The sequence below is a fragment of the Neovison vison genome, chromosome 1 (assembly GCF_020171115.1).
Source record: "Neovison vison isolate M4711 chromosome 1, ASM_NN_V1, whole genome shotgun sequence".
NCBI lineage: Eukaryota > Metazoa > Chordata > Mammalia > Carnivora > Mustelidae > Neogale > Neogale vison.
Window position 1 is genome coordinate 246,634,819 of NC_058091.1, and position 109,393 is coordinate 246,744,211.

The following is a 109,393-nucleotide window of genomic DNA, read 5'->3' on the forward strand; positions in this document are numbered from 1 at the left end:
GTAATCAAGTTTTCCCTCTCATTTTTACTTTTATTCATGAAAAATGCAAATTCAGATATTCTTGAAACAAATGTTATATTTATATAACATTTTACAAAGATCTTTCAATACATTTTCTCATTAAACTCATTAAAATTTCAGGAACTACCTAGAAAAAAAATGTACAAAGACTTTAAGGATAATATGTGTATATCTGTGGACTTCTTACAAGTGAATTCTAAAAGATGTCGGTTGACTGACTGCACAATGAATGGACCTTTGGGGAAGACTTGGAAAAGAAACCCAGAATTATTTCTCAGGATAGATAGCAATTAATGTCCCTATGTTCCTTGCTGGGTTCTTCAGGCCTTCCATTCTCAATATGTCCATGCCAGGCCTGGGAAACCCAATATGGCTATGATCCTGAACAAGGGGAGGAGGGAATGTTATTTCCAAAGAAAACAGGTTTCAACAACTTAATTTTGAAGAACTTCTTCAAAATACCCGTAGAAAACTTTTAAGTCCATCATAGATGAATATCTCATAGGTCATAATTCCATTCATATAATCCTTAAATGTTTCTAAGCTTAACCGTGGAAACCTCCTTTCTTGCATCATGTGTTTAGATACTTCTTGCACCTGAGTGCCGACAATCTCGTATAATTAAAGCCAGCATGGATAGCAGTTAAGTTCCAAGCTACAGACTGCATCTGCTCAAGGAATCATCCCTAGGCAAGTGTTTTCTTCTGTAGAGGCAGGACTCTGCAAGCAGACATGGAGGTGTAGTGCTCACAGTCCAGAAGTTCCTCTCTGCTGGAGCAAATCCAAGGTGTAAATAAATGCTATTGGTTTAAAAAAAAAAAAAAAAAAGCATTATCGCACAGGCCTACTGGATGAATCTGTATCAGGGATTATAACATATTTCAGTCTTGGCAAAAGTGGATCACACCTTTATTTGATGCATTTACCCAATTTTTACATATTCCTTTGGTAGATTTTTTTTTTTTGCAGACCCTTTACTTACACTTACAAATCTGACTTTTAGTATATGAGCTAGTTAAATGCATACTGACTTTTCAAAGCAGTTCTGAAAAAACAAATTCTTAAAATGTCCAAGGCTACATCCATATAGCATTAATTTTTTTTTATTTAATATGTTCAACTAATTGAAAGAGAAAAATCATTACCTGAATTAGATAGTCATACTATTTTAAATAAGACAAGTAGCTTCACATCTGAAGAAAATGAAGCTGCTTCCCATTGTCTTTCCACTCAACCAAAATTTCATAGTTGTCTTTTGTTCCCAAAAAAGATTTTTTGACAATGTAACATAAGCAAATAATTTAAAACTTATACTATTCTATTTATATCTCACTGTAGTTAGATATGATTGATTATGGACAGCTTAAGCATTTCTTCTTTTTCTCACTTTAAAGATCTTCATGTATCTTCTGGTCTTCCTGATCTGTGTAAAAGGCATCACACTTGGGCCAATAAATAGGTTACAGCAGATGTGCTGAGAAAAGTAAACTTTTGGCGCTAAATATACTGCAGGTACATTTATCTATTCCTCTGTTTAAGTCCACTTAATTTTTTAATAAAGGAGAAGTGAAACAATACATGTTAATGGAAAAAAATCCCTCTTGTTTCAGATTTCCCAACTTAATGTTGGAAAATTTTGTATTTCTCTTTAACGAATATGGGGAAAGGCTATGTACTTAGGACATTCACATTTGTAGTGGACATCAGATCGGATATAAATCTAGAGGTTTAACAGAGATCAATTACAGAAAACATGTTCCTAAACGTTTGGCCTTTTATCAAGTTTCCATTCAAATGTAAATTAGTAACATAATTAGGAATATAAATTAGTAATTTTCACATTTTGCAAACTAATCCTGTATATATTTTAAAACAAGATATACACCAATTTTTTTTTTCCTTTTGCCATGAAAGAGATCTTTATATTGCATTGTGATTCCCCTCCAGGCAGGAGAGAAACTGAGGTGTTGGCGTGGAGGCCTACTTCCACATTTAGGAATTCACAAACTCACAAGTCCAAGGAATAAACATACCATGTCTCCCTCATATGTGCAAGTCAAAATTTCATTATAAATTTAAGTAAACCTGCAAGCATGAGAAAAAAAATAGGACTTTGCATTGCAATTTTTATAGTCAGGTAATGTTTCAGCGACTTGAAGGTACCACTTAATTTGGCTGTATTACCCATCAATGAACTGATCATCTTTTATTTTTTCTGCAGTAAAGAAAATGAATTATTCTCTATTTTCCAAATGTACAAAGCACAAAGGTGATAGTTATTTAGAATACAAAATACTATGAAATGAATGTAAACAATGGACAAATGTATTTTTTGCATGAAAACAGACTACTTACAAACTTGCTTCATATCTCAGGAAAAAAAAGAATAATCATATATAAAATTGATAAATTATATGTTGAATTAAGTTGCTGTATTTTCTTGCCTGTTTTTATTTTAAGGAAGCATAAACATGAAAAGAAAACAAACCTGATAGTCTGAATTTTTTTCTCAAGTATGCACACAGTCCTTTCTGTGATTCTAACTGCAGTGAGAATGAGATTAGCATTCAAGCGAGGACAAAGCCCTAAAGGAGGAACTCTCGACTTAGAACAATGAATGGTCATAACCCAGAAGCAATAGATAAATACCTGGAATACAAGCATTTCTAAACCTTGTCCCAAACTGAAAAGGTTCTGTTGAGGTGACAGTGGCTTTTAGACATTCATTTGACTGATTAATTTTCCTTGTTAACTCACTGCAACAATTGCATGGGGCAGGAGGAAATGGATATTTTTTGAAGAATTGCTTATTCTACATTCAATTTTTAAAAATTGAGATTAAAAATTACTTTTTAAATATGCATAGAAGTATCTTAACTGTAATTATATTTTTAGTTGCTTTGTTATAATAGCATGCCTATCAAATATAAAATGCATTTATGAAAACTTTTGTAAAAAATAAAGATTTTTTTCATTTCTCAAAGCTGCTTATAATTACTATTTTATATATTTATATAACATAATCCCTGTAGTTAGCATATTAATAGTCATTGATAACTGTAAACATTGTATAGAGCTTTATCACACTAGTCAGGATACTCTGCATTCTTTTTAAGGATCCTCAGACTTCAGATTACAGTCCCCACCCAGAAACTCTCTCCTTTGCTTTGCACATTTCCTTTTACCAAATGTGTCCTGGATTTTTATGTGTCCTGAATTTAAATAAATTTTATACTTTTAAAAGAACAAATACCTGTATTCAAATTTTCCATTGTAATAACCTCTTAAACAACATTTCAACAATTTCTTTTACCCATATGCAAACTAATGGTTACAGTTTCTTACTGTGTGCCTCAGTTATGCAGATTATGCCTTCTCTACAGATTTGCTATTGCCTACCCCTCCATTCTCAAAGCTGTTAGTATAGTTGGGGCCATTCTCATCTCTTGTCTGGAATATTACTGCTCTTTCTTTCTTTCTTTTTTTTTTTTTTTTAAGATTTTATTTATCTGACAAAGAGATCACAAGCAGGCAGAGAGGCAGGCAAAGAGAGGAAGGGAAGCAGGCTCCCTGCTGAGCAGAGAGCCGGATGTGATGCGGGACTCCAGGACCCTGGGATCATGACCTGAGCTGAAGGCAGAGGCTTTAACCCACTGAGCCACCCAGGCGCTCCCATTACTGCTCTTTCTTAATTAGTCTTCTGGTTTCCACCCCAGCTTCCTTAAATTTCACCACCACATTTCAGTCAGTGTGATCTTTCTAAATTGAAAATCTGGTCATGCCACTCTCCTGATTAATATTCCTTTGATGACTTCCCATAGTTTCCAGGATAAAGTTCCAACTCTCTGTTCCAGCACACAAGACCTAGCATCTCTTCTGTTGCCCTTCCCCCATGGAGCCTGGGCTCCAGTCATACTAGGTAGCTACTTCATATAGTGTCCTAAAAGCTTCATGCTTTTCTGTGCCTCCATGTGGCACATAGAGTCCCCTTTCCATAGAATGCCATAGCCTTTAATCCCCCTGCTAACTTCCACCATGCAGCTCTTAAAACATTTCAACTATTCTTTTATCTTAGAAGATTCCCTTTGCTCCACTCCCACTCCCACTGTGAGTTACTTCAAGTTGTAGCCCCGGTGCAGAAGGTCTGGTCCATAGCGGATGCTCAAGAAATATCCATTTAGGGGCACCTGGGTGGCTCAAGTTAGTTAATTGTCTGCCTTTGGCCCTGGTCATGGATCTCAGGGTCCTGGGATCAAGCCCCGTGTCGGGCTCCCTACTCAGCTGGGAGTCAGCATTTCCCTCTCCTCCCTGCTTGTACTCTCTCTTGCGATCTCTGTCTCTCTCCCTGAAATAAATAAATCTTTTTTTAAAATAAAATTAAAAAAGAAATATCCATTTATGAAAAATCCCATTGGTTCTTTTTCATACATTCATGCATAATGTTCATATGCATTAAGATCGCAATCCCTTGAGGATATGTTTCTTCTATCACTGTGGTTTTGTTCATTCTTGTCAAGTAAAGAAAAATAAAAATAAACTGGTTGACAGTTGCACCTTGAAACCTATGAATAGTACCACAAACAAAACTACTCAATGGGTCGGTCACTCCATAAAAAATATAGAAAGATTTCCTTTGAGCTCCTGGGAATCCTAAAGCCACAGACAGGCTATTTTAAAAACAAAAACAAAAATATTTCTTTTGAAATCTCTTCAAAATTTGGAATTTGTTTTCCTATGGAAGTTTGCCACTCCATAACTGCTCCAAACCTAGTCAAACCCGTAACATAACTGAACTGAAACAGAGAGCAGAATCCTGAGTCTAGATACGGAAGGCGTGCAAAGGGAAATGGGAGTTCAGTTTAACACTCAAAGATGAATGCTTGCACTGGCATTTGTGTATTTGGGGTAGAATGGGGGAGACAGATAATTGAATTAAGATGTGTCTGCCCTACCTCATCCTTTTGTACGGGACACATCTCCTTCCCTTTTATAGCCTGGTTCTGGGCAAAGCTTTAAAAAGACCAAGTCTGTCTGTAGTCTCTTTAATCCCCTTGCTACCCAGGGCTTCAAACTCCTTTCCTTGCTCCCTCTATCCCCTGCCCAACCATATGTTAGGAAGAACGGGGTCATGACAAACACACTAGGCAAATGCCAGCAGACTCACGCCACCTATGCCAATCATCAGTCACAATGAGCCTCCCTAGGCTGTAGTTTTACTCAGCTGCACAATGAGGAGGCAACTAATTATCTCCAAGGACCTCTTTTGGCTCAAGAAATCATTCGTAAGTCTATTTCCAGTTTTGAAACCCTATGTATTAACTCCTATGAATCTTTACTTGATGGCATTTCAGTAAATGCAGACCAGTAAGTGAGACAGACCTCTATAGGGCCACCAAAGCACAGATCAGCTTTTGCTTTAAGCTGCTTTCCTTTTTCATTGTTTCTTCCATTTCTAGGTATAGGGCATGGAAGAACCCAGACCTCCCACAGGTCATTTCAGAACTCCAAGTTTTTTTCACAACAGCCCCAAAAGGGAGAGAGGAGAGCCTGGAGACCCGGCTTGTAAACTAGAGACTGCCTGTCAGCATATTATGGATATAACTAAAGAAAGGAGGTTGAAATATGAGAATTGCTTTGTACTGCAAAAACACTATGAGATCCTAGACTGAAGGACACCTCTGTATCCTGAGGACCTACCACCATGTCTAACACAGACTAAGGTGCTGATAAGTATTGATTTAGGGACTTAAAGCAATATATCTAATTAGGTAAGACTACCCACATTCTGTTCTTGAAAGCTAAGTTTTAATGATTACTTATATATTGAATCAACTGTCGTGACTTTCTATGAGCTTATTTTAAATTTAAAAAAATTCAGAGTGATTTCATTATGAAAATATTGTGGCTGTATGTGTGCTATAGTCACACATATACGCTATTGGAGCATCACAAAAAGAAGTCTGGAGTTTTTGTAATTTTATCTCTACAAATGCATTTTTAATGTTGTGAAATGTCATTTTTAAAAATAGGAAGATGGTTATTGTGTGCACAATATGTTCATCAGCTGCAGCCAGATGGTTCAACCACAGTGTACGGAGAGAGGGAGGTCATTCCCACGTTCCTGCAATGATGCCCAGCAAACGCGCCGAGCCCCAAGCCAGCAGGAGGTAAGAAATTCTCTACCTTGAACATAAGGCTGCCCAGATGTCCAGGATGGACAGCGGCTAAGGGATTCCACTATCCTTAAGAAGAAATATCCTGTTAACAAGATCTTCAAATGCTCAAATAGCATGGCCCGGTGACTGAAGCTTATTGCTCAGGAGGCTATTCTCTACTGGTTTAATGTACTTTTGTTCCCGTCTGATCTTCCTGCACTGAGTCAGGTGACGCCCCACCACCGCCCCTGTCCCCCTCCGCCCCCCACCCCCGCTAGATTCCTTATGTTCGGACCCCAACACTGTTATTACGAGGGCTTTAACGCAATGTTACAAGGAGACGGGCTGAGCCATCCGTAGCATCACGTGACAGGCTCATCACACTAAGTAAAAAATGAAACGCAGAGGAGGAACCTCCTGGACGACGAAAAGCCTTTTCTCTGTAAGCTTCCCTTCAGGCGAGAAAGGGATGAGTCTGTACCACCAGTTGGCAACCCTGCGGGCCCACTGCCAAATACCCCAACGCTACGCCCCTGGGGAGGCGGGGCCGTCTTCAGGGGGCGGAGCCTCCTCCTCGTTACTCCGCTTCCCAGAAGCTATCGCGCGGCTTGGTCAAGATAAAAAAGGGCGGGAGGGCAGCGGGAGGCTCCAGTCAGTCAGGCGTTGGTGCTGTAGGCTTTTATCTCTTCGTCCCGCTCCTGTCGTTCTATTCCGCAGGCAGCTACGTTGCCCGGACGGTGGCTCACTCAGACTGTAGATTGTTTCCTCCGGAAGGCTAAGAGACAGGCTGTGAAGGGCCAAGAGGTCCCTGAGGCCTTGGGGGTGGGGTGGCAATGTGGTCACTACGGGTGTATACCCGCAAGAAGCGGGCCGGCCAGAGGCTCAACCTAACCCCGACGCTGGACCTAGGCCCCACCGCGAAAGTAGAGGCCCCCCCAGGTCCTGGCAGAAGGCACTCTGCGCACCGTAAGCCCCAGCTGACAAGGCCTGTGGAGCAGGGCCCAGGGTGGGCGAGCACAAGGGCGGGGGTGACTAGTCCTCACCCCAGGGACACCCGAGGGCAGCAAGCCGGCTTCTAGGGCTTTGCCCTGAAATATGTCGTCCTCTCTTAGGCTTGAAAGGGAAAGCACATCGTTTGCAGAAGATCTCAGAGAAAGCAGAGTGCAGTGGGCAGGGAGTTAGCGGTTCTAGGCCACCGAGGTTCGTAAACCACTAGTGCCAAACCTGTGCCCTCTGTCTCCTCAGAACTTTAGTCCTCCTTTTCCGCCTATAGGCCCTCATTCTAAGTGTCAAGGAAGAAATAACTGTAATACTATTTACTTTGGCTGCTGTTGGAACATAGACCCAGAAATTTGACTTTAGAAGATTTTTATTTGAGAGAGAGGGAGAGAGAGAGCAGACAGAGGGAGAGAGACTCCCAAGCCGACTCCCTGGGAAGCGCGGAGCCCCAGGAGTTTGATCTCAGGACCCAGGAGATTATGACCTCAGCCTAAATCTTCAGTGGAAGCTCAACTGACTGAGCCACCAGGTGCCCCTGGAAATACTTATTTAAAAAAAAATTTTTTTTTTAAATTTTTTTAAAGATTTTATTTATTTATTTGACAGAGAGAGAGATCACAAGTAGGCAGAGAGAGAGAGGAGGGAGCAGGCTCCCCGCCGAGCAGAGAGCCCGACGTGGGACTCGATCCCAGGACCCCGAGATCATGACCTGAGCCGAAGGCAGCGGCTTAAACCACTGAGCCACCCAGGCACCCTAAAAAAATTTTTTTAAGGAGCAGTTTTGCCAACTTACCTAAAAGCAAGTGAGATAAAACCTTCAGGAAAGCATTTGTAGCGCCAGCGAATATTGGTACAATTAACCCACTGGAGTCTTTACTTCTTCCTAATGACGTCCAAATAGCCTTTAAGATTCTGAACAGTGTGAACTGTGAACAGAGAAGGGGAGAGCCAAGTCCAAACCATGCAAATTAATTGTGTTATTTGTTTGTTAGTGGTCAGTTAAGAGTTACAGGACAGAAAAGCCTGCAAGAAAATAGCACTAATGAAGAGCCCCCGGATGAGAAAGTTGCTCCCTTGAGTGTATGTATATTTCTCTTACGGACCTTGGATATACTTAAAGCAGAGGCCAATGGTAACTGATGTGCCTTCAGATTAAAGTGTAGTAAGAATTTTGTTCAATAGTGACTGCATATCTTCCTAGCGTTTTTGTAAACATTGGTGTTTTCTCTTTAGACAGGGCCTTGAATTTCTAATTCTGGTTGAAGATTCATGGGCGTATCTTTTTTGTTTTTAATTTCCAGTTGACACAGATTTGAGAAATGCCCATTACTCACTAATTTTCTATAAAACAGCTGTTAGTTTTTCTTAGTAACTCCCTTATGTTTAGTAGCAGTTAAACCATTTTAAAGCCATTTTCATTCTCATTTGAATTTCCTTTGATGGGTAGTAACAGTGTTCATTACCATTAGAATATATAACTTCTTGATTTACTGTATTTAATATGGATTCTGTACAATATTTTAAGATATGTAGTAATTTGGAGAGATACAAAATTTAAAAATTTCTTGTGACTCATTTACCATTAGCATTAAATAGTCATGTTCCAGAGCTTTAGCTTATATATCTCTCTAAAACATGTGTTTTGGAGGTGGGCAGTTTCAACAAATGGCACTTTTTTTTTTTTTTTAACAAATGGCATTTTTTTAAAGGGCCCTTACCCTAGTTTTTAAGTGTTAAGTGTTCCTTGTAGATGTTTCAGATTATGCAAAAAAAAAAGTGCTTTAAAAATTCCCTCTAATTTTGTGCTCGCTTCGGCAGCACATATACTGAAAAAATTCCCTCTAATTTTTATGTATTTCCTTACATTCCTTTTTCTGTTTTTTTTTTACAATCTCTTTTTTCAATTTAGAACTTGTTATCTTACTGTATATTCCTCTAACACTAAATGGCCTTCAAAAATATGTTTTTCAGTGTCTAAATAGTGCTTTGTCTTATAGATAAATATACTGTAATTTATATAACTATTTTCCGGTGGTTGGAGGATTGAGATTATTTCCCAGGTTTTACCATTTTAGGTATCAGTGGACGTTGTACCACAGAAGTTTTTTGTGTACCTTAAAATTGTTATCCTAAGACAAATAACTTTGCAGTGCGTCAAGGGTTGGATCATGTTTAAAGTTTGATTCATGTTGGCCACTTGGCACCATTTTACCTGATACTTAAAAAGTACATATATTTTATTGAACATGACATGTGAAACTAATGATGTACTATATGTTGGCTAATTTAATTTAAAATTTTTAAAAAAAGGAAAAAGGAAAAAATGCATATATTTGATAGATGAAAAGTAGCATGTTATTTGATACTGCATTTCTCTGAATGCAGTATCTCTGAATGTAAAGTTTACACTTTTTCCCCCTCCTTTTATTGGCCATTTGTGTTTCTTTTTTGTGAAATGCTTATTGATATATATATATATATATATATAGAAGATAGTTACACTTTATACACACATAACAAATAGTTTTATATTTTTTTTGTTTGCCTTTAATCATATTTCTGGTATTTTAACTTATCACTCTTTTCATTTATTTTGCTTCCATATTTAGAGAAAGAAAAACCCTTCCAGCCTAGGGGATCATAAAAATATTCACCTTTAATGTCTAGTTGCTGGTTAATCCAGTAGTTAGTTGACTAGTATGTTGCTGAGTCTGTAGATATGTCCATGTTATTATATTTTAGTATTTATTTTTAGATTTAATATTAAGTATCAGATTACATCTGTGATCAGTAGGCTGAAAGAATCTATTACATATGAAACTGATACACAATGTTGATACTAGTTTTTCATTTTCAAAATAACCAAACTAGTGTGATATAATATTATAATATGAAAATATTCAGTCTCATAATTTGTGCTATATCTTTAATTCTCGTTTCCCTTAGGAATCAGTGACTGATGACCTCCAGGTTGACTGTAGTTCATCCAATAGTGAGCTAGTATCAGGTAAGATTGTCAGATGTGAACTCTCTCAGCTGTTTCTTACAAATAGAAGCATCCATTTGTATTTTTGCCTCATCTTCCCATCTCAGTGGAAGAAGTGTCTTTCTCCTAGTCCAAGGTGAATCCTACATGTACAATGGGCCTCATCCTTCAAGCACACTCCAGTCAATTAAAATTGAGATAAATATTACAAAAGAGATTGACTTGAGTGTAACTAATTGAGTTTATTTAGAAAGTTTAGGGAAGGATTCCATGAGGGAATAGTAATTGAATTGACTTAGGAAGAAAAGGAGAAATTAACTGTGCAAGGAGATGAGTTAAGAGCCATCCAGGCAGAGGGAACAGCATGTGCAAAGACCCTAATATGGCACTAAGCCTTGTGAGTTCTATGAACTGAAAGAAAGCCAGTGTGACTGTAGTACAGAAAGAAGGGGGGAATGCAGTAATAAGCAAAGGTTCAACAGAAAGAGGCCTTGCATAACATTGTAGGCCATGTCAAATATTTTGGTGTTTGTATTTGTAGCAGCAAGAAGCCACTGAAGTCTTACTTAGGAAAAATATATGATCACCTTGGCTGTGGTATGGAAATAAGCAGAATGGATGCAAATAGATCAGGTAGGGGGTTATACAGTAGTTTAGGGGGAAATGATGGCATTTTGTACTAAAAGATGACGTTGGAAATGGAACAAAGTGGGCATAACTTGTGACTACTTTAGGAAATGAAACTGACGGAGTTTGGCAAATGAAGAATGAAGTAGATGGACGTATCAAAGATGACATCTGTTTCTGGCTTGCATAACCTAATATAAGGTGGTGCCATTTACTGAAAAAAAAAGTCTTGTTTGAGGGAAGGTTCATAAATTATGTTTTTAATATAAGTTATGAGTACTTTTGAGATGATTAAGTAGAATGCCATATGGGCAGTTGGATATGGAGGGAAGCTGATAGAAAATTTGTGAGCCATCTACATATTGGTGTAATCAAAGTTATTTTAAAATAAAAGAAAGGATGCCATCAACACACCAGAAATACTGAGGAATTCTTAAAAGCAGATGAGATCAGATTGCTGAATATTTGAAGAACAGAGAAAAACCGCTGCTGTGGTAAGAACAGCTCTAGAGACATTTGAAACAGTTGGTCAATAAATGCAAAAAAAAAAAAAAAGTAATAGAAAGGACCCTGAAGGAATTATCAAGGTGATGGATTAAACACTACATTATGTAACTATGTGGCCTGGTTCTTCTTCCTCATCCCTTTCTTACATTGGAAACATTGGCAGTTTCAATGCTGGCTGCCAGGATAAACCATGGAAACTCTCCTAAGCAAAGAGAACTAAGGGTTTGGATTCTAAGTGTCAATTTTGAGACTGGAATGAGAAGCAGAAGAGAGTCTGAAGTAACTGCAGAATGCCACAAAGATCACAGAGGGATAAAAAAGTGAAAGAGATAGATTAGGCTTATGCTTATTAACCTCAGGGTACAGATGTAGTATGACTCTCAGAAGTGGAATTTCTTTTTTTTTTTTAAAGACATTTTTTGTATTTATTTTAGAGAGCAGAATGAACATGGCCATGTGAGAGAGAAGGAGCAGGAAGAGGGGCAGAAGCAGATTCCCTGCTGAGCAGGTAGCCCAGTATAGGGCTCTGTCCCAGGACTCTGGGATTATGAGCTGAGTGATGGCAGATGCTTATCCGACTGAGCCACCCAGGCACCTCTGAAGTGGAATTTCTTTTCTTTTCTTTTCTTTTTTTTTTTTAAGATTTTATTTATTTATTTGACAGAGATCATAAGTAGGCAGAGAGCCAGGCAGAGAGGAGAGGAGGAAGCAGGCTCCCCACAGAGCAGAGAGCCTGATGCATCCTCCATCCCAGGACCCTGGGATCATGACCTGAGCTGAAGGCAGAGGCTTTAATCCACTGAGCCACCCAGGTGCCCCTGAAGTGGAATTTCTGATAATGGAGCCTTGTAGTGTGTATACTATCCTGACAATTAGGACAGTGCTCCATGTAACCTACAATACCCAGAAAATACAGGAGGACATCACCATACAGAACCCAGATTCTCAGAATGTCTCATCACTCATAAGTCTCCAGAAGTAGGCTGTTGTTTCAGAGTGTATATGCACTGCTATACAAGCAAAGATTTTCAAGTAGAGATATAAACAGACAACCAAGAGCAGCCAAAACTTTGAATAAAATCAGTGGCATGGAAGAGAGGCAACAAATTGAGCAAACAGAGTAACTTTAACAGCTGAGAAATAGCAAAAAACTTTAAATAGCTCTTTGAAGACAAGAGGCCAGGGCACCTGGGTAGCTCAATGCGTTAAGCATCTGCCTTCAGCTCAGGTCATGATCCCAGTGTCCTGGGGTGGAGCTCCACATCAGGCCCCTTGCTCTGTGGGGAGTCTGCTTCTCCCTCTGCCTGTCCTCCTGCTCGTGTTCCCTCTCCCTCAAATAAATAAATAAAATATTGAAAAAAATAAAGAGACCACTGGATCCATAATATAACCATCTGTTTTAACAAAATTATAGTCCCTAGAAACTAAAAATATTATCAAATTTTAAAACTCAGAAAATGATCCGAATATTGAAATGAATTCAGCTCAAAATCAAATTAGCTGGCTAGAAAGTAGAATAGAGAAATATTTCCTAGAATATAGTACAAAAGAACATGGAAGGTGCTCAACAAATGCATTTCCTTCCTTCTCTTCTCTTTTTATGTTTAACTTGTACTTGTTCTTCAAGGAAAAAAAAAAAATCAGGTGCTGTCTCTACTGGGAACTCTCTTGACCCATCTTCTCTCTTCCTACATGAGTTGTTCTTCCCTGGGAATTCTGTGGTACTCTTTGTATACTTCTGTTAGGACTCAAAACAGTAGTATTTTTGCTTTTGTTACTTTTGGCGCTAAAGCCATTGAGAATAAGCCCTACATTTTATGTTCCTATCTCATGTTTGGGACCTTATATAATTGCAAATCCTTGTTGAATGAGTTTTATACTCTGTTTAGAGAAAATAAACTATTTAATCATAATTATTATTTTCTTAAATTGTAGTTTAAATACATAATATATGTCATTGGTTACTAGATTTATCAAGTTGATGGGTAAAAGATAGAAGGAAATAGAGACTAGACTGTCTCTAATTTGCAGACTGGTTGTATTCTAAGACATCTTTGTCAACTGATATTTGAAACCTAGAATACTTTTTCCCATAATAAAATGTAAATGGTTAGGTTTGAACAGCCTACAGAATTCTATTTAATATTTAACTAACCATTTTAATTCTATCTTGGAATGTAGTTAATTTTGCAACATGATGAAAATTAATTCAAGACTTTAGTATAGAAGATTGAACATAGACATTTACTTCTCCCTTTCCTGAGAGAGAAGGAAAAAAAAATTGAGAGCTAGATGCCTAAAGTAAGGACAAATGAAGAAACAAACTGATCCAAGCTATAGTTTCAGGAATTAGAGGCATCACATATTCCTGAAGAAATGTGTACAGATAGTGTTGAAAATAGGAGGATTTTTAGAAATCTTTAAAAGTAATGGTTAAATGCTTTGCTCCCTTCCCTAACAGTGTGGTCAGACAATTACTCTTTTTCCTACCTTGGCAGTCCATATACATTGAAGCACAGGATCTGGACTCAGGGATGCTCTATTGAAAAGTAGTAGGGGTACAGGGAGGAGGGAAGGGAATTAATTAAAGTTTGTATTCTTAGTGGTGTAACTTTTGGGCCCATTATCCCACCTTACCCCACTCAGGAAAATACTCCTCAAAAAAGACTGGAGGATTCTGCTTTTATTTTTTTTTAATTTTTTAAAAATATTTTATTTATTTGACAGAGAGAGATCACAAGTAGGCAGAGAGGCAGGCAGAGAGAGAGAGGAGTAAGCAGGCTCCCTGCTGAGCAGAGAGCCCGATGCGGGACTCGATCCCAAGACCCTGAGATCATGACCTGAGCCAAAGGCAGTGGCTCAACCCACTGAGCCACCCAGGCACCCAGGATTCTGCTTTTAGAATCTTCTCTGACCAGAAGGAGACCTATATTCTAGCAGTAATGACTTGGTCCCTATCTTAAATACCCTTCAGTGAAGCCCACTACTTCCTAAATCCCACTCATGGACCTAGAATTTCCAATTAATGTTTTAGAGCATCATTCTTGAACATTCAAGAATTAAAAGGCACTTAATGAAAGCATTTCAAATAAATGGTACCAAATGAAAAGAAGCTTGAAGGATACAGTGCAAAGTAAAGAAAAATTTTAAAAGCCATGTTTTCATTATCCTCAGGATAATGAAAATATGTATCCAAGATAAAAGTATGGACTACTATGAAAAGGAGCAGTTGGAAAACAAAAAAGTATTCTTTAAAAAAAAAAACTATTCTTAAAAAATAAAAATACAAAATTAAAAATAAATACATTATTTTCATACAAATACAAAACACAATCATAGTACAATTTTTTGTACAAATTTTATACAAATATTTACACAAATTTTGTATGGTGTTTTTTTTTAAGATTTTTTATTTATTTGACAGACAGAGATCACAAGTAGGCAGAGAGGCAGGCAGAGAGAGAGGAGGAAGCAGGCTCTCCACGGAGCAGAGAGCCCGATGTGGGGCTCGATCCCAGGACCCTGGGATCATGACCTGAGCCGAAGGCAGAGGCTTTAACCCACTGAGCCACCCAGGCTCCCCTGTATGGTTTTTTATACAAATACAATATAATACAAATACAAAATTAAAAAAAAAAACATTCTGGGCGCCTGGGTGGCTCAGTCATTAAGTGTCTGCCTTCGGCTCAGGTCATGATCCCAGGGTCCTGGGATCAAGCCCCACATCAGGCTCCTTGCTCTGCAGGAGGCCTGCTTCTCCCTTGCCCACTCCCCGCTGCTTGTGTTCCCTCTCTCGCTGTGTCTCTCTCTGTCAAATAAATTAATTAAATCTAAAAAAAAAAAAGAAGAAGGAAGAAAAAGAAAACATTCTGTGAAGGATTGGATGATGAATTTAAGGAAATACTCAAAAGTTAAACTAACATCAGAAGATAAAAGATAAAAATAGTGGCAGAGGTGACACAATTCTGTGAGTATACTAAAAATCACTTAATTGTATATTTTAAAAGGTGGAGATTTATGGAATATAAATTTCATCGCAATAAAACTGCTATTTTGAAAAGAAAAATAATGGGGCACCTGGGTGGCTCAGTGGGTTAAGCCGCTGCCTTCAGCTCAGGGTCCTGGGATTGAGTCCTGCATTGGGCTCTCTGCTCAGAGGGGAGCCCGCTTCCCTTTCTCTCTCTCTCTCTGCCTGCCTCTCTGCCTACTTGTGATCTCTCTCCATCAAATGAATAAATAAAATCTTTTAAAAAAAAAGAAAAATAATGAGAAGATGAGTTCAGACATTTTAACATCTGAAAAATAGTAGTTCCAGACATTATAGAGTAAACAGAAAGGAAATTATCAACACATAAAGCTAGACATTTTTCTAGAATTAAGAGAGCTCATGAGTATATATAACAAAAGAGCCCACCAGCTGCCCATCACAATGAATGAAAAAAGACTCATACCAAGCACAACACAATGTAACTTAAATATCCTCAGGATAAAGAGAGAAATCCTTCAGTCTTCCAGGAAAAAAAATTGTTGATTGCAAATAAGCAATGGAGAATATGAATGGCATTAAGTTTCTCAAGAGCAACTCCGGAAGCTAGAACATGATGGGGCAATGCATTTAAAATTCTGAAGCATACAGATTTAGCAGAGATAGAATAGATGCCCAGGCAAAATTCGGTTCAGATTTCAAGGCTGATGATGCCACCTGTATAACCAAGAGGGTTAAGGAAAGGTTTGTCACTCACATAATGAGATTCTAGAGAGAAGTGCATCTTCCAAATAGGACTGAAAATGGCTTGAGAGAACAGGGAGAAGAAACAGTAGAAGGGGTGTTAAGTGAGGCCAGGATGGAGTTTCCCAGGCATGGTTTTAACTTGAAACCATTGCCAAAAGATGGAACATCAGGACTTTCTTATCAGCTTGCCCAGATGTGGGGCAGAGATAGCACTGAGGTTTAAATTTGTCAAACATCAGAAAATGAAATCAGTTGTTTTAATACACGAGTCTGGAATTCTGTACCTAGCCAAACAATTACTCAAGCATGAAGATAGTATAAGCAAATTTCTAGACAGGTCTTCCATCTTTTCTCATGAGATAAAGGAGATACTCCAGCAAAACTAGAGAATAAATCAATAAAGAAGAAATCAAAGTATCCAGCAATCAGAGGCAATCTGATTGACTTTCTTAAGATTCAGAAAGAATTCCTCAGGATAATGGGGAATTCCAAGAAGACACCTGTGCATCATGTCTAAAGGACAAGAGGTCTGAACTTGAGCAAGTGAATTGAGAGCTTCAATAGCAGTACTTCTTAAAAAACAGGGGGAGGGGGGAGAAAAAGAAGGAAAGAGGAGAAAGGGGGAATGAGGGTGGAGAAAAAAAGAAAAGAAAAAAAGAGAAAGGAACTGATAGATAACTTGGAATTTTTAAAGTATTGAGAAGAGATGTATAATTTTGTAAATACTTGGGACAGAATAGTGATCGGTACTTAGAAAACTAATTTTAAAATTGAGTAATCAGTAATTGAAAAAAACAACTTGTAGCAAAAGGATCTGTCTATAGCTCATAGTGTATGGCTTGGGTAGAAATATATTTGAGCAGGCATAATAATAGAATTGTTGAACACATTTTAATTTAGAAATATAAAGGGAGTGTTAGAAGAAACAGCTAGTAGTTAAAAATAGTTGACTCTGGAGATTAGGGAATTATGGGGTGATATGAGACAACAGATTGCTGTTTTGGTTACAAGCCTTATAGAACAAGTTGACTTAATAAAAGTATATATATATATATATATATATATATATATATATATATATATATATACACACACACACACACACTTATATATTATAAGCTGACATAAATATAACTTTAAGTGCATTTACATTTCTAACCTGTGACTCCAGAAACATCCTTCCTCTGCTATAATCATGAATATTTATATATTTTTTTCTCTACCCAACTACCCATATGGTGAGCATGGGGTTTTCCTAATTTCTAAGCCTGGCTTGAGTTCTGGGGTTTGGTGGAAGGTCTGGTTCTACTCTGTGTGTGGTGTTCATGGAATTTTGAAAACTGGAAGGCAAGAGAGATGTGAGAGGGGAAGGATGAAGACAGAGTGAGAAGACTAAGAAGCGAGGACAGGGACAAGATACTCTGGGGCACTTGGAGTAAGAGAAGTGAGGTTCGAAAAGATTAGATTGGGTCAATCAATTTAAGTGTTGAGTGGTGGTTAGAAGAGGGGGCCAGATTGGAAATAATTGTCAACTTTAAGGATGGTGTTGGAGTGGAAGAGAAAGATGTGGTAAGGTCAATGTAGGAAGGACAAAGAGTTAGTTGTCTCAGGTAGGTAATGGATGAGGAGAGATGGGCTATAAGTCAGTGCCCCACAGGAAAAATAAATTTATGAGAGTCATGCTCCCCTTTTATCCCTAACCCTCCCAACACCCTGCCAGTTTTTATTTAGTGTTAACATCTATCTTTTCGGTTGAAAGTGTTTAATAAATGCTGACTAGAGAAGACTACATTTTCCCTTTTTTTACTAAACCTGTTTCTTAAGTTTTGGTATTAATTTCTTTCCCTTTCATTTATGTTAAAGTTCTTCACTATAGTTCATTCTCACAGGGATAACTTTAAAGACTGCTTAGTCTGGGAGATTCTCTGTTCAAATATTTTGCCCCTTATTGAAAGGTTTGTTTTCTTATTATTGAGTCTTCAAAATTATTTATATTCTGGATTCCAATCTATTTGCAGATGTTTTCTGTCAATCTGTGACTTGTCTTTTTCTTTTAACAGTCTCTTTCAAAGAGAAGTTTTAAATTTATGAAGTTTAATGATCATTGCTATAGTTATTGTTAATCTTAGTGTTATAAGAAATCTTTGCCTACCTCAGTGTCATGAAGATTTTCTCCTCCGCTTTTTTTTTCTCAAACCTTGTATTTTTAGGATTTACATTTATGTCAATAACCCATTTTTTATCTGATGGAAAATATGAATGCAAGTTTTTTGTTTTGTTTTGCTTTTGCATATAGGTACGCAGTTCCTTCAAGATAATTTGTTTAAAACAGTGTCCTTTCTCCACTGAATTGCCTTTGCATCTTGGTAAAAAATCAGTTGCTTGTATAAAAGTCATTTCTGGGCTTTCTGTTGAATTCCTTTGATCTATTTGTCTGTTTAAGCTCATTGTTTTTTAAATGGAATAACTAGAGTTACTTTTCCTTCTCAGCTAGTTAGTTTACAATTATGGGTTACTTATATGTAAAACTTGCATTTTGGAATAAAAAATCACAACTTAACCGAAGGAAGGGAAGAAATTAATTATGAAACTTGGTAAAGCAATGGAAAAAGATTATAATGGTTTCTCTACATCAAACCAGAATTATTTTCTAAGATTGAAATTAAAGTGATGTGCAACAGTATGCCTTTTCAGTTGTTTGTATAAGTAATTTTGCATTCTCTCTATATAATTTCATTTATGTTTCTACAAATATGAATTCCTAGGATTTTGAGTCTATTTACTATTGAAACATTTTACCCTTTTCCTTTGTTTATTTTATAGGACTAAGTTTGCAGCATGGTATTTCTAGTTCTCTTCTGAGCTATTCATTCACAGACTCTTACACAGAACACAAGAGTTTTGGAGAGAGTTTAAGCAGTTTCTCATCACCTGAACTCTTCAGAGGATCAGATTCTTTAGGTAAGAAAATACTCTCAACCTTAAGCTGACCCATATAGAAATTGTTCCTTTGTTCACAAAAAATATTCCTCTTGAGAAGGTAAGCTTGTCTTCCTCAACAAAACCTCCTTCCCCAGTCCACTACTGCATTCCATGCTCGATCACTTAGGACTATTCATTAGAAGCTACCAGACAAGAAAAGGAAGAAGATACTAGGGGAATGCCCCCAAAACAGGCCAGTTTGATCTGTAGTATCCCAGAGAAGCTCACAATTTGGCTGCACCAGTACTTATAAAAAGGTATGTCTGAAATGTGAAAGATGTGACTACTTTCTTACTCAAATGGAACTTAGAGATTTATTCTTTGGGGTGTTTTGAAACAGAGGAACTTTGGCCTATAGGATACTAAGCACTGTTAAAAACAAGGATCTGTGATATTTTGAAATGTTGGTCCCAAATACTCATTCCTTTGTGGTAATATTATATATCCACATTGTTGCCATATCCTTGTAGTGGGCAGAGTGTACTCTCTCCCTCTTTGGCTCTGGAAAAGCAATGGAAATATGACTTGCTTTGAGCAGTAGGATATCAGTGAATGAAACATAAGCAGATCTTTGAAATATGCCTAAATGGGTGGACTTGTCCTCTTAAACTTTTAACATTGTGAGAAGAATATATCTCAATTAGCTTCAGCTTCTCCTGTGGGGATCCTAGAATGAGAGGTATGGAACAGAACAGTCCCAGGCAATCTGTAGATTGCAGAGAGCTGCCCCAGCATATCAGCAGAAATGTAAACTGAAGCAAACCTGGTTGAACCAATCTGTAGACATGGGAATTAAAAATAAATGCGTTCATTTTATGTCAATGAGATTTGAGGGTTATTTATTACATAGAAAAAGCCAACTGTTTCAGATACTGTACAGAATGAAGTAGAGACGAAATTAAATGAAGCATACATTATGAATTGTTGTACCTTCTCACCTAATGCCTGTTCCCTCACCAACCCAACATTCCCTTTTTCTGTTCAGCTTCCAGAATACTAGCATCCAGACTTGAACATTTCAGGCAGGAGAATGGAAGATTCTTTCCTAACAAATCTGAACAACCCTAAAGAAAATATCTAATGATACTGACCTCAGTAGCCCTTCAGTGAAGCTGACAAGAACACCCTAAAATGAAGTTAACTTGTGACAAACCCCAACTAGGCCACAGAAATCCCAGTTAGCCTCTTACAGTCCTCTCTTAAATATGAGTAGAGAGCCAAGAATCACCAGACCTCTGAGGAAAGTTTCTAACATAAAACATAGAGATCAGAACAAAGGAAAATATGGAAATGATATCAGCAAAATGTTGGAATAAGAAGCCCTGGCTCCTCCTTCTCCCATGGACACACCAATTCAACAGTAATACATGGACTTATTCCTTTTGTGAGAAATCTAGAAGCTAGTCAAGGGACTCTTATACCCAAGGCATGTATGAGATCAGCCACATCAAAGCCAGTAGGAAAATTCAAGACACTCTCTCACCATAATCCCCACACATAGCACATTGCTGCACAATTGGCAGAAAACCACCAGGTCCCAGCTTCTCCCTGGGGAGGGAAAAAAAGGACTGAACTGTGTGTGAAATGTAAATTTTCTGGGAGCTTCCCAAAGGATTGGCTACTCTTGTGACTATTTCAGAGTGCTGCCTAAGGGAATGGCTTCTGTCTCATCTATCTCAGAGTGCTGATGGGACCTGCTATATTCTAGATGACTCTTGGCCACTAACAACAAATACATTGTGTGAGGAAAGCTTAAGACACTCATGGAACACAATGAAACATGCAATTTATACTTCACAGGAGTCCCAGAGGGAGAAGAGATGAGGGAGGGAAACAAAGAAGGGAGGGATAACAGAAAGAGAAGGAAGAGGGGGGGAAAGGGAGGTGGCGGGGGGGGGGGGGAGGAGAAAGAGAATGTGGGTAGAAGGAGGAAAAGGGAGAAAGAACATGCCAGAAAATTTATTTGTAGAAATAATGGCTGCAAACTTCCCAAATCTGGGGAAGCAAATGCAGACCTAGGAGGCCCAGTGAATCTCAGAATAGGAAAATCAAAGAAATCCACACAGGAACTCATAAATTATCAAAAGTGAAAGACAAAGTATTTTAAAGGCAGTAATGCGAAAGCAAAATAGAAAACAGCTTACATTAGAAAACAGTCTACATTAGACTTACATAGAAAACAGACTTACATAGAAAACTAGACTTACATAGAAAACAGTCTATGTTAGACTATCGATGGATTTCTCAGCAGAAACATTGGTGGCTGAACTGTACAGATACAGTTAAAGTGATGAAAGAAAAGAAACTGTCAACCAAGAATACTGTAACCAGCAACACTGTCATTTTTTAAATGGAGTATTATTCAGCCATAAAAATAATTTTTTATTCTTTGCCATTTACAAAGACATGGGTGGAGCTAGAGAGTATAACGCTAAGTAAAATAGAGAAAGACAAATAAACCATATGCTGTCACTCATATGTGGAATTTAAGAAACAAAAAGAGCAAAGGGGAAAAAAGAGAGAAACCAAGAAAAAAATTTTAAATAAGATTTTTTTATTTGAGAGAGAGAGGGATAATGAGAGATAGAATATGAGCAATGGAGAGAGGGAGAAGCAGGCTCCCCACTGACCAGGGAGCCTGATGAGCGCTCGATTACAGGTCCCTGAAATCATGACTTGAGCCAAAGGCAGATGCTTAACCAACTGAGCCATTCAGGTACCCCAGGAAGCAAAATTGTTTCTTTTTTTTAAAGATTTTATTTATTTATATGAGAGAGAGAGAGAGCACAAGAGGGGGGTGGTGGTCAGAGGGAAAAGCAGATTCCCCACCCAGCAGGGAGCCTGATGTGGGACTCCATCCCAGGACTCCAGGATCATGACCTGAGCTGAAGGCAGTTGCCCAACCAACTGATCCAAGCAGGCGCCCAAGAAACAAACTCTTAATGGTAGAGAACAAACTGATGGTTACCGGGGCACGGGGACAGCAGGAGGCCTGCTTCTCCCTCTCCTACTCCCTCTGCTTGTGTTCTCTCTCTCCCTGTGTCCCTCTCTGTCAAATGAATAAATAAAATCTTTAAAAAAAAAAAAAAGTTGGGGCGCCTGGGTGGCTCAGTGGGTTAAACCCTCTGCCTTCAGCTCAGGTCATGATCCCAGGATCCTGGGATTGAGCCCTGCATCAGGCTCTGCTCAGCAGGGAGCCTGCTTCCTCTCTCTCTGCCTGCCTCTCTGCCTACTTGTGATCTCTGCCTGTCAAATAAATAAATAAATAAATAAATATTTTCAAAGAAAAAGTTAAAAGACTAAAACTATTAAAATTACTATAATAAAATATGTTAATAGATGCACACTATAAAAAGGTATAAATTATAACATCAGTAACAAAGTGTGTATGAAGGGATAAATAAAAATATAGAGTTTTTTGGGGCACCTGGATGGCTCAGTCAGCTAAAGCATCTGCTTTCAGCTCACGTCATGATCCCAGGGTCCTGGGATCAAGCCCTTTGTCAGGCTCCCTGCTCAGCAGGAAGCCTGCCTCTCCTGCTCCCTCTGCCACTCCCCCTGCTTGTGCTCTCTCACTTTCTCTCTCTCTTTCAAATAAATAAATAAAATCTTTAAAAAAATAAAAATAAATATATGGAGTTTTTGTATATAATTGAAGTTGCTAGAAGCTTAAAATAGATTGTTAAAACAAAATTTTATATAAGCACCATGGTAACCATGTAGAAAATACCTATAGAAGATACTCAAAAGATTGGGGTGCCTGGGTGGCACAGTTGGTTAAGCATCTAACTCTCAGGTTCAGCTCAGGTCATGATCTCAAGGTCCTGAGATCGAGCTCCACATTGGGCTCTGCACTGAGCATGGAGTCTGTTTTCTCTGCCCCTCCCCACCTCACGCTCACTTTATTTTTCTCTCAAATAAATAAATAAATATTTTTTAAAAAGAAGGTACACAAAAGAAAAATAGAAAGGAATAAAAGCATATCAGTATGAAAAAAAAAATCAATGAAAAAGAAAGGAAGATGGCAAGAGAGGTAAAGGGGCAAAAGAACTAAAACACAGAAGATAATTAACAAAATAGTAACAGTCTTTCCCAATCAGTAATTATCTTAAATGTAAATGGTTTAAATTCCCCAACCAAAGATAAAGAGTGGGTGAATGGATTAAAAAAACCAAGGTCCAACTATATGCTGTCTACAAAAGTCTCTTTTTACATTTCAGACACACATAGTCTTAAAGTGGAGCAATGGGAAAAGATATTCTGTGCAAATGATAACCAAAAGAGAGCAGGAGTGGCTCTTCTTATATTAGCTAAAACAGACTTTACATCAAAAACTATCACTAGACACAAAGACATGATATAATGATAAAAGGGTCAATTAATGTGAAACATATTATGATAATAAATAAATAGGCACTTAGCATCAGAGTACCTAACATAATCAACTCTGATAGACCTAAATGCATAAATGGACATTTATATGGTAATGGAGACTTCATTACTTACACTTTAAATAATGAATAAAACATCTACACATAAATTCAACACTTAAAAAAAAAAGATTTTACTTATTTATTTGACAGACAGAGATCACAAGCAGGCAGAGAGGCAGGCAGAGAGAGAAGAGGAAGCAGACTCCCTGCCAAGTAGAGAGCCAAATGTGGGGCTCAATCCCAGGACCCTGGGATCATGACCTGAGCTGAAGGCAGAGGCTTTAACCCACTGAGCCACCCAGGCACCCCTAAATTCAACACTTTTTTATTTGAAAATGTATTGCAAAACTACAGCAATTGTAAGACATGGTACTGGTGAATAGGTAGACATATAGGTGAATGGAATGGATAGCCCTGAAATGAATCCATACTTATACAGTCTTCTTGATTTTAAATGAAGAGTGACAAGAATAAACAATGGGGAAAGAATAGTCTCTTCAATAAATTATGTTGGGAACACAGGACTTCCACATATGAAAGGATGAAATCAGGCCATTACCTTACATCATGTAGAAAAACCAACCCCAAATGCACTAAAGACTTAAACATAAGACCAGAAACTATAAAACTCCTAGAAGAAAACACAAGGGTAAATCTAGATGATATTGATCTATGACACCAAAAGCAGGGTCAACAAAACCTCAAGTAGTCAAGTGGGACTACATAAAACTAAGAAGCTGCACAGGAAAACAACAGAACAAAAAGACAACATACAAAAAGGGAGAAATGTTTGCAAACTACATATCTGATGAGACTGATGTCTAAATATGTAAGAAACTCCTGGAACTCAGTAGGAAAAAAAACAACAAATAACCCAATTACATAATGGATGAAGGACTTGAATAGACATTTCCCCAAAGGGGACATACAAATGGCCAACAGGTGAAGGCTGGGTGGCTCAGTCAGTTAAGTGTCTGTCCTTGGCTAGCCCATGATCCCAGGGTTCTAGAATCAAGTCCTACACCATGCTCCTTGCTCCATGGGGAGTCTGCTTCTCCCTCTGGTTCCTTGTAATTATGTTCTTTTTCTCTGACAAACAAATAAATAAAATCTTTTTAAAAAATGACTAAAACCAAGCAAACAGATGGTCGACAGGTATATGAAAAGATGCTCAGCATCACTAATTTTCAGGGGTATGCTAATTAAAGCCACAATGAGATCTCACCTTACACCTGTTAGGATGATAGTGATGATGATAATAATAATAGTAAAGCAAGTGTTGATAAGAATATGGAGAAATGAGTACCCCTGTATGATGTTATTGGGATTGTAAATGGTGTAGCTGCTATGAAAAACAGTGTGGAGTTTCCTTAAAAAATTAAAAATAGAACTACCATATGATCCACCAACACACTTCTGGTTCTTTACTCAAAGTATATACATATGATAAAATAGTATTCAGCCTTAATAAAGGGAAAGACTTCCAAATGCAACAACATGGATAAATTTTGAGAATGTCACACTTAGTGAAATAAATCAGTCATAGAAAGATAAGTACTGTATCAATCGCCTTGCATGAGATATCTAAAATAGTCATATTCATAGAAGAGAGTAGAATGTTGGTTTCCAGGGCCTAGGATGAGATAGATATGGGAAGTTGCTATTCAACAGGTATTAGTGTCAGTTTCGTAAGATGAATAGGTTCTAGAGATCTCCTAAACAAAAACACTGTGCTATATAGTTAAAAATACTCTATTGTAAACTTAAAAATTTGAGAGGGAAGATTCATGTTGAATGTTCCTACCAGAATAGAACAAAAAATTAAAAAGTAAGAAAAGGAACCATGCAGAAATAGAAACACAAGGAGAAAAAAAATTTTTTAAATAGTCTAATTGACATAAACTATATATTGTGTCCATTAAATAAAAGTAGCGTGCTATAAAAAGCAATATTCCAATAACAAATGCAGTAACAGAAAAACTTGGAAGAAGGATTAGAAGTTAGGGTTGAGGAGAGAAGAGTCAGGAGGAAAATAAAGAAAAAAAGATTGCAGTTTAGAGAGAGGGAAAAAAATCAGAGGAAGAGTATATAAAATCTAATATCAAATAAAAGGAGTTATAGACAAAGATAATGGAAGAAACAGAGGGAAGAAAATTATGAATGTTATAATTCAAGAGCATTTCCTAGAGCAAAAGAGTATGATTTCTGTGTTAAAAGGGCCACAGTGTACCTAGCACAATAGATAAAAAACACCAAGATAGAGCATTATGCAACTTTAGAACTAGAGAATGGGATAAAAAGAATGGGTTTATAGAATTTGAAAGAGTTTGTGATTAAATCAATAAAAAATACAGAGAAAATTACAAAGACTTATTGACTGTGGGGTGTAGGGAGGAGAAATGGTTGTTATGGTATACTGCAAGAGTAAATAACATTTTTACAGCAATTTATCATCATAATGTCTACACCGAATATTGATCTAACTACATATGCAATATAATGAATTGTGGGAATTGTGAGAAAGGTGGGGACAGGGACATAAGAGAGAATAACCTCATCCTTCCATAGCGGGAATTCAATGGAAAACTTAAAATCGACATCAAGTGATACTTGTATGTTATTTAGTGATATGATATTTAATGGGACCTAGGTGTAATTTACACATAAAATATTAAGAGGAACCTCCTGTGTATGCCATCTGTCCCTTAGGTCTATAATCTTTATGGGGCAAAAATCTATGAAAGAAAATAGGTTATAGCACTGAAATAGGCCAAAGATTATTATCCTAATGCAGTCACGGCTTGTCTTTTTTATCTGTCTTACTCAAAATATTTAATTACCACAGCTTGGTATGGGGAACCTAAGCTGGTATGGGAACCTAAGTTGGGGCTCAGGGAGATAACCTACTATTTGTACGCTGTTCAAAGTTGTGCGCCATTTCCTCCTGCTGTTTTAGATTGGGAATGTCCCAAGTTGGAAGAACATACACGATGCAAAAATTCCACTCTTCTGGATACCAGTACAGCAGTAGCAATAGAGAAGGTACCACAGTTTTCAAACCTCTCTGCAATTTTAGGTAAGTTTTCACATTCTCTTTTTCTCATGTAACAGGGGAAACCCCCTCATCTATGTTGGAAAAAAAGTAATTTCTAAAAACTATTTATAAGCTAAATTCATCAATTACGATTACCTTTGGCTACACATAATATCTGACTAGTAGTAGCTTATGCACATATGGATCTTCTTTTTTATAACTTTTATTTTGAACTAACTTTAGAATGCATAAAAGGTGCAAAAATAGAGAGTTCCTATATATCTTTCACCCAGCTTTCCCTAATGCTGCCTTATATAACATTAGTACAATGATCAGAATCAGAAAATTAACAATGGTATAAAACTACAGACTTTATTCACATTTCACCAGTTTTTCCACCAGTTTCTTTTCTTGTGTTTCAGGATCCAACATTGCATCTGGTTGTTATTTCTTCTTTAATCTACTATAGTCTGTGACAGTTTCTCAGTCTTTCTTTGTCGTTCATAGTCTTGATACTTTTTGAAGATTTCTGATCAGGCATTTTGTAGAACATCCCTCAAATGGAATCTGTCTAATATCTCCTCATGATTGGAATGAATTTATTCACTCTTTAAAAGAATGCTGCAGAAATGATGTTACGCCCTTTTTAGTACATCATATGAAGTTCTTGATGTCAGTATATTTTATTACTGGTGATACTAAACTTCATCATTGGATTAACATAGTGTCTGTGGTTTCCTGCATGGTTAAGTTACTAGTTTACCTTTGTGTTAACAAATATATAGAAAAGATAGTTCAAGACCCTTAAATTCTGTTTCTCCTCAAGTTTTCATTCACTGGCATTAGTAGTCATGAGAGGAGTTTGTGACATTTATTACTCTGGTGTTCATATAATGATGATTTTCCATTTCACACTTTGCTGCTACATTTACTAGTTGGAATTCTACTGTAAAAGAACTATCTCTTTTCTGCCACTATTTATTCAGTTGTTTATGTCAGTATGAAGTCATGAATATTTATTTTATGTGTCCAAGTCCAATACTTTCATTATTTATTTACATATATATAGAATTCTAGTATACACATAAAGAAGTTTCATAATTGTTAACCCAGATCCCTTTGAGAAACACACTAACTAAATAGATTATAGCATTTTTGTACAGTTCTGTTTGTTATTACTATTACTCTTGTTATTACTATTACAAATTAAAATAATGTTTTCTGAAGCTATATATACAGGTTAGTTCTTTTCTTCCCTTCCCCTTGCAGTACAGTTGGTATTCACTTGAAATATACTTAGATTGATTTGTTAGTGTTGGATTCAGTTTTTCATTCCCCATCCTATTTGATATTTGTTTGTTTCTTTATTCAGAGAGAAGGGGCTATGTGAAGGTATATGAAACGTTGTGGTTCTGAGAGTCAAAGTTGTAAGAAATATGTATATTCTCAGAAAATATCACTATCCTCTTGGGATGCCTGGGTGGCTCAGTTGGTTAAGCAGTTGCCTTCCACTCAGGTCAGGTCATGATCCCAGCGTCCCGGGATCGAGTCCCACATTAGGCTCCTTGCTCGGCAGGGAGCCTGCTTCTCCCTCTGCCTCTGCCTGCCATTCTGTCTGCCTGTGCTCACTCTCTCTCCTGCTCTCTCTCTGATAAATAAATAAAATCTTTAAAAAAAAAAAAAAGAAAGAAAGAAAATATCACTTCGTCCTTCCTGCTACTCTGATCCAATTCCTCTCTTCTTTCTACACCTTTCCCATCCAACCATTATAAGTAACTAGTCTCTTTAGTTTATGGTTTATCCTTCTTATATTTCTTTTGTATGTATTTTCTTACATCTTATTCTTTCTTGCATGGAGCTTAGCATACATATAGATGTACTTTTTATTTTGTTTTTTTTTCCGCCCACATAATAATAGGTACTAGAAATCACTGCAGATCTTATAGAGATCTTCCTCATTTTTTTGATAGCTACATAGTATTCCACTGTATGGATGCACTTTTGTTTGTCTAACCGCTCTTTTATGAATAGGGTGTGCAGGGGGTTTTCCCCCAATATTTTACCACTACAAATAATGTGTTAATGAATAAATTTATTATATATATCTTTCATATTATTGATGGAATATCTTCAAGGTAGATTCTCAGAATTAGGATGACTGAGTCAAAAGGTAAGTGGATTTATAGTTTTGTCAAATATTGCCAAATTTTCCTCCAGAAAGATTAAACCTGTTTGCATTTCCACCAGCAATGTATTACAGTGCTTGTTTCCTCATATTCTCACCAACAAAATATATTGTCATATTTTAAAATTTTAAAAACTTTCTACTCTAATAGGTGAGAAATGATATCTCAGTGTTATTTTAATCTGTGTTTTATTGTCTGTGAGTTTAACATTTTCATGTGTTTGAGAGCCATTTTTGTTTTTTTTTGTGTGTGTGTGTGTGTGTGAGTTTTCCTTTCATGCTTTTTCCCCATTTTCATTCAGTTTTTCATCTTTACCCTCCCTCTCTAGGTTCATTAGATATTAAGTATATTAGCCTTTTCCTAAAGGCTCCAATCAAAAGACATAGGGTGACATAATGGATTAAATGAACAAAACCAATCTATATGCTGCCTGTAAGACTCATCTCAGACCTAAAGACACATACAGACTGAAAATGAAGGGATAGAAAAACATTTACCATGCACATGTAAATAAAAAAAGGCCAGGGCAGCAACACTTTTATCAGACAAAATAATCTTTAAAACAAAGACTATAACAAGAGACAAAGAAAGGCATTAAATAATGATAAAGGGATAAATCCAGTGAGAGAATATAACAGTTGTAAATATCTACATATCCAATATTGAAGCACCTAAGTACATAAAGCATATATTAATGGACATAAAGAGAGAAACTGATAGTAGTACAATAATACTATGGTACTTTAACAACCCATTTAAATCAATGGATAGATCATCCAGACAGAAAATCAATAAGGAAATGGTGTCTTTGAATGACACACTACACCAGATGAACATAACAGATTCATACAAAACATTTCATCCAAACAAGAGAATATATACTTTTCAAGTGTTCATGGAATGTTCTTGGGAATAGATTGCGTATTAGGCCAGAAAGCAAGTCTTAGTAAATTTAAGAAGGTTGAAATCATAGTAGGCATCTTTCCTGACCACAACAATATAAAACAAGATATGATTCACAAGAAAAAAACTGGGAAATAAACCCCCAAAACATGTGGAGACGAGACAGTATAATATAAAACAACCAGTGAGTCAACAAAGAAATCAAAGGGGAAATCAAAAATTATATAGAGACACAAGGAAATGAAAACATAATGGTTCCAAGCCTTTAAGACAAGCAGTTCTAAGAGTGAAATATAAAGTGGTAGAAGTCTACCTGGAGAAACAAGAAAAAGCTCAAATAAATTATCTAATCTTAATCCCAAAGTAACTAGAAAAAGAACAAACAAAGCCCAAGATGAATAGAAAGAAGGAAAATATAAAGTTCAGAGCAGAAATAAATGTTATAGATACCAAAACAAAAACAAAAAACAATAGAACAGATCAATGAATGCAGGAGATTGTTCTTTGAAAAGAAACAAAACTGATAAGCCCTCAGCCAGATGCATCAAGAAAAAAAGAGAAAACGCCCAAATAAATACAACCAGAAATGAAGGAGAAGTAATAACTGACTCTAGAAATATAAAAGATGATAAGAGAATAATATGAAAAATTATCTCCCAAAATTGGCCACCTTAGAAGAAATGGGTGAATTACTAGTAACACACAATCTTCCAAACTGAATCAGGAAGAAGTAGAAAATCTTAACAGACCAATTACCAGTAACAAAATTGAATCGGTACTTTAAAAACTACCAAAACATCAAAGTCTGGGACCAGATGGATTCACAGGTGACTTCCACCCAGCATTTAAAAAAGAGTTAATACTTCTTCTTCCCAAACTTTTCCCAAAAAATAGAAGAAGAAGGAAAGCTTCCAAACTCATTTCACAAGGCCAGTATTACCAGGATAACAAACCAGACAAATATGCACACCCAGAAAGGAAGGGAGGAGGGAAAGGAGGAAGCAAGGAAGGAAGGAAGGATAAAGAAAGGAAGGAGGGAGAGAGTGGGAGGGAATGAAGGAGGGAGGAAGACAGAAAGAAAGATAGTTACAGGTCAAAATTCTGAATGAACATAATTGCAAAAAATCCTCAGTAAAATACTAGCAAACCACATCCAACAATACATTAAAAGGATCATTCACTGCTACCAAGTGGGATTTATTATGGGGATACAAGGATGGTTCAGTATTTGCAAATCAATCAACATGATATACCACATCATATGATTATCTCAGTACATGCAGAAAAAGCATTTAACAAAATTTTACATCTATTCATGTTAAAAAAAAAAAAAAAACTTCCCACAAAGTGGGTTTAGAGGAAACACACTTCAACATAATAAGGCCATCTATGAAAAAAAGCCACAGTTGATATTATACTCAATGGTGAAAAACTGAGAGCTTTTCCTAGATCAGGAACAAGATAAGGATGTCCTTTCATTTTACTTTTCTGCTACTACAGCATAGTGTTAGACATCCTAGCTAAAGCAATCAAACAAGAAAAAGAAATAAGAGCCATCCATATCGGTAAGGAAGAAGTTAAACTGTCATTTGCAGATAACATGATACTATAGATAGAAGACCCTAAAGACTTTACCAAAAAACTATTAGAACTAATAAATAAACTCAATAAAGTTTAAAGATACAAAATTAATACCCAGAAATTGGTAACAGTTCTATACACTGATAGTAAAGTAGCTGAAAGAGAAATTAAGAAAACAACTCTATTTATAATTGCCCAAAAAAGAATAAAATACCTAGGAATAAACTTAACCAAGGAGGTGAAAGACATGTATTCTGAAGATTATGGAACATTGATGAAAAAAATTGAAGAGAACACGAACAAATGGGAAGATATTCCATGCTCATGGATTAGAAGAATTAATATTTTTTAAATGCCCATACTTCCAAAAACAATCTAAAGAGTCAATGCAATCCCTATCAAAATACAATAGCATTTTTCACAGAACTAGAACAAATAATCCTAAAATTTGTGTGGAACTACAAAAGACCCCTTATAGCCAAGACAATATTGAGAAAGAATGAAACTGGAGGTGTTGTACTTCCAGTTTTCAAGATATACTACAAAACTGTAGTCAAAACAGTATGGTTCTGGCACAAAAACAGACACATAGATCAATGGAACAAAAGAGAGAGCCCATAAATAAAACCATGCTTATATGGGCAGTTAATCTGTGACAGAGGAGACAAGAATATACAATGAAGAAAATGCTTCTTCAATATATGCTTCTGGGAAAACTGGACAGCTATGTGCAAAAGAATGAAACTGGACAACTTTCTTACATCATACACAAAATAAATTCAAAATGGATTAAAAACCTACATATGAGACCTGAAACAATAAAAATCCTAGGAGAGAATACAGGCAGTACTTTCTTTTACATAAGCCATAGCACTGTTTTTCTAGATATGTCTCCTGAGGCATGGGAAACAAAAGGAAAAATAAACTATTGGGACTACATTAAAAAGCTTTTGTACAATGAAGGGAACCATCAATCAAACAAAAAGGCAAGCTAATGAATGGGAGAAGCTATTTGCATATGATATATCTAATAAGGGGTTAATAACCAAAATATATAAAGAACTTCTATAATTCAACACCAAAAAACCAAACAATCCAATTTTTAAAAATGGGCAGGGTGGGGCACCTGGGTGGCTCAGTGGGTTAAGCCTCTGCCTTTGGCTCAGGTCACAGTCTCAGGGTCCTGGGATGGAGCCCCACATCAGGCTCTCTGCTCAGTGGGGAGCCTGCTTCCCCCTCTCTGCCTGCCTCTCTGCCTACTTGTGATCTCTCTGTCAAATAAATAAATAAAATCTTAAAAAAAAAAATGGGCAGGGTCCTGAATAGACGTGTTTCCAAAGACATACAGATGGCCAACAGACAAATGAAAAGATGCTATACATCACTAATCATCAGGAAAATACAAGTCAAAACCACATACCTGGCAGAATGGCTAAAATAAAAAGACAAGAAAAAATAATTGTTGGTGAGGATGTGGAGAAAAAGCAACACTTCTAAATATGAATCAAAACCACAATGAGATAACACCTCATACCAGAAAGAATGGCTAAAATTAGCAACTCAGAAAACAACAGATGTTGGTGAGGATGCAGAGAAAGGGGAACCCTCAAGACATAGTGATTCAAAGGGGCACATACATCCCAATGTTTATAGCAGCAATGTCCACAAAGCCAAACTGTTCAAAGAGCCCAGATGTCCACTGACAGATGAATTAATAAGAAATTTCTCTCTCTCTCTCAGACACACACACACACACACACACACACACGAGAAATATTACTCAGCCATCAAAAAGAATGAAATCTTGCTATTTACAATGATATGGATGAAACTAGAGGGTATTATGCTAATCAAAATAGTCAGAGAAAGATAAATACCATATGTTTTCACTCATATGTGGAATTTAAGAAATGAAACCAAGGAACGTAGGGGAAAGGAAGGAAAAAGAAAATAAGAGGAAAATAGAGGGAGAGGCAAATCATAAGACAATTTTAACTGAAGGAAACAAACTGAGAGTTGCTGGAGGGTAGATGGGTGAGAAGATAGGGTAATTGGGTGATGGACAAGAAGGAGGGGACTTGAAGTAATGAGTACTGGGTATTGTATGTAAATGATGAATCACTAAATTCTACCTTTGAAACTAAGAATACAGTATGTATTAATTATATTGAATTGAAAAACAAATTTTTAAAAAAATATCTTGAGAGAGAGAACACATGAGGACAGGCACCGGGAAGGGGGAGAGGGAGAAGCAGGCTATCCACTGAGGAGGGAACCCAACTTGGAACTCAATCCCAGGACCCCAGGATCATGACTGAAGCCGAAGTCAGATGCCTAATGGGCAGAGCCACCCAGGTGCCCATTAAATACAATTTTTTTTAAAAAAAGAACTCTTATCCACTTTTGGTGGGAATGTGAATTGGTACATCCACTGAGGAAAACAGTGTGGATTTTCCTCAAAAAACAGAAGTAGCATATGATCCAATAATTCCACTAGTGGGTATTTACCCAAAGAAAACAAAACCATGTAATCTGAAAAGATTACATGCTCCCCTATGTTTTGCAGCATTATTTGCAATAGCCAAGATATGGAAGCAACCCAAGTATACATCGATGGACAAAGGGATAAGAAAGATATGGTGTGTGTGCGCGCGCACACACACACACACACACACACATACACACACACACACACACACAAGAATATTATGCAGCCATAAAAAAGTTTGAGCTCTTGCCTTTGCAACATGAATGGACCTGGCAGGTATTATGTTAAGCAAAAATAAGTGAGACCGAGAAAGACAAATACCATATGATTTCACATGTGTGGAATCTAAAAAACAAATCAAATTAAGAAACAAAAAGCAGGGGCACCTGGCTGGCTCATTTGGAAGAACATGCGGCTCTTGATCTCAGAGTTGTGAGTTCAAGCACCATGTTGGGTATAGAGATTACTTAAATAAATAAAAGTTAAAAGAATTTTAAAAAAACAAACAAAAACCCAGAATCAGATCTGTAAATACAGACAACAAACTAATGGTTCCCAGAGGGAAAAGGGATGGGGTATAGGCAAAATGGGAGTAGGAAAGGAAGAGGAGTAGGAAACACAGGCTTTTAGTTATGGAATGAATAAGTCAAGAATATTATAATAGCATCCTGTGGTGACAAATGGTAGCTACACTTGTGGTGAGCAAAGTATAATGTACAGAGAAGTTAAGTCCCTATGTTGTACACATAAAACACATAAAACTAATGTAATGTGTGTTACCTATACTCAAAAAATTTTTTTAAAGAATATTAGCCTTTTGTCTTTGGTATATATTATGAATATTTCTCCCAGTTTGTCAGTTGTCTTTTTGTGTATGTTATTTTTTTTGTCATGCAAAAAAATGTTTATTTATATTGGATTTACTTCTGTTCCCAGGCCAGAGCTAATGTAGCAGCTCACTAATATCATTAAGATCCTATAGTCATTATATCTTTCTACCACCAAGTGTGTTGGATTGTTTCCCCATAATTGTAGAATGGTTGCTAAGCCTCTGGGTATCACAGCAGTTCCAGGGAAAAAGAATGAGAAAAGGCTGTACTAGCCATGTACATCTCTTTTTATCAGAAGAGTCAAAGCTTTCCAAGAAATTGCCCAGAAGACTTCTTTTATTTTATTATTATTATTTTTTTAATTTTTAAGATTTTATTTATTTATTTGTCAGAGCGAGAGGGAGAGAGAGCGAGCACAGGCAGACAGAGAGGCAGGCAGAGGCAGAGGGAGAAGCAGGCTTCCTGCCGAGCAAGGAGCCCGATGTGGGACTCGATCCCAGGACGCCGGGATCATGACCTGAGCCGAAGGCAGCTGCTTAACCAACTGAGTCACCCAAGCGTCCCCAGAAGACTTCTTTTAGATCTATTGGCCAGGACTGAGTCATATGCCTACTGACTACTTGGGAGGCTTCTTTGATAAAGTTTATGAAACAAAACAAAACAAAACAAAAAGCAAGTTTTTCATTCTCTTATTCTCTATATTGGTATAAAGCAAGGAGAAATGGAAAAGAATGGAGAGGAGGAATGGGAATTGATGATGTCAGTTCACCTCTCGGGGCCTGCCAAAAAGTAGGGATAGGGGCGCCTGGGTGGCTTGGTGAGTTAGAGCCTCTGCCTTTGGCTCAGGTCATGATCCCAGGGTCCTGGGATTAATCCCCGATTTGGGCTCTCTGCTCAGCAGGGAGCCTGCTTCCCCCTCTGCCTCTCTGCCTACTTGTGATCTCTGTCTGTCAAATATATAAATAAAATCTTTAAAAAAAAAAAACAGGGATAAATAATATCAAAGAATTAAGCATTGATTATAGGGTCCCTTAAAGGAGAGTTGATAGCTGTCTGGATGGCAGTATTTCAAACAGTTCAAAAACCTGTCTTCTATGTTATGTTTAGTTTGGCAACTCCTTTGCTGATATAAAGTGCACAAAGAAGCAGCCTATCTCTTTAGTGAGTGTTTCAGTTAGGTTTTTTGTCCACTGCAGGTGACCAAAAAAAAAAGTAAGTAAGTAAGAAAAAGGAAAGAAAAAGAAAAGAAAATCCCACCTCAAATAATTTATCATGTTAAAAAAGGAAGTTATTACCTGAAAAATCCAGCAGTACATTATATGCAAATACAACTTGATCCAGAATTTCAAATGACAGCAATAGGAACTAATTCCTTTCCATCTCTAAGTTCATGGTCCCTCTGTGCCAGTTAAGTTCTCAGCTAAGCTCCCCCTTCATATAGCAACTCTTTTTAGGTCCAGGCTTATATACTCACAGCCTCGAATCCAGTGAACAAAGTGCTTCTCTTTACCAATGATTTGAATAAAAGTCCTGATGTTACACATTGGCTAAAATTATTTCATATGCCTATCCTTGAACAATTTGGGCAGGAAGATGCAGGGCTCCTGTTATATTGAGTCACAGGCCTTGTCTAGCTCATCAAAGGAAAAGCAAGGGACTATTATCAGCAAAAGCAGAGAGTAGTGCATTGTAGTCTTTTATATTTTAGGAACCTCCATTTCAGGGAAATGCTTCTCAGTGATTATTAGATACCATTCACTTCACTTTTACTTAACTGTAACATTCTAATTAAATATAAGCAGACTTCTGCAGCTGATTAGGGTCATAAGTTCTTCAGAAGACTACTCTCATGATTCTTTATGTTCCTAAGTAATAGCATAGTGGATCTGGACTGTAAAATGTTGACTGGTAGGCATTTTCTTGGCTAATCAGTCTAATATGTATATCTATATGCTTGGTACTAGATTAAGAACCATGAGATCTGAGTTTAAGTTCCAGGTATGCGGCTGTTAGTTTTATAACTTGACAAGTTATTTTTTTAAATATATGTAGCATAGGAATAGTAAATTGTTACATTTGCCTCACAGGACTATTATTAAGAATCAAGAAAGATAAAAAAATTGAAAAGGACTTCAAAAATTATAAGTATCCCAATATAGGCTGATAGATTCCTGCATCTCATAAAATTTCCCAGCAATTTTGTTGGGTTTATTTTGGTATTTTGAAAATACTTCTACCTAATTTGAGTGGCAGACATAAAAACAATATGAAAAAATAAAATTATAAAAATAAACTATACTATCACCATATACTTTAGAAAGAATATTTCTTTTTACTTGATTTTTGCCTCTGGTCTCTATTTGAATTATATTTCTAATAGATTGGTTTTTTTCCCCTTTCTTAGGTATGTCTTCAGAAGACTATCAGAAATGCCAGAGAGAAATGTAAGAACTAACATTTTAAAGTTGTGCTTTTGAAAACCCTGTGTTCTAATAGTTACATACCTGGAGTGATTATTAGCCCACAAATTCAGGTGTTCATTTATTCATGGTTGGTTGAGGAATCATTATGTGCCCAAAGTATGCTAATTGCTAGAGATATATTGTAATGAATGAAATTGATTAAAAACAAAATTCTTGCCTTCATCAAGTCCACATTTTAGTTGGAAGAGGTAGACAATAAATAAGTGAGTAAATTTATACTATTCTATGTGGTAATTAATCCTATAGAGAAAAAGTAAAATGGGGGTGAGAGAGCATTGGAATGGAGATTCACTATTTTAAGTAGTGTTGTCAGAGAAGTCGTAACTGAAATTTAAGCAGAAACCTAAAGAAGACAGAGCAAGATGTGTGACTCATAGGAGAGAAGAGTAATAGTTGGAGCATGAACCCACGGCAAGAAGGCCTGGGTGCTAGGAGTGGAATGTGGGAAGAGGAGAAAGGAAGTGAAAGAAGCAGCAGACATCATATCACATAAGACAATGTAAGTGAATATAAGTGGATTGGAAAGCCTTTGAAAGGTTTAGAAGGGTGACATGATATAACTTCGGTTTTTAGGGGCGCCTGGGTAGCTCAGTGGGTTAAAGCCTCTGCCTTCCGCTCAGGTCATGATCCTGGGGTCATGGGATCAAGCCCTGCATTGGGCTCTCTGCTCAGCGGGGAGCCTACTTCCTCCTTCTCTCTGCCTGCCTCTCTGCCTACTTGTGATCTCTGTCTGTCAAATAAATAAATAAAAATCTTTAAAAAAAAAATAACTTACGTTTTAAAAGAATCACCCTGGCTGTTTTGTTGAGAATAGATTATGAAGAGACAGGAATTAGGGAGATTATAGTGAGGAGACTGTTGTCATAATCTAAGCAAGAGATATTGGACTAGAGTGGTGAGAGTAAAGGTAGAGAGGTCAGATTTTGCATATATTTTGAAAGCAGAACTAACAGGATAGACTGTTACTTTTTGATGTTCTGAATGGTAGAGTCTGAAAATAGTGAAGACTGACTCCACGGTTTTGGCTTTAGCAACTAGAAAGACGGTGTTGTCATTTATTAAAATGGGAGAGACTAAAGAAAAGCATTTCTGAGCAAAGATCAAGGATTTGGTTTGGGGCTTGTGGACTAAGGGGTAAGGCATATGTGAGAGAGACGGTATCTATACTGAAGGAGGTAATCATAATCTGGATCATGAATGGCCTTAGGGGCTGGGATTTTTATTTTCTCTTGAATGTGATGGGAGTCTCTGAAAGATTTTCAGTAAACCTATAAAATATAACAAAAATTTTAAACACTTTAATTTTCAAAGTTTGAAGGAACTTGAAAAAATCCATACAAGTTTAAAAACAAATCCAGGAGACACCATAAAGAAAATGACAAGATAGTCCGTAGGATGGAATAAAATATTTGCAGATTATATATCTGATAAGGGGCTTGTATCTGTAATATATAAAGAATTCTTGGAGTGCCTGGGTGGCTCAGTTAAGCGTCTGCCTTTGGCTGGGGTCATGATCTCAGGGTCCTGGAATCGAGCCCCACGTTGGGCTCCCTAATCATCAGGCAGGCTGCTTCTCCCTCTCCTTTCCAGTCATGCTCTCTCTCTCACTATCTCTGGTTCTCTTTCTCTCTCCCAAATGAACAAATAACATCTTAAAAAAATTTTTTAGAAAGAATTCTTAACAACTTACAATAAAAGGAAAAAGTAACTCTATTTAAAAATGAGCAAAGGATCCAAACAGGCATTTCTCCATAGAAGATACATAAATGATCGAGTTTCATTCTTCTACATATAGCTGTCCAATTTTCCCAGCACCATTTATTGAAGAGATTCTCTTTTTTTCCACTGTATATTTTTTCCTGCTTTGTCGAAGATTATTTGACCATAGAGTTGACCATAGAGACCATCTGGGCTCTCTACTCTGTTCCACTGGTCTATGTGTTTGTTTTTATGCCAGTACCATGCTGTCTTGGTGATCACAGCTTTGTAGTAAAGCTTGAAATCAGGTAACGTGATGCCGCCAGTTTTATTTTTGTTTTTCAACATTTCCTTAGCAATTCAGGGTCTCTTCTGATTCCATACAAATTTTAGGATTATTTGCTCCACCTCTTTGAAAAATACTGGTGGAATTTTGATCAGAATGGCATTAAAAGTATAGATTGCGCTAGGCAGTATAGACATTTTAACGATGTTTATTCTTCCAATCCAAGAGCATGGAATGGTCTTCCATCTTTTTGTGTCTTCTTCAATTTCCTTCATGAGTGTTCTGTAGTTCCTCAAGTACAGATCTTTTACCTCTTTGGTTAGGTTTATTCTCAGGTATCTTATGGTTCTTGGTGCTATAGTAAATGGAATAGATTCTCTAATTTCCCTTTCTGTATTTTCATTGTTAATTTATAAGAAAGCCACTGATTTCTGTACATTGACTTTGTATCCTGCCACGTTACTGAATTGCTGTATGAGTTCTAGTAGTTTGGGGTGGAGTCTTTTGGGTTTTCAATATAAAGTATCATGACATCTGCGAAGAGAGAGAGTTTGACTTCTTCATTGACAATTTGGATACCTTTTATTTCTCTTGAAACTCGACCATTCTCTTACACTGTACACAAAGATAAACTCGAAATAGATAAAAGACCTCAACGTGAGACAGGAATCCATCAGAATTCTAGAGGAGAACATAGGCAGTAATCTCTTCGATATCAGCCACAGCAACTTCTTTCAAGATATGTCCCCAAAGGTAAAGAAAAAAAAGCGAAAATGAACTTTTGGGACTTCATCAAGATCAAAAGCTTCTGCACAGCAAAGGAAATAGTCAACAAAACAAAGAGGCAACCCACGGAATGGGAGAAGATATTTGCAAATGACAGTACAGACAAAAGATTGATATCCAGGATCTATAAAGAACTTCTCAAACTCAACACACACAAAACAGATAATCATATCAAAAAATGGGCAGAAGATTGGGACGCCTGGGTGGCTCAGTTGGTTAAGCAGCTGCCTTCGGCCCAGGTCATGATCCCAGCGTCCTGGGATCGAGTCCCACATTGGGCTCCTTGCTCGGCGGGGAGCCTGCTTCTGCCTCTGCCTGCCATTCTGTCTGCCTGTGCTCGCTCGCTCTCCCTCTCTCTCTCTCTGACAAATAAAAAAAAAAAAATGGGCAGAAGATATGAAGAGACACTTCTCCAATGAAGACATACAAAAGGCTATCAGACACATGAAAAAATGTTTATCATCACTAGCCATCAGGGAGATTCAAATTAAAACCACATTGAGATACCACCTTACACCAGTTAGAATGGCCAAAATTAGCAAGACAGGAAAACATGTGTGTTGGAGAGGATGTGGAGAAAGGGGAACCCTCTTACACTGTTGGTGGGAAGGCAAGTTGGTGCAGCCACTTTGGAGAACAGTGTGGAGATTCCTTAAGAAATTAAAAATAGAGCTTCCCTATGACCCTGCAATTGCACTACTGGGTATTTACCCCAAAGATACAGATGTAATGAAAAGAAGGGCCATCTGTACCCCAATGTTTATAGCAGCAATGGCCATGGTCGCCAAACTGCGGAAAGAACCAAGATGCCCTTCAACGGACGAATGGATAAGGAAGATGTGGTCCATATACACTATGGAGTATTATGCCTCCATCAGAAAGGATGAATACCCAACTTTTGTATCAACATGGACAGGACTGGAAGAGATTATGCTGAGTGAAATAAGTCAAGCAGAGAGAGTCAATTATCATATGGTTTCACTTATTTGTGGAGCATAACAAATAGCATGGAGGACAAGGGGAGATGGAGAGGAGAAGGGAGTTGAGGGAAATTGGAAGGGGAGGTGAACCATGAAAGACTACGGACTCTGAAAAACAAACTGAGGGTTTTGAAGGGGTGGGGGTTGGGAGGTTGGGGGAGCCAGGTGGTGGGTATTAAGGGGGGCACGTATTGCATGGAGCACTGGGTGTGGTGCGAAAAACAATGAATTCTGTTACGCTGAAAAGAGATTAAAAAAAAAAAGAAGAAGATACATAAATGGAAAAAAAATACATGAAAATATGCTCAGCATCATTATCCATTAGGGAAATGCGAGTCAACTTGAATGAGAATCACTTCATACTCACTAGGATGGCTATAATTAAAAATACTGATAATAACTATTATATTGTATATGGAAAAATTGGTACTCTCATACATTGCTGGTGGGAATTTAAAATGGTGAAGGTGCTTTGGAAAATAGTTTGGTAGTCCCTCAAAAGGTTACATGTGACCCAGCAATCCTCTCCTAAGTATGCATACCTGAGAAAAATGGAAACACATGTCCACATAAAATCTTGTCATGAATGTTCACAGAAACTTTATTCATAATAGCCAAAAAAGTAGAAACAGTCCAAATGTCTGTCTGCTAATGAATGCACAAATAAAATATGGTATAGACATATGGAATATTATTCAATAATAAAAAATGAAATTCTGATATATACTACAATGTGGATGAACCCCAGACATACTCTAAGTGAAAGAAGCCAGTCATATAAGAGCACATACTTTATGGTTGCAATCATATGAGGTATCCAGAATAGACAAATCTGTCTAGACAGAAAGATTAGTGATTGCTTAAGTCTAGGGTGTTTGGGAAGAAATAGGGACTGGCTGCTTCATGGGTATAGGGATTCTTTTTGGGGTGATGAAAATGTTCTAAAATTAAATGTATGACAGTTGCACAACTCTCTAAATATATTAAAAGCCATTGAATATATACTTTATATGGGTGAATTATATGATATGTGAATTGCATCAATAAAACTTTAAAAAAAGCTAAGACTTAGGAAACCAAGGAAATATCATTTTTAATAGAAAATACAGGTAGTAAAGATAATAGACCAAAAATAAATAAGCTATAAGAGTTAAGAGTCGGATGATTTAATTGAACCACATTTTGGCTCTCAGCTTTTTGAGATACAAGGAAAAGTCCTATAGCTACTTGATAGATTTTGTGTCTGTCAAATAATGTTACAACTCTTACTATCTTATAAGTTGATTTTTTAAATTAGAATGAAATAGTAGATGGTACAATGTTATCTTCCTTGGTGGGTCTTTATGATTTAGGTATTCTGTGCTGATGAGTTTATGGGGGTGAGGATTGCTATACTTTTATAGGGCAGATCTCTTAGAACTTTTACATTACTCACTCAAAATTCTTGCCTGTTATCCCACCACATGCATATCCCACAGACATATGCATGATAATATTTCTGTCTTAGAATAATCACTTTTGCAACAAAGAAGAAGGATTAGAAAGAGTGATTAGATTGAAGGAATGTCTTCTGTAGCATTTCAAGTGAGGGTAATTAGGACCTGAACTTTATCAGCAAGGACAGCAAAAAGGGAAAACTTCAGAACAATTCAGAAGGGATAATCAGTAATTTTTAATGTTTGGTTGGTTAAGGGAGGAAGGTGGAGGTTCGACATGGTTTCTAGCCCTCTGACTTAGGAAACTGGGTAAATGATGACTAATTCATTGGATGAAGGAACACAAACAGAGAAGCAAGAGTGAGTTGGCATGACAGATAATTTTAGTGTGGAAAATACTGAAGTACCTAGAACACTTTGAGGTGGTTTTAATGGGCAAGTAGTTAAATATTCCAGCCTGGTTAGCAAGGGAATGATTCTGGGCTGAAGGGATTGTTGTCACCCTAGAAAATTGTGTGGAGTGAGAAAAGAATAGTGTTAGTGTGAAAGCCACCTTACAAATATGCTTGTATCTAAGTGGTAAAAAAATTTCTGAAGAAAAGGGAATATTTTACTGGCATACCTCATTTTATTTGTACTTCTTATTGTGCTTCACAGATTTTACATTTTTTACAAATTGAAGGTGAGCAACAATGAAAATTCTGAAGATAAATTATTAACGTCACCACAGAGAAATGATGATATATAATTTTAAATCCCTTCCACAATTTACAATGCAATATATTTTTAGGAAGAAAGGAGAGTTTGGATAGTAATAGTAATTATACCACTTTTGACTATTAGTTATTTTTGGCATTCTCTTTAATTAAGTACACATTCACAAAATTAAAATCCTACAACTTTGACATAGTACCTAATAAAGAAAGGGAGTTTAGTTTATATTGATGAAAGATATGTATATATCCAGTTCAATGAGTGTTGCCTATATATCGCATGGAGCAAATGTAATACAGTGCTTGATTATGTGTATCTGATCTTATTTTCTGTTCCCCCTAAATGTTGCCCTATCTTTAAAAAATAAAATGTACCACATGGTTATATAGAGAAAATAGAGCTTTCATCTCTCTTCTTTTCCCTTCCCTTCTCTCTTTCCTTTCCTTTCCTTTGCTTCCTCCCTTCCTCCTTGCCTCCCTTCCTTCCTTCCTTAAGTTTGTATGTATGTATCTATTTATTTGCTTCTCTATTTTTAAAGGTTTATTTATTTAAGAGAGAGAGAGAGAGAGAGTTCAAGCTAGGAGATGAGTAGGGGGAAAGGAAATAAGCAGACTGCCCACTGAGCAGGGAGCCTGATGTGGGGGCTCAATCCCAGGACCTTGAGATCATGACCTGAACCAAGACCTGACCTGAATCAAGAGTAGGATGCTTAGCAGCAATGTCCACAATAGCCAAACTATGGAAAGAACCTAGATGTCCATCAACAGATGAATGGATAAAGAAGAGGTGGTATATATACACAATGGAATACTATGCAGCCATCAAAAGAAATGAAATCTTGACATTTGCGACAACATGGATGGAACTAGAGCGTATCATGCTTAGCGAAATAAGTCAAGCGGAGAAAGACAGCTATCATATGATCTCCCTGATATGAGGAAGTGGTGATGCAACATGGGGGCTTAAGTGGGTAGGAGAAGAATCAATGAAACAAGATGGGATTGGGAGGGAGACAAACCATAGTGACTCTTAATCTCACAAAACAAACTGAGGGTTGCTGGGGGGAGTGGGGTTCGGAGAAGGGGGTGGGGTTATGGACATTGGGGAGGGTATGTGCTTTGGTGAGTGCTGTGAAGTGTGTAAACCTGGCGATTCACAGACCTGTACCCCTGGGGATAAAAATATATGTTTATATAAAAAATAAAAAATTAAAAAAAAAGAGTAGGATGCTTAATGGACTGAGCCACCCAGGCACTCTTAAAATTTTTATTTAAATTCCAGTTAGTGAACATGAAGTAGAATATTAGTTTCATATGTAGCTTATTTATTTTTTAAATTAACTGACTTCAACTTCTCATAGGCTCTCCTTTCCCTTCTCTCCTTTTTAGCTTGGAAATGTTAAACTTATAAGTGCCATCCATTTACTTCCAGTTAAAAGTCTCTTTGGGTGAATGCTGAATCTTACAGATTTTTTTCCTTATGACATATTCCTGAGTATGGCATATAGGTAGATTATCATACCTCTTGATTTGCCTGGGACTGTCCTAGTATGTGTCTACTGTTCTGACATAAATTTTAGTAGAACTCCCTTTTACTCTTGGAAAGGTGCCAGTTTGAATAAATGGTCACCCTAAATATAGGTTCCTTATAGGTACAGGAACAAGCCAGAGCGGGGGGAGGGATAAAGTTGGGGCCTTGAGGTTGTTTGGGATCCACATGTTGTCTCTGGACTTATATTAATTTATGGTAGAGGTTTTAAGACTGGTTCTGTACCTGGGCTAGACTCTGCTGGTAAAATTTTTGATGACCTTACATCCTTATTTAGGGCCTGAGATCCTCCATTGCTGATTTCATTCTCAACTTACCTTGTGTTGCTACCCAAAACTCCTTGGATGTCTTTGAAGTCCTCCAACTGTATTTTGACTTGATTGCCTTTCTGCAACCTTTGTGGTAGAGTAGTGGTAGTGGCCCAAGTCAAGTATTTTGGTTCTAATTTGAGTACCTTCTGCACTGCCCTTGGTATTTGGAACCTTGAGAACTCATTCACAATCTACAGGAATTAAGGGACTCTCAAGGAGGGCTAACTGAGGTCTCCCGAACACTGAATAGTTCAAACTCTTATTTTGATGTCGAATTTCTGCCCTTTGAGGATATCTCCACCTAGAGTGAATTTGGCACATGCCCCCTCTGCTTTTGGCTTACTCTTCACTTCTTCTAATGTCATCTAATGTCATCTTTGTACCTAGTACTCCCGCTTCCAGATTTAGGGCTTGATGGAGAGAAGTCAGTTCCCACTGTCAAACTGCTTGTTTCCCAAGACGCTGTCCCCTTTTTCTTAGCAGTAGTCCTCTAGGTGGAAGGCATGGAGCAGGAATCTATCTTTGGTCACATCCTGAATTTTTTTCTACACTCTGTAGCAAATAGTAAAACTCTGTGGTTTTCACCTACATATGTTAAGAGGAACTTGAGGAATGTACCAGGATATTAAATGTGGTTTTCAAGTAGTCTTAGAGCTTGAACAGGGACCTCAATAGATGAAAACAAAATAAATTGACAGGTACCCCCATTCCCATTTTTATTACCCCAAAATGACTTTTATTATATAAGAGAATACCATAAAAACAATGGGATACACCTAAAAGTTCATTCAGGGGCAAGAAAGCACTATTTTTGACAGGATTCTTTTAAAATGAAAATAGGATAGAGGGACGCCTGGGTGGCTCAGTTGGTTAAGCGGCTGCCTTCGGCTCAGGTCATGATCCCAGTGTCCTGGGATCAAGTCCCACATTAGGCTCTTAGCTTGGCGGGAAGCCTGCTTCTCCCTCTGCCTCTGCCTGCCGCTCTGTCTGCCTGTGCTTGCTCGCGCTGTCTCTCTCTCTCTCTGACAGATAGATAAAATCTTTAAAAAAAAATTTTTTTAAAAAGAAAATAGGATAGAATAAAATTGGGTTTTTTCTTCATTTTTTTAAATTAACATAATGTATTATTGATTTCAGGGGTACAGGCTTGTGATTCATCACTCTTATATAATACCCAGTGCTTATTACAACACATACCCTCCCTAATGTCCGTCACCCAGAGTTACATAATCCCTACACTCCTCTTCCCTCTAACAACCCTCAGTTATTTTCCTTTGATTAGGAGTCTCTTATGGTTTGTCTCCCTCTCTGGTTTCATCTTGTTTCATTTTTTCCTCTCTTGCCCTATGATCCTCTGCCTCATTTCTTACATTCCACATATCAGTGAGATCATAGGATAATTATCTTTCTCTGATTGAATTATTTCACTTGGCATAATGCCCTCTGGTTCCATCCACATTGTTGCAAATGGCAAGATTTCATTTTCTGATGGCTGCGTAACACTGTGTTGTGTGTGTATATGTATATATACCACAACCTTATCCATTCATCTGTCAATGGACATCTGGGCTTTTTTCACAGTTTGGCTATTGTGGACATTGCTGCTATGAACATTGGGGTGCAGGCTCCCCTTCAGACACTACATTTACATCTTTGGGGTAAATACCCAGTAGTGCAATTGCTGGGCTGTAGGGTAGTTCTGTTTTCAACTTTCAACTCAGTACTCCAGAGAAGCTGCACCAGCTCGCATTCCCACTTGGGTTCCACTTTCTCCACATCCTCACCAACATCTGTCATTTCCTAACGTGTTAATTTTAGCCATTCTGACTGGTGTGAGGTGGTATCTCATTGTGGTTGACTTATGCTTCCCTGATGCTAAGTGATGTGGTGGATTTGTTCATGTGTCTGTTGGCCATTTGGATGTCTTCTTTGCAGAAATGTCTGTTCATGTCCTCTGTCCATTTCTCAATTGGAGTATGTGTTCTTTGGGTGTTGAGTTTGATAAGTTCCTTAGAGATTTTGGATACTAGCCCTTTATCTGATATGTTGTTTGCAAATATCTTCTCCCATTCTGTCAGTTGTCTTTTGGTTTTGTCAATTATTTCCTTTGCTGTGCAAAAGCTTTTTATCTTGATGAAGCCCCAGTAGTTCATTTTTGCCTTTGTTTCCATTTCCTAAATTTTTTTTTTTTTTGCTTACTGAATTCGATCGTTCAATAAGCCGACAATAGGAATTTAGAAAATTACCTTCTCGCATTTGGTTTTCAACTCCGTTGTCTTGCCAGGAATTCAGAAATCCCATTTTGGTGGTCAAAGGCTGAGCTTTGATCCTTTGGTATTCCTCTTGTAATTCTTTCATACACATTTCAATAGAATTGGGTGGTATAATTTGTAAAAGACAAAAGGATAGGGGTGCCTGGTTGGCTAAGTCAGTTAAGCAGTTAAAGTTAGGTCATGATCCCAGTGTCCTGGGACCGAGCCGTACATTGGGCTCCCTGCTCAGTGGAAAGTCTGCTTCTCCCTCTCCCTCTCCCTTTTCCTCTGCCCCTACCCCCACTGATGCTCATGTTCTCTCAAATAAATAAATAAATAAAATCTTTAATAAAAAGAGAGAAAAAAGGATATTAATTTTTAAAAGAATTATATTTAATGTTACTTGAGATTGTTACCACAAGAATCCTAGGAAACAAGATTGCCTTTTTTTTTTTTTTAAATAAATGAGGGAAACAAGAGTCAAGACAATTAAGTAAATTTCCAAGACCACTCAAGTGTGAGTAGCAGAACTGGGCTTTAACCCTAGGTTTGTCTGATTCTGAACACTATACCTTTTCCTCTATTTGTATCATCTCACACTGAAAAATGTATAAATATATTGCTTTTTATTATTAAACTACTTTTTCATATAGATACAGGGACATTTTTAACCAGTTATATTTTTTCTAGGACATTTGATATAAATATAAATGTTATTATTTTAAGTATTATTTGAGGATTCTCAAAAGTTACTGAAAGATTAAGAGAATAACCATTAATTTGTTCTTATTATAGAGTGATGACATTAGCAGACCAAAATATTACTTCAAAACCAAAGAGTACTTCACATTCAGAATCAGGTAATAAATACTAAAACTAATCATCTTCATAATTCTGTATTTCTTTATTTTTGTGACAGTACAGCATATTTTGATAAAATTGGTAGCCCAGGAAACTGAGTGCTTTTTAGCTTGGTTGTATTTTAAGAAATGAAGATATGTGATATTAGAATGAGGGTCTTAACTATCCCTGTAACACCCTTCATTAAGTCATTTCATAAACATTTTCTGAGTATGTACTCTGTGTTGCTATATTTACAGCAGTGAGGAGTGATATAAAGTCCTTGCCTCCTGAGTTTCAGTCAAGGGAAAGGAACATAATCGATAAACAGATATATTGGAATTATGTGTGATGATTGAAAATAAAAATCAACATAGTACCTTGCATAATAGATACTAAATAATTTAGTTTATTATTAGGATGAACTTAACTAAACATTTCCAACCTTTTTAATTTATGCTATCAGATTGCTATTTTCATTTCCTGAATCAAGTTTTATAGCATCTGTTTTGGGGTAAACTTGAAGAATTGCTGATTTAGCTCTTAATAGGTATGTTTATATAAAGAAAAAAAGGTTTTTTTACATAATTGTCACTTTAAGAAATTCTCTTAATCAGTATTTTCTTTCTTTTTTTTTTAAGTTTTTTATTTTTATTTATTTCACAGACAGAGATCACAAGTAGGCAGAGAGGCAGGCAGAGAGAGAGCGGGGAAGCAGGCTCCCTGCTGAGCAGAGAGCCTGATGTGGGGCTTGATACCAGGACCCTAGGATCACAACCAGAGCCGAAGGCAGAGGCTTTAACCCACTGAGCCACACAGGTGCCCCAACTTAATCAGTATTTTCTACATGCCAGGTTTTATGTTAGGAACTCGAGTATAAAAATGATTAAAATAGTTGCTGTTCTTTTTTTAAAAGATTTTATTATTTATTTGACAGAGAGGGAGAGAGAGAGCACAAACAAGCAGAGCAACAGGCAGAAGGAGAGGGAGAGGCAGGCTTTCCACCAAGCAGGGAGCCCAATATGGGGCTCCATCCCAGGACCCTGAGATTATGACCTGAACCGAAGGCAGATGTTTAACTAACTGAGCCACCCAGGTGCCCCAATAGTGACTGTCCTGAAGGAAATTAATCAAGTGATATAAACTAAACTTGTAAAAACACACATCTTTTTTTTTTTTTTAAGATTTTTATTTATTTATTTGACAGACAAAGATCACAAGTAGACAGAGAGAGGCAGGCGCAGAGAGAGAGAGAGAGGAAGAAGCAGGCTCCCTGCTGAGCAGAGAGCCCGATGTGGGACTCGATCCTGGGACCCCGAGATCATGACCTGAGCTGAAGGCAGCGGCTTAACCCACTGAGCCACCCAGGCGCCCCAAAACACACATCTTTTAAAGGAGTAGCCATCTATTACCCTAGAAGGTGAACATTAGAAGGGGGATTTGTTTTATAGACCTAAGAGGGAATTTGTGAACAAGAGAAGAGAGGTTATGAAAGGGAAAGTGGTAAGCATACCAAAAACAATCATGATTTTATTTAGGTCTTGCCCAATAAAATATTTTGCTTTGGTGATAGAAAATGTTTTTTGTAAGGCCTAGTAGTAAGGGAAAATAGTGATTCTGAAATTATGTATGCTTTTGTATTCTTTTATGTGATTGATTAACTTGAAATTTAAAATTAAGTCGTATCTTGCTCAAGAGGTATTTTTTACTTCCTTAATTCAACAAACCTATCTTTTTTCCAATTGTATGTCAGGTTCTTTACTAAATGTTAGAAAATAGTCTAATCATAGAGACAAATAAACAATAAATTATTTCTCGGGTAATTCCTGCTTATTTGCAATCTTATCTACCACTATTAATGATTAAATATGGGAGTTCCTCAAGGTTAGTTCGTAGATTTTAATCTTTTTGAAATTAACCCTTAATATGTATAGGTGTCCTATAAAAAGAAGGGCTTCTGAGTTTTCTCTCATTAAAGATTCTCCTCTGAGGCTAAGACCTTTTTATGCAGGTGCCTTCTAAACATCTCCCCTTGGATGTTTCAGAGATACCTCATCACACTATTTATTAATTCCATTCATTCAACAAATATTTATTAATCACCTACAGTGTGACACAAAGTATTTTAGTTGCTGGGGAACATGACGGAGACCTTGCCCTAAAAGAACTATGTTATAGTAGAGGAAGAAAGACAATAAACAGTTAAATAAATATACAACAATGTCAGGAATAAGAGTACTGAAGGAAAATAAAGCAGGTAAAAACAGAGTGTGACTAGGGATGCTATTTTAAACACGGTAATAGGATAGGACTCTCTGAGGAGATTACATTTGTACAGAGCTTGAATGAAGTGAGAGAGTGGATCATGTGAAAATCTGTGACAAAGCATGCTAGGCAAAGGAAAAAAAAAAAAAAAAAACAAGAGAAAAGACCAGGAGATGGAAATGAGCTCTGCATGTTTGATGAATAGAAAAGAGGTTAGAATGACTGGAGCAAAATCAGTTTTAAAAAAAAGAATGACTTCAGTTGTGTTCAGGGAGAAATCGAATGGTATAATGTAGAGTCTCCTATGCCATCATAAGAAGCAGGGATTTTATTCTAAATGTGCCTAGAAACACATTTTAGGGCAAAGGGATGACATGATTAGATATATTTTGAATGATCACTCTGGCTACCATGTGGAGGATTGTCTAAGATGGCAAATGAAAGCAAAGAGACCCTGTTAGATTATTGTGGTGGTCAGATAGTGGTATATGAGACCAAAGTGGGACAGTGGTCTGATTCAGAATCTATCTTAAAGCAGATGTGCCAGGATTTTCTGATGTGGCTGAATGTTGCACGAGAGAGGAAAATAGAAGTTAAGGATGAGTCTAAAATTATTGGTTTTAGCAGGTGGATGAATGATGGTATCATTTCTTGAAATGGGAGCACTGGAAGACAGAGCAAGTTGGGAGACTGATTAAGAGAATTTGGTTTCAACATTAAATTTGATCTGTCTACTCATGTACTTAATATTTCACAAAATAACACAGACACAAATATGTATGTATTGTGTAATTCTGTACATATGAAGTTCAATAACAGGCAAGAGTGTTTTATGTAGTAGAAGCAAGAATAGTGATAATCTTTGGAAAGGGAGTCCTGACTGGGAAAAAAACATATAGGAAACTTCTGGGGTGTTGGAAATATTTTATATCTTGATTTGGCCAGTGACTATATAGGTGAATACATACACATTTAAGATTTGTGCCCATTACTGTGTATGTGAAGTGCTTCAATAAAATATTAAAACATTTGGAGGCCTTCAGATAGAGATGTCATGAAAGCAGTTTGTGACACAGGAGTCTGGAATTTAGGGCAGAGACAAGCTGTATCTAGATAAGTATCTAGAGTCAAGAATATAGATGAGATTACCTAGGAAGTGGAATAGAAAACAAACATGCAAAAAGAATGTAAATGGAAGACTCCAACATTTAGAACTAACTGTAACATAAATTAGCAAGAGATTAAATAAAATAAGCATTGAAAACTGAGAACTGTCATGACCAAGACCAAACCTGGTCTTCCAGTGTCCTCCATCTTAGTTACTAAATGTAGCTTAGCAGACCAGAAGCATGAGATCGTCCTTGACACCCTCATCTTTGTTACTTCCTTTGCTTAATGTATTACCAAATTTTGGTACCAGTTTCATCTCTTACTAAACTCTCAAAACTACTACTTTTCTCTGCCTTAGGAGATGAAGATGAGTGGAGTAAGTAGTCTCAAGGATTGCCAGATTTAGCAAATAAAGATACAGTATGCTCAGTTAAATATGAATTCAGATAAACAGTGAATAATTTTTTAATATGGTATCCACTTTATTTTTTAATTAACATATAATGTATTATTAGCCCCAGCGGTACAGGTAAACGGTGAATAATTTTAATATAATTTTGTCATAACTATTACACATGCTTGTACTATTACATAGCAAACACTTATACTAAAAAATTATTTGTTTATCTGAAATTCAAATTTAAGTGGGTATCGTATATTATATCTAGCAATCTTTTCACCTTTGCAGTGAGGCTGGGAATATAGAAGTATACAGGCAGTGTTCATAAAAACCAGGATTTTGTATGCTAAGTTAAGACATTTGAGTTGTAACTTGAATACAATGGAAAGCCTTGGAAGAATTTTTTTTTTTAAGTAAAAAAATCCCAATTAAAATAGCAAAAAAAAAAAAAAAAAAAAAAGAGAGAGAGAGAGAGGAGCCTTGGAAGAATTTTAAGCAGATGATATTAAACTTGTGTTTTAGGTTTATAATGTAGGCAGTGGACTGCAGAGGGAGCTGAAATGAAAAGCTATTGAAATAATTCGAAGAGAAATCTTGTGTTGACTTAAAGCAAGGTATTAGTGTTAAGAATAAAGAAAACCAAATTTGCAATACTCATAGCAGTAACTTTGACACATAACAGACTAGATATTTGTTGCCTTGGATTGAGCCTGGAGAGTGAAAAAAGAGAAAAGTCAGAAATAAAGAAGAGCCATAAAAGGGGCCAGAGGGAAAATGTTCATATTTGTTGTACTGATGTCCAGTAAGATAGGACAGAAAAGGTTTCTGCTCATAAAGGTGGGACCTGAAACTAGATTGCTGTGGGTTTGGGAGTAAACAGGAGGAGAAGAAGTTATATTAGTATATGTGGACAACTCTTTGAAGAAACATGCCCATGGAGAAGAGGAGAGAAAGGATGTAACAGGAAGGAGTATGGGGTACAGATAAATTTTTTGGTAAGATGAAAGAGTCCTGACTGTATTTTAAATACTAATAGAAAATTTGCAGTAAAAAGGGAGAGCCTGAAAATACAGGAGAATGGAAATGGAAGGATAGTTATTGAAGAACTCTAATCACATGCAACCTTCTCTACCAAATGAAAAGTAAATATTTTACATAGAGCTTATTTACTTGTGTGAAACCTAGAGCTCTTAAAAATAAAGCCCTTTATGTAGTAAGTCAGGTTATTCAACATATATTAAGCCTTTCTTCTAAACCTATTTCAAAGACACAGTCATTAAAATCAGGGTGTTTTGTTTTTGTTTTTGTTTTTGTTTTTTTCCAAATTCGAGTTCTACTTTCTATACTTATAGTTAATGAGAGGTTAAATGATTAAAATATTGAAGCATCTTTTTCTTTACAGATAATGCGGCTTGTGAAGTTTTACTTGCTGAGAAAACTTACCCTTCAGCGCCTGAGAAAACAAAGAAAAAAGTAAGTGTTGAAACAGAAAAACTATATAAATCATAAATTTCATTGATGTAGGACATATTCTTAACTAACGGTTTTATAGGAGTTATTTTTCAGCTATTTAAGTCAATAATTTCAAACAGATTTTGAACTTAGGAATTAGATTACATTACTGTTACATGAATATATACTGTAAATTAGTTTAATGAAAGAGAAAGTTTACAGTTTTTCCAAATTCCTTTTAGATAATTGGATGTCTATTAAATATTAATTTAAGGTAAAAATAAGACATTCGCTATATAGCTAGAGCAGTGTTTTCTGCTGAGGAGAATTTGTGAATTAATATGTTAGCCCTAGAATCTAGAGGTCTTTGGGGGGAAATATAAACTTTATTTTGTATGTAACAGGAGCTACTCTTTGAGTGACTATTCAGTGCTAGGCATTATTCTAAGCACTTTTTATAAATCATATCTTTTTCTTATTCCTACCTATGAGGTTTTTGTTTGTTTGTTTTGCTTTGTTTTCATGTATTTTATAGCTAAGAAAAATGAGGTTTAGATATTATTTAGTGTGTTTGAGGAGTTTGTGGCAGGTTTTTCTGGATCTTATATCTGTATTCTTTCCACTATACTTTACTGTCATTGTATACATTGGGTAAAAAAAAATTTGAAAAAGGGCAAGAGTCTCAGTAGGAAGATTCCTTAGTATGAAGTTACAGATATTTTAGGTACAAGATTGTGGTGGCTTGACAAGGATATTTTGTAGGAGAGATGGGAAATATGCATGGATTCAAGATAATTTTGCCTAGGAGAGGCAGGGGGTCTGAGGGTACATGAAAATGAAAATGTTGTAAGGACCACTGGCTATAAATCTGCAGGTCAGGAAAATGGAAGATAAGTATACAGTGTTGCAGATATTTCTAAGTTTATACAAATAGATGAAAGCACCTGAGAAAGAATGAGTTTCTACAGAGTGAAGAAGAGAAAAGAGTCCAGGATCATTCCTTGGAATATTCAATAGTCAGGTAGAAAAGAGTGGACAGAGGAAAAGAGGAAAATGAACAGAATGTGGTATCATAGGAGAAGAGGCAAGAATATTTATTCCTAAAAGGGGGAGTGATTAATAATACTGAATGTTGCTTGGAATCCCAGGTTATAAAGAACTTTGCAAATTTGGAGGACTTCCAGTTTCTGGTCTAGCACGTAAGGAACTTAGAAGTCTCCACTTTGGCCTAACAAGTAAAAACCTGAACCACCTGGGTGGTGCAGTCAGTTCAGTGCCTGACTTTTTGTTTCTGCTTGGATGGTGATCTTGGGATCTTGGGATTGGGCCCTGTTTAGCTCTGGGCTCTCTGTGGAGCCTGATCGAGACTCTCTCCCTCTATCCCCAACCCCTGTACTTGTTCTATCTCTCAGTCTCTCTCTCTCTCTTAAATAAATGAATAAACCTTAAAAAAAAAACCTGAACAAAGTTAAAAATCAATAAGTCTTTTTAGATATGTCAGAAAAATTATGTCATAGGCCAAAGTGCTGCACTAATACTTGGAAAGACAGTTGGATACAGAGACTCATGAATTACTGGAGCAAAAACACTTGAACAGAAACCTCCCTGAGAACCATTGCTGGGATGGGAAAACCAGTGTTGGTGTGGTTGATGAGTTGCTAGAGGCTCAGTGAGGACAATGATGAGAGTTAAAAACTCAAGATGGACACAGTCATCAGGGGGGCTTAACACTTTTTTATCTAAAAACCTAAAGAGTTTTATCTTTAGGAAGGACCTTTATCAGATCCTCACAGTCAATATCTGAGAAAAATCCCTTCATGCTTTTGGTAATGGGAAGAGGAAAAGAACCATCTTGAAATATACTGGAATATTCTGTTCTTAACAAAGCCTTCCTTCGGGAGAATGTATTTCACCAGAGCCTAACTTGTTGGGGTTTTAGTAGAGCCTGACCTACCTTGGGGAAAGGAAATACCCAACTTCAGCCAGCTCTGCTTTTACAAATGAGGAAAGGAAATATTCCAATTCCAGCTCTCTCTAGCCTTCCACGTGGAGGAATGGAAATATCCAGATAAAGGTGTCTCTACGTGTCCTGTCCAACCTAAGAAGATATGGGGACTAAGAAGTACTGGCAAATTTTACCCCCCAGGTGTAAAGGCTCAACAAAAAAGACCTAATCATAGCCCTATGACTTACACCTTGCCACTACATTACTAAAGGCCTATCTACCAATGTTCTCATCACTTAGTACATCTTGTCTACCTTTTAGCAAAAAAAATTACAAGGCTTATTAAAAGGCAAAAACAAACAAACAAACAAAAAACACAGTTTGAAGAGACTGAATAGACATCCCAAGAGTCAGATAAAGCAGTAGTATTAGAATGATCAGACCAGAATTTTAAATAGCTATGATTAATATGCTAAGGGCATTATAGAAAAAAGTAGACAATGTGCAAAAACAGGTGAATAATATAAACAGAGAGATGGAAATTCTTTTTCTTTAAAATATTTTGCTTATTTATTTGAGAGAGAGCAAGTAAGAGAGAGTATGAGAGGGGAGAAGGTCAGAGAGAGAAGCAGACTCCCTGTGGAGCTGGGAGCTTGATGCAGGACTCAATTCTGGAAATCTGGGATCATGACCTGAGCCAAAGGCAGTCACTTAACCAACTCAGCCACCATGCACCTAAGAGATGGAAATTCTAAGAAAGATCAAAATAGAAATGCTAGAGATCAAAAATACTATAGCAAGAATGAAGAATGCTTTCGATGGACTTGTTAGTAGACTGGGCATAGTGAAGAAAGAATACTTGAGTTTGAGGATATGATAGTAAAATCTTTCAAAACTGAAAAACAAAGAGAAAAAAGACTGAAAAAAAAAGAACAGAATATTCAAGAACTGTGAGACAACTACAAAAGGTGTGACATATACATAATTGGAATTCCAGAAAGAGACGACACAGGAAAGGTACAGAAACAATATTTGAAGCAATAATGACTGAGAATTTCCTAAAATTAATGTCAAATACAAAATTATAGATTCAGGAAGGTCAAAGAACACTCAGCAGGATAAGTACCCTCAAATCTACAACTCGATCTATCATATTCAAACATCTTGAAAGAAAGAAAAAAATCTTGAAAGAAGCCAGAAGGAAAAAAACGCCATGCCTATAGAAGAATAAAGGTAAGAATTACAGAGCTCTCTCTAGAAACTATCATGCAAGAAAAGAGGGAAGTGAAATACATAAAGTCCTGAGAGGAAAAACACCCACCAACCTAGAAATCTATATCTCATGAAATTACCCTTCAAAAATGAAGGAGAGGGCGCCTGGGTGGCTCAGTGGGTTAAGCCGCTGCCTTCGGCTCAGGTCATGATCTCAGGGTCCGGGGATCGAGTCCCGCATCAGGCTCTCTGCTCAGCAGGGAGCCTGCTTCCCTCTCTCTCTCTCTGCCTGCCTCTCTGTCTACTTGTGATCTCTGTCTGTCAAATAAACAAATAAAAAAAATCTTTAAAAAAAACATGAAGGAGAACTAAAGACTTTCTTAGACAAACAAAAATTATAATTTGTCACCAATAGGCCTGCTTTGTAAGAAATGTTAAAGGAAACTCTCAGGGAAAAGACAATAATGTGTCAGATAGGTTTAACTCTCCCAATAAATGTAAGACTATGATGGAGTATGTTAAATAAGAAAGATTGTATATGTAGGGTCAAAGGCTATACGGGAACTCTGTATATTCTGCTCAATTGTGCTGTGAACCTCCAATTTTTCTTTAAAAATTTGTTAATTTGGGGGGCACCTTGGTGGCCCAGTGGGTTAAGCCTCTGCCTTTGGCCTGGGCCATGATCTCAGGGTCCTGGGATCGAGCCCCACATTGGGCTCTCTGCTCAGCAGGGAGCCTGCTTTCCCCTCTCTCTCTGCCTGCTGCTCTACCTACTTGTGATCTCTCTCTGTCTCTGTCAAATAAATAAATAAAATCTTTAAAAAAATTTAAAAAGTAAAATAAAAATTTATTAATTTTTAAAAACTCAATTGCATTCAGAATCAAGAAGGAAACTGATGACTTTAGCAAGAATAATTTTAGTGGACTCATGAGAGGCAAGCCAGACTGGAAGAGCTTGAAAAGTTATAGAAAAGAAGGACATATAAAATATAAACAGAAGTAAATTGTGACCCCAACAACATGAAACATATGTGGGGGTGAAGAGTAAATGTGTAGAACATCCTTACGCAGTTGAAGTTATCAGCTTAAAATGAAATGTTGTAACTATTTTGAAAGCCCTATGACAATCCAGGCACAAGTCTTTAAGAGACACACAAAATGTAAAGAGAAAAAAATTAAAGCATATCCCTATTTTAAAAAAAAATCAATTCACAAAGAAAGACAGCAAGAGAGGAAGATAAGAACAAAGGAAGTACAGAACTGTCAGAAAGCAATTAACAAAATGATGATAATCCTTACTATCAATAAGTTATTACCTATCAAGAATTACTTTAAATGTAAATGATTTAAATTTGTCATTTAAAAGACATAAAGTGAGGGAATAAAAAAAAAATAGCCCAACTATATGCTGCCTAGAAGAGATTTACTTAAACTTCTTTCTTTCTCTCTCCCCCTTTTCTTTCTTTCTTTCTCTTTCTTTCTTTCTTTCTTTCTTTCTTTCTTTCTTTCTTTCATGTAGGAGGCTTGAAACTCATGATCCTGAGATCAAGAGTCAGACACTTAACCAACTGAGCCACTGAGGTTCCCCATAGATTTGCTTAAGGTTTTGTTTTTTTTTGTTGTTGTTGTTGTTTTATCTTTTTTTTCCAATTTATTTATTTTCAGAAAAACAGTATTCATTATTTTTTCACCACACCCAGTGCTCCATGCAAGTCGTGCCCTCTATAATAACCACCACTTGGTACCCCACCCTCCCACCCCACCGCCACTTCAAACCCCTCAGATTGTTTTTCAGAGTCCATAGTCTCTCATGGTTCACCTCCCCTTCCAATTTACCCAAATTCCCTTCTCCTCTCTAACGCCCCTTGTCCTCCATGCTATTTGTTATGCTCCACAAATAAGTGAAACCATATGATAATTGACTCTCTCTGCTTGACTTATTTCACTCAGCATAATCTCTTCCAGTCCCGTCCATGTTGCTACATAAGTTGGGTATTCATCCTTTTTGATGGAGGCATAATGCTCCATAGTGTATATGGACCACATCTTCCTTATCCATTCATCCGTTGAAGGGCATCTTGGTTCTTTCCATAGTTTGGCGACCGTGGCCATTGCTGCTATAAACATTGGGGTACAGATGGCCCTTCTTTTCACGACATCTGTGTCTTTGGGGTAAATACCCAGGAGTGCAATTGCAGTGTCATAGGGGAGCTCTATTTTTAATTTCTTGAGGAATCTCCACACTGTTCTCCAAAGAGGCTGCACCAACTTGCATTCCCACCAACAGTGGAAGAGGGTTCCCCTTTCTCCACATCCTCTCCAACACATGTTGTTTCCTGTTTTGTTAATTTTGGCCATTCTAACTGGTGTAAGGTGGTATCTCAATGTGGTTTTAATTTGAATCTCCCTCTGGGCTAATGATGATGAACATTTTTTCATGTGTCTGATAGCCATTTGTATGTCTTGATTGGAGAAGTGTCTGTTCATATCTTCTGCCCATTTTTTGATGTGTTTGCCTGTTTCGTGTGTGTTGAGTTTGAGGAGTTCATTATAGATCCTGGATATCAACCTTTTGTCTGTACTTTCATTTGCAAATATCTTCTCCCATTCCGTGGGTTGCCTCTTTGTTTTTTTTGACTGTTTCTTAAGGTTTAAAGGCAATTAGGCTGAAAGTGAAAGGATGTAAAAATTTTTCCATGGAAGTGTAAACTAGAAGAGATCAGGAGTAGTTATATCAGACAAAATAGATTTTAAGTTGAAAGCTATAATAAGAGACAATGTTATTACATAAAAATAAGGGGCCAGTTCATCAAGAGGACATAACAGTTGTAAATATATAAACATCCAACATTGAAGGACCTAAATATGTTAATATTTAACATGTCTGAAGGCAGAAATAGACAACAATGCAATAGTAATAGGATACTTCAATACCCTACTATCCAACAATGAATAGATCATCCAGACAGAAAATCATTGAAAGAATAATGGATTTGAACAACACTTTAGACCTAATAGACCTAATAGACATATACAGAACATTTCATTCAACAATAGTAGAATCCACATTCTTTTTTTTTTTAAGATTTTATTTATTTATTTGACAGAGAGAAATCACAAGTAGATGGAGAGGCAGGCAGAGAGAGAGAGAGGGAAGCAGGCTCCCTGCCGAGCAGAGAGCCCTATGCGGGACTCGATCCCAGGACCCTGAGATCATGACCTGAGCTGAAGGCAGCGGCTTAACCCACTGAGCCACCCAGGCGCCCCAGAATCCACATTCTTGTCAGTGCACATGGAACATACTCCAAGATGGATCACATATTGCATCACAAAACAAGTTTTAACAAATGTTAAGAAGATTGAAATTATATCAAGTATCTCTTCTGACATACTGGCATGACATTAGAAATGTATAATATAAGGAAAATGGAAAATTCACAAATATGTGAAAACTAAATAACACATTTTTGTATAACTAATGAGTCAAAGAAGAAATCAAGGGATGTCAAAAAAAATCTTAAGACAAATAAAAATAGAAACACAACATACCAAAACTTATGGGATACTGAAAAAGTAACCCTAAGATAGAATCTTATTATGATAAATACCTACATTATGAAAAAATTAAGATCTCAAACATGCAACTTAACCTTATACTACAAGGAACTAGAAAAAGAACAAAGTCCAAAGCAGAATGAAGGAAATAAAAATAAGAGAAGAAATAAATGAAGTAGATATTAGAAAGGCAATAAGAATCATTAACAAAACTAAGAGCCAGTTTTATTAGAAGATAAACAATGGAAAAACTTTAGTCTAAGAAAAAAGAGAAATGACTCATTGATAAAATTATCAATGAAAGATAAGACATTGGGACGCCTGGGTGGCGCAGTTGGTTGGACGACTGCCTTCGGCTCAGGGCGTGATCCTGGAGTCCCGGGATCGAGTCCCACATCAGGCTCCCAGCTCCATGGGGAGTCTGCTTCGCGGAGTCTGCTTCGCTCTCTGACCTTCTCCTCGCTCATGCTCTGTCTCACTGTCTCTCTCTCTCAAATAAATAAATAAAAAATTTAAAAAAAAAAAAGAAAGATAAGACATTACGGTGCATACCATAGAAATACAAAAGAACATAACAGACTACTATGAATAATTATATACCAAAAAATTAGATAACTTAGGAGATATGGATAAATTCCTAGAAACAGAAACTTACCAAGACTGAATCATGAAATAACAGAAAATCTGAAGAGACATAAAAAGCAAGGAAATGGAATCAGTAATAAAAAGATCTCCAGCAAATAAAAGGGACCAGATGACTTCACTGGTGAATTCTACCAAATGTTTGAAGAAGAATTAATACCAGTCCTTCTTAAACTTTTCTAAAAAATTGAAGAGGAAGGAACACTTCCAAACTCATTTTAGAAAGCTGGAATTACTGTGATACCAAATCCAGGCAAGAACACTGAAAGAAAAGAAACTTATAGGCCAATATCCCTGATGAACATAGATTTAAAAATCCTCCAGAAAATACTAGCAAACCATATTTAAGAGCACAATGAGAAGATCATATACCATGATCAAATAGGATTTATCCTTGAGATGCAAGGATAATTCAACATAAGAAAATCAATTAATGTGATCCCACATTAACAGAATGAAGGATAAAAATTATATGATCATCTCAACAGATGTAGAAAAGCACTGGACAAAATTCAATATCCTCTCATGATAAAAACATACAACAAATTAGGTGTAGAAGGAATATACCTCAACATAATAAAGGCTATATATAACAAGCCCACAGCTGATGTCTTACTCAATGGTGAAAAGTTAAAAGTCATTTTTCTAAGATCAGGAATAAGAAAAGATGTTCACTCTTGCTATGTCTTTTCAACATAGTACTGCAAGTTTAGCCAGAGCAATTAGGTAAGAAAAAGAACCAAAAATCATCCATATAAGAAAGGAGGAAATGAAATTATCCTTTGTAGATGGCATGATCTTATATATTGAAAACCCTAAAGGCTCCACTGAAAAACTGTTAGAAGGTAAATAAAATCAGTAAAGTTACAGAATACAAAATCAATATACAAAGATCTGTTGTGTTTCTATACACTAGCATCAAACTCTTTGGAAGTGAAATTAAAAAGCAATTCTCTGAGATAAGAGAAAAAATATATGAATATATGTAATAAAAAATATATATATAAGAGAAAAAAATATATAAAATGTATATTGGTTTCTGCCCCCATTTCCTGGCACAGAGCTCCTAAACACTTGTAATTTCCTAAGTGATGAAGAAAACCAGGAGCATCTCTTGTTTTAATTTGTTTTTTTACTTTATCCCTCACAGAGGGCTCCTAAAACCTTTGCAATTCCCAGTTGATAAGAATACTAGAGGATCTTTTTGGAGTGCCTGGGTGGTGCACTTGGTTTGGCACCCACTCTTGGTTTTGGCTCAGGTCTTGATCTCAGGGTTGTGAAATTGAGTCCCACATCAGGCTCCATGCTCAGTGTAGAGTCTGCTTAGGACTCTCTACCCCTCTCCCCACTCTCTTTCTCTCTCTCTAATACATAAATAAATCTTAAAAAAAATACTAAAGTATGTTTTGTTCATGAGACAACTCTGAGTGGACTCCTACATGGCTCCTGGAAGGGGGTTGGTCATCAGAAAGACCAAGCCATAATTAGAAGCTTAAAATTTTCAACCCAGTTACCCCCTTCTCCAAAGAGGAGAAAGGGGCTTGAATGAAGTTAGTAACTGATTATGCCTATGTGAGAAGGCCTCCATAAAAATTCAAATGGTAGGGGATTTGGAGATCTTGTAGGTCAGTGAACACAACCACACCAGGAAGGTGACAGAGCAGAACTCCATGGTAGCAGATGTTTTTATACTTGGGACCCTCCTAGACCTTGCTCTGTGTTCGTATGTATCCTTTATCATGACCTTTAATAAATTACTAAATGTAAGTGAATGTTTCCCTGAGTTATATGAGCTATTCTAGCAAACTAATTGAACCTGATGATGGAGTGATATAGGCTTTCAGTTTGTAGGCAAATTGTACAGAAGTTGAGGATAACCCGGGCACCTAGTACTTGTGATTGGCATCTGAAGTAGGGTAGGAGCAGTCTTGTGGGACTGAGCCCTAAACCCATGGGATCTGACCCATCTCCAGGGAGACAGTATTAGGATTGAGTTGAATTGTAAGACACCTAGCTGGTGTTGCAGAGAATTTCCTGTTATGGTAAAAACCCCAAACACATTTAGTGACTAGAGGTATCAGAAGTATAAGTACTTAAGGACATTCATAGGAGAAAGATTCACTGGGAGAGAAGAACTGTGGTTTTTCCTTCAAAAGTCCTATTCATAATCTCATCAAAAACAATAAAATACTTAGAGATGAATTTAACCAAGGAGATAAAGGACCTGTACACTACCAATTCTAAGACATTGATGAAAGTAATTGAAGAACACACAAATAAATGGAAAGATATCCTACGTTTTTAGATGTGAAGAATTTATATTATGAAATTGTCCATCCTAATCAAAGCAATCTACAGAGCCAGTGTAATCCCATTTAAAGTTCCAATCATGTTTTTCTCAGAAATAGAACAATTCTACTTAAATTTGTTTGGAACCACATAAGACCCCAAATAACCAAAGCAATCTTGAGAAAGAACAAAGCTGGAGACATCACATTCTTGATTTTAATATATATTAAATTTGTAAAATTTAATCTTGAATTTTTTTCCACTTCATTCACACACTTAGTATATGCAACTTTAATCAACCAAAAGAAAAAGTCCCAAATGTACAAGTGGAAAAAATCAAATTGTTGACATAGGCTTAACTAATATCAGCTACTTTTATGTACAGCTGTATAAGTTCAAAAAAGCTATCCTATATGTATATACAAAAGTTGTTTATACACAAGTCTGTACATAGGGTCTATACATTTATTTCCTTAGGACCCTTAGGTGCCACCTCTTGGTGAAGACACCAACACTTCATTCACATATCTTACAAAAAAAGACTACTTCCAGGATTGACAACAATGTGCATCCTGTATTCAGACCATTTAGGCTCCATTCAATTGGTTAAGATCCTTTCCTCAATGCAGACCACACCAGGTGCCTGGACTTCCCTAAATAGCTTCACAGAGTTCTCCAAAGTAAAACTCCATAAACCAACCCGCAATGAGGAAGCTATAGAAATGGAAACATTATGGCTCTGGCATAAGACCAGTAGAACAGAATAGAGATACCAGAAATAAACCCACATTTCTACAGCCAATTGATTTTTGACAAGGGTGCCAACACCACAAATTGGAGAAAGTATAGTCTTGTCAATAAATGGTAATGGGAAAGGTGGACATTTACATGCAAAAGAATGAGATGGGAACTCCTATCTTATACCACTCACAAAAAGTTAAGTCAAAATGGATTAAGGACTTAAATATAAGACCTGAAACCATAAAACTCCTAGAAGAAAACATAGGGCAAAACCTCCTTGACAGTAATCTTGGCAATGATTTCTTTATAAGACACCAAAAGAACATTTGAAAAAATACTAAAGTAGTGAGACTACATTAAACTAAAGAGCTTTTACACTGCAAGGGAGTTAATCAGTAAGTTGAAAATGCAAGCCACAGAATGGGAGAAAATATTTGCAAATCATGTATCTTATAAGGGGTTAATATTCAAAATATTTAAAGAACTTGTACAACTCAATGCCAAAAAACCAAAAAATCCAATTTTAGAACAGGCAAAATACCTGAAGAGATGTTCTCGCAAAGAAGACATAGATGCTGCCAAAAGGTACATGAAGAAGTGCTGAATATCACTAATAATCGGAGAAATGCAAATGCAAACCACAAATGACACCTGATAGGATGGCTATTATCAGAAACACAAGAGATAACAAATGTTGGCAAAGATGTGCAGAAAAGGGAATCCTTAAATACTGTTAGTGGAACTGTAAATGAGGACAAGTATTATGGAGAACCATATGGTGGTTCTTCAAAAAAATAAAAAGAACTATGATGTGATCCTGCCATTCTACTTCTGGATATATATATCCAAAGGAGAAAGAAAATGAAATGGGTATCGCAAGGGATAAATATCTGCATTCCCCTGTTCACTGCAGCATTATTCACAGTAACCAAGATATGAAAACAGCCTAAAAGTCCTTCAATGGATGAATGGATAGAGAAAGTATGGTATAGATATAGATATAGATATAGATAATGGAATATTATTGTCATAAAAATAAGAAAATCTTGCATTTACAATCACATACATGAACCTGAAAGGCATTATGTTAAATGAAATAAACCAGAGGAAGACAAATACTGCATAGTATCACTTATATGTGGAATCCCAAAAAACAAAAAACAAACAAAGCCAATTTCATAGAAACAGAGGATAGAAAATATAATGGTAGTTTCCGGGGTCTAGGCCTCTGGGGAAATGGGGAGATGTAGGTCAAAAGGTAAAAACTTTCATTTATAAGTTCTGAGAATCTAATGTACAGCATGGTGATAATTATAATACAATATTATTTAGTTGAAAGTTACTGAGAGTAGATCTTAAGCTTTCTCACCACACACACACACACACACACACACACACTTTATATGTTAGGTGGTGGATATGTTAATGATCTTGATCATTTGGCAATGTTTATGTGTATCAAATCATTAAAATCACTTAAAATCTTTACAACTATATTTGTCAGTTTTTCCTCATTAAAGGTTGGGGTTGGGGGGAAGTGGGGAAGTAATGATTATGAATGGAACTTGACTCTGAGGGGAAATTAAGAAAAAGCACTGTAACTAGAAGGAGAGGCAGGGTCAGAGGAAACATGTTTTGTTGTGTTTCCTAAATCATTTTTTTTTTAAAGATTTTTTCTTTATTTCTCTGACAGAGATCACAAGTAGGCTGAGAGGCAGGCAGAGAGAGAGGAGGAAGAAGGCTCCCTGCAGAGCAGAGAGCCCGATGTGGGGCTCGATCCCAGGACCCTGGGATCATGACCTGAGCCGAAGGCAGAGGCTTAACCCACTGAGCCACCCAGGCGCCCCCCTAAATCATTTTTGAGGGCTAATGGGAATGATGGAAATGAGGAAGAGGGGTTAGCTGAATGTAACCCAGTGGGCAACTGGAGCCTCTATGACCTAGTGATCTAGTTGAAGTTGGCCTGAATTTCACTTCTTTAGCCTAAAACAATAAAACATTTCCCTAAACTTTCTGTTTACTTTTCCACGCTTCTTCACTTCCTCGAAGTTATATTTCCCTTTCTGGCTTACATGCAATCTGTCTCAATTTCATACTCTATCAATTCACATACACAGGTACACACACAACGTGTATACATATTAAGGATCTTATAATTTAAATGTGTCACATCTTGATTAAATGCCATTTCTTATGCTCTTGTATGATCTGTTCCTTCTCAAAACTGTGCTCCTAATAGGTGGTTCCTGACTATAGTTTTATCATCCTTGGGATGCTGGTGTATAAGAACTTTCCTATGGTTCTCAAATCAAGATATACAAATGGCCAGTGAACACATGAAAAGATGCTCTTATGATTAGTCATTAGGGAAATGCAAATCAAAACCACAATCAGAGATTACTTAATACCCATTATGATGACTGTAATTGATAAGATAGCCAATGAAAAATTGTAATAATAATAACTGTTGCATCCTACAGCTTGGATGAACCTTGAAAAACAAAGAAGCTTGTCAAAAAGACCACATATTATATAATTCCATTTGGGTAGGCAAATAAAGATAGTGGTTACATAGGTCTGGTGGGAGGTAGAATGGAGACTTACTGCTAATGGATATGGAGTTTCATTTAGGGGGAACAAAAATGTTCTAAAATTAGGCTCTGGTGGAGGAGGAGTTGATATGGCAGAGAATTAAGGGGACACTAAGCTTGTCTTGTCCCTCTAATATCGCTAGATAGTTAACAAATCATTCCAAACACCCAAGAAAGCAGTTGGAGATCTGAGAACAAAAACTGCAAGTCTCCAAGTAGGAAAGCAACCACCTTTTGGAAAATTATTTTGACAAACAGACCAAAACACACCCAGGATCTAGTTTTGTTGTTGTTGTTTCTTTTCTTCTTTTCTTTTCTGGACAAAATGATGAGTTGGAGAAATTTGCTCCAAAACAAATAAAAGGAGGTAGTGGCCAGGGATTTAATCAATACAGATATAAGTAATACGTCTGAATTAGAATTTAAAACAAAGACTATAAGGATACTAGCTGGGGTTGAGAAAAAGCATAGAAGACACTAGAGAATCCCTTACTGCAGAAATGAAAGAACTAAAACCTAGTCAGGCTGAAAAATAAATGCTATAACAGATGCAATCCCAAGTGGAGGTCATAAAGATGAGGATGGATGAAGCAGAGCAGTAAGTCAATGATATAGAAGATAAAATTATGGAAAATAATGAAGCTGAAAAGAAGAGGGAAAGAAAAGTAATGAACTATGAAGGACTTAGGGAACTCAGCGACTTAGTAAAACATAATACCAGCCCGGTGATGGGTATTAAGGAGGGCACTGAGTGTTATATGTAAACAATCTTGGAACACTACATCAAAAACTAGTGACATACTGTATAGTGACTAACATAATATTTAAACAAATTTTTTAAATAAAAAAAAATACCATTCATATCATAGGAGCCCCAGAAGATGAAGAGAGAGGAAAAGGAGCAGGTTTATTTGAACAAATTATAGCTGAAAATTGAAAGGACAATAGTCATGAAAATCCAAGAAGCACAGAGATCTCCTATTAAATTCAACTAAAGCTGACCATCACCAATGGGAAAAAAAAGCCCTTAACCTAAAAGGGAAGATAAATCAGGTTTGCAGTAGATCTATCCACAGAAGCCTGACAGACCAGAAAAGCATGGAAGAAAATATTTGATATGCTGAATGGGAAAAATATGCAGCCAAGAATTCTTCATCCAGCAAGGCTGTCATTCAGAATAGAAGGAGAGTTAAAGAGTTTCCCAGACAAAAAAAACTAAAGGAGTTCCAGACCACAAACAATCCTGCAAGAAATTTGACTCTTTGAATGGAACTCTTTGAGTGGAGGGGGGAAAAAAAAGGCCCAAAGCAAAAAGACCAGAAAGGACCAGAGAATAGCACCAGAAACCAACTCTACAGGTAACACAATAGCACTAAATTCATATCTTTCAAAAAAAAATTCATATCTTTCAAAAATTTCTGAGTATAAATGGACTAAATGCTCCAGTCAAAAGTCATAGGGTGTCAGAATGGATAGAAAACAAATCCATCTATATGCTGCCTATAGGAGACTCATTTTAGACCTAAAGGCACCTACAAATTGAAAGTGAGGGAATGGAGAACCATCTATTATACTAATGGGCATTGAAAGAAAGCTGGAGTAGTCATACTTATATCAGACAAACTAGATTTTAAAACAAAGTCTGTAACAAGACATGAAAAAGGACATTGTATAATGATTAAGGGGTCTATCCATCAAGAAGATTGAACAGTTGTGAATATTTATGCCCCCAACTTGGGAGTATCCAAATATGTAAATCAATTAATAATAAACATAAAGAAATTAATTGATAATAATACAATAACAGTAGGGGACTTTAACACTCCACTCACGACAATGGACAGATTGAAAATCAGCAAGGAAACAATGGCTTTGAATGACACAGTGGACCAGATGGACTTAAGAGGTATATTCAGAACATTTCATCTTAAAGCAGCAGAATACAGATTCTTTCTGAGTGCACATGGAACATTCTCCAGAATAGATCACATACTGGGTCACAAATCAGCCCTCAACAAGTACAAAAAGATTAAGATCATACGATGCACATTTTCAGACCACAATGCTATATGAAGCCTGAAGTCAATCACAAGAAAAAATTTGGAAATACTGCACTTACATGGAGGTTAAAAAGCATCTTCCTGTAGAATTAATGGATTACCAGGAGATTAAAGAGGAAATAAAAAAAAAAATACGTGGAAGCACAGGAAAATGAGAACGTGACAGTCCAAAACCTTTGGGTTGCAGTAAATGCAGTCCTAAGAGGGAAGTGTATTGCAATATAGAACTACCTCAAGAAAAGTATCAACTACACAATCTAACTTTACACCTAAAGAAAGTAGAAAAGGAACAGCAAATAAAGCCAAAAGCTAGCAGAAGAAGGAAAATCATAAAGATTAGAGCAGAAATAAAGGATTTGGAAACAAACAAAACAAAAAACTACAGTAGCACTGATTAAAAAAACCAAGAGCTGGTTCTTCAAAAGAATTAGTAAAACTGATAAACTCCTAACCAGACTTATTCAAAAAGGAAAGAGAAAGGACCTAAATAGATAAAATTATGAATGAGAGAGGAGAGATCACAACCAACACCACAGAAATACAAACAATTATAAGAGCAATTATATGCCAAAAAATTAGGCAATCTGGAAGAAATGGACAAATTCCTAGAAACATGTAAACTACCAAAACTGAAACCACAAGAAATAGAAAACACGAACAGACCCATAACCAGCAAAGAAATTGATTCAGTAATCAAAAATCTCCTAACAAACAAAAGTCCAGGGCTGGATGGATTCCCAGGGGATTTCTGACAGACATTTAAAGGAGAGTTAATACCTATTCTCCTCAAACTGTTCCAAAGAAATAGAAATGGAAGGAAAACTTCCAAATTCATTTTGTGAAGCTAACATTGCCTTGATTCCAAAACCAGACAAAGACCCCACTGAAAAGGAGAATTATAGCCCAGTATCCCTGATAAACATGGATGCAAAATTCTCAAAAAAGTACTATCAAATTGAATTCAACAGTACATTAAAAGCATTATTGACCATGATCAAATGGGATTTAATCCTGGGCTGTAAGGGTGGTTCAACATTTCACAGATCAGTCAGCATGATACACCATGTTAAGAAAAGAAGGGGGGGGCACCTGGGTGGCTCAGTTGGTTAAGCAATAGCCTTCAACTCAGGTCATGATTCTGGAGTCCCGGGATCAAGTCCCACATCCGTCTCCGTGCTCATCAGGGAGTCTGCCCCTCCCTCTGACCCTCTCCCCTCTCATGCTCTCTCTCTCAAGTAAATAAATAAAATATTTTAAAAAAGAAAAGAAAAATCTTTTTAAAAAAGAAAAGAAGGATAAGAACCAAATGATTCTCTGTGTAGATGCAGAAAAATCTTTTGACAAAATACAGTGTTCTTTCTTGATAAAAACCTTCAACAAAATAGGGATGGATGGAACATACCTCAGCATCATAAAGACCACATACAAAAGATCCACAGCTAATATCATCCTAAATGGGGACAAACAGAGCCTTTCCCTTAGGGTCAGGAGCAAGACAAGGATGTCCACTCTCACCATTTCTATTTAATATAGGACTAGAAGTCTTAGCCTAGCAATCAGACAAGAAAAAGAAGTAAAAGGTATCTAAATTGGCAAGGAAGAAGTCAAGCATTCACTATTTGCAGATGACATGAAAATCTATGAAAGAAAACAAACAGGGACGCCTGGGTGGCTCAGTTGGTTAAGCAGCTGCCTTCGGCTCAGGTCATGATCCCAGCGTCCTGGGATCAAGTCCCGTATCAGGCTCCTTGCTCTGCAGGGAGCCTGCTTCTCCCTCTGCCTCTGCCTGCCACTCTGTCTGCCTGTGCTTGCTCTCTCGCCCTCTCTCTGATACATAAATAAATAAAATCTTAAAAATAAAAAAAAACACCAAAAAAGTTGCTAATACTAATACATGAATTTACAGGCACCTGGGGGGCCCAATGGGGTAAGCTTCTGACTTCAGCTCAGGTCATTATCCCAGGGTTCTGGGATCGAGCCCTGCATCTCTCTCTCTCTCTCAGCAGGGGGCCTGCTTCCCCCTCCACCTCTGTCTGCCTCTCTGCCTACTTGTGATCTCTCTCTCTCTCTGTGTCAAATAAATAAATAAAATCTTTAAAAAAAAAAAAAGAAAAGAAAACTATAGAACACTTATGAAAGAAATTGAAGAAGACACAGAGAAATGGAAAAGTATTCCATGCTCATGGATTGGAATAAGAAACATTATTAAAATGTGTATATTACCCAAAGCAATCAACACATTTAATGCAATCCCTATAAAAATACCACCAGCATTTTTCACAGAGCTAGAACAAACAATCCTAAGATTTGTATGGAACTACAAAAGACCTTGAATAGTCAAAGCAATTGTGAAAAAGAAAAACAAAACTGGGGGCATCATGATTTTGTATTTTAAGCTATATTATAAAGCTGTAGTCATCAAGACTACTAGTATGGTACTGGCACAAAAACAGATACATAGGTCACTGGAACAGAATAGAGAACCCAGAAATGGACCCACAACTCTATGACCAACTGATTTTCAACAAAGCGGCAAAGAATAAAAGACAGTCTCTTCAACAAATGGTGTTGGGGAAGCTGGACAGTGACATGCAGAGGAATGAAATTGGACCACTTTTTTACACCAACACAAAAATAAATTCAAAATGGATGAAAGACTTAAATTGAGACAGGAAACCATCAATATCCTAGAGGAGAACACAGGCAGAAACCTCTTTTACTTCGGCTGTATCAACTTCTTACTAGATATGTCACTGGAGGCAAGGGAAACAAAAGCAAAAATGAACTATTGAGACTTCATCAAGATCAAAAGCTTCTGCACAGCACAGGTAACAATCTATAATACTAAAAGTCAGTTTCCAGAATGGGAAAAGATATTTGCAAATGACATATCTTATAAAGGGTATCTAAAATCTATAAAGAACTTATCAAACTCACTCAATACCCAAAAACCAAATAATCAAGTTAAGAAATGGCAGAAGACATGAATAGACACTTTTCCAAAGAAGACATCCTGATGGCTTACAGATACATGAAAAGATATTCAACATCACTCATCATCAGAGAAATACAAATCAAAACCATGATGAGATATTAACTCACACCTGTCAGAATGACTAAAATTAACAACACAAGAAACAACAGGTGTTGGCGAGGATGCAGAGAAAGGAGAATCCTTGTGCACTGTTAGTGGGAATGCAAACTGTGCAGCCACTCTGGAGAACAATTTGGAGGTTCCTCAAAAATTTAAAAATAGCACTACCATATGATCCAGCAATTGCACTGCTAGGCATTTATCCAAAGGATACAAAAATACAGATTTAAGGGGTACATGCACCCTGATATTTATAGCAGTGTTATGAACAATAGTCAAATTATGGAAAGAGCCCAAATGGCTGTCGATTGATGAGTGGATATAGAAGATATCAAAACACACACACACACACACACACACACACACACACACACAGGAATATTCATCAACCATCAAAAAGGATGAAATCTTGCCATTTGCAACTGCATGGATGGAACTGGAATGTATTATGCTCAGTGAAATAAGTCAGTCAGAGGAAGAGAAATACTATATGATCTCATTCATATGTGGAATTTAAGTAAGAAATAAGATGAATATATGGGAAGGAGGAAAAGAAAAAAAAAGGAGAGAGGGAAACAAGCTAGCAGTGACTCTTAACAATAGAGAACAAGGGGTGCCTGGGTGGCTCAGTGGGTTAAGCCGCTGCCTTCGGCTCAGGTCATGATCTCAGAGTCCTGGGATCGAGTCCCGCATCGGGCTCTCTGCTCAGCAGGGAGCCTGCTTCCCTCTCTCTCTTTGCCTGCCTCTCCATCTACTTGTGATTTCTCTCTGTCAAATAAATAAATAAAATCTTTAAAAAAATAAAAAAACAATAGAGAACAAAGCAAGGGTGATGGATGGGTGAACTCAGTGAGTAATGGGTATTAAAGAGGGCATTTCTTGTGATGAGCACTGGTTTGTTTATTTGTTTGTTTTTCTAAAATTTTATTTATTTATTTGACAGAGAGCACGGTAGGCAGAGAGGCAAGCAGAGAGAGAGGAGGAAGCAGGCTCCCCACTGAGCAGAGAGCCTGATGTGGGGTTCCATCCCAGGACCCTGGGATCATGACCTGAGCCGAAGGCAGAGGCTTCAACCCATGAGCCACCCATGCACACCTAGCACTGGTTTTATGAAGTGATAAATCACTGAATTCTACTCCAGAAATCAATATTGCGCTCTATGTTAACTAAAATTTAAATCTAAAAAATAAATAAAAATTAAAAATCAATATACTGAAAACCACTGAATTTTACTCTTAAAATGGGTGAGTTTTATGGTATGTGAATTATATCTCAATAAAGCTGTTTCAGAAAACCTCAACAAATCCCATATACTATTAAGTGGAAGAGGGAAGTCTTTGAAAAGATGAGGAAAGACAGGATCCAGAATACAAGTGGAGGAACTGGCCTTTGAAAGAGGAAAAATATTAAAAAAAAAAAAAAGAGGAGGGATATTACCATTGTGCTGTATTTGTAAAAGTAGTGGTGTAGTGGTAGCAGCATGGGCTTTGTGCTTAGAAGGATCTCACATTTCATTTAATGCTCTGCTGTTACCCTGACATTTTTAATAGTTTTCTTAAACAAGAGGCCCCACATTTTTAGTTTGTACCAGGTCCCCCAAATTGAGTCCCGCGGGGTCATGTATTTTGATTTCTTCTATTGTTGTTGGGTAATGTTGGGTAATGTCAGCTGAGAATGGAAGGGATTATTTCACTCTCATCTCAGAATCCAGATAAATGTAGAAACATTTCCAGTCTGTGGTTTTTCCTTTTTTTTTTTTAAAGATTTTATTTATTTATTTGATAGAGATCACAAGCAGGCAGAGAGGCAGGCAGAGAGATAGGAGGAAGCAGGCTCCCTGCTGAGCAGAGAGCCTGATGCGGGGCTCAATCCCAGGACCCTGGGACCATGACCCAAGCTGAAAGCAGAGGCTTTAACCCACTGAGCCACCCAGGCGCCCCTGTGGTTTTTCCTTTTGAGTTTGTGGTGACTTTGATATGTCCAGCGCTTAGTTGCAGTGGAGGTACAGAAGATGTTGATGTCAGGAGTCATCTAGGGTTGGGGGTTTGTCAGACATCTGTGATAGAAGAAGAAAGGGTTAATGACAATGATGGAAGGTGATAGATGAGGAAGGAATGACAGGAGAAGGATAATGTATGAAGATAAGTGGTAGGATCAGTAAGTTGGAGATTTCATTGAGGGAGGAGTTTTATCATGAAGATAATTGAATGTGGGTTGGAAGGATATAAGAAACTATTCAAATTGGCAATTCTCTAATTTCTGTTGATGGTAAGAGCTGTGTTTCATTTATGTAGTGACTAAAATGCCATTAGGGGAAAAGGTTATTGAGAATGCAGAGGTCAAGCAACTGGGAGACCAGTTGGTTAGATGGATTATCAATTTGTGTAATGAAATTGCTGAGAATAATGACAGGAGTCAGAGAAAAAGCTGTATGTAAGGCATATATGAGGGAAATGGGTCGGTAGATGCCAGTAAATACCTTGCTCTTTGCTGCGTACCCTTGTTCTTTTCTTTGCTTAGAATGAACCTTATAGCTCCTTGGCTTTCTTCCTTCCTCTCCCTCCCCTCCCTCTACCTTCTCTTTATCCTCTCAGCCACAACTCAAAATACTGTCATTCTTTCCAGACTCAACTCAAATTGTACCTCCTCAGTTATGTTGAATATATGTAAACTGGGAATACTATTATAAATACATCTCAGAAGCACTGGACAAGTTACATAGGACAAGCAGTTACTCAGCAGTCTGCAGTTTTAGTCAGGGATTAATTGGTAAAGCAACACACTTTTTTGTAGTTGCAGCTTCCTGATGTCTTAATACTTTTGGTTTTTTAAATGAAGATTATTACATAATAAATACATTTATATAAATGTATTTGATGTTTTCTCTAAAATTTAGTTTTAACCATTGGCAGATGGACAGATCTCATTACATATATTTTTACTGAACACTGTTTGGGAGATGTTGCCTTAAATGTGGTAGGGAAATTTTTTGAGTTGTATGTATTTTAAGCTGTTTTGTCTTTTAATAGATTTTATTTTTTAATACATAGAAACTTTACTTTTTTTAATGAAAGAATCTTTAACTAGAAAACTTTTTCAAGTTGAGAGAATAACAATAGAATTATCTATGTATAAATTTATATGTATATACGATTGATATATATACCCTATTTTAATCATAATAATTACAACATGTTTCTATCACAATAAAATATCTGAGAAGTGCAAATGTTTTTATAGTACTATGAAGTGTATTTCATGAATATGAATTTGTTTCAGCCAGAAAAGGATCCTGAACCTAGAAATACATATTTTCAAACAAAGTTAAGGTCTCATATAAAAATCAAGGTTCCTTCAAGTAGATCAATTACCAAAGTTCCATTGTCTCAGCCCCTGGAACCTGCATTGGTAAGCTCTGACCTTCTATTAAATAATTCTTGAAAAGCCTATACCAAGGAAATGTACTTATTGGAAAGATTTAGATATGCCTAATTTCTTAACAAATCTACGGAAAAAATGCAGAGATCTTTATGTTTACAACTATACACAGATTAAAAAAATAGATTGTCAGTTAACAATTATGTGTCTTGGGACCACTGGGAAGCAGATATTCAAGGAGAATTGAGTTCAAATGGTGTACTGAAAGGGGTAATACCTGAGGAAGGAGCAGGGAGAAAGCAGCATTGGGCAGGAATAGTCTCAGCCCTCAATATACATCTGCCAAAGCTCTCCCATTTCAAGGTCTGGAGCAAAGATTATCCATTACAGGATTCTTACGTTGCTTCCTATGCTCAAACCTTGGCTGAGGGTTGCCTGAGAAGATGATGGGCTCAACCTGAAAGCTGAAGCAGATTCTAGAGAAGTTGCAATGGGCCTGGAGTTGGCTGTCATCTAACTGCACTCCTTGCAGTGGAACAGCAGTTTCTTTGTTCAGGGAGATCTGCCCAGAGCACCTCCATGGCAGCCACAATGATAAATAATAACTGTCACTGATTATCTCCTACTCTACAGGCTCTCTTTACATGTATTCTTTGTAACTGTTGTACAGCAATCCTTAGGAGTAGAATAATCCCTGTTGTTCAGATGAAGAGAAGATAAAATAGCTAATGAATTAGAGAGCTGACATATTCAGTGTGCCAGGGAAATATACCTATAAAATTTTTTTGATAGAAAATTTCCTAGTAAATGATCCCATATTACATCTTGAACAAACAACTAGTTTAAGAAATGTTAAGCCAGAAAGGAAAGGAAGAATGAATAAAAATGAGGAAAGAAAGAAGAAAGAAACCTAACATAAACTTTCCTGTGATGTTCAATTTCTAACTCTGGGTTTGTGTTCCAAAGTTGGCAGCATATAATAAACACAAATTCAAAGAGATTTATCAGAGGGACTGATTGTTTCATGGAATTCAAAAGTTGAAAAGATAGCTGATTGCTAGAAATAAAGTTATCTATCTTCTCTCTTTTTGAATAACTGTGTCACTCTGTTTTGCTGCTCTCCTTCTCTTTTTCCCTGGTTTTTGCATCTTTGACTCCAGCTCTTTATTCTTTCTGTCTCTGCTTTGATCTCTCTCCATCTGCCCTTCTCTCTCCCTGACTCTGTTTCTCTGTCATTTTTCTTTCTGTTCATAGTCTGTTGGTCTCCATCTTCTCCATCTTTCTTCTCCCTCCCTCTCTCTTCTTAGTGTTCCTCTCTTTTGTCTCTCATCCTCCCTCTCTTCCTTTCTTTTTCCCTCGCCCACCTCATCTCTCCTCCTTTTCCCTCTCCCATCCCTCCCTTTCTCTCTTCAACTTTTAGGACTCTCATCCTGTCTTTCTCTTGCTCTCTCACTCTTTCTTGATTTGTCCACCTGTCCACCATCTGTCTGCCTCTTTGCATATTCAGGAAATAGAAAATGAGTCTTTATAATTTCCCTAACTTTGATATTAAATAAGTGGAAGTGTATATATATATTTAAATGTATGTATTTTAAACAAATTATCCTTATTACATATATGTTTAACAGCTTCACAATTAACTTATAATCCCTTTCCATGAAAAGTACAAAATATACTAGCAATTAAACAAATGCTAAAGGTAAAATAATTTTCTTAGCAGTAAAAAAGATAATTAAACACCATTTCCCAGTTCAAAACTTTAATTAGCTTTTCTTAGAGTGATTGTACCCAAAGTATTCTTGTAGTATTCTTGTGCCATGCAGAACTCTCAGGAGTTCCTTGACCTCGCTTAAGCCAGAAAATTCTTTAGTTACTTGTCTAGTGGTTTAAATTTAATTGGCACATTAAAGTTTTATTAGTATGACACTTTATGATCTAGTCTACTAATTTGATATTGTGTTTTTACTGTATTAAATTAGTTTATTTATTTATACTATTCAATCTCCTATTTCACAAAACACTGAAGAGAACAAATTCTAGTATTCCTGATAAGAAAAGCAGAGGCCTCTTAACAAGTACACCATCTTCGCAAACTGCTGGTTTAGAGGTAAGTATTAGCATTTGTCACTTTTAGTATCTATGTTTTGGTTCCCCCTCCTCCCTATTATTCTGTTTCTGTCACACCAGGGAAATATTCTACTTAGGGAATAATGTCTATTTTTCTGTTGTATAGACTTGCTTTCGCTGGATGTACTCTATATACTGCTCTACATAAAAGAAAAATTAGAGGGGCACCTGGGTGGCTCAGTGGATTAAAGCCTCTGCCTTTGGCTCGGGTTGTGATCCCAGGGTCCTGGGATTGAGCCCTGTATCGGGCTCTCTGCTCCGTGTGGAGCCTGCTTCCTCCTCCTCCTCCTCTCTCTCTCTCTGCCTGCTTGTGATCTCTGTCTGTCAAGTAAATAAATTTTAAAAAATTAGAATACTACAGCACCAACCAGGGTTTTCTTTTTTTTTTTTTTTAATTGTGGCACAATGTAACATAAAGTTTAACATTTTTAACAATGTTGTTTGTTTGTTTGTTTGTTTGTTGAGAGAGAGCCAGAGAGCATACAAGCAGGGTGTGGGAGGGTCAGAGAGCAAGAGAGAAAGAGAATCTTCAGCAGGCTCCACTCCCAGTGCAAAGCCGAACTTGGAGCTCTATTTCACAACCCTGAGATCATGACCTGAGCCAAAATCAAGAGTGCGACACTTAACTGACTGAGCTACCCATTTCTAAAATTTACCATTTTAACCCTTTTTAACTGCATAGTTCAAGTACTTTCATAGGTTGTGCAACCATTACTTTTTTTTTTTTTAAGATTTTATTTATTTATGAGAGAGAGAGAGGGAGAGAGACGGAGCACAGGCAGACAGAATGGCAGGCAGAGGCAGAGGGGGAAGCAGGCTCCCTGCTGAGCAAAGAGCCCGATATGGGACTCGATCCCAGGACCCTGGGACCATGACCTGAGCCGAAGGCAGCTGCTTAACCAACTGAGCCACCCAGGCATCCCCAACCATTACTTTTTTTTTTTTTTTAAGATTTTATTTATTTATTTGACAGAGAGAGATCACAAGTAGGCAGATAGGCAGGCAGAGAGAGAGGAAGGGAAGCAGGCTCCCTGCTGAGCAGAGAGCCCGATGCGGGACTCAATCCCAGGACCCTGAGATCATGACCTGAGCCGAAGGCAGCGGCTTAACCCACTGAGCCACCCAGGCGCCCCCCATTACTTTTTTAATGCAGATTTTCTTGCAAAGTTTTTCTTCTTGCAAAACTGAAACTCCATACATTAAACACTAAGTACCCATTTCTCCATCCCTCACTCCCTCTCAACCACGATTCTACCTTCCCCCTCTGAATTTGACTGCCCTATATACTTCATATAAGTGGAATCATACAGTATTTGTCCTTTTGTGACAGATTTCACTTAACATAGTGTTTCATCCATGTTGTAGCGTATGTCAACTTTTTTCCTTTCTATAGGCTGAATATATTCCATTGTATGTATATACCACATTTTGTTTATCTTTTCATCTGTCTGTGGACATTTGGGTTACTTCCACGTTTTGGCCAGTGTGAATAATGCTGCTTTGAACATGAATGTTCAAATATTTCTGTCTCTGTTTTCAGTTCTTTTGGTATACACTTTAAAGTGGAATTGCTGGGTCAAATGGTAATTCTCATTTTTAACTTTTTGACGAACTGACATACTGTTTTCCATAGGAGCTGCTCTATTTTACAGTCCCAGTAACAATGCACAATGGCGGGGCGCCTGGGTGGCTCAGTGGGTTAAGCCGCTGCCTTCGGCTCAGGTCATGATCTCAGGATCCTGGAATCGAGTCCCGCATGGGGCTTTCTGCTCAGCAGGGAGCCTGCTTCCTCCTCTCTCTCTCTGCCTGCCTCTCTGCCTACTTATGATCTCTCTCTGTCAAATAAATAAATAAAATCTTTAAAAAAAAAAACAACAATGCACAATGGTTCCAATTTCTCTACATCCTTGCCAACACTTGTTATTTTCCATGTGTTTTTCAAAAAAATCGCCATCCTCATGGGTGTGAGATGATATCTCATTGTGGTTTTAATTTGTATTTCCCTTATGGCTAGTGATGTTGAGCTTCGTTTCACATGCTTATTGGCCCTTTTATCTTCTTTTAAGAGATGTCTGTTCAAGCCCATTTCTTAATCAGCTTATTTATTTGTTGTTGAGTTATAGGAGTTGTTGTTTTTTTTTTTCATGTATTCTCTATTTTAACCCTTTATCAGATATATGGTTGGCAAATATTTTCTTTCATTCTATGGGTTACCTTTTCATTCTGTTGATAGTATTCTTTGAAGCACAAAAGCTTTAATTTTTATCTAGTCCAATTTATCTGTTTTTTTTTCCTTTTCCTGTGCTTTTGGTGTCATAGCTGAGAAATTATTGCAAAATTCAATGTTATTAAATTTTACCCCTCTGTTTTCTTCTAAGAGTCTTATAATTTGGCTCTCATCCAACCAGAGTTCTTCTTGGGTTCAACTAAACAATAGAAATACAACTCACAAGCAGGGCAGAAACAGGTGTTCTCCTTCAGTAGGATCAGTCTTCACAGAAGTCTATGAAGCAGTTGACTTAGCAGTTTGGGTACAGCTCAGACACAAGTAGATGAGATCCAGTATCTTTTGTAATACCACACAGACATACCTTCCAGTGTCCCCACAAGAGACATGCCAAATTACAAGAGTCAGGAAAATCCAAACTATGGTGCTTTTCATAGGGTTTATTTACATACAGTGCGTTTGTCATTTATTCATAGTGCAGTTCTAGTTCTTCTTAGTCCAGATACAGTTTATCAATCAGAATTCATTTTTACCATTAGCAATGTTGGCATTGTTACTTTATCAGGTTCCATTAGGAACTGAGCATGAGAATTAAGCGAAGATCAGTTTTTCAAGCTGGGATGAAGGGTCCCTTTTAGGTTCACTTATTCTGGCTATTTCATTTAAATGGAATCATATAATATGTGGCCTTTTGTGTCTGGCTTCTTTCACTTAACATAATGTTTTCTAAGTTCATCCATTTTATAACATACACTTTGTTCCTTACTTATGACTGAATGATATCCCATGGTAAGGATATACTATATTTTGTTTACTAATTTGTCAGTTTGGGGACATTTGAAAAATAATATTGCTATGAACGTTCACATACAAGTTTTTATGTGAATATGTGCTTTCAGTTGTATTTTGTATATGCTTAGAAGAGGAAGTAGAATTGCTGAGTCACATGGTAACTTATGTTTAACACTTCTTTTGTAGTGGGCTTTTTAAAACCGCTTTATTGAGGTATAATTAACATAACATACAATTCACCTATTTAGAGTGTGAAATGCAGTGTTTTTTTAGTACATTCACAGGTATGTGTAATCATCACCACAGTCAATTTTAGAATCTTTTTATCACCTCAGAAAGAAACTCCGTACTTTTTCCCAAGGAAATGCTTCTAATGAGATAAAATTCCACCTTTAATTATGTAAAAAGAATTGTTTCTGCCACATTTGACATCTGTAAGAGTAATATATATTTTTTATAGATTGATTTGTCCTCAGTGCAAAAAACATCTTTTGAAGAACTATTTCCAAATGTCAGCAATTATGTTAATTCAAATGAAATTGTTCCTGTGTCAGATTTGCAAGAATGCTCTTCAAATGAGGTTAGTATTTTCCATTTTTTCTTCAATTATTGAAATTAATACTGTTATATTGGATACTTTGTATATGAGATACTTTAAGAAATCTGTAACTCATTTGAGGCTAACATCATCCACATGAGGAGGCAGCTATCAGTTACAATTCTAAATAAAGAATGTTAGTCTGCCAGGGCCAGAACTCTACCTTGTCAGGGCCTGAGGCTATTAAATTCTGAACTAGAGGAAACACTGTTAGCCTGCTTTGTTCCAAAGCTCTGTTTTCATCTGTACATATAAATTAATAATCACCAATTTCATTTTGTTAGGATGGATACATGGAAGTACTATGCTCCTTTGAAAAAGAAGACATAAAATTTATAAAACTAAGAGCCATGGATGTGGGAATAGAGCTAGAGGATGAGCAGAAAAAGAGAGTACAGAAAGTGGGGTGGGAAGAAAGAAAGAACCAGAAAGAAGGGATGTGGGAGCAGACGGAGAGACAGAAGGACAGAGTGGGAGAAAGAGGCGGAGAGAAAAAGACATAAAAAGGCAAAACTCAGGGATATGTAGTGCTTCACTGTAGCTAGGCCTTTTCAGTGTGACTCTGTGATGAGGGTGGGAATCTGGATGGTAAGAGAAAGCTGGAGATGAGACTGTAAAGATAAACAAGGGCCAAGATCTCAAAGGGTCTTTAATCCATATTAAGTAATTTGGATCTTTTTCCTAAGAGGAGCCAATAAAGAATTCTGAACAAGGGATGATATCATATGTCTTTCTGGCTCCAGAGGTGGAGAACAGATTATAAAAAGCTGAGACTAGAGATAGTTAGAGGGATAATTTCCTGGGAGAAAGAGAAAGAAAATGTAGGTAAGAGGTTGAAGGGAAGTAAAAATAGATTGAAGTAAGGACTTGGAATGGAAGAAGTTGAGAAACACAAGATTATAGCCCATTATTGAGAGGCCAGGTGAAACTGGAAACTATTACCTCTCTTAAAAAGCATCTTTATTGAGGAATAATTTATATGCAATAAATTGCACATATTTAAAGTGTATAATTTGAAAATTTTCACCTATGTATGCAACTGTGAAACCACCAACACAGTCTAGATCATGAAAATATCTGTCAACCCAAAAGTTTCTTCCTCCTGTTTTATATTTTTTTCCTTCCTGGCCCTGCCACCCAAGCAACTACTGATCTAGTTACTGTAATTGTAGATTGGTTTACATTTTCTAGAGTTTTGGGGTCATTCAAGTGAGAGAGAGAGAATTTTTGGTCTGGTGTCTTTAACTCCGCATAGTTATTTTTGAGATTCATTCATGTTGCTGAGTATATCAATACTTTGGTCCTTTTTACTGCTAAGTAGTATTCCATTTATGGTACACAAAAGTTTATCCTTTCACCCATTTATGGACATTTGATCATTTAGCTATTAGGAACATTCATGTACAAGTATTTGTATTACAAAGATTCTCTCTTTGACTGAACTTTAGTTAGGCTCTTCTGAGCCCTATTCTCAACTAGGCCTTGTTTACATCCTTGCTAAGTATAGTTCTAACAAGAATTTTCTCCCACCCTTGATATCTGATTTCCCACCCTTGATCTGATCTGATTTGATCTGGCCTGCCTTTGACACTCTGACCTCTTAGGTCTAATTGGGTTCCTGGATCTAGTTTCAAAGTGTGTGTATGTGTGTGTATAGGAGAGTTGCCCACACCTCCAACAGGCAATACTTCTGACATCAGCTGGGTGTCCTAGAATTCAATCCAATTTTGCACTGTCTACCTGAAGATAGCTTTAGATTCCACAGGTAAAGGGCTTAGTTCCACAAAACCACCCTCTACTTGAGATGCCACTTGCTAGTCTAAGTTGTTATTTGTGCTTCTGACCAACTACCTGTAAATCAGAGGTTCCCATGACCCCCTCCTTGGATTTTATTAACTTACTGGAGAAGCTTACGAAAGTCAAAGAAACATTTTACTTACTAGATTCTGGTATATTGTAAAAGAATATAACTCAGGAATAGCCACGTGGAAGAAATGCATAGGGCAAGGTATGAGGAAAGGGCAAGGAGCTATACATGGATCGTACATACATATATACATTGTATGTTGTGCAAATGAGGTTGGTGCTCCTCCTTGGGCAGAGATTTTAGTATTATGATGAGGTAGAGGTAACTGTCTGTCATTACGTGGGTCATCCCATAGTTTATCTGTACAGGCATGAATCAGGGGAGAGGGAGATGCTCAAACTGGTCTGCGGGTCTGAGCCTTGGGAGCTTTTCCTTCAGGTAGTCATTATTTCTTGAGAGGTAGTTTTGGTTCCCATCACAGGATGCGAGGTCTTTGCCTGAGTTAAGAGATAAACTGGAAGAGCTAAAGGGAAAATGTGGGACAAAGGTTGATGGCTACAAGCAGGTGAGCAGTGAAGGTAAGGTCTTGGAATATGGCCGGTAACAGCTTCATTACATAGGTATGTTTGATTAAATCATTGGCCATTGGCAACCGAGTAAACCTCTATCTCCTCTCTCCTACCTGGAGGTTATGGCGCAGGCCTGATCCAACCCTGTGATCCAGAATTAGTTCCCCTGGCAAGGAGCTCCCTTCCTTAGGTGCATTCCTAAAGTTTTATCACATTAACAAAAACACCCTTATGGTTCTTATCACTTAGGAAATTCCAAGGGTTTTAGGGGCCTCTTGCTAACAATGGGGATGAAAAACAAATAGATACTTCTTATTGAAAATCTCAATATCAGGGCACCTGGGTGGCTTAGTCAGTTGACTGGTTGACTCTCGATTTCAGCTTGGGTTCATGATCTCAGAGTCCTGAGATCAAGCCCTGCATTGGGCTGGTGCTCAGCCAGGAGTCTGCTGGAAATTTTATCTTTCTCTCCCTCTACTTCTGCCCCTCCCCTGGCTCATGTTCTCGCTCTCTCTCTCTCAAACAAATATAGATGAATAAATCTTTTTAAAAAATTACTGTATCACAAGGTCAATTTAACAAGAATCTCTTTGCGCTTGATGTCTCCTCCTGTAATTTTTCAATAACTGACACCCATTCTGCTGATCAGCTGTGCATCCCTGGCTGTATTTGCTATATTTGGATTTGAGCCAAATTTCTCTCCTCTATTTCAATACCTTATCATGTGTCTTTTTGTGTGTGTGAATAAAGAAAGGTTTCTTTTTTTTTAATTTAACATTTAAAATTCAATTAGCCAACATATAGTATACCTTTTTTTTATTTAAAGTATGGTTGATATACAATGTTACATTAGTTTCATCTGTACAATATGTGAGTGAACCCTCTTACAATAATCTTGAATAAAAATCTTACTGTAATACTAATTACCAGAATAATTTCTTCTTTAACTGGAAGGTTATATATTTCCTTTCTGTTGGGTAATTACCTAAGAAATCTCCAAACTGTTTTCCAAAGTGGTGGTTCCATTTTACATTTCCACCAACAATGTTTGAGACTTGTAGTTTCTCGACATCTACATTTCATCTTCATTTAGTCCCATCACACTTATAATCTTAACCTTTAGTTAATTTAATCTTAACCATTAGTACAGTCTTTCAATCTTAACCTTCCCAATTAGTATGAAGTGATATCTTACTCTGGTTTTAATTTGCATTTCCCTAATGACCAATAATGTTGATCACATTTTCATGTGTTTATTTGCCATCTATATATTTATTTTGGTGACATACCTGTTCATATCTTTTGCACATTAAGAAAATTGTTTATTTTCTTATTGTAGAATTTTAAGAGCTCTTTATATATTCTTGATGCAAATCCTTTATCAAATATATATATTTTGAAAGATATTATCCCGGTCCATACCTTGTTTTTTTATCCACTCCACTGCCTTTTTTAAAACATAAAAAAAATACTTTATTTATTTTACATATCATAAAATTCACCCATTTCAAGTTTACAATTCTGTAATTCTTAGTAAGTTTATGGAATAGTACAGTAATTACCTATATCAGTTTTAGAACATTTTCCAAATCCTTCACACTTATTTACAGTTAAGCCCTGTTCTCATGCCCAGCCCCAGGCAAATACTAGTCTACTTTCTGTCTCTAGAGTAACTTTTTCTAGACATTTGTTATAAATGGAATCATAAAGTCTGTAGTTTCTTACAAAATGGTGTCACTTAAAGAACATACATTTTTAATTTTGATGAAGTCCAACTTGTCAGTTTTTTGTTTATTTTTTTCATGGGTATACTTTTGTTGTCATATCTAAGAAATCTTTGCCTAACCGAGGGTCACAAAGATTTTCTCCTATGTTTTCCTCCAGAAGTTTTAAAATTTTACACTAATAACTGTGAGTTAATTTTTTACTTTTGGTGTGAAGTATGGATTCCAGTGTATTTATTTATTTCCATATAGACATTCAATTATTCTAGCAACATTTGTTGAGGATTATTCTTTCTCCACTCTACTGCTTTTCCACCTTTGTTGAAAAAAGGTAATCCATGTATTTGTACAAGCTTGTATAAGGTTTTACTGTTGTCTGTATTTGTGCAAGTACCACACAGTATTGAATAATGAAGCACTATAATAATTCTTGAAATTAGTTAGGGTTAGCCTCTAACTTTGTTTTTCTTTTTCATTTGTTTTGGTTATTCTAGGTCCTTTGCATTTCCATATGAATTTTAGAAGCAGCTTGTTGATTTCTACCAAAAAAAAAAAAAATCCTGATGGAATTTTGATTAGGATTGCATTGTATCTACAGCTTAATTTGGGAATAATTGATATCATGACAATATTGAGTCTTCCAACCCAAACACAATGTATAGCTATTCATTTTTTGGCACTTCTTTAATTTTTATACAAATTATTCTATAGTTTTCACTGTTTGGGTCATTATTCCTACTTGATATCATTATTTCCCTCCTGATGATAGTGTTTCATATTATTGATACTATATATAAGTGGTATTCTCAATTGCAATATCTGAGTAGAGAAACACTTGTGTGTGTGTGTGTGTGTGTGTGTGTGTGTGTGTATTGACCATTATATTAGTCTCTTTGGTTTTCCACAATAAAATATGATAGACTGGTTGGCTTACATAACAGAAATTTATTTTCTCATAGTCCTGGAGGCTAGAAAGTCCAAGACCAAGGTATTAACCTACTCAGGTCCCAGAAGAGCTCTCTTCTGGCTTGTAGATGTTCACCTTCTTGCTATGACTTCATATGGCCTTTTCTCTCTTTGAATGAAGTATTAAAGTCCTCTGGTGTTTCTTCCTCCTCTTAAAAGGGCACTAGCATTTTCAGATTAGGACCTTGCCCTTATTAAGTCAGTTAACCTTTTATCACTCTGTCACAGAGCCTATTTCCTCTCATAGAGCCTATCTCTGTGTATTTATTCTTTGATCCATGGCCTTTTTAGAAGTATGCAATTTCTTGTCCACATATTTGGAAATTTTTCAGAGATCTTTCTATTACTAATTTCTAATATAATCCCATTGTGGTCTACGACCGTTCTTTATATGCCTTGTATGTGTGTGCCTTTATTGAGACATGTTTTATAATTCATTTGGTTTATTTTGGTAAATGTTCTGTGTATACTTGAGAATGATGCATATTTTCCTTTTTTTTAGTAGAATGGTCTACAGTATCAGTCATGTCAGGTTGGTTGGTGGTAATGTTCAAGTCAATTATATCTTTGCTGATTTTTGCCTATTTAGTTTATCAATTATTAAGAGGTATTAAAATACCAGACTGTAAGGGTGGGTTTGTCTATTTCTCCTTTAATTTCTTTTTTACTTTATCTTACTTATTTATTTGAGAGAGAGAGAGAGAGTATGAGCTGGGGGAGGGGCAGAAGAAGAAGCAGATTCCATGCTGAGCTCGACATGGGGCTCAATCCCAGAACCCTACGATCATGACTTGAGCCAAAGTTGGATGCTTAACTGCCTGAGTCACCCAGGCGCCCCTCTCTCATTTCATTTCTATCCTTTTTGTTTTATATATATTTTGAGGCTCTGTTACTAGGTGTGTAAACAGTTAATATTGTTTAGGATTGTTATGTGTGTTTTTTTTTTATTAATTCAAGATCCTTCATTATGAAGGATCTTCTTTATTCCTGGTAATGTTCTTTGCACAGAAGTCTCCTTTTTCTGGTATTAATATAGCTACTCTTGCTTTCTTTTAACTGTTGTTAACATGGTATGTATTTTTGTATACTTTTACTTTCTTAAAAATGCATTTTCTTAATTTTTAGAGAAATTTTAGATTTACAGCAAAATAGAGAGAGAGATGCAGAGATTTCTTATAGCCAACTGCTTCAGTACATGCATAGCCACCACCATCACTGATATCATTCACCAAGGAGCACTTTTTTTTTTTTTAAAACCAAGGATTAACCTGCATTGGCACATTACAATCACCCCACACATTCCACAGTTTAACTTAGGGTCCACTCTTGGTATTGTGCATTCTGTGGGTTTAGATAAAGGTTTATTGTTGTCAGTATTTTAGATATTGGTTGTTCTAATAGGTATGTAGCAGTATCCAATTGTTGTTTTATAAAGATTTTATTTATTTATTTGATAGACAGAGATCACAAGTAGGCAGAGAGGCAGGCAGAGAGAGAGAGGAGGAAGCAGGCTTTCCCCTGAGCAGAGAGCCTGATGCAGGGCTCGATCCCAGGACCCTGGGATCATGACCTGAGTTGAAGGCAGAGGCTTTAACCCACTGAGCCACCAAGGAGCCCCTCCAATTGTTGTTTTAATTTACATCTCACTGATTAGGAAATAAGATGTGAAGCGTTGTTTAATATGCTTACTTGGCATCTGTATATCTTTGGTGAGGTGTCTGGTAAGGTCTTTGGCCCATTTTTTAATTATGTTGTTTTCTCATTGTTGAGATGTAAGGAGACCTTTGTAAGAGGTATGACCCCTTGGAGTATCCTGCCTAATAAGAGTGTCTTTGTAGGGGCATCTGGGTGGCTCAGTGGCTTAAGCCTCTGCCTTCGGCTCAGGTCATGATCTCAGGGTCCTGGGATCGAGGCCCACATCAGGCTCTCTGGTTGGCAGGGAACCCGCTTCTCTCTCTCTCTCTGCCTGCCTCTCGGCCTACTTGTGATCTCTCTCTCTGTGTCAAATAAATAAATAAAATCTTAAAAAAAGAAAAGAGTGTCTTTGTATGTCCTGTGGTATACCAGATAGCTTATGCTAAATGTGATTTATGCTAAATACCTGTTTTTCATACTTAAGGTTTTGGGCAACCTTTGTATCAGTTTGAACTCTAGGATATGGGTCTGAATCAAGGTTTACTGGGCTCTTCATGTTGGCAACACTTTGCACATGGGAAAACTAAATGTTATCCATGTGACTCAAATAGGAGAAGATAACTGGAAGCTTATTATCCTGCATGGAGTTCTGTATACTTTTTCTCCTGGACTCCCACCTATGTGCCTTTTCCCTTTGCTGATTTTTGTCTGTATCTTATTGTGTAATAAGCCTTGACTGTGAGTATACCAGCTTTTCTGAATCTTGTGAGTCCTTTGGCAAATCATTGAGTCTGAGGTGGTCTTAGGGACTGAAATACCTTTTTTTTTTCTGGATTTTTTTTTTAAAGATTTTATTTATTTATTTGACAGACAGAGATCACAAGTAGGTAGAGAGAGGCAGGCAGAGAGAGAGAGGAGGAAGCAGGCTCCCTGCTGAGCAGAGAGCCCGATGTGGGACTCGATCCCGGGACCCCGAGATCATGACCTGAACCGAAGGCAGCGGCTTAACCCACTGAGCCACCCAGGCGCCCCTTTTTCTGGATTTTTTAAAGTTCTTATTGTGGGTATGCTATAATTTCACTGGAGTGCATACATAAAGAGATTAATATTTTATTTGCTGTTGGCTTTTTGTTCTTTACTTTTTATTTTTATTTATTTATTTTTAAGATTATACTTATTTTTGAGAGAGAGGGAAAGAGAGAACAAGCAGGGGAGGTGGGGAGAGGGAGAAGCAGACTCCTCACCGAGTAGGGAACCTGATATGGATCTCAATCCCAGTCCCCTAGGATCATGACCTGACCTAAAGGCAGACACTTAACCCACTGAGCCACCTAGGTTCCCCTGTTCTTTATTTTTTAAATATTTATTTATTTATTTTGGATAGAGAGAGAGAGTGCAGGGGGAGGGCCGGAGGGAGAGGGAGAGAGAAAGGCGGGGAAATCCCTGCGTTCAACAGACCCAAACGTGGGGTTTGATCTCAAGACCCTGAGATCATGACCAGAGCCAAAAATTAAGAGTTGGATATTTAACTGACTGAGCCACCTAGACACCCCTGTTGGTTTTTCATTGTAATGTTGTTTGGGATATTAGTCTTTCTGAATGTGTGCACTCATGTTTCTCATCAGTTTGGGAAATTTCTCAGCTATTTTCTGTTTTATTCTCTCTGGGATGATAATTAACATATGTTCGACATGTTTCTATCCTCTGTATCTTTCAAACTCTCTTTAATATTTTTCATTTATTTGTTGTATTCTGGGTAATATCATCAGTAATTCTTTAGTTGTGCCCACTTTGCTGCTTAAGGCTTCCATTGAATTTTGTATTCAACAATTTTATTTTTCATTTCAAGGTATTCTAGTTGTTTCTTTTTCACATCTGCTTTTCATTCCAGATAGTTTCTTGTTTGCTCATCCATGAGATTTCAATTGTTATTTCTTTAATCATTTCATACATTGTTATTCTATTCTGATTTGGCACTTTTGATATTGGATGTTCTAGGGGCTTAACTCCCCTCTTTGATATTCCTGTACAGTCTTACACATGGTAGCTTGATTTCTTATGAATTTGTTACTTCCTTTATTGTTGTTATAATAACATGAGAGGATGAAGTGAACTATATTTTGCCAATTATTTCTTTTTTAAATTAAATTTATTTATTTTCAGCGTAACAGTATTCATTATTTTTTCACCACACCCATTATTTCTGCTTCGAACAGTTCTGAGCTGAATTTTGAAGACCAACTCTGATTCTGACCCTGATCATTTATTTCCTTGCTCCTACTTGATAAGAATCCTATGTGCCTATAATGGGGATCCCATCCTTGTAAGAGGATATGTATTTGTTTCTACTACAAAAGCTATAGCTAGGGTTGGGTATCACTCTCAGACCGCTTTTGCTCCCTTAAGGATTTTGGTTTAGTATCATAATCTCAAGTTGAGAATTCCCTTCTTCCTCCTGACCCTTTTAAAATGTTCTTGTCTGACCTGGTCACTGTTCCCTGGGCACATAGCATATAGTGATTGGCTGGGCTGGGTTTTAAGCCCTCTTGGTGCTCAGAAGTATTATCAGCTCCACCTGAACCATAAGAAAGGAATGGTCTGCAGGCTGGGAGAATGTGTAGATTCTCCCAAGAAAACTCTGATACTGTTACGTACTGGAAGAATAGAAATGATGCTGGGCAGAAAAATATCAGATGCTCATCACAGAAGATGATATGAGTTTTAAAGTGGAAGTTGTTTCTATATAGGCTTTACTTACAGTGGGAGGAGCCCTCGGTAAATACATATGTCTATTTGAGTTCTAAGAAACAAGATATGTCACTTTTGGAAGACACTGTATTTCTTTATTCTGAAGTCTATCTGTTTGATTGGTGGTTGTCAAAATTCATTGAGTTGGGAAACCAAGGAAATCTAGTATATGGCTCAGAATTAAAATAAGTTTATATTTTAATTCAGTAAATCATGTAAACTTGTTCTTACACTTTGGAGTGCTTGAATCTCAACTCTTATCATTATGCTCTCTATGTTCTTAAATAAGATATCCAAATTCTCTGAACATAATTTTCTTCGTTTTACAAATGGGGATGATATAATCTTCCCTGTCTGGTTCTTCTGTGTATTAAATAAGCAAATGTTTAAAAACCATTTCATTAGTGTCTAGAGTGGAGTAAGCATTTCATAAATGCTTTCTATCATTAGTATGTATGAAATATGGATGTTGAAATGATATGCCTTTGAAATAAAACAGCATACAAATACAGTATCTGGAAGAATTATGTGCTGTCTGCTTTTTTTTTTCTTTTTCAGATTCCTTCAGATACATCAGAAATATGTTGTATTATTAGAGCAACACCAGGAACTAGACAAATGAAAAGTGAAAGTAATGTTATTGTAAAGAAGAAGAAATATTCCCCACCCAAAGATATTCCTCAAGGTACTATAATGTGAATCCAGAGCCTACTTTTTGGATGATAGAAAATATTTTTTTCATTATAAATTCCTTGTGCACACAGGAAGTCCACTTACAAATTGTATTCTAGGAATTCTTATACAATTACAAAAAGTTTGGTTAAGTTTTAGAACCTGAGTAAAATATTTTTTTGAATGTCACATATTTAATCTTTCAAAAAGTTAGCTTATGCCATTGATCTAAATGTATTTATCTTGGATACCTTTTCTTACAACTGTTTGAAATTTATTGTTGTTGGATTTCATTTTTAGTAGAATTCTTTGTGAAAATATTCTTCATATATTTTTGCATTCCCTTACTGTTGGTTGAGTATTTGCTCTGTAAAAGGCACTGAGCCAAATATCTTATTTTATCTCATTTATTTCTCACTATGACTTTATAATAGGCAGATATGTACTATTATCCTCATTTTATATGTGAAGAATCTGGAGCTTAAAGTAGTATGCAATTTGTCCAAGATTCTACTGCTGGTAGTAGAGAGGAATTCTATCTTTCGGGGCTTTTACACTCCAAGTTTAGGTTTTTCTATTCTCCTGATTATATATCAGACAGAATGTCTGATTAGTCACTGGAGCCTGGGAACCTTTTATGAGTAAGCAGGCAGTGAAGCAGTTGAAATTTAATAGGTTATGTACAACTTCAATCCACCTAAACTGTCTGCTTTTTATCCTTGTCCCCATTTCTGACACAGAGCCTACCCTGAGCACTCCCTAAGTCCACAAAAGTTGTCTTTTTTCCTAAGTTCCTTAAGTACTTAATTCAGTGCTACTCATTTGACATTTACTAAGATATTACTACCTCACATAATTCATAATACTGACTTATCATATTCTTCAGGTTAGGAAGTTTTCAAAGACAGGGATCACATAATAGACTTTTTTCTATCTCTTATCTCTAGTGACATTAGCATGGTGGTAGGGAATAGTAGATGCTGTATCAAGGTTTTCCCAAAAAAGCAGAACCAGAGGGTTATTTCAAAGCACTGACTTAGGCAGCTGTAGAGTCTGGCTGAAAACTGTAGGGCAGGCTGTAAACTCCTGAGCAGGAGTTAATGATGCAGTCCTGAAGAGGAATTTCTTTTTTCTCTGAGAAACTTCGGTTTTGTTCTTAAGGCCTTTTAACTGATTGGATGAGGTCCACCTACATTATCAAGGATAATCTCCTTTGCTTAAAGTCTATTATTATAGATGTTAACCTTATCTACAAATAACCTTCACAGCAACACCAAAATTAGTATTTAATTTAGTTGGTTAATATAGCCTAATCAAGGTGACATATACAACTAACCATCCCAGTCTACTTCATGTCAACTATGTATTCATACACATGTCCTTAAACCACAATTAATCTGTAAATAAAGAAAGTAACAAAGTTATACTTCTAACATAATACAGCTGTCCTATCCTATATACAACCCAAAATGTGCTAATTCCTTCCCCAGAAGAGGATGCAAAATCCTTGGGTAGTATTTATTCCTTTTCTTGATATCCTGTGACTCAAGTACTATGATAGAGAGTAATTATTAATACATTTTATGTTAGTTATTATAGGAATAAGAGAGGGAAGCAAACAGGTATTTGCTTAAACTAGTTAGGTAGAAATAACTGATATTTATAACTACCTTCCTCCATTTCATATTCCCTCTTCCTTCAGCAAGAACCTCAGCTGGTCATAGTTCTTAAGCTAGTGGGGTACTATCAACCTCATTTCAGTAGGGTCTGGGCCATTAGTCCTGGTTGGATTGGGTTGTTGTAATTTTCCATTGACCTTAATCTCAGGGCATAATAACACTAAGGGATGTCCTAAGGAATCTCCTATATTCCAGACATACTCTTCCTTGCCTCCATTGCAGGGAAAATTTCACTTGAGTGATCAGGATCAGTCATCCTGGCCCGCATAGTAATTCCCTTCTTTGCTTGTTATTCAGAGGCCTGAGGAGCCCAAAGGAGCCAGATGGCAGTCTTACCTTCCAGTTATTGGAATCATTGTTGTCTCTCTGTGGAAGCATTGTCCCTTTGGAACTAAGACCTCTAGGCTAGCAGAGCAAGGCCTGTCATGGAAACAGGAAGCAAAAAAGTTTTTCTAGTAGATTACTAGAGATGATATTGAATGATCTCACTTCCATCTCCACTTCTTGATTCCTGGACCTGTGAATCTAGGCTGTGGGAGAAATAGCACCATATATTAAGTACTGATTCAGGACATATACAAGATTCCGAGAACCTTGTTTCAGCCCTGCAAGGTATTGCTGCCTACAGGGTGCTTTAACTGAGTCTTCAAAAGGCCATTCCACTATTCTGCCAAGTCAGCTGCTTCAAGATGGTGGGGAACATAGAAAGACCAGTGAATTCCATGAACTTGGGCCTCTTATCACCTTCTTTCGTGTGAAGTGGGTTCTTGGATCAGAAGAAATGCTATGTGAGATAAGATGATTGTGGATAAAGTATTTTCTAAGTCCTTGGATGGTTCTTTTGGCAGAAGCATTGCATGCAAGACAGGGAAATCCATATCCAGAATAAGTGACTATTCCAGTAAGAATAAAATGCTGTCCCTTCCATGATGGAAATGGTTCAAGGTAATCAACCCACCAGCTGGTAGCTGGCTGATTACTCCAGGGAATGGTGCCATACTGGCGATTTGGTGTTGGTCTCTGCTGCTAACAAACTGAATACTCACCAGTGGCTATAGCCAGGTTGACTTTAGTGAGTTGCTGAGCTCATGAATAACCACCATCCTTGCCACCATGGCCACTTTTTTTTGTTAGCTTATTGGGTGATAGCAGAGGTGGCTGGAGAAAGAGGCACAGAATGGGTCATCTTATTTACTTGATTATTAAAGTCTTTGTCTGTTGAGACCACCCTTTGGTGAGTATTTCAGGGGACACAGATACCTTCATGTTTTTTGCCCATTCAGGGAGGTCTGCCCATATACTTCTTTACTAAATCTCTCGTCATCAATTTTCCAGCCCTGTTCCTTCCACATCCCTAACTATCCAGCCAAACTATTGGCCACAGTCAGTGAATCAATATATAATCACGTATCTGGCCACTTCTAACAGAGTGTACAGTGGGATGTTTTTCTTGAAGTTCTACCCACTGGGAGGATATACCTTCACCAGTTTCCTTCAGGGATGTCACAGAAAGGAGCAAGTGTTGCACATCATGTAGAACCATCTGTGAAACAAGTCTGAGCTTTTCCCCCCCCACCTCAATCAGCTGATTGTGGAGAACTCCCCATAATGCCAAAGGTGCAGGCTGGGAAAGAGAAGATAGTGTAGCAGCAGTATGGACAATGGACATATGGACCACATCCTCATCTAACTTACTCTTGCCTTTGGGGCTTGAGCTCAATTCCATACATATCATTTCTATCTGAAAATGCAGCACTGTTCTGCACAGCCAACTCTGTGGCTTGGTGCATCAGATTGTGTATAATTCATGGTTGGGAGCTCAGGTCTCATTGTAACTTGGGGTACCATGTTTAAATATTCAGTCTCTATGAAGACCCAGTAGCAGACCAAAAACTGTTTCTCAAAAAGAGTAGTTATTCACAGAAAATGCTAAAGATTTGCTCCAAAATCCTAAGGACCTGTACTGTGATCCACATATAGGATCCAAACAACATATATATCTCTCAATGACACTTAAAGCACCATTCAATTTACTAGATATTATGGTACAAGTGGCAGAGCATCCTGCATAGTACCCTGGACCTGTTGTAGAACCTTCTCTCATTCTGAGGCTCCCTCAAAACCAGTAGCCTTTAGGCACTGAGTAAATGGGTTGGAGTAGTGCACTCAAATGAAAAATGTTGACTCCCAAATCTAAAGAGGCCCACTAGGCATTGTGCGTCTTTTTTGGTTGTAGGAAGAGCCTGATGCAACAACTTATTCTTTTCTTTAGGAAGTATATCTCTCATATCACTGGGCCCCTAGAAATTTCACTGAGGTTGAAAGAGACCCAGCAATTCCATTTCCCTGGACCATGGAGACCCAGCAATTCTACTTCCAAGAGTATATCCAACTGTAGTGTGTACATATGTTCATCAAAAGATGTTTGCTAGAATGTTTTTAGCAGCATTTGGATAATAACCCCAAATAGGAAATAATCCAAATGACCATCAACAGTGAAATGGATTAATAAATAGTGGCACATTCATTTATTGGAGTGCTATATAGCAGTGAGAATCAACAATGTGCAGTTACATGCAACAGTATTTATAAATCTCACATAAGGACTCAGACACAATAGAGTACATTTAACATTACTTATATTTAATACAAAGCTAGGCAAAACTAATCTATGATGAAAATCACCATAGTGGATGTACTAGTTAGGGAGGGGCTATTAACTAGAAAGTATTATGAGAGGAAGTTATCTAGGTACTAGATACTAGTACTAGGTACTAGTGGTATTTGTTCTGTTTCATTATCTGAATACTGGTTAGATGGGTATAGTAAGTCTGTGAAACCCATCAAACTTTACAGTATATATATGCAAACTTCTCTGTGTGTATGCTGTATTTCAGTAAAAAGTTCTAAAATAGAAAAACTCTTAATTTGATCTTTATGACAAGTCATATTAATCTATGACATGTAGCATCACAGTTCTGGGTATAAGTATGCGACAAATCAAAACTAAAATGTGTCTGGGAAGTTCTGAATATTTAGACTAAAATTTTTCATATAATTCAGAGACCCCTCGATGTATGTTGAACTGATTATGCCATCTCCTGGCTTCTTTGTAGGTTCTTACTTCATTTGGCAGCCTCTTCATTTAAGTAATTCCCCCTTCAACTTCTGGCTACTTGCCTCTGCCTTTCCTTTAGTAAAAATAGCAAAACCCCAAGCTAACTAGTGATCATGTTATTTTAAACATGTAACAGCCTATTTTTAGTCCTGACATTTAACATTTAGCTAGTTTGCCAGTTATCTAATCAGGACGGTAAGATGAAGCTTACTTTTGATGGTCTAGGACCCCTGTTTGTTATGATACTTGTTCATTAATAATGCTGATTAGAGAAAAAATGTGGTGAAAGTAAACCACTAGAGAAGTCCAAAGGAGATGTGATAGAGGAGGTGGTGTGGGTAAAGAGAAGTTTGAGAATGGTGACAGCCTAAAGAAAGAGGCCTTAGAAGATATCCAGTCCAAGATTTCTCAAAGTGTAGTCCTCTAACCACATACACCAGAATTACTGCGGACCTGGCAAATTTTGTATTCTCTAGAGATACAGCACCGGGATCTACAATTTGAAGAATTCTCAGAGCGATTCCAAGAAGCACTAACATTTGAGAGGCATTTAATGATCTAGTCTGTTTTGCTCACTTTCGTATAATAAAAATGACCTAGTCAGATCAATAAGTGATTTGTCTGAATACACCAGCTAATTACTGGTAGAATCAGAATTAGAACTTAACTTTCTTAATTTGCAATAATTTGACTGGGTAGCTGTCAAATAAGGCATTGGGAGGGGTAGAGTAGATAGGGCTCTGAGTTTCTCAGTTCCTCCATACAGAGACATTTTGCTTCTCTTTGTTTTATATTTCTCTTTCTCTTTGTACTGACTTCTGTATTCTATTTAAAAAGGTTTTTCCCCTCAAGAAGATGCTTGGAAAATCATTGCTATTTGTTATAGCAATAGATGTCTAATATTACTTTAATTTAGCTAATAAGCATGTATTGCACACTGCAGTATTAGCTGGGGATAAGAGTACAGCCTTAGCCCTCTAGGGCTTACAGACTAGTGATGAGACAGATCACATAGTCTTCTCTATAACATGATAAAATTGGAATAAGGCGCTACAGGAATCGAAGAGGAGATATTTTAGCTTTGCTTTGGAAGACTTCCTAGCTAACAATACATTTTGGAAAATCAGACAAAACTTGAAGCTATCCTTATAGTAAAGTTTTACAATTTCTCTTCAATTTTGATCTTTAGAAGACATGATAAATGATGTTATAGATTCATATCTTAAGCTTATAGTACAATAAAAGCCTTTAACTAGATATGTACACATCATTATTGAGAAATTTAAGTTTTTAGATAAGAGCATGCAGATGTATCACATGGAAATATGACAAATGAGATGAAAAAGGACTTGAGTATCCTAAAGATGGTAGTAGAAATTACTTAAGAATAAGACATCCCTAAGTTTGGGGCTCCTGGGTGGCTCAGTGGGTTAAGCCTCTGCCTTTGGCTCAGGTCATGATCTCAGGGTCCTGGGATTGAGCACGAATGGCATCAGGCTTTCTTCTCAGCAGGGAGCCTGCTTCCGCCTCTCTCTCTCTGACTGCCTCTCTGCCTACTTCTGATCTCTGTCAAATAAATAAATAAAATCTTAAAAAAAAAAAAAAGACATCCCTAAGTTCAAAACCTAGTTCTGTCACATGAGTAAATTTCTTAAATCCTCTGACTTTTAACCTCTTATCTGTAAAATTGGCATAATGATAGTACTTAGCTCAGAGAGTTATTGCAAGGATTAGACATAATTTATGTAAAGCATCTGAAATATAATAATCACTCATTATGCAATAAGTATTACTTATTTCTGTAGAGTAGGTTAATTCCTCTAGACTATGTTTTTCTTTTTCCCTTTGGAAATTATTCCTTTGTTTGTACTAAATTGCAAAAGCCTAAAATATATTGTATGGTTGTTGTATTTGATGATAAATTTGGTTGTGCCATCTCACATAAAGAATATAGCAGTTAGGGGTGCCTGGGTGGCTCGGTGGGTTAAAGCCTCTGCCTTTGGCTCAGGTCATGATCCCAGGGTCCTGGGATCGAGCCCTGCATCAGGCTTTCTGCCCAGCAGGGAGCCTGCTTCCCCCTCTCTCTATGCCTGCCTCTCTGCCTGCTTGTGATCTCTCTCTCTGTCAAATAAATAAATTAAATCTTAAAAAAAAAAAAGAAGAACATAGCAGGTAATTGTGTGTAGCTTTTGACACAGACACGCTGATCTAATACAAATATAGAGGTGCCATACCATATCTTGGGGAAAAAGAAATCAAACTAATTTGACATAATGGAGATTTTTAAGCTTGTTGATTTGATGTCAAAAAAGATGAAGTTCTGCAGTTGATTGGTTCATTTATCCAGCAAATATTTATTGAATCTGGATGTTATATTTAGATGAAGTTAGTTAATAGTAATATTGAAATAAAGACATAGTTGTCTTTATGAAATTTGTAATCTCATAGAGGAAGTCAATAAGGTAATACAAGTCCAGTGGAGACAAAGGTGCTTTTATAGAGGTATATGTGGGACTGTGTTGGGGTACCTAGGGAGATGATTTGAAGGATGTTTCGAAGCCCTCAGAAGCATTCTGAGCATAGGCTTTCTAGGCAGAGGCCACATAAATTGAAGCACAGAGGCTTAATTAATGTATCCTTGGGTAGTTAACCAACTGAAAGTAGTTCTGTTTGGCTGGAGTGCAAATTGGACTCTGAGAACTAAGTCTTGAGTAGTAATCAGAGGATAAATTGTGGAGAGCCTCCTATGTCACACTGACTTTTTACTTTCATGGTCAAATTGCTTTTTAATTAGTTCATTCTTGTGGGAATGACTTGGAAAAAAAGTAAGCTGGGAAGTAGAAGGATCGGGTGGGAGTTTTACAAAAGTCCTGAAGAACAGAGTTGAGAAAATGAGGATCTGAGCCAGTGTATCTCAAAATGTGGTGCTCAGAAACACCTAAGTAATTTATAAATAATGCATATTCCTGGGTCATTGGTTTAGCGATCTGATTCAGTACTACTGGGGTTTGAGAAACAGTCTAAACTAAAAATGTGTACTGTCATAATTGCCAGGACTTAGTGACTGATTAGGTACTGGTACAGGTTGCTGAGAGAAAAGGACAGTTAGGATGACTCCCAGGTATCCAGTATTGTAAAGTTTCAGAGATGATGTGTTATAGGTGCTGTCTGTCCTTGGAAATGTATGAAGCCTGGTTAAAGGTAGGTAAATCTAGGTAGTGGGTGTGCTGATTTCCCACTTGGGAAGTTACTACAAATTGGTATGGCCTTGATTACTGTGGCCCAGTTTTCAAAGCATTTAATAAATGAGCAGATAGTGTCTGAGGTCAGTAAAGAAAACAACAGGGAGGAGTAGAGGGTAGAACAGGCAGTGCTTTGCACATTTTAATGTACTGGCGAATTGCTTGTAGATCTTGTTAAAGTAGAGATTTTGATTTATTAGATCTGGAATGGAGCCCAAGATTTTACTTTTTTTTTAAAGATTTTATTTATTTGTTAGAGAGAGAGAGCGTACAAGCAGGGGGAACAGCAGGCAGAGGAAGAAGCAGGCTCCTCACTGGTCACAGAGCCCAACGTGGGGACTCAATCCCAGAATGCTGGGATCATGACCCGAGCTGAAGTCAGACACTTAATCCACTGAGCCACCCAGGCATCTCAAGATTCTACATTTCTAATGAACTTTTACATGAGGATGAAATTACTGGTCTATGGACCACAGTTTGAACAGTGAAGATAGAGGTCTCTGGTGTTCAAACTTATCTACATATCATACTTTCCTGGATATTTGAATCCCTTGTCCTGAGATTCTAATCTAATTGGTATGAAATGTGGCCTTTCTGTAGGTACAACAGAATTTGAGAATCACTGATAAAGGTCAGGGGTGATGTATGTCATAGTGTGAAAGTGGCAGTGAGAATAGGTAAAACTGGCTCCATTTGGGATCTCCTGGTTCAGATGTAGAAGGAAAATCCCCAGAATCCTGTACTAGAAAGAACCTAGATTTAGCTACAGCAAAGAGTAGTAGAATACAAAGGAAGGGTGGGTAGGAAAATGTGAGGGGCTTCTTCATGGGTGGTGGATGAGGATGAGAAGCACAACTGGATCAACTCCTCCAGTTTACACAGCTAGAATTAGAGGCCATCTTTGCTGGGCTTCCCATTGGAATATTATTGAGCAGGTCTTTTTCTGTCTCCAAAGAGGTATCCTCAGCCTGTCCAGGAAGGAATGAGCCAGCTATTCCTTTTTAAAATTATTTTTTATGGCTTCTGGATTTATTTCCTAAGACTTGACAGGATGAAACTAGATTGGCTGGGTGTCAAGAGGTTTTTTTTTTTAGTTTTTTTTTTTAATTTATTTTTTATTTTCAGCATAACAGTATTCATTATTTTTGCACCACACCCAGTGCTCCATGCAATCCGTGCCCTCTATAATACCCACCACCTGGTGCCCAGACCTCCCACCCCTCACACCTTCAAAACCCTCAGATTGTTTTTCAGAGTCCACAGTCTCTCATGGTTCACCTCCCTTTCCAATTTCCCCCAACTCCCTTCTCCTCTCTAGCTCCCCATGTCCTCCATGCTATTTGTTATGCTCCACAAATAAGTGAAACCATATGATAATTGACTCTCTCTGCTTGACTTATTTCACTCAGCATAATCTCTTCCAGTCCCATCCATGTTGCTACAAAAGTTGGGTATTTTTTAAAACTGATTCTTGTCTGTCTGTCTGTCTTTCTTTCTTTCTTTCTTTTAAGATTTTATTTATTTATTTGACAGAGATCACAAGTAGGCAGAGAGGCAGGCAGATAGAGAGAGAGGCGGAAGCAGGCTCTCTGCTGAGCAGAGAGCCCAGTGCGGGGCCGATCCCAAGACCCTGGGATCACGACCTGAGCCAAAAACAGAGGCTTTAACTCACTAAGCCACCCAGGCGCCCCCCCCTTTTTAAAAAGATTTTATTTATTTATTTGACAGAGATCACAAGTAGGTGGAGAGGGCAGACAGATATAGAGGTGGAAGTAGGCTCCCTGCTGAGCAGAGAGCCCGATGTGGGGCTTGATCCCAGAGTCCTGGTATCATGACCTGAGCCAAAGGCAGAAGCTTTAACCCACTGAGCCACCCAGGTACCCTGTGTCAAGAGTTTTTGCCCCCAAGAATTGGTTATTAATAATTATTGGTCACCTTCTTATGATGTATATGAAATAATCGATTGTTTTATATTTTTCTCCAGATATTATAATAAAAACAAATGGCAGAATGTAGCAGCCATGGCTGAATTGTCACCACTTTGAAGATATACATGAATGTGAAGTCAAAGTCCATAAAGCAGAATGTCTGTCTGAAATTATATATAATTCAAAAATCAAAATTCTCTAATTATATGTGATATATCCTAATGATGAAATTCTACTGAGATTCTTATAATTTAATCAGTAAAGAAACACTTTTATATATGTCTCTTAAATATATGTATTTGTATTGTAAAATAAGAACAAATAGCTTATATTAAAAGACTGTACACTAAACAAATGATTTCAGCTATTTATAAAGAGCAAAGTACCAGGCTGCTGTGTAACTCCCTTTGTTTTTTTCCCCCAGAGTTTGTCCTCTATAAGGATTAAAAGTAGTAAAGTTGAAGCACTAAAAATGAAAATGCTTATATTACGAGCTATTTTTAACAGAACTTAATTGAAACCACATGAGTGAGAGACCTAATTCCAGGTCTGACTGAAAGAAACTCTATACTCAACTTTGCTGAAGCAGGGAATTTATAATATGTACAATCAATCATACACTAAGTTTTTGATGTATTACCTCATTCTCAAACCTTCTTTAGCTAATACTGTCTGTAAGATTTTATGTGTTTATTCATGTGAGATATTATTTGTTGTGGTGTCTCTACACTGCTCTTCCTAAAAAACAGCAGTCCTGTTGTCAGTGAACATAGTACAATTATATAACTCTTGGTGAAATTTGAACTCTTGATGGTTTACTAATGTTATTATACATAAAAGTAAGAGTCAGATTTTCAAAGCTGCTTCAGTAAGAAAGAAAATTCTAAAATCAATGAATTAATTTGAGATTTTTAAAAATATAGCATTCATTTTTAAAGAGGAGTTCCATAAAGATATTCTTTTTTTTTTTTAAGATTTTTAAAAATTTATTTGACAGACAGAGATCACAAGTAGGCAGAGAGGCAGGCGGGGGTGGGGGTGCTGGGGGAGTGGAGAAGGCTCCCTGCTGAGCAGAGAACCCGGTGGTGATGGTGATGGTGATGGTGGTGGTGGTGGTGGTGCTGCTGCTGCTGCTGCTGCTGCTGCTGCTGGTGTTTAAGTGGTGATAATGATGATGATGATGATGATGATGATGATGCCGATGCCGGGCTTGATCCCAGGAGCCTGGGATCATGACCTGAGCTGAAGGCAGAGGCTTTAACCCACTGAGCCACCCAGGTGCCCCTGAAGATATTCTTATGAATTATTTGACAAGGCCTTAAGCCACTAACAAAGCTATTTGTGATTTCTATTTCACACTCTCATCTGGAGGAGAAATATAGGAAAGTTGTTAGGAAATGTAGAAGAGACCATGAAAGATGGAGGCTAAAACCCAATTTAGATCTGGATTTTAAATCAGTACTCAACCAATAAAGCAACTCTTGGGATGGTTATAAAAGCAGAAATGTGACAAGCAATGTGGGGAAGAAGAAATGAAATAGAAGGCCTATTCCCTACTTTCAAGGAGTTTATCATCCAAGTGGAAAGCAAGAGGACAAATTACTTAGTAGTTTCTAATCAGGTGGTGGGTTCCTGTGAGAAAGAATGACACCTGATTCCTAGGGTGGGCCTAGTGGGGCTGGAGGAAATAAACACATTTCATATTGCTGATAAGGAAAATAGAGCTAGCTCAGAAAGAGTTATATACTTAGATGAGGCTGACATGATTTGGAAAGTGACAGAGCCTGGATTTGTAGGCAAAAGGATTTTAAGCCCAGTTTTTTTTGTTTTATCAGCTAGAGCATAGGGAAAAATGGGAGGGGAAAAGGATTTACAACTGGCATTCAAGAGCCTTAGTGGGGGAGGGTATGACTTCTATTATGATTAAAAGGAAGGAAAGTAGAATAAACTTGATGGTTATCTAGAAGGCAGGAGTGGTCCAAAGAGGATTACTGTTAGCAAATCCCACAAGAAGGTTATACACTTAATTTCTTGCCTGTCGGTAGGCCTCAGAATTCTTTCAGTCAATCTCCCTAGAAGAGCATCAGAAACAGTTCTTCCCTTCTGGAGAGAGGGTGTCCATAGTTTTTAATCACATTTTCAAGGTTGTCTGTGATTTAAAACTAGTTAACAATAGGACTTGGTCTCTTTACTTCAATATATAACTGATTAATAATAATTTTTAATCATTTAAAATTTTCAAATTATACTTCATGAAAAAAAATCTCAGGCCATAAGTACCCAAATACAGTTGAAAATGCATGAAGGAGCAGATGTAATGTCATTTACAATAAAAAAAATTTTTTTTTAATTTATTTATGTATTTATTTGTCAGAGAGAGAGAGAGAGCACAAGCAGGCAGAGTGGCAGGCAGAGGCAGAGAGAGAAGCAGGATCCCCGCTGAACAAGGAGCCCAATGTGGGACTTGATCCCAGGACCCTGAGATCATGACCTGACCTGAAGGCAGCGCAGCTTGATTGACTGAGCCACCCAGGTATCCCATATTTAAAAAATTTTAACTGGAGTGTTTTTTCACTTCTCCAAGGTATAATTTATCATGGTTTGTTCAGTTCTGAATAGCCTCTTCATCTTATATTGTGTTTATATGAAAGGCATAATACCCAGACTTTCCAGATAAGTTATCTATAACCTTTTCTAATGTAATATTGCTTTCTTTTTTTTTTTTTTTTAAGATTTTATTTATTTATCAGAGAGAGAGAGGGAGAGCGAGCACAGGCAGACAGAATGGCAGGCAGAGGCAGAGGGAGAAGCAGGCTTCCCGCCGAGCAAGGAGCCCGATGTGGGACTCGATCCCAGGACGCTGGGATCATGACCCGAGCTGAAGGCAGCCGCTTAACCAAGTGAGCCACCCAGGCATCCCTGTAATATTGCTTTCTAAACTGTATTTTAAAATGTTGAACCATCTTTTTTTTTTTTAAACATTTAATTTATTTATTTGACAGAGAGAGATCACAAGTAGGCAGAGAGGCAGGCAGAGAGAGAGAGGAGGAAGCAGGCTCTCCACGGAGCAGAGAGCCCGATGTGGGGCTCGATCCCAGGACCCTGGGATCATGACCTGAGCTGAAGGCAGAGGCTTTAACCCACTGAGCCACCCAGGTGCCCCAAAATGTTGACCCATCTTACATCTTAAATCCTTCCTTGACTCCATATGTTCTTCTATATACCCATTCTTCACCCTTTTACACCCAGATTTCCTAAAAAGAGTGCTGTCTACTTTTGCACCAGTCCCTCACTCCTCAGCCCTTCCTCCTCTTCCCCCCCGAGCCCAACACACACAGAGTCTGGGTTCAGCTCTGGTTCTCCACTGACACTGCACCCCTCAAGGTTACTAGCAACCTGATGCTAATCTAAGGGGTATTTTTCAGTTTGCATCTTACCCAACCTCTCTCTCCCAGCTAATGATAGTGTAGACTAGTGCTCTATTCTTGAAAGCCTCCAGTAAGGAATGATCTCTTAGAAATGTTACTCTCCAGGCTTTCATCCAATCTCCAGCTCTTTCTCTTCCATTTCTTCTGAAGGCTCATTTTCCTTTGTCCAGCCTTTAATTTTGGTGTTTCCTGGGGTTCTCTTCTAGGGCTTCTTCTCATGTTACCTCATCTCCTTGGGTAATCTCATCTAACTCTGATTTCAAGTACCATCTCTGTGCAGTTGACCCCAAATCTTTATAACTGCCATGGATACATGTAAGTGGACATATGTAGTGATTATCTCTGCATCTGTCTCCCAAAGGATTAGTTGTCTTTCCTTGTATTCCCACAACATTCTGTACTTGCCCACATCATAGCATTTTCATAGTATTTATCATAATGTTAATCATAATAATTACAATAATAATTATAGTTAATTTCCAGTCGAATTCTGTTTTTTTCTTCCTAGACTGTAAGGTTCTTGAGTGAAAGAACTACACTTGTTCATTATTGTGTTTCATTTCCCTTCTACCGCCACCCTGACTGGGTTTTGAATTTCCAAGCATATGGTTTAGATGGGATTGATCCCATCTTTAGTTCCAGGGGTGGACCATTAATGGTTTACGTAGATTAGCATAGCTCTCCCAACTCTGGCACAATGATTGGATCACTAGGTGGGGGACCAAGGCCTAACGATTCTACTGGTATTAAAGCTCAAGAGTTGTTTTTTTTTTTCCCCCTGGGAATGCTGGGATATAGATATTTTCTTTATTCTCTTGGATTTTTACCTGAATGGATTTTACCTGAAAGGAAAACTGCTGGCAGCCACCTGTGTCCACAAATGGAGGCCTGGGAATGGAGTTCACACAGAGAGATTAGAGCTTTGATAGAGAAACTGGATTCTTGATATCATTGTTGCTGTCCCTGGATGCATCTGTACCTGAACTTTCCATCTACGTTAGGTCTGGTTCTGATAATTAGTTTCTTTTTAAAACTGTGCTAGTTTAGTTTGGTTTTTCTATCATGTGTAACATAGAGCATCCTGACTGGTAAACTCAACTAAGACCTGCCCAGACTTCTAGATCTCTATATCCAAATGTTTGTTCGTCATTACACCATGGGTTCTTATGGTATCCTATATTCAGCATATCCCAACCTGAAGTTATTTTCTCCCTTAAAGCTGTTCTATTTTCTGTTTCAGTGTTAGATATCTTAATTCATCCATGTAAGTTGAGCCAGAAATTTGGATATCATCCATGACTCCTCCCTTTCTCTTCTTTTCTCACAGGCAGTCATTTATGAACTTGGTCCTGAATCCTAAATAGCCCTTAGTATTTTCTATTCCCCTCCATTCCTATGGCCTTTCTCTGAGTTCATGCCAGCATTATCTTGGTTTTGTGTACCAGTCTTACCACTAGATTCTCAACCTTTATTTTGGTGCCCTATAGTTAATTTTCCACAATGCATCCAGAAGGCACTTTCTAAAATGTTCATCTGATCATGTTTTCTGCTAAAAAATCCCTCAGTAGCTTTCCAAAGTGTTCTGAATAAAGTATGATCTTTTAAATTTATTTTACATATTTTTCTTAATCTAGTTCAGTGTTACCACTAGATTATATTATAGGCCACTGAAATTTTATATTTTATCATGCCTCCAGCCTTGCACGTGCTCCTCCATCTGCCCAAAACACAACTCTCCTGCCCACATCCTCCTTTCTTTAGCTTCTCCTATTTTTATTTTTAATCCCTATTCATTCCTTTCTTCAGAAAATTCTTAATTCCTCCAGAAGGCTAATTGTCTTTCTTTGTATCCCCATGGCAGCTGTACTTGGCCACTTCATAGCATTTGTCATAGTGAACTAAAATTGCCTGTCAAATTCTTTTTTTTCCTACTACACTGTAAGTTCTTCAAGTATAATAATTATATCTTGTTTATTAGTGTATTTCCAGGTTCTAGCATAGTTGCTAGACACATTAAATATATTAAGTATCTGAAAAGTATTTGTTGAAAAAATGTTTGTCATAGAAATGTGTCATTATATAAAGGAACTTCTTTTGTATACGTCTAATAGAATTCTGAAAATTTCAAACCAATTTATTTTATACTGAAGGTAAAAGTTTGATTCCTTAAAAGCATTTATCACAATATGCAATAACTCTTTGTTTACTTTTTGGTTTCTTAAGGGCAAGGACTCTACCTGTCTTGTTATTGTACTCTGAGCACCTAGAACATAGTAGGTACTTGATGTCGCCATCTCTCTCTTTTTTAAAAGATTTAAAAAATTAATTAATTAATTAGTTTGTTTTAGAGAGAGAGAGCACAAGTGGGGGGAGCAACAGAGGGGGAGAGAGGAGGAGGGGGAAAAAATCTTAAGCAGACTCCTTGCTGAGCATGGACCCCCACATAGAGCTTGAACTCACAACTCTGAGATTATGAGCTGAGCTGAAATCAAGAGTTGACACTCGGGGCGCCTGGGTGGCTCAGTGGGTTAAGCTGCTGCCTTCGGTTCAGGTCATGATCTCAGGGTCCTGGGATCAGGGTCCTGGGATCGAGTCCCACATCAGGCTCTCTGCTCAGCGGGGAGCCTGCTTCCCTCTCTCTCTCTGCCTGCCTCTCTGCCTACTTGTGATCTCTGTCTGTCAAATAAATAAATGAAATCTTAAAAAAAAAAAGAGTTGACAATCCACTGAGCCACCGAGGTGCCCCATTATCTCCTTTAACAGAGGAATGGTTTATATTTGCTTTACAACTTCCTTTCTACTCTTTATTTTTTTGAACACACTCCATTCAGGTTTTTGCTCACATGAGTCCACTGAAACTACTCTTGTCAAGATGTCCCTGCTGAGAAATCTAATGGACACTTAAATTTTCAGTGACATCCAACACAGTTGATCCTTCCCTCCTTTTGGACATATTTTCTTCTCTCCTTATTCTTTGCTGGATCCTTTTCTTCAAGACCTATAAGTGTTGTCCTCATCGAATCTTAGTCCTGGACCCCCTTCTCCACATATACATTCTCCCTAGGTGAACTCCTCCATTCCATTATTTTAAAATTTTATTTATTTATTTGACAGACAGAGATCACAAGTAGGCACAGAGACAGGTGGGGAGGGGGGGTGGGGGGTGGGGGAAGCAGGCTCCCTGCTAAGCAGAGAGCCCAATGCGGGGATTCGATCCCATTGACCATGATTCCAGGATCATGACCTGAGCTGAAGACAGAGGCTTTAATCCACTGAGCCACCCAGGTGCCCCTCCATTCCATTATTTTAAATGCCTCCAAAATTTATCTTTCCAATCCTGTCTTCTCCCCATATATTCTACTCAGAATCTCTACATGGATATCTAAAAGACAATTCAAACTCAATATATCCAAACTTATTACACTTGATTTTCTTCTTCAAACCTGTGCTTTTCCTAGTCATTCTATTGGAAAATGACTTCCATTTAGTTGCTTAAGGGAAAAATCTAGAAACTAATCCTTTGTTTTTCTTTCCTTCACTTCTGTCAGAAGTCCTGTTGGCTGTATCTCCAGAATAACTCGTTAGTCATCTTCCACTTTCACTGAAAACGCACAGTAGCCTCCTATACACGTTCTCTGCTTTCATTCTCAATCTTTTATAATACGTTCTCCTCAAAGCAGCCAGAGTAATCGTCTAGAGTCATTAATTGGAGCATGTCCTTTTCCTGTTTTAAAATCTTGCAATAGCTCCCATCACATTTAATCTAACCTCTTTACCATGATTTACAAGGTACCTATATAATGTGGTACATAATGCTCCCTATGTCTTTGTAACCGCCTCTCAAACATCTTCATCTTCCCAGAGTATACTCAGTTCTTCTGGCCTCTTTTTTCTTCTTCAAACAAGTCAAACCCATTCCTGCCTCAGAGTCTGTGTAATTTTTCTTCTCTTTGCCAGAATGTTCTTTGTCACCTTCTTCCCACTGCCGGTTCCTTTTCATTGTTTAGACCTTAATTTAAATCCCACACCTTTTGAGAAGGCTGTCCTGACCACCCTGTGTAAATCTGGCCTTCACCAGATGCTTGCTATCAACTATTTTGTTCCTAGCTCCTAGCACAGCTTGCAAACATCTTGTTTATTTTACCTGTTCCCACTGAGAACTAAGTTCTCAAGAGTAGGGACTTCTGTGTTTAGCACAATGTCCTCAGTTCCTACAGCCGACCTTAGAGACCTCAAGAAATATTTGGTTGAATAAATGAATGTTTAGGTTTTCTGGTGTCTCTAACTACTGCCATTCCTTTATCATATAGCAGTAAACCATAATTGGTTTAAGAGTTTTTAAAACTGAGGTACTGGAGGGGCGCCTGGGTGGCTCAGTGGGTTAAGCCGCTGCCTTCGGCTCGAGTCATGATCTCAGAGTCCTGGGATCGAGTCCCGCATTGGGCTCTCTGCTCAGCGGGGAGCCTGCTTCCCTCTCTCTCTCTTTCTGCCTGCCTCTCTGCCTACTTGTGATTTCTCTCTGTCAAATAAATAAATAAAATCTTTAAAAAAAAAAAACAAAAAGGGCGCCTGGGTGGCTCAGTGGGTTAAGCCGCTGCCTTCGGCTCAGGTCATGATCTCAGGGTCCTGGGATCGAGTCCCGCATCGGGCTCTCTGCTCAGCAGGGAGCCTGCTTCCCTCTCTCTCTCTCTGCCTGCCTCTCCATCTACTTGTGATTTCTCTCCGTCAAATAAATAAATAAAATCTTTAAAACAAACAAACAAACAAAAAAAACAAAAAAACAAAACAAAACAAAACTGAGGTATTGGAGTGCCTGGGTAGCTCAGTTGGTTAAGTGTCTGCCTTCGACTAAGGTCATGATCTCAGTATCCCCAGAACAAGTTCCACATCAGGCTCTATGCTCAGCAGGGAGTCTGCTTCTCCCTCTCTGTCTGCCCCTCCCCCTGCTCATGCACAAACTCTTTCTCTCTCTCTCTCTAACAAATAAGTTAAAAATCTTGAACAAAACAAAACAATAGCAACAAAAAACCAATGAGGTACCCTGAGTCCTTCAGGCAGTGATCTAGATTCTGAATGTCTTGTTCTGTGACAGTGAAAACTTAACTTGTTTTAGGAAAATTTAGCACAATTGAGGCATGCTTATTAGCATATGTTTGAGAGAGCAATATTCCAATTTTATTGCCACCTTTCCCTGTATCTGAAACCAGAAGAGAGTGCCCTTGTCTTTTATATTATTGGAAATTATTTTCAATGTAGTCTGCATAATTAAGTAACTTGTCTTCTTTTATAAGAAACTTGTATCATATTAGTGCTTTCTTATTCTGTAATTTGAATATTACCCTGCCACATAAAAGAAATATGATGAATGAAAGCTAGTTTTTCTGTACCTTTCAAACATAAGGCTAAATGAAACTGTAGAAATGAAATTATTATATGATTAGAGAATAGTAATCTCTTATGCAAGCAGTAATGTTCTTTCCCTTACTATTAATATCTATAATTATCCCATGAAGTAACTTTTTCCCAAGATGAAAGCATACAAGGTTATTGTTTTTAGAAACTTACTTCTGAGGGGACAAGGAAACACTCTTCTCTGTGCCA

The 109,393-nt window shown here is 37.2% G+C and overlaps 1 protein-coding gene across 1 annotated transcript; it reads left to right on the forward strand.

Moving 5' to 3' along the window:
* Nucleotides 1–7,009: 7,009 nt before the first annotated feature.
* On the forward strand, nucleotides 7,010–94,148 carry MEIKIN (meiotic kinetochore factor). The gene is made up of 13 exons (XM_044227782.1): nucleotides 7,010–7,121; nucleotides 7,289–7,376; nucleotides 8,168–8,255; nucleotides 10,122–10,182; nucleotides 18,851–18,988; nucleotides 26,399–26,518; nucleotides 36,869–36,908; nucleotides 47,754–47,818; nucleotides 52,976–53,046; nucleotides 76,559–76,639; nucleotides 80,139–80,258; nucleotides 90,284–90,410; nucleotides 94,114–94,148. Exons 1-13 carry the CDS (start codon nucleotides 7,010–7,012, stop codon nucleotides 94,146–94,148), a joined length of 1,146 nt encoding a protein of 381 aa, XP_044083717.1.
* The last annotated feature ends 15,245 nt before the right edge of the window (nucleotides 94,149–109,393 follow it).

Excerpts from the sequence above, each read along its gene's own strand:
- MEIKIN (XM_044227782.1), top strand. The coding sequence starts at position 7,010 with ATGTGGTCACTACGGGTGTATACCCGCAAGAAGCGGGCCGGCCAGAGG. Across the intron at positions 36,909-47,753 it reads CAGAAATGCCAGAGAGAAAT|AGTGATGACATTAGCAGACC; the intron begins GTAAGAACTAAC and ends TTCTTATTATAG. Across the intron at positions 53,047-76,558 it reads CTGAGAAAACAAAGAAAAAA|AGAACAAATTCTAGTATTCC; the intron begins GTAAGTGTTGAA and ends AAAACACTGAAG.